The 144,179-nt window shown below is 31.3% G+C and overlaps 3 protein-coding genes across 3 annotated transcripts; 2 read left to right on the top strand and 1 right to left on the bottom strand.

Annotated features, from left to right (window-relative positions):
- Positions 1-14,592: 14,592 nt before the first annotated feature.
- Positions 14,593-15,669, bottom strand: LOC140435903 (uncharacterized). Its single transcript, XM_072524616.1, has 2 exons — positions 15,476-15,669; positions 14,593-15,421 (listed from the first exon to the last, which is right to left on the bottom strand). The coding sequence occupies exons 1-2, from the start codon at positions 15,667-15,669 to the stop codon at positions 14,593-14,595; spliced, it is 1,023 nt and encodes a 340-aa protein (XP_072380717.1).
- A 56,355-nt stretch (positions 15,670-72,024) lies between these two features.
- On the top strand, positions 72,025-106,469 carry LOC140435902 (uncharacterized). Its single transcript, XM_072524615.1, has 3 exons — positions 72,025-72,060; positions 73,026-73,209; positions 104,881-106,469. The coding sequence occupies exons 1-3, from the start codon at positions 72,025-72,027 to the stop codon at positions 105,564-105,566; spliced, it is 906 nt and encodes a 301-aa protein (XP_072380716.1). The 3' UTR covers positions 105,567-106,469.
- Positions 106,470-106,561: 92 nt separating this feature from the next.
- Positions 106,562-143,005, top strand: LOC140435901 (uncharacterized). Its single transcript, XM_072524614.1, has 2 exons — positions 106,562-107,355; positions 142,559-143,005. The coding sequence occupies exons 1-2, from the start codon at positions 107,272-107,274 to the stop codon at positions 143,003-143,005; spliced, it is 531 nt and encodes a 176-aa protein (XP_072380715.1). The 5' UTR covers positions 106,562-107,271.
- The last annotated feature ends 1,174 nt before the right edge of the window (positions 143,006-144,179 follow it).

Raw genomic sequence — 144,179 nt, 5'->3', positions numbered from 1 at the left:
AAAAGGTTTTTAAATTTATATTGCATAAATAATGGTTGTTCAGATATAAGAAAAATTTGATTTATTATTACATTAATAATCAAATACAAAATATATTATTTCTATTTATCAATAGGTAAAATTCAATTTGTAGAATTCCTTTAACATTTTACAAATAATTATTAATAAAAATCAATTTAATAGTAGAATTATCAATTTTTTAAGTTTTGAAATTTACTTTGTAGATATTTTCAATATTTTTTTTAATTTTCAAATTGATTGGATTTTTTTTTCATTAGTTAATTATAATTTTACAAATTCTGATTGGACATTAGTTTTGCATCATTATTATTTTAAAATATTAAAATAATAATGATGCGCGTTCCATTTAGATCAGTAATTCTAGACGCATGCGCTAAATGTAATAAGTATCAAGATGCTTTTATCCAACTTGGTGAAACTGACTTCGATTGTAATGAAGTTTTTGAAACCTTAGAAACTTTCATATGTTACTTATATGCAACAGGATTGACGAGAACAGTTCCAAAAAGAAAAGTAAACGATGTCAGATTTTCACTATTTAACCGGCAGTATAAGTTGCATGATGTGAACGAGCCTTTAAAAAAAAACTAAAAAATTTCGATGCTTCAAGCTTACCACCATGTCAAGATGACTTACACCAACATCTACTGCGAGCTTATTATATTTCAAATATTTGGACAAATGCTCATAAAAAAGTACCAACAGAATTGATTGTTGAAGAACATGGTTGGGAGCTTGAAGATGAAACATATCGACGGCTCCTAAGTATACTGAGTCAACTAACAAATTAAGGTTTTTTGCATTTTTTGTTGTTATGGACATAACAATCCATTGCCTATAGACAGGTATATAAAAAAATCGAAAATTTAAAAAAATAGCCGAGATAAAGTGGCGTCAATTGGTATAACTGCAGCTTCATTAATTATTTTACGCCGTATATCGAGCTAAGTACAGTAGTACCTGTATACGCCGCATCCGGAGGGATTCATCCAAGGTACAAGTGTCTGTTGACTCAGTGTACGATGAACGAAGGTTCGATACGTTATTGGTGTGTTAGTTATTCGTTACTAAAACTATAAATAGTGTTATGCTGTGTTTTATTATTAACTGTGAGTTTAAATAGTAAAATGCAGGGTGAAAGGGGTCGAAAAATATTGACTTTACTTAAAAATGATTTTAACAGTATTGATGAAAAACCTAAAAATGTCACCGATATGAACGAAATACAAAATGTCACCGATATCAACGGAAAACCTGAAAATATCACCGATATCAATGTTCAGATTATGGATGACAGCGGTAAGTTACTTGTATTTTTTGTAAGCTCATTTAAAGGTACTTTACTTCGTATACTGGTGTAATTTAAGATACACCAGTATACGAGGGAAGTATTTTTCATAGATTGTACTTGAATCAGTTGAAATAACTAAGTGGGTATATTTGCAGAAGTTTTCTAATGTCTTTTTAAAATTAAGGGAAAAGCTGTAAAAGGAAATTTGTCCAAGTAGTACCTACAGAAAGCTCTGAATGTGAAACTAGACAGATGGTGTGGACATCTTAAAACTTTGTGATAGAATTGTTTTAAAATATTTTGTGTAGCCTGTTACTGCCGAACCAAAAAAGTAATTTATCTCTGTTGTTGAATGGTTCCTATAAATAAAGAACATTTTTTATTTCCTTTTTTTTTAATGGAACACCTTAACATTTTTAAATTTAAAACTTTTAATGCGTATTGAAATTACGGGAAAATTTCTGCAAGCTGATTCTATTATTTTATATTATTTTTCATCATTATCATAACTGATGTTTTTTGTTAAAACCGCTACTTAATGGAATCTATTAAAGTTACTTAAAATTAAACGCGAAAATAAAAATAATAATAAAAATTCCACTATATTACTAAAAAAATCTACAATTATTGTTTAACCACTAAAGATGCATCGTCAAGATTATGACAAAAAAGTGACAGATGATTATATACCTGATTTTTATTAATCATTTTTTGAACCAATCACATTATTATGATACTTAAGTACATTTTGATTGGTTAAAAAGTTGTAAAAATATTGTCAATTTTTTCTCATAATCCTAATGATCTCGCTTTAATTGTATAACAAATATAGATTGTTTTAAAAATATAATGAAAATTTTTGCGTTATTTATAAAAGATTTCATTTTCCAGATCCAGAGTCTCCTTGGCCTGCTGGTGTACATTTCACGCGAGAGGAGCTATCAATACTAGACGATATTGATCTAAATGATCTTGAATCGTTACTAAAAATTTTACCATATAACTCTGACACTTTTCCGGACGACAACGTTCCTGATTACTCACAGAAACTGGAAAATCATGACGTCCCTCACAATGACGCTAATCGTATAATAAATTACTCACCATTGTCGGTGATAAAACAGACTAAAATTAGTGCATATATCCCACAATACTCGCAATCACCAAATAAAGACATTGAAGGCACTACAACTGTTAATGAACTGCTTAATGAGGAACAAACTAGATGCTCCAAAACACCTGAAAATTGTGACACTACTCCAATGTCATCATCCTATGTTTCATTTTCATCTTCACCTGTTAATGTCGATTTATTGTATAACAATAGTCCTGTGGCATCCACTTCGGTATCCAACTTTGATGACACAGACTCAGCAGTTAGCACTCCTACCTTAAGACGTCGTAAGCGATCATCAGTGGGCAAATAGATAAAGGCAGGTTAAGAGAGCGTTTTGAAAAACAATGGAAGGATGAACAACGAAAATATAAAGTTAACAGAGGTCTTGAATATGTTAGTCGAAATGGGAAAGTACATAATTAAAAAACGCTAAAATCACCTTGTGCTCAAACTTGTCGCAAAAAATGCAGCTTAAAAATTTCAGAAGAAGCTCGAGAAAGGATTTTTACAATGTTCTGGAATATTGGTAACCATTCAAGGCAGTGGGATTTTTAAACCAAATATGCTAAAAGGGTGCCAAAGAAGAGATTGACTGTGGACCGAGAGAATTCAAAAAGAATTTATACTATTTACTATTACCTACCAAGCGGTGAAGACGAAAGCACTGCAATTGTTTTTGAGAACTCTCTCGATAAGTTTTAATTTTGTTTACACCGCATTAGAAAAAATAGAAAAAGGAGAAGGATTTGTTGAAATTGATCAACGTGGAAGGCAGAGCAGTCATCCAAAAATAATTACAGATGATATGGAACGCAGTGTGATTGATCATGTTGGGGTTTTTGCTCCTATTGAATCCCACTACGTCCGCAAAGAGTCAAATAAAAAGTATCTTGACGCTTCTCTATCTTTTCCAAAAATGTTCAAACTATACAAAGAATGGTATGATCCTAATGTCTATCCTTCTAAAGTTAATAATGTAAGACAATATCGAGACATTGTTAACAAAAACTTAAATATTGGTTTTCATAAACCAAAAAAGGATGTTTGCGAAGCGAACCACGATCATCACCTAATAGAGAAAGATAAAGCTAGAAAATTAAAAGCTAAAGATAAAGAATCAGCGGAGCAGGATGGATACATCCTTTCAGCAGTTTATGATCTCCAGAAATGCTTAAACGTGCCTCATGGAAACGTAAGTACCTTTTACTATAAGAGAAAACTTACTTTATACAACTTTACTATATTTGATCTGGCATCACGACAGGGTCACTGCTTCTCATGGCACCAGCAAACAGCGAAAAGAGGAGCGAATGATATTGCTAGCTGTATATATAAATTGGTAGAAGACACAGTAGGTGCAGGTATCAAAGATTATCGATTCTGGTCCGATAACTGTGGAGGTCAGAACAGGAACAGGATCGTTTTCTTAATGTACATGATAGCTTGCTCTAAGTTTAACATCGACATTAGGCATCGCTTTTTGATAGTTGGTCATACTCAAAATGAAGGTGACAGTATGCATGCGTTAATAGAAAGACAGACCAAGAACAAAATATTATATACTCCTGACCAATGGTACACGGCTTTCAGATTTGCTAAAACAGATGATAAGCCGTACAAAGTCACAGAGATATCACAAGATTTAATTAAAAACTTTAAAGCAGAACTGAAAGGAATTAATAACTGGACAACTACAGGTGATGGATCTAAAATGCAATGGAATAAAGTATGTCAAATAAAAATTGAAGCTGCAAATCCTTTTAAGATTTTATTTAAAACAAGTTATCAAGATAATACTTACAAATGGATAGATTGCGTGAACAACACTAAAGCTACACGAAAAAGAAAAGAGTTTAATTTTGATGTTAATGACATAAAAACCTGTTACGACAAAACTATTCCCATCGACAAAAATAAACATAAAGATCTAATGGATCTTTGTAAAAATTTGGTAATTCGTAAAGAATACCATTTATTTTTTAACCATTTATTAGTAACAAATTCTAACAGAGAGGAAAGTGATGAAGACTAATTAAGTTCTGAGGTTGATGCTTTGTAGATGTTACATTGTTTAACTTATGCTAAAGAATTATTTTTAATTTTTTTTTATTATACCAACTTGTTGCAATAAACCAAGTTCCTACTTAACCTAAAAATAATAATTAGTTTAGGGTCTTTTTTTGTTAAAAATTGTTGATTTTTGTTTATAACTGCATTTGGACTTCTATTGTTTATTGTAAAGAAATATTGTAATAAACTTTTAAGTTTTTATTAAAGCCAAAAGTAATACTATTTTTTTATTTTTGCTTTTAGACCAGTATCCAAATTTTAACATTATAAGATTATTTACCTCGTATAGTAAGTCAAGTTTTAAACAAAATCGTATAAATAACTTGGCAACAGCCCTACTTATTTTAAAATATTATGAAAAGGTAAGAAAATTTCTAGCCAGTGTAAAATAATTATCTTATTCATTTTAAACCACATTTACTAAAAACGGCGTATATAAATGTAACTGGTAGTTGATCCAATATTCATTATAATATTACGATGTATACTGGTGTATATGCATTATCTTTTTATTAAGTAAATAATTTAAAATAATTTTTACACACATAAAAAGGTGGATATCCCTATCATTATATTTACACAGAAAAAAATCTATATGTTTGCTTAAAAACAAATCGAAATATCGTAATTGTTATCAAAATTGCTCTTCTCCATCAATTACTATTCTAGCAGTTGACTCAGTATACTTAGGAGCCGTCGATATAAATTCAAATGGTTTAGTGGACCTTAGATGCCAGAATCAGTTCGAGAAGTAGTGATTGAAAATGAAGCAGATAATGAATTTGATATTATTGAAAGTGAAAGTGACGAAGATGATGAATGTGATGACATCAATAAGAGTGAGAAAAATGACGAAATTTTTAAGTTTTTCTAAATTTTTTTTTCTTATCCGAAAAATCGTTTGAAAATTTTTGGAAAAAAATCATGGTATAACTTACAGAAAATCGAAAGGATTCTACAAATTAGATTTTACCTCAAAAAATTACGAAAATTTTCATTTATGGAAATTTTTTTGGAAAATATTAAGGAAAACTCTACTTGACGCTTTTCAGAATAGTAACAGAAGTGAGCATACAAATTTTCAAATCGATCGGTATAAAAATATCATAATAAAATCAGTTTGAAAATTGTTACCGAGACCTAAAATGCGCAGTCAAGTGGTACATTTGACCCCGTTTGAATGCTCTCTGTACCAACCCAGCTGTCCGCCCTTTTGGATTTAGAGTTTTTAGGGGCTAAATAATGAGCCATGAAAATGGCGGACATATTACTTATCGTTAATTTTTCCCCAAAAAACTGCAACTTCACCCCTGTCCGCCACCCCTTATGTATCCACTCTCGCGTCCGCCCTTTGGGATTTCGTCTAGTTATACCAAGATCTTACTCTGGGCAAATTTTCAGCCATATTATCGATCGTTAATTTTTCCGAAAAAAATTACAACTTCATCCCTGTACCACGAGGGGCGTCCGCCGGTAAGGCAAAGTCTTAACCCAGTTACAATGAATATATTCCAATAGAGAAATGTCATATTACTGATCAGTTCAAAATTTCGGCTCTATCTCTTGGACTATAAGGAAGCCATAGGTGGTTTGACAGCATAATAACTGCTTGTTTAGTCTAGTTTTCACAGTGATTCTAGGCAACCTATTTGGGTGGATTTTTGACTTGTTCTTGAATGAATTCAGAATCCAGCAGCCCGCTGAAGTATTGGATTTTTATAATATAATTATTTGACAACCTTTTGTTGGCCAGCCACCTAGAGCGGAGTTGAGCCGAAATACATTGATTTCGTATGTTCCGTTTTAAATTCGTTCAATCTGTATAGTAAAAGTTCTAAGAAAGTTGCTTGAAAGTTATTTTAATAAAGAGAATCTGAAGAAGAAAATCTAGTTTTCGACATTTTTCAATAATAACCCTATATCTATCTAATGTGGGGAGCTATTAATAATTTGACTTGGAAATCGTTACTTTAACGAAAAAAAGAAGTCATGTCATCTTTACTACTGTTTTTATGTCTCCTCTAGTTTTCGGTGTACCCTTCAAAATATACCAATTAATATTGAAATAATCAAATTTTTGACTTAAGATTATCACACCAGTCGGTCTGTGAAAAAATTTTTGATATCACATAAAAATCTTGCTGATATTACTTGGTTACTTGGTTAGATTTCAGGTAAAAATCTTGCTGATATTACTTTGCCTAAAAAAGCTGATATTACTTGGTTTCTTTTAAATTTTAATTATTAATCATAAAAATTTCGAAAACATTAATTTTTTACCTATAAAACGTTTCTTATGCATTTTAAAGAAAACTGGTAAAAAAAAATTGTAGCGTGTTTCTGGGTCTTCCCGTCATCAAAGAGAGCGTTTCGACCCAGAAACACGTGTCAGGGAGTGGTAAGAAACTCAAATTAAATCGAAACGCAACCATTTTCGTATATTTATCGTTCTTACTCGACGCAATGAGTACAAGAAAGATGGTAATTTATATGAGTAAATTGTTGATGCATAGTGGAATATAAATATTCCCAGCATCGCTCTTAATGGCTTGATTAAGCGTGAGTATACAGTTTACTTTAATTGCTATCGACACATTTAACTTCATCTTTCATCACTAGATGTCTCTAGTAGCATACTCTGGCAATTATTTTTTCTATAATTGCTAGAGTAGTCGGTGCGTTTTGGTTTAGTTTGAGTTTTCTTACAAGCTCTCTCTGATGACGGGAAGACCCAGAAACACGTGTCAGGGAGTGGTAAGAAACTCAAATTAAATCGAAACGCAACCATTTTCGTATATTTATCGTTCTTACTCGACGCAATGAGTACAAGAAAGATGGTAATTTATATGAGTAAATTGTTGATGCATAGTGGAATATAAATATTCCCAGCATCGCTCTTAATGGCTTGATTAAGCGTGAGTATACAGTTTACTTTAATTGCTATCGACACATTTAACTTCAAAATTGTAGCCTTAAAAAGTTCAATATGTGAATTTCTAAATTAAAATAAATAAAATATTTACCAAGATAGTTGCAAAAAACCCATATTTTTGCAGTAATTTATAATATATGTAATATAACTACTAAAAATTGTGAAAGTGAATGAGTTATTCTTCTTCTTCTTCAAGTTCCGCTCCTATCGGAGATTGGAAATCATTCTGGCAAGATATTTAAAAAATTTTTTATAAGTTTTCCATGAAAAACTTACCGTTTTCCGGTTATTTAATATCATATGTTTGGATTTTTTTATTCGATGCATAAAATTCTACTTTCGAACAGCCATAACTTTGTTAATATTAAGTTTATGGTTATGGTATTAATAAAAAACAAATCTTTAAGGAACATTTTTGTCTTTAAATTCAATATTCTAGCGACTTTTTTTATATAAACTTTTTCCAGCCCCAGAGAAAAAGCACATATTAGCATATGGTAGATTTTGATATTCGAGCTATTTTCTACCTACTTTTAAAATTTCAAGCAAATCCATGGACATAAAAAGAAGTCTGAGCATAAAACCGCCAATTTCCTTTTCTAATAAAACAAATTGTATAAGTAAATTTATAAACTATTTGGTCGATCTGGTTGAAATTAGGCATAATTTAATAACTTATTTATTGATATAATTTTAAGTAGCTATATTACATGAGTCGTTATGCAAAAAACAAAGTGATTTACATTTATAAATTACTGCAAAAAATATCGGTTTTTTGCAATTATCTCGGTCAATTGATTATGCATTTTAATTTAAATACTCTCAAAATTACAAAACTTTGTAAGATATACAACTTTTATTAGAACCATTTTACTCTAGGGAAACAATATTGTTTTCACTTTTTAAGATTTTTACAAAAACAAAGCACAATCAGATATACGTCTCTTGCGGATTTCTGATTAGCTACCCTTCATATACATTTTAAGAAATTCAAATATCTATATAAGATTTTTACGTGAAATCATTGATTTTTTCAAAGTTTTTTAAATTATACTGGTCTATCTTAGTCAAGAAGAAAAAGCTGAAAAATCATGTATTTAAAGATTCTAAAAGGTATATGAGTGATAGCCGATGGCAAATCTTTACGATGTACCGCCCATTTTGCGTTGTTTTTTTATTAAATAATCGTAAAAAGTGAACAAAATTTTTTGTCTATAAAACGTTTCTTATACATTTTAGAAATAAATGGTTAAAATGAAAATTGTAGATCATAAAAAATTCTTTAATACTAGTTTAATACTAGAGTTTCAAAATTAAAATACATAGAATATACAGTGTAAATTTTAAAAAAACCCTAATTTTTGCAGTAATATATAAATGTTAATACCTTTGTTTTTCTGTATAATGACATGTAATATAGCTACCCAAACTTGTGGCAGTTAATAAGATATTAAAGTGTGCTAAATATCAAACGGATCAACCAAATAGTTTCTTCTTCTTCAGGTGCCATCTCCGCGGTGGAGGTCGGCAATCATCATAGTTATTCGGACTTTTTAGACGGCTGCTCTGAAAAGTTCTTTTGATGTACATCCGTACCACTCTCTCAGGTTGCGCAGCCATGACATTATACGCCTCCCTATGATCCTATTTCCTTGGATGTTTCCCTGCATAATCAGTTAGAGCAAGCTGTATTCCTCTCCACGTGTAATATGTTCGAGATGTTCCAATTTTCTTGTTTAATTGTAAAAGTTAAATAGTTTAGAATAGAATAAATCAAATCAAATAGTTTAAAGTTATTCAATTTGTTTATCCTGGAGTGCGATTATTTAATCAACTGTACTTTCCCAAACAGTCACTCAAGAGGTATTTTGTAAATCGCAATCAATTCTTTGAGGCTTCGTTGTCGAGTTTATTATAAAAAACCTCAAGATTTTATTAAATTTATTATTAAAAAACAGTTTAAAAATGTTCTGGCTTTTTAGCATATGAACATTTCTAATAACTTTGACCTTTTTTATGTCACACGTTTGTGAGTAGACTTAATGAAAAGCTGGTAAAAAAAGACAAATTAAAAAAAAAGAACTTTCTAATACTAATAGAAAACAAGACGGCATGTTTTTTTTCTTAAAACCATATTTCCCTTGTTTATTAACATAAAGAGCTGAAACTGGGAGAGATTGTAAATAAATATCTAAATTTTATGATCTATCTTACAGATAGTAAAAAGTTATAAATCGTTAAATTTAAAATAATGGTATTGTAAAATACCGCCACGGAATAGTGGAGTGGAGAACTGACCGCTGCAATATCTCGACTTGCTTCATGTTATTGGTCATTTAAAGTTCTGTTTTTTGGGAAAGTCTGTTTTTTCATCAGCTTTTCATTGACTACTTAAAACAGTATGACATACAAAATAACAAAGTTATTATAAATGTTTAGAAGCTAAAGGGTAAGCCCCTTTTCAAACGTTTTTTAATAAAAAAATTAATAAAATGTTGAAAGTTTTCTTTTAATATACCTTAAAAATAAACCTCAAAGAAGCGATTTCAATTTACAAAATTCCTCTAGACTGACTGTTTGTGTAAGAACAGTTGTGTAAATAATCGCTCTCCAGGATAAACAAATTAAATAACTTATAAACTGTTTGGTCGGTAAAATTTGGCACATTTTACTTACTCATTAACTCCCACAATTTTAAGTACTTATATTTCATGTCGTTATGCAAAAAACACAGATTTAAATTTATAAATTACTACAAAAATAAGGGTTTTTTGTAATTATCTCGGTGAATTAATTATGTGTTTTAATTTAGAAATACTCAAAATTAAGAACTTTTTATGATCTACAATTTTTATTTGAACTATTTTTCTCTAGAATGTGTAAGAAACGTTTTAAAGACAAAAAATATTTTTTTCGCTTTTTAAGATTAAAACAAAAAGCCTAATCAGCTGTAAGTCATCACGGATTTTACATCAGCTTTCCCTTATTCTATGGTTGTAAATCCTTTACAACAAAAATAAAAAATCTTAGTAAATTAGAAGCGTTCGAGTTGTGGTGTTACCGTCGCATGCTCAGAATCCCGTGGACAGCACACATATATAACAAACGTGTGCTAGATACTATGCACAAAGAGCGGGAATCGATCAACATTACCAAAATAAGAAAGGTCCAATATTTCGGCCATATAATGAGAGGACCTAAATATTGCTTACTCCGGTTAATCATCCAGGATAAAATCGAAGGAAAACGAAATAAAGCAACTGTCCTGGCTGCGTAACATTAAACAATTGACAGGTCGAACGGTCGAGGAATTGTTTTATCTAGCTGCCGATCTAGAAACACTTCATCAGCTTGTTAATACGACGAAAGCCAACCCTTGAAAATAAGCACGGCACACAAAGAAGAAGAAGACCCCTCATACCTATACATTTAAGAACCTTCATATATATATATATATATATATATATATATATATATATATATATATATATATATATATATATATATATATATATATATTGTTGTGATCTGCTTTATGATGTCTTATTATTAATTAAGACTAATTTAATTAATCCAATTATTTAATTAATTAGTTCACTAATTTATGCAGAGTCATACAATTCAATTACTATTAAAAATTCTCAGGGTGCCTTTTTAATTTTACTTTAATCAGTTTACTTTATATATCTCTTCTAGTGGGTTCAGTATCTCCTAGTTGCTCATAATCGGGATAAAACAGGAAACGGAACTAACATTAAAACAACATAAATATGCACACAAGTTATTATTTATTTCAATAAGCAATACGGTGAATGTTAATAAATAACTTTTTGTGGGCAATTATCTTTCCCAACAAACTCCTATCCTCTAAATTTAATTTTAATTAACAAACTATCTATTGATCTGCTTTATAATAATATCTACAAAAAAATTTACCATATAAAAAATATAATTTATTCACAAAAAAATAACTCTTTAAAACTTGGAATCTTAGTTCGTATGCTTATATTTGATTTTATCTTTAGAATGTCTTAAAGTTTTCTTTCATTCAAATTATTTGACTGACCTTTATTTTTTTACACCAATGATGTCTCCTCTCGATCAAACCACAGTTCCTTCCTTGATTGATTATGTCCGGCTACCATCAAATCTTTCCAGTTCTCAGCATCGCTCCAAAACCGCATACCAGCAAACTACTCCTCCGAAAACACAAGCCCAAGCCTCTTTTGACCGGGACTCTTTATTCACAAATTCTCCTTTCTTTCTCAATTAGATCTCGTGGACTATGCAGACTCAAAAGAGGTATTAATCTTCTCGTTTTTGATCTGCTCTCAGCTTCCACCTTTTTCACTAACAAACGAAAAACACTCCTACTCCGATTGACTACACGAAAAAACACGTCTTCTCTTCTGGTCTGCCGGTAACATAATAATCTTTTCAATCTCCCCAGACAACCTTCTCAAACTCTCTCATCCCCCATTCCTTTTTAACCAATCATAAGCATTCATCTTTCCCACTAATTTTCGATTCAGAAAATTTCCAACATAATATTTAAAACAAATAAACTAATTTCACTCAAATTACTTTTCAGAAACCATTAACAATTTTGCCTTTTTCAACCGAAATAAGCTTCCAAATTCTTGTTATCTCATATCTAAATCTAATTCTTATTTACTTTCGAAAAATGTCCACCGCAAAATACAATTACAAAGTTTATTCCTTAAATATATAATTACACGAATTCCATTGTCCTTTCACTATTCACTTAGTCCTTCAAGGAAAAACTAGTCCGTCACGGAAACAATGTCTTTTCTTATTCTAACGATTACAAATAAGTACAGGGTTGTATTTTAACTTATATGCCCGCGGTATAATAAAATAATAAAAAAAACTCTTTATTCTATTTCCGATCGATAAACTGATCCATAAAAATATATGTTAGTTTTGATATTTCCGCGGGAGCTGTATGTTATATCAATGGTATTCCGGGTTTGACTCCGCGTTAAATGTTGTTGGTTTTGATAAAAACCATTTTGACGACGTTTCGGCAAGATCTCACTTGCCATTTTCAAGTCTCTCTGGATGTTCTGCTTCTTGTCGATGTTCGAGTGGAAGTGACGCTACGGGTGTTAGGTGTTACAAAAGCCAGCCGCCTAACACCCGTAGCGTCACTTCCACTCGAACATCGACAAGAAGCAGACCATCCAGAGAGACTTGAAAATGGCAAGTGAGATCTTGCCGAAACGTCGTCAAAATGGTTTTTATCAAAACCAACAACATTTAACGCGGAGTCAAACCCGGAATACCATTGATATAACATATATAGGGTAAAGGTGACAATGGTTGGCACCTTTCTGTCTTAGTTGGGTTTCATATATTGAAAAGAAACCGATATTGGTTTATGTGAAGTATATAATGAACGAATATGAGTGTCCAGATATTGCTTGTTAACCCTACATCATCATTTTCTATGGCTATCCTTGTTTTACACTAGAAATTTATGAATTTAACAAGGATGGACGTAGTTTATAGTGGTTGGCATGTATATTACACTGCTTGGCATCTGATGATTTAATGGTTGGCACTTGTTTTGTGGGTTGGCATATCAAGTTTTTCTTTTTGAAAAGTGCTTAAAATTAATGTCCTAATTTACCTAAAGTAATAAAAACCAAAATGTTCGCTTAATATTACATTTATTAGACGTAGGATATTACAAATTTGTGGAAAATGAATACTTTAATTAGAGTTCGGTGCACTTACTGCAGATGAATACTTTATCAAATATTTTTTTGTTGCATTTCAAGTGAAAAGTTCTTATACATTTTGAACATTTTCTTCCTTTTCTGTTTAGGTATATATTGTCACCACATTGATAACAAATTCCGTTTATTACTAGTTTTTTTTTAGAAATAGTCATGCCACATGACATCTGTTGAGATTTTGTATTATTTTCTCCAATAGTGTCAAAAGAACATCCAGGAGATGAACAATCAAGATTTTTTATTTCTATATGATTTGTCGACTTCTGTAAACTGCTATTTACACTTCCATCTTCTTCATTATTTTTCTGCTCATTTTCAGTTATATTCTCTGTGTTACTTTTTGATACAGCTGTAGCTGGCTTTACTAATATGTTTTGTTGGATACATACTGATTTTTTTTTGCTTCAACATTGACTTTAGTTTTTTTGTTTCTTTCTGCTAGTGTAACTTTCCTTCCTTTACTTATATTAGCCTTTTTCCTGTCTTCCTTTGCTTTTCTTCTATTTTCTTTTTCTTCTTCCTGCAGCCTTTTTTTCTGTTCTTTATTCTCTGCAATAACTTTCCATTTTTCTGATGTTATGACATATGGCAGTTTTTCTATTTGTCTTTTATTTTTCCTTAAAGGGGACGATGGCCAGTGCAGAATTTCACTAATAGGCACTACGTTCTCTATAATCACATTTTTTGGATTAGGCATATCTTTGACTAATAACTGATCAAATGTTGATTCTGTTTGCGCTGTAGAAATATTATTAGCAAACAATTCCATGGGTTTCTCAGGATTTGTTGAAATATCAGGCATGACCTCATTAAAGGTACCTAGTGCATCTCTCAATTCGGGATCAAAGCTAAAATCCAGGAAGATTTCACTAGTTTCAGTATTTGCGTTAAGTAATCTTCTATCAGACAGTGTGTCCACATCTGATTGAAGTGGCATGTCTACATTATTTATACCTGACGGACATGGTATATCTAAATCCGGTATAAAATCTATAGGCATACTTTCTATATCATATGAAGTAAGTGTGGTATTATTGTTGCAAGTAAAGAAATTCCATATTTTCTTTAAACATAGATTTTCCCTACTACTATTGATTCCACCATTGGCAACTTCAAAATTGTGCAACAGATCTGGACCTAGCAATCTTTTAAATGTATCAAGTGTTAACACCGGTTCATCTGATGCATTAGTAGTGTTTATTTCATCACCGTCATTTTGACTTGTCTCCACTCCATTTCCTTCATTCTTGTGTCCCATACACTTGGAATAGTCTATTGCATTACAATCCCAAGGAAATAGGCCAGTAGCTCTAAACCCATTAATTATGGTACTATTTTTAACATAGTCGTTTACAACCTTGGAAAGTAAAGGAGCAAAGTTTTCTTTCGTAAACTGGAGCTATGGATGTTGTCTTCTCCATTGAAGTATGCCCTTTTGCCAGCCTGCCTTTAATGGCTTAAAGGCAGCGACATCAGCAGGTTGCAACAGTCTTGTAGCATTTGGGTACAAAGCTATCAGCACTATACCCAGCTTGTTGCATAACTGATTAACTTGGAGAGTCAGATGTGTTTTATGCCCATCGACAAATAGAATAACTGGCTTTTCAACCTTATTTTTTACAAGGAATGGGTTAAATACGTTTGCTATGTATTCGTAGAATAAAGCAGATTTCATCCAGCCATTTTCTGAATAGCCTACTCCCCAATCTTCTGGAACTGTTTCCAATATTTCTTTTGGAGGTTTTCTCTTATATGGAAATATGATCATTGGTGGAGTCACACCACCATTGGCACAAAAGGTGAACATTACTGTTAACGCAGCTTTAGCAGTTGCTTGATCCACCTCGTACACATTTTTTGTACCTTTGCATGCAATTACTTTTTTATTTTTTGGGCATAATAAAAAATTTGTTTCATCTCCATTATATATTCTATTGCCATCTTGCAGTATACTTTTAACACCTTCATTTTCAAGTTCTGTTTCGATTGTTTTGAACCAGTTTTTGATATCATTTTCGCTAATACAGGCACTAGCTTGCGTAACTGCTTCGGTAGTCCTCAAGCACAATTCTGGATTCCTTTTCATGAATGCACGATACCAACCTTTGCCAGGTAAGCCATCAGGAAATGGGGTGACTCTATTGGCGTTCTTTATAATATTTTGTACGCTGTGTTGGACATCTTCAATCCGCCTAGGGAAACCTTTCTTTTTGCACGTTACTATCCACCTGTTAATTTAGAAAAAGTAAATATCGTACATTATTATAAAATTTACGACTTACTTAACCAAAATTGATTCTTCCTCTTTTGTAAGATAACTAGCTGGACCAAAACCTGGTTTCTTGAATTTATTTCCCATTCGAAACTGAATCGTTGATCTGGGCACACCATACAATTTTGAGGCTTTTAATTTTGACATGCCATCCTTAACTGCTTCTACTGCTTTATGAATCTTTTCTTCTCTTTCTCTATTCATTTTAAACACCTAAGAGAAATTAGAGTAAATATAATGCCTTCAAATATTTTAGGGGCATATTTGGTTATTTTAGGAAAGTAACTACCTACTTACACGTCTATATACTACCTTTTTTGCAAAGATATTTTTTTAATTAATAAATCCTAACTTTCTTATAAACTTAGCTCCTACATAAAGGAGGTGTCAAAGGTAGGTGCCAAGGATTGAAATACACAATAATTTTTAAAATACGGTGGTTGGCACTACATGCCAACCAATAAATTTGTCATTTTTTTGTAGACAGTCGTTGGCACTAAATAAATTTGAGGTTAAAGTTTATACAAAGCCTCATCCTTTAGTGTAATCAAGATATAGACATTGTACACTATACATACACTAGATTTTTTATGACACAACTTACCTTTGGAACAATATATACATAAATTATTCACACACTGTTTAGCAATATAAACTGTCTCCAGACTCTTCCAGATACAGCGTAACAAAACCACTCATGAGATGGATTTACTACCAACGTAAGAGAACAAAAATACTAAATACACCAAACTACCAACACTAAACTGTAAAACTATAGAAACCTGATGTCCACAGAATAAAATATAAACAGTTGCGTTGAATCAGAAATTTGCATGTCAACTACTATAGACCTGCCAACCACTGTCACCTTTACCCTATATATATATATATATATATATATATTGTGACGATTAGGGTTTATAGAAAATAATTTATAAGTTATATACTACATAATATTAGATATTTGGTTGTTTTAAATAAGTTATATACTAGAGAATTTAATAAAAATATATTTATGTGAGGGCATTTTTAATAAATTAGCATAATAATTGTAAAAATTTGTATTTTAATATTGTAAATATATATAAGTGAGCCATGTGCTTAGGCAACCAAAAATACTCTCGGAGATTGACAGATATTTATACTCTGAAGTGACGTTTAAAAATATTTACGAATATAAAGTGGGTTATAATAATATATTGTTTGAAATGTGTATTTTATTAAATTAGAATGTTAAGTTACTAATTTAATTATATATTCTGATCTGAAAAGCCTAAATGTAAACAAAATTATTAATAGAAAAGAATGGAATTCTCTGGATCTCCGGAGATGGCCATGTTTGCGAAATGGTTTGTTCCAGAAAATTCATACAAGTATGAAATAGAACAAATTGGAACATGATCTCTTACGAGATGGTTCTAGAATGTCCAAAAGATATAAATACCCGTGATTTGGATTCAAGATGGCAGTTTTTGAAAGTTTTTAGTCAGAAAAGTTGTAGATAGTGCAGTCAGAAGAGTTTTTAGCAGTTTTATCATGAAAGTTAGTTAGAAGATAGATACATTTACTTAGTGAAGTCAATTGTTCAGAGTTTTTAGAAGTTTTTAGTCAGAAGTCAAGCAGTTTATTATGAAAGTTAGTTGGAGTCAGTGAATCAAGTACAAATAGTCAAATTGTTTAATATAGTGAGTTAAATGAAGATTAAAAATTATGCATATAATTTAATGCACATTTATAATTATACACAAATAATTATTGAAGATTAAAAAAGGTATATTGGAAGAAATTAAATTATATTATGGTTGGAGATTAGTATAAATCAACTTATAATAATTGGATATTGGTATATTGAAAAGAAGAATAAATATAAATGCTGTTTGCTGGTTTGGTTGGTGGTGTATAAATGTTTATGAAGAAAACTATATCTTAAATTGGTAGAAGCTGATAATTGGAAAAAGAAATTTCACAAAAACAAGGATAACCGAAGTACGAAGACTTTCAGTGGTGATTAGAATATATATAGTGGAAAACAGTTCATTTAGGCATTCAGTGAAAGAAAGGTACAAAATTTTGTTAATATAATTTAGTTAGTGTCATAACAATTTCAATTTTGAAGATAGTTTGTTTAAATTTTAGATTGTCTATAGAATTTAATTAGTTTTATAAGAATATCAGTTTAAAGATAGTTTATTTTAAATTTACATTGACTAGGTTAGATATATATGTGTGTTTCATAATAGTTATAATAAAGATAATTTAAAAAAGTACTTACAAACTAATTCTTTGAGAACCGCGATAAAAACCCTATATATTATTAAAATACTCATTGCTCATCATTCAAACAAAAAACACATCATAACAATTTGGCGCCCAACGTGGGGCTCTCTATTTAAAAGAATTAGTTTGGGAAGATAAGTGCTCTCATATAAGTAAATTAATTATCAGTAGAAAGAAAAAATTATAGATTTTATTTTTAATTATATTTGAACAAGTAAAGTCTCAAAATGTCTCAAGGAAAGAAAGGTACAAGAAGCAAAAAGAATGAAGAAGATGTGGAAGTAGAAACACAACCTATACAAGAGGAGAGTTTAGTTCAAGTTCCACAAGATACTGCAGAAATGAATCCAGAAAGAGAGGAAAATGTCAATATGGCAGCTTTGATGTCATTAATGATGCAGATGAACAAGACAATGGAAGAGAATTCAAAAGAAATCAAAGAAGACATGAAAAAAATGGAACAGAAAATGGAAGAGAATACGAAAAAATTGGAAGAGAATTCAAAAGAAGTCAAAGAAGACATGAAAAAAATGGAACAGAAATTGGAAGAGAATTATAGAAAATTAGAAAAGAAAATAGAAGATAATAATAATAAAATTGTAAAACAAATGGATAAAAAACTTGAAGCTGCAGAGAAAAAAGTAGCAAATGAAATAAAAAGTATACGGAATGACTACAAGAAAAGGATAGACAATGAGAGGACAGAAGTAAAGAGGATTATTCAAGATAATAAGATAGATATAGAACAGAAAATAGAGTTACAGAAATGTAACTTAGAAGTAAAAATTAACGAAGACAGGAGAAACACAGAAGAAAAATTAGACGATATACAACAAAATATCCAAATAAATTGTAATCAAATAAGAAATGTGGAACAGAGAATAGATGATATTTCACAAATGAGAGACATAGGGAGACCTTACTTAAATTTAACAAATGAGACTGGGATTAAATTCTCTGGTAATATAAAAAATTTGCATCCTAGAGTATACATAAATAGTTTAAAACATAAATTAAGATTGGTGAATAATATTAATGATATTAAAGATTATATTAGAATGACATTAAATGACAATGCAGCAACTTGGTTTGCTAGTATTGAGAATGATTTAGATAATTTTCAAACATTTGAAAATAAATTTTTAAATTATTATTGGGGTGAATTAGAGCAAGCCAAGTTTAGAGAAATTCTATATTTTGGAAAGTATAATCAAAATTTAAAATCAAATATGGTAGATTATGCATTGAAATTGATAACAGTTGCAAAATATTTAGAACCACCACTTAGAGAGGATGAAACAGTCTTAAATGTATCTAGACATTTTGATGCTGATGTTGTGCAAACCGTAACTGTACAAAATATTCAAACAATAGATAGTTTTATTAATTTTATTCAAAGAATACAAAGAGGCAATATGACAAGTAATAATAACAACAGAAAAAACAATAATAACTTTCAATATAATAAAAATGATAATCAACAATCATATAATAATTATAGATATGGTAATAGTTTACAAAATTTTAATAATAATAACAGTAATCCAAATAGACAGAACTTTAATAATAATACTAGTTATAATAGACAAAATTTTAATAATAATACTAATTATAATAGACAACATTTTAATAACAGTACTAATAATAATAGACAAGATTTTAATAATAGAAGAAATACAGAGCGACCTAACTATAACAGACAGGTAAATTGTGTTCGAAGGAATAGAAGCTGCGAAGACAGGGAACAAAATAGTACAAGGCAGGAAAATGTGAGTAGAAGTCATAGTAGGGAAAGACATAGGACATCAGATCCAAGTGGTCAGATACAATCTGACAATTCTAATAATCAAAATTTTGTGCAGTAAACTTTCTGAATTACAAGTTAGGCCATTGCTATTATGAAAAACCTTCTGAATTTATTTCTTTAGATGAAGATAAAATTATTGAATCTATTAATTTAATTTATATAAATGCTTTGGCCAAAAATAAAATGATTAAGATTATGATAGATACTGGTTCAGAAAGTACATTAGTCTCGGAGAATTTTATTTTTAATACATTAAAACTATCAGATATAATGAAGATTCCAAAAATTAAAATTATTGGTGCAAATAATAAGAAGTTGGGTGAAATTGATAAACTAGCTAATTTTAAAATTAATATTCTTAATAAAGAAATTAATATGCAAGGATTTATTGTCAAGGATTTATGTGTTGATATATTAATGGGAAATGATGAATTGGAAAAGAAGAAAGTAAAGATAGATTTTGAAGAAAAAATGGTAACTTTGGAAGGGCAAATAATTAAATTTATGCAGAAAGATGAGGCGGAAGAAGGAATAAGAGTTGATAGGATATTATTAAAAGAAAATAATGATGTTTATGAAGAAGAAATGTATTTTGATGATAGGGAAATGTCCCAAAAGAATGTAAAGAATAATGGTAGTGAATATTTAAGGAATGGAAATTTTAAGCAGATGGATGCCTACGAGGCGGAGTGCGTAAAATTGGAAGCAAGGAATAATGAGTACATAATGAAGAATAATTTTATTTGTAAAGAAGAAGATATAATGAAAGTTTTAAATTGCCCTGAAGAATATAAATCAATAGTCATTTCCATATTGCAGCAACACAAGGGACTTGTCAATAAAGAAAATAGAATTGCACAAAATTATATCCATAGTATAAAAGTTAAAGAAGAAAAAGATTTTAAAACAAAATCATACCCAATACCATATAAATACAGAGAAGAAGTAAACAAAACAATTAATAATATGTTAGAAGATGGAATCATTGAGAAGGCAGACACACATTTTATTAACCCCATAGTAGTAGTACGAAAAAGATCAGGTGAAATCAGGTTATGTTTGGATGCAAGGAATATTAACAAGATTACTGAAAAGCAATTTGAAGCACCAATGAGTATAGATGGAATATTAGGAAGAATTACAGGAATGTCATTTTTCACTAAAATCGATTTACAGCATAGTTTCTGGTTAATACCTCTAGAAAGAAAAAGTAGACAGTATACAGGATTTCAGATAGATGGAGTAGTATATCAATTCAAAGTAGTACCATTTGGACTTCAATCATCTTGCAGTGCTCTATGTAGATGTCTTCATGATATTTTGGATCAATATGAACATTTTGTAATTCACTACATTGATGATATATTAATTTTTTCTAAAACGGCTGAAGATCATGAGAAACACCTAAAAATTATAATAAATAGATTAGACAAAGTTGGACTAAAAATAAATCAAGAAAAATGTACATTTTTTCAAAAAGAAGTCATATATCTAGGTTATAAACTTAACACTAAGGGAATCGAAATGGATCCAGAACGGACACAAGTCATTCAGGAATATAAAACACCACATAATTTAAGAACTTTAAGAGGATTTATTGGAATAATTAATTATTATAAAAGGATGATACCAGATCTAAGTATAAAAGAAATTCCATTACTTGAACTACTGAGAAAAGGTGTAAAATGGAGATGGGATCAGAGAAGAGAACTAGCATTCCAAGCGATTAAAAACATTTTTCTGTCAAATTTGAAAATATACTATCCTGACTACACACAGCCATTCATATTAAGAACAGATGCATCAATAGAGAGAGATTATCAGGGGTATTATTACAAATACATGATGGGGTCGAATACCAATACAATTTATTTCAAGAATTACAAAGCCACATGAAAAGGGTTACTCAGTTTCAGAATTAGAACTAGCAAGTATTATACATTGTGTCACAAAATTAAGATTTTATTTGTTGGGTAATGAATTTACAATAGAAACAGATCACCAAGCTTTAACGTCTATATTAAATAACAAATATGGAAACAGTAGAATACATCGGTGGAGTCTAATATTGAGTGAATACTCATTTGAAATCAAATACATTTCTGGAAAATCCAATATAGTGGCAGATGCTTTATCAAGGTTAGAAAATACACCACAAAAAGGGCAGCGAACAATAAAAATTGGATTAAATCAATTAATAGAAAGTACTGGATTATATTCTAAAGAAGAAATTATAAGAGATCAGATCAATTTGAGTGAAAAACAAAAAGTCCTTAGGAAAGATGGGGTATATTATAAAATAATAAATGGCATAGAAGTATATGTAATAACTAGAACTTTGGCAAAGAAAATATTGAAAAATTTACATAACAATTATATGCATATTGGTTCAAGAAAGCTATGGATGCTATTTAGGGACAATTATTTTGCAAAGAATGACATAAGTATAGCAAAAGAAATTACTACCCAATGCCCAATATGTCAACTAAACAAAGAAAAGAATTTCAAAAACCAGAACACATATAAATCTAATGTTGTATATGAAAAACTAAATACAGTTTCCATGGATTTTATTTCAAATTTAGTTCTCAGTCCAACAGGAAAAAAGCATATACTAGTGATAGTTGATTTATATACAAAATTTATTAAACTATATCCCTGCTCCAGAACAAATGTTAAAACATTAAAATTATATATTAATCAATTTTTCGAAGAAATAGGACCATTTAGAAATTGCATAATAGATAATGCTACATATTTTAACAACCAAAAATTTCGGGCATTTTGTGAGAAAAAGGGAATCAACATTCATTTTACAAGTATCAGACATCCTCAGGCAAATCCTGCAGAAAGATATATTAAAGAAGTTATAAAATATTTAAGGATACTGTGCCAAAATCAACACGAAACTTGGCAGCAACATATACCACAAGTAGAGTATTTTTTAAATAATACACATAATTTGAATACAGAGGAAGTACCAGAATATTTAATGTTTGGCCATATAGGAAACAGAAAGTGGATTAGTGAATATAATCAGGATATGTTAGAACAAGTAATGCAGAAAGTGAATAACCGAATTAGGAGGAAAGCTGAAAAATATATCAGAAGACAAAATCGAAATATAAAAAACCAATCACATTTCAAAAAGGAGACCTAGTGTTAATTCGTTCACTTAGAAAAAGTAATGTTAAAGAAAACTGTTGTAAGAAATTACAACCAATGTTTGAAGGTCCATATACAATTGAAAATCAGAATGGACTAAATAGTTATGTGTTAATAGATGCAGAGAACAGACTAAGAGGCCTGTTTCATATCAATGACATCTTTAAGTATCATGAAGAGATTGAATAATTTTTTCTATACCTTTTAACACTAATATACAAATACTTACTGTTACTATAACAGATTACTGATATATCCATTTTATTCAATAGACTTGATTTGTTAAATAGATGGTAGATTTCATTGTTGTGAATAAATTTGACATCATACTTGTTGAATTGTGTACATATGGAAATTGTTTGGTACCCTAAAAATCATAATTTGGGGTTAGATACAGAATTGATTGTGTAAATGTCTGTATAAAAAGTGTAAAACTTACCAATTTATATGGATGAAAGCCTTTTGAATGGAAACAATTCCTAGATTTTGTCTATAAATAAACAGAACACAATATCCATTATATTTTTAATTAAGGTTATATTTTATTCTCTGATAAAATCCATTCTCCATTTGACATGACAGTTTGACCATAGAATAGCCGAACTGTGATCCGTTGTTCTCTGTTTTGACATAGACAGCGAACAGGGATGTATTTAACACATTTTAAATAAATAAAAAAAAAATTTGATTTATTAAATTTAATAAGGTATGAGAAAATTAATATTTAAAAAAATAATAAGTAAATTATTTATTTTAAATATTATTTTTGGGGTATTGTGACGATTAGGGTTTATAGAAAATAATTTATAAGTTATATACTACATAATATTAGATATTTGGTTGTTTTAAATAAGTTATATACTAGAGAATTTAATAAAAATATATTTATGTGAGGGCATTTTTAATAAATTAGCATAATAATTGTAAAAATTTGTATTTTAATATTGTAAATATATATAAGTGAGCCATGTGCTTAGGCAACCAAAAATACTCTCGGAGATTGACAGATATTTATACTCTGAAGTGACGTTTAAAAATATTTACGAATATAAAGTGGGTTATAATAATATATTGTTTGAAATGTGTATTTTATTAAATTAGAATGTTAAGTTACTAATTTAATTATATATTCTGATCTGAAAAGCCTAAATGTAAACAAAATTATTAATAGAAAAGAATGGAATTCTCTGGATCTCCGGAGATGGCCATGTTTGCGAAATGGTTTGTTCCAGAAAATTCATACAAGTATGAAATAGAACAAATTGGAACATGATCTCTTACGAGATGGTTCTAGAATGTCCAAAAGATATAAATACCCGTGATTTGGATTCAAGATGGCAGTTTTTGAAAGTTTTTAGTCAGAAAAGTTGTAGATAGTGCAGTCAGAAGAGTTTTTAGCAGTTTTATCATGAAAGTTAGTTAGAAGATAGATACATTTACTTAGTGAAGTCAATTGTTCAGAGTTTTTAGAAGTTTTTAGTCAGAAGTCAAGCAGTTTATTATGAAAGTTAGTTGGAGTCAGTGAATCAAGTACAAATAGTCAAATTGTTTAATATAGTGAGTTAAATGAAGATTAAAAATTATGCATATAATTTAATGCACATTTATAATTATACACAAATAATTATTGAAGATTAAAAAAGGTATATTGGAAGAAATTAAATTATATTATGGTTGGAGATTAGTATAAATCAACTTATAATAATTGGATATTGGTATATTGAAAAGAAGAATAAATATAAATGCTGTTTGCTGGTTTGGTTGGTGGTGTATAAATGTTTATGAAGAAAACTATATCTTAAATTGGTAGAAGCTGATAATTGGAAAAAGAAATTTCACAAAAACAAGGATAACCGAAGTACGAAGACTTTCAGTGGTGATTAGAATATATATAGTGGAAAACAGTTCATTTAGGCATTCAGTGAAAGAAAGGTACAAAATTTTGTTAATATAATTTAGTTAGTGTCATAACAATTTCAATTTTGAAGATAGTTTGTTTAAATTTTAGATTGTCTATAGAATTTAATTAGTTTTATAAGAATATCAGTTTAAAGATAGTTTATTTTAAATTTACATTGACTAGGTTAGATATATATGTGTGTTTCATAATAGTTATAATAAAGATAATTTAAAAAAGTACTTACAAACTAATTCTTTGAGAACCGCGATAAAAACCCTATATATTATTAAAATACTCATTGCTCATCATTCAAACAAAAAACACATCATAACAATATATATATATATATATATATATATATATATATATATATATATATATTGAATATCAGAATATCAGTTGAATCAGAAATTTGCATGTCAACTACTATAGACCTGCCAACCACTGTCACCTTTACCCTATATATATATATATATATATATATATATATATATATATATATATATATATATATATATATATATATATATATATACATCTAGCGGTTAATGTAAGCTCCGTTCTAAAACGGTATTATACTAACTCCAGTAGAATATACACCGTGTATTTTATTATCTGAGTAGCGCTTTATGTAGACTCCGACCAACACGTAGGATTAAGTGGACTCCAGAAAAGGATAAACCATTTGTGGGATCCGTATTTACGATATTGCATATACTTCTAAACTCCTGCGATGTTGCCAATAATTGTATTAGTAGTAGATTTTCAAATTTTACAGCAGGTACATTCTGGAACTGGAAATTTATTTAAATATCCATTAATTTAATCATGGAGGAATTTGAGGACTATTTGCCTAATTTATGTAGTTAAATATAAATTGTTAACCGACATATACCTTTATTTTACTTTTTAGTTTTAATAAACAAGGCGGTAATTTATATTACTTGTTTTATATATTTTTAAACATAAGAAAGTGTCTATTATAAACGTGGAAAAGTTAAGTTTCCATTTTTATTAATTAGTATTTTTTATTAAAAGGCATTGTCACTAAAACATTTAGTTCATAAATGTACGTACATCGGATAGAGTAATCGTGTAACAGTTTATGAAAGTAGAAGCCCCTTTGGTAGGACTATAATGCTTGTTTTCCTATTAATATAATTAAAGAAAACTCAAACAATAGGAAGATCTTTGTAATTTTTGGATTCCTGCAGTTTAAGACATGCAATGTTTGTTTTATAGCGTAGTTGAATTTAAACTACAATAATTTATAAATCTATCTTTAATAACATACTTTTTTACTGCCTAATTTCAATAGATATGTCGATTTTTAATTAAAATATTTAATGCATTAAAGTCGCGTAGAGATTTTCACTAAACATTTAATTTTAAAACTATTATTCTAATAGTCCAAAAAAAAGTATAAAAGTCTAGGGAATTCAATATCCCACTATGGATTTGTTTTATAGATTATCGTAAAGCGTTCGACAGAGTCAAATGGATACACTTATGACTGATACTAAAAGAATTAGGTGTACAACAACACCTAATTTTGCTTATAACTGAACTGTACGAACACACTACTGGACCATTTAAACTAACATTAAAAGAAGATTGAAAATCAAAACGAAATATAAGTATCTAGGAAAAATTTCTCAAACGATATTAATATTAAAAGGGACTTTAAAGAGCATCTGATAAAGCATGCTAAACCTTAAGGCGACTAAACCACACAAAATGGTTATTTGAGAAAAATTATAGCTCGTTCCAGAAAGAATTGTAAATATAAACATTAATGTAGATTAAGAAGAAACGCTAAAGAAAAAAACAGTAGCGGTTAGCCTAAATAAAGAAAGGCAAAAAGAAGATGTAATTTGATGTTTTGAAAAAATCTGATCCGAAAACTGTATGAAAAACATCTCATAGTATAGACATAGAGCGCGGCGGTGCCTCTGCCGTTTGGCGGCCTATATCGGAAACTTTTACTACCATTTGACTATTTGTGTACAATTTTGTGTATGGTTAAGTGACACACCACAAAAAGTGTTTTTATTTTCTCTTTTGTTCAACAATTAAAATGTATTGCTATACTTCTAGATGTTCCAATACAATAAAGGATAATAAACATAAAGCACAGGGTAAAAATTTTTATTATTTTCTATGCGCTAGTTATTATAAACACATAAGCTATACTACAATTAAAAACTATGACCACTATGAAAAATATACGGTAGACTATGACTACATTTGTGCTTTAGAACTATAGTAAGAACAAGATAAAAATCTAAATTCCTTCATAATTATATTAACGAGAAGTTTATAAAACTTTTGTTCGTTATCAGTAAGAGAAAGCGCATTTCAGAATATATTATGAAAAATGTTGTTGATATTACAATATCAGATGATAGGAATACAAAAATAAAAAACAACTTACCTTTTCAAAACAACAATCAATCACTTCATTTTATCACGAAAAATTTAAAAATTGCAATGTAATTGAACCCATTTTGCGAGCTATAGTTACATTGATACTTATGTGGCAATTAGCTGTAAAGTCATTAGTCTTTCGCGTCGTATCATATTTTCCTAATATTTTTGTAGGCAAGCGGTTTAGTTTGTGTAATATAATATCCCCAATTCGTCTCATAATATTTAGTTTTCAAAACAGCTGTTAATAATTCGTTCACATTTTTTAAAGCTCTTTGCAATACATTTGAAAATAAGTCGACAGTAAGTTCTGCCATGGTATTTCATAGTTTTATTCTTATGATTATATCAGTGTTTGTTTAAAATCTATAAATAACTAATTTAATGTTTTTTTTGTATTTCCAACATTTTTAATTAACTGCCTAATAGTCAATAATTGATTATTCACTCAATCGTTCCAGGTGTATTAGAAAAAATATTGTATATCCTAATAATTAATAGATATATAGCTTATATATAGCTTATATCGCTATAGTTTGTGCAGTACATTTTATTATCCCTTTTGTGTATGGTATGCTTTTCAGCAAGTTGGTACTTGCTCTTACTTCTAAATTGACAGATCAGCTGTTTAACTGCCTGTACTGAACTTTCTTCTTCATTTTGCAAATATATATAAAAATTAATAAAACTCTGACATACCGTTAATTAAAATATTGGATACCCTATACTATTCAATCAACGGAAATACTAAGATCACACGGGGAGAATCTGTCCCTATCTAATTAGCCCTTTTCGGTCCATCTTTGGACATAGGCCTTCCCAATCCTTTTCCATTCTTCTCTGTCTGTCGGTATAGTCATCCACCTAGAGCCCACGTGCTTCTTGATATCATCTGCCCATCTCATTTGGGGCCTTCCTCTGCTTCGTTTATATTCCCACGGTCTCCAACTTATAAGAATTTTGTTCCATCGGTCTTCTTTTTGTCTTATATTGTGTCCGGCAAATCTCCATTTCAATTTTGCAACTTCTTGTCTAACATCCCTCACTTTTGTTTTCTCTCTTATCCACTCGTTTCTCTTTTTATCCATTAGTCTTATAAGCAACATTTGTCTTTCCATTGCTCTTCGGGTTTTTATGGTTATGTCCATGTTTGCTTTTGTAAATGTCCACGTTTGAGAACCATAAGTTAGAACAGGGAGTACGCATTGATTGTATACTTTAGTCTTAAGATGCTGTGGATATCTTTTGTTTTTAAGAATGTAGCTTAGTTTGCCAAATGCCGCCCATGCCAGTCTAACTCGTCTTTTTATCTCTGCTGTTTGGTTTTCTTTGTTACGTTTTATAGTTTGACCCAGATATATATAATCCTGAACTTGTTCTACTTCATCTTGTTCGATCCTTATTGTGATGTTTTCATCTGTATTTGTTATAATTTTGGTCTTGCTGTAATTCATAAAAAGGCCTATCTTTCCAGCTTCTACGTCCAGTTCTTTCATCATTTCAAATAATTCTTCTCATTTATCTGTTATCAATGCGATGTCATCAGCGTATATTAGATGGTTCAAGCGTTGTCCACAAATTTTTATACCTTTTTCTTCCCATTCTAATCTTTTAAAAATATCTTCCAGAGCCTGATTGAAAAGTTTCGGTGATATTGTGTCTCACGCCTCTATTTATTTGTATTGATTTTGTTTATTCATATCCTTTAATTGTTGTTTTGGCTTCCTTATCTGTGGTCAATTCTGCTGTTAATCAAAGAACTTTTCACTGCCCAATGTTCGACACTGTCGAAAGCCTTTTCGAAATCTATGAACGCTATATATAGAGGAATATGGTATTCATTTGCTCGTTCTATAAGTATTTTCATACTTAGTAAATGGTCACTTTTGCTGAATCCCTTTCTAAAACCAGCTTGTTGGGTATCCATCGAATTTTGTCGTCAATCTATTGGTTAAAATTTTTGTTGGGAGTTTATACATTACATTGAGGAGTGTTATGAGACGGTAGTTTTTTATGTCTGCTTTATCCCCTTTCTTGTGTAGGATAATGGTTACGGATTCCTTCCAGTTGTTTGGGATTCTTTTTTCTTTTAATATCTTGTTAAAAAGGGAATGTAGAGTGTTAATTACCACTTTTCCACCTTATTTCAGCGTATCTGCAGTTATCCCATCTTTTCCAGGCGATTTGTTGTTTTTCATTTCTTTCAATGCCTTCTTTATTTCTGATTTGCTTATTTCTGGCTATAGCTCTGAGTTGACATTTTTTACTTTAGCCTTAAGTTGGTTTTTAATTGTTTCTGGTGGTTCCTTTTTTGTTTTGTATAGTTCTGAGTAGAAATGGTGGATAATATTTATAATGTCATCTTTAATGTTTGTTTCTAGTCCGTTTTCATCTTTTATTTTGTTTATTTCACACTTACCTAATTTCGGTCTTAAGCATTTCATATTTTTGTTGTTTTGTATTACCTTTTCTATTTTTATTTCTTGTTCTTTTCTCTTATTTTCTCTTATTATTCTGCTTATTGTTTTATTGATTTCTACATATTCTATAGCGTCCTTCTTTTATCCATAAGCTTCTTTGTTTCTGTTGATATATAGTTGTTCTTTTTTAGATCCTTTTTTGCTATTTCTTTTCCTGAAGTAATCATCGTTGCTGTAAGTATGTTGTCTATTTCATCTATATCTTTGTCATCACTGTCTAATTTTTAAGTAAGTTATTCTTTTAATAGGTCTTTGTATATCTCTTTATATTGCCCTAGTTTGTTTCTATCTACTAGATCCCAGTTTTTAATTATTTTTCTTTTCATTTCATAGTTACCGTCAATACTAAGTTTTGCTCTGACCAACCAGTGATCGCTACCTGTTGTGAATCTGTTAAGAACTGTTACATCTTTAATGATATATCGTTCCGTGGACAGTATGTAGTCGATCTCATTTTTTGTGGATCCATTAGGGCTGATCCATGTCCACTTTCGTTGGGGCTTCTTTTTGTAAAAGGAGTTCATTGCGTATAGATGCTTTTCTTCTAGGTAGTTCATCAAAGTAGCACCTCTATCATTTCTCTGACCATACCCGAAATCTCCTATTTTAGTTTCTTCCTTGTTTAGTTTTCTACCCAGTTTGGCATTGAAATCTCGAATTACTAGTATAAGACGATTTTTATGTTCTTCCATAGCCTTTGATATATCTTCATAAAATAGTTCGATATCTTCGTCATCATAAGCTGTCATGGGGGCATATACCTGGATAATTTTAATTGATGTTCTTCTTATTTTAAGTATGACATAGGCTGTATTCGGGTTTCTTCTTTTCGTCGAGTTTCTGATAGGCCTATGATATCTCATTTTATGTTTGTTAATTCTTCTTCCAATTCATGTACTTTTTCATCCGTAGACATTGATCTAATATTGTATGTCCCTATTGACAGGTTGACGGATTTTTTTGATTTATGTTGTGTTCGTCTTAGTGGGTTTTTGTTTTTATCTATCAAAAGCGAATTATTGCGTCTCCCAGATACCGCGAGGCAGACCTTTGAGGTGTGGGATAATATTATGGGTTATTTCTGGTTTCATCATAATTTACACCGAAATTACTAACAAGAGAGTTCTCTTACTTCCACATGTTCAAATTGATATATAGTACCAACAGATGCTAGTTATATACCATCAGTACTAATAAAATGAAAACTATCAAATTAATGTCAATTTCATTGAATAATCAAAACAATCGAATATATATACCAAAACAACACAATAAAAGTAAAAGTAGAAGAAGAACTAACCGACCCTATTGAAGCTGGTAATGGGATAAGACAGGGAGATTTAATGAGTTCTCTATTGTTCAACCGGATTATGGATGAAATATTAAAAAAGTAAGAAATAAAAGAGGATACCAAATGGGAGAAAAACAAATTAAAATAATCTGCTATGCAGACGACGCAATACTATTCTTTCAAAGTGAAGATGATTTACAACGTATGCTACACCAATTTCATATAACCGCCAGAAAATTTAACATGTTAATTTCCTCAAAAGAGACAAAATGCATGGTTACAACAGCAAGTTTACTAATATGTTAATTGGAGTTTTAAGGTCAGATAATAGAACAAGTGATGGAGTTTTAATATCTAGGTATCATATTATCTAGCTACGGAAAACTCGAAACTTAAGTGGAAGATCCACTGAATAGAGCAAACAGAGCCGCAGGCTGCCTAAATGAAACAATATGAAGAAATAAAAATATCGGGAAAGAAACCAAAGGCAGAATTTACAAAACAGTTATCAGACCAATAATGACATACACAGCAGAAACAATACCTGACACAGAGAGAACAAAAAGGATGTTAGAAACAACAGAGATAAAAACACTTAGAAAAATTGATGGTAAGACACTATGGGACAGAGCTAGAAGTACAGATATAAGATGTAGATACAAGGTGAAGAACATCAAGAACTGGTTAAGAAATAGAAGAGTAGAATGGAAAGATCATATAAGCCGAATGACAACAAATGGAGTAGTAGACATGGCAAGAGACGGTTACCCAATAGGAAGACGATCAGTAAGAAGACCACGAAAACCATGGAACGGCAACTTACTGGAGACACATTGAAAAACAGACAGAGTCATGTCTATATAAAAAGAAGAAGAAGAAGAAGAAAAAGATACACAGGATTGACAGGATAAACAATAAAATAGCTGCAAGAAAGAGAAAATGAATCAGTCATATTAATGTAGAATAGCAGAGGACAGAGTATTTGTCATAGCCTTAGACAAGTGTCCAATTGAAAAAAGACCACAGGTCGTTCAAAAAAGACGGAACTCTAGAAAGAAAATAGAATAGATTTAAAAAAAAATAATAAAAGCATAAACATGTCTTTTCCTACTCTTATAATATTGACAATACGCAAATAGAACCTTGAATTAAAATGTAACCTTTGATATCTGTGATAAATTCATCACCTGAACAATGGCGCCGATGTATGAAGTTGAAATTTTTTACACCTATTTTAACTGTTTATTTTTTTATTATCTATATATGAGTTACGAACGATATCACAAACCTATTTATTTACCACAAACAGGCTCTTTAATACCTTAAATTATTACTATACAAATCTGATTCGAAATATCGTCAAAAAGTAATACACGGCATGTAAAATTTAAATTTTCAATAAAAAGTAAAATATTAGGCATTACTTATGGGGTTCAAAGAACGAGCCTTTACGAAAATTTAAGTACTAAGAAGATCACCACAATCGGGCATACCCAGGGTAATGATTAAATAATTAATCGGCTAATTCTTCAGTCACCCCTTTAATATGATTTTGTTAAATTGGTCCTTTTTAGGACCAACTATTCTAATAACATATGTTTATAACTGTTAAGGGTATATCTAGAGATCAAGAAACTTTGCTTTACTTAAACTTATCAGACATATGCGCTAAACACGAATCTGACTTATTTATAGTGCAGGAAACACATATAGGGCCTAACGTAGGGTATTTGGTATAAAGCTTATCGCTGAAAACCACATTATAATTATAGACATGCTATCTCTGTCGGAAAAAAAGCAAAGAATAACTCAAAGTAAGAAAGGACAACACCAGTCAGCTTTCAGAGAACCTTTCAACGATGTTGAGCTTGGATCCACCATTTACATATTTAATGAAAAATAATACAACTACCGACATTGAGGATCTGAGCACAAAGCTTATTACGAAATCTAGACCAAAAACACCACAATGGCTTATCCGGATGATGAACAACTGTATTCAAATTATGGAAACACCCAAAATCTAGAGACAAGCCAAAGTTGTTACTTCGCTTAAACCTGGCAAAAACTCCAACGAACACAAAAACTATCGGCCAATATCTTTATTTTATCAGCTATTTAAAATACTTTTGCACAAGATCGTTAATATGATTTCACCGATATTTTAAGAAAATCTCAAATTAAAAGACAAAAATGGCTATAGATAGGGAAGATCATGTACATTACAAATGCTAAATCTTACCCAACACATCAAAGACGGGTACGAAAAATATCGGGTATCAGGGGTGGTATTTTTCAATCTAAATGCCGCTTATGACACCTTAAATTACCAAATATTTCTCGAAAAACTATATGATATTCCCTTAGATAACAAACTCACTTATATTATTTGCGTATGCCTACACAAGAGAATATTTTTTGTATCACTCAATGTTAAGAATAGCAGATGAAGAACGGTCTAGCTTGGGGTAGCATAAAAGCACCTACACTGTATAACATTTACCCAAACGATCAACTTATACCAGTAGATAATAGGACTAATATTATAAAGACGATACACCTATTATTGCACAATAAAAATAAACTATGAATCAATTTTCAGCCAAAACCCCTGAAAAACTCATGTGCGCTCCTCAATTTCCCTAACATAGACGCTTTCACAAACTGAACATCCAATAATGTCATGAAATTGTTGAACTGTAGACTTCCTATAAATTTCTTGAAAATAGTTTGTATCCCACGGGATCAGTCACAGATCATTGTTTAAAACTAAAAGGTAAATTGAGGACCAGAAATAATATTCTTCGCAAGCTTGTCAGCTAAAAATGAGGCGTACGTCCTTCCGCCTTTAAAACATAGACGCTTGCACTATATGCTTCTGCTGCCGAATATACCTTGATAGACAAATTAACCATTCTTTCGTTTTGTGCACAACACTACTACCCATTTTAACACAAAAATATCTATTGCAGCACTTAACCATATTTATTTTGAGATAACCTTCTATCGAGATATAGTATACGAGATATCGAGTATACAAATAAGACCAGAACTAAAATAATAAAAAAGCTTTATACAAGATATCGCAGAAGAGTAGATGAAATAAAAGTAGTTTTTATTAATCGGGTGCTTACATAAAACGTACAAAGACATACTCACGTAAACAAAATACATTACGAAATTTCTGTAATAAAAAAAAACATCGAATTCGGCATTGAACTAATAAATTATATTAAATAAAAAAATAATATTTCTAAAAATGCAGAAAAAATAAAATTTTCTATGCAAGCGAACATTCCATTAAATAATAAGCCGAAATCCTTTTGTATCTATATACCTGTTTTTTAAAGAACCAGTTACCTTTTAGTACGTAGTTATACCAGGTAATAAGATATCCTCTGTTACACAGTGTAATGCATATGACATTACACTGTCTACAAATAGTAGATAAAAATAAGGAGCCCATATAAACCGTTCAGGGTATATGTTGAAAATATACGGTATAATCGCACAGTTGCCAAACTCTCAGAGCTTACTTAAACCGATAAACGTATGGTTCAAATATACAATGAAAAAGATCTGAACGACCCCTATAATATATACTCGTGAACTAAACGATATACATTTATGATACAGGGGTATTTACGGGCTCCAAAAAATTTTTATAAATTATTAAACTCTACATGTTGATGAATCGACAGAACCAATATTATGGAATGGTCAAGTGAGCTCCGTATATCGGTATCCACTTGACCAAGGAGCTCAATTAAACCTGAATTTTAACATGGGCGGAGTCCACTTTATGCCGTAGATATATATATATATATATATATATATATATATATATATATATATATATATATATATATATATATATATATATATATATATATATATATATATATATATATATATATATATATTGTTATGATGTGTTTTTTGTTTGAATTATGAGCAATGAGTATTTTTAATATTATAATATATAGGGTTATTATCGCGGTTCTCAAAGAATTAGCTTGTAAGTACTTTTTTAAATTATCTTTATTATAACTATTATGAAACACACATATATATCTAACCTAGTCAATGTAAATTTAAAATAAACTATCTTTAAACTGATATTCTTATAAAACTAATTAAATTCTATAGACAATCTAAAATTTAAACAAACTATCTTCAAAATTGAAATTGTTATGACACTAACTAAATTATATTAACAAAATTTTGTACCTTTCTTTCACTGAATGCCTAAATGAAATGTTTTCTACTATATAGATTCTAATCACCACTGAATGTCTTCGTACTTCAGTTATCCTTGTTTTTTTTTGTGAAATTACTTTTTCCAATTATCAGCTTCTACCAATTTAAGATATAGTTTTCTTCACCAGCATTTATACACCACCAACCAAACCAGCAAACAGCATTTATATTTATTCTTCTTTTCAATATACCAATATCCACTTATTATAAGTTGATTTATACTAATCTCCAACCATAATATAATTTAATTTCTTCCAATATACCTTTTTTAATCTTCAATAATTATTTGTGTATAATTATAAATGTGCATTAAATTATATGCATAATTTTTAATCTTCATTTAACTCACTATATTAAACAATTGGACTATCTCCAACTAACTTTCATATTTCTTATAAAACTGCTTGACTGATTTACTAAAACTGTGAACAATTGACTTCACTAATTAATTGTGTCTATCTTCTACTAACTTTCATAATAAACTGCTTGACTTCTAACTAAAAACTTAAAAACTCCATCTTGAATCCAAATCACGGGTATTTATATGTTTTTGGATTTCTAGAACCATCTCGTAAGATATCATGTTCCAATTTGTTCCATTAACTACTTGTCTGAATTTTCTGGAACAAACCATTTCGCAAACATGGCCATCTCCGGAGATCCAGAGAATTCCATTCTTTTCTATTAATAATTTTGTTGACATTTAGGCTTTTCAGATCAGAATAAACATTCAAATTAGTAACTAACACTCTAATTTAATAAAATACACATTTCAAACAATATAACCCCACTTATATTCGTAATTATGATTCTTAATTTGACACTTGGAGTATGTATAGTTGGTTGCCTAGGCACATGGCTCACTTAAATCTATTTACAACATTAAAATTACTAAAATACAACTTTTTACAATTATTATATGCTAATTTATTAAAAATGCCCTCACATAAATAATTTTTATTAAATTCTCTAGTATATAACTTATTTAAAATAATCAAATACTTTTTTATATCTAATATTATGTAGTATATAACTTATAAATTATTTTCTATAAACCCTAATCGTATCAATACCCCAAAATAATATTTAAAATAAATAATTTACTTATTATTTTTTTAAATATTAATTTTCTCATACCTTATTAAATTTAATAAATCAATTTTTTTTATTTAAAATGTGTTAACAACATCCCTGTTCGCTGTCTATGTCAAAACAGAGAACAACGGAGCACAGTTCGGCTATTCTATGGTCAAACTGTCATGTCAAATGGAGCAATGGATGCGATATCAGAGAATAAAATATAACCTTAATTAAAAATATAATAGATATGGTGTTCTGTTTATTTATAGACAAAATCTAGGAATTATTTCCATTCAAAATAACTTCATCAATATAAATTGGTAAGTTTTTCCACTTTATTATATTAGAAAGACATTTTTATAGCAATTATAGTATCTAACCCCAAATTATGATTTTTAGGGTACCAAACAATTTCCATATATACAAAATTCAACAAGTATGATGTCAAATTTATTCACAACAATGAAATCTACCATCTATCTATGAAATGGATCTATCAGTAAGTTATTAGTGTTATTATATTTGTGTTAAAGGTATAGAAATCATTATTCAATCTCTTCATGATATTGAAAAATGTCGTTGATATGAAATATGCCTCTTAGTCTGTTCTCTGCATCTATTAACACATAACTATTTAGTCCATTCTGATTTTCAATTGTATATGGACCTTCAAACATTGGTTGTAATTTCTTACAACGGTTTTCTTTAACATTACTTTTTCTAAGTAAACGAATTAACACTAGGTCTCCTTTTTGAAATGTGATTGGTTTTTTTATATTTCGATTTTGTCTTCTGATATATTTTTCAGCTTTCCTCCTAATTCGGTTATTCACTTTCTGCATTACTTGTTCTAACATATCCTGATTATATTCACTAATCCACTTTCTGTTTCCTATATGGCCAAACATTAAATATTCTGGTACTTCCTCTGTATTCAAATTATGTGTATTATTTAAAAAATATTCTACTTGTGGTATATGTTGCTGCCAAGTTTCGTGTTGATTTTGACACAGTATCCTTAAATATTTTATAACTTCTTTAATATATCTTTCTGCAGGATTTGCCTGAGGATGTCTGATACTTGTAAAATGAATGTTGATTCCCTTTTTCTCACAAAATGTCCGAAATTTTTGGTTGTTAAAATATGTAGCATTATCTATTATGCAATTTCTAAATGGTCCTATTTCTTCGAAAAATTGATTAATATATAATTTTAATGTTTTAACATTTGTTCTAGAGCAGGGATATAGTTTAATAAATTTTGTATATAAATCAACTATCACTAGTATATGCTTTTTTCCTGTTGGACTGAGAACTAAATTTGAAATAAAATCCATGGAAACTGTATTTAGTTTTTCATATACAACATTAGATTTATATGTGTTCTGGTTTTTGAAATTCTTTTCTTTGTTTAGTTGACATATTGGGCATTGGGTAGTAATTTCCTTTGCTATACTTATGTCATTCTTTGCAAAATAATTGTCCCTAAATAGCATCCATAGCTTTCTTGAACCAATATGCATATAATTGTTATGTAAATTTTTCAATATTTTCTTTGCTAAAGTTCTAGTTATTACATATACTTCTATGCCATTTATTATTTTATAATATACCCCATCTTTCCTAAGGACTTTTTGTTTTTCACTCAAATTGATCTGATCTCTTATAATTTCTTCTTTAGAATATAATCCAGTACTTTCTACTAATTGATTTAATCCAATTTTTATTGTTCGCTGCCCTTTTTGTGATGTATTTTCTAACCTTGATAAAGCATCTGCCACTATATTGGATTTTCCAGAAATGTATTTGATTTCAAAGCAGTATTCACTAAGTATTAGACTCCACCGATGTATTCTACTGTTTCCATATTTGTTATTTAATATAGACGTTAAAGCTTGGTGATCTGTTTCTATTGTAAATTCATTACCCAACAAATAAAATCTTAATTTTGTGACACAGTGTATTATACTTGCTAGTTCTAATTCTGAAACTGAGTAACCCTTTTCATGTGGCTTTGTAATTCTTGAAATGAATTGTATTGGGTATTCGACCCCATCATGTATTTGCAATAATACCCCTGATAATCTCTCTATCGATGCATCTGTTCTTAGTATGAATGGCTGTGTATAGTCAGGATAGTATATTTTCAAATTTGACAGAAAAATGTTTTTAATTTCTTGGAATGCTAGTTCTCTTCTCTGATCCCATCTCCATTTTACACCTTTTCTCAGTAGTTCAAGTAATGGAATTTCTTTTATACTTAGATCTGGTATCATCCTTTTATAATAATTAATTATTCCAATAAATCCTCTTAAAGTTCTTAAATTGTGTGGTGTTTTATATTCCTGAATGACTTGTGTCCGTTCTGGATCCATTTCGATTCCCTTAGTGTTAAGTTTATAACCTAGATATATGACTTCTTTTTGAAAAAATGTACATTTTTCTTGATTTATTTTTAGTCCCACTTTGTCTAATCTATTTATTATAATTTTTAGGTGTTTCTCATGATCTTCAGCCGTTTTAGAAAAAATTAAGATATCATCAATGTAGTGAATTACAAAATGTTCATATTGATCCAAAATATCATGAAGACATCTACATAGAGCACTGCAAGATGATTGAAGTCCAAATGGTACTACTTTGAATTGATATACTACTCCATCTATCTGAAATCCTGTATACTGTCTACTTTTTCTTTCTAGAGGTATTAACCAGAAACTATGCTGTAAATCGATTTTAGTGAAAAATGACATTCCTGTAATTCTTCCTAATATTCCATCTATACTCATTGGTGCTTCAAATTGCTTTTCAGTAATCTTGTTAATATTCCTTGCATCCAAACATAACCTGATTTCACCTGATCTTTTTCGTACTACTACTATGGGGTTAATAAAACGTGTGTCTGCCTTCTCAATGATCCCATCTTCTAACATATTATTAATTGTTTTGTTTACTTCTTCTCTGTATTTATATGGTATTGGGTATGATTTTGTTTTAAAATCTTTTTCTTCTTTAACTTTTATACTATGGATATAATTTTTTGCAATTCTATTTTCTTTATTGACAAGTCCCCTGTGTTGCTGCAATATGGAAATGACTATTGATTTATATTCTTCAGGGCAATTTAAAACTTTCATTATATCTTCTTCTTTACAAATAAAATTATTCTTCATTATGTACTCATTATTCCTTGCTTCCAATTTTACGCACTCCGCCTCGTAGGCATCCATCTGCTTAAAATTTCCATTCCTTAAATATTCACTACAATAATTATTCTTTACATTCTTCTGGGACATTTCCCTATCATCAAAATACATTTCTTCTTCATAAACATCATTATTTTCTTTTAATAATATCCTATCAACTCTTATTCCTTCTTCTACCTCATCTTTCTGCATAAATTTAATTATTTGCCCTTCCAAAGTTACCATTTTTTCTTCAAAATCTATCTTTACTTTCTTCTTTTCCAATTCATCATTTCCCATTAATATATCAACACATAAATCCTTGACAATAAATCCTTGCATATTAATTTCTTTATTAAGAATATTAATTTTAAAATTGGCTAGTTTATCAATTTCACCCAACTTCTTATTATTTGCACCAATAATTTTAATTTTTGGAATCTTTATTATATCTGATAGTTTTAATGTATTAAAAATAAAATTCTCCGAGACTAAAGTACTTTCTGAACCAGTATCTATCATAATCTTAATCATTTTATTTTTGGCCAAAGCATTTATATAAATTAAATTAATAGATTCAATAATTTTCTCTTCATCTAAAGAAATAAATTCAGAAGGTTTTTCATAATAGCAATGGCCTAACTTGTAATTCAGAAAGTTTACTGCACAAAATTTTGATTATTAGAATTGTCAGATTGTATCTGACCACTTGGATCTGATGTCCTATGTCTTTCCCTACTATGACTTCTACTCACATTCTCCTGCCTTGTATTACTTCGTTCCCTGCCTTCGCAGCTTCTATTCCTTCGAACACAATTTACCTGTCTGTTATAGTTAGGTCGTTCTGTATTTCTTCTATTGTTAAAATCTTGTCTATTATTATTAGTACTGTTATTAAAATGTTGTCTATTATAATTAGTATTATTATTAAAATTTTGTCTATTATAACTAGTATTATTATTAAAGTTCTGTCTATTTGGATTAGTGTTAGTATTATTAAAATTTTGTAAATTATCACCATACCTAGTATTATTGTTATATGATTGTCTATATTGTTGATTATCATTTTTATTATATTGAAAAGTATTGTTGTTTTTTCTGTTGTTATTATTACTTGTCATATTGCCTCTTTGTATTCTTTGAATAAAATTAATAAAACTATCTATTGTTTGAATATTTTGTACAGTTACGGTTTGCACAACATCAGCATCAAAATGTCTAGATACATTTAAGACTGTTTCATCCTCTCTAAGTGGTGGTTCTAAATATTTTGCAACTGTTATCAATTTCAATGCATAATCTACCATATTTGATTTTAAATTTTGATTATACTTTCCAAAATATAGAATTTCTCTAAACTTGGCTTGCTCTAATTCACCCCAATAATAATTTAAAAATTTATTTTCAAATGTTTGAAAATTATCTAAATCATTCTCAATACTAGCAAACCAAGTTGCTGCATTGTCATTTAATGTCACTCTAATATAATCTTTAATATCATTAATATTATTCACAAATATTAATTTATGTTTTAAACTATTTATGTATACTCTAGGATGCAAATTTTTTATATTACCAGAGAATTTAATCCCAGTCTCATTTGTTAAATTTAAGTAAGGTCTTCCTATGTCTCTCATTTGTGAAATATCATCTATTCTCTGTTCCACATTTCTTATTTGATTACAATTTATTTGGATATTTTGTTGTATATCGTCTAATTTTTCTTCTGTGTTTCTCCTGTCTTCATTAATTTTTACTTCTAAGTTACATTTCTCCAACTCTATTTTCTGTTCTATATCTATTTTATTATCTTGAATAATCCTCTTTACTTCTGTCCTCTCATTGTCTATCCTTTTCTTGTAGTCATTCCGTATACTTTTTATTTCATTTGCAACTTTTTTTTCTGCAGCTTCAAGTTTTTTATCCATTTGTTTTTCTATTTGCTTTACAATTTTATTATTATTATCTTCTATTTTCTTTTCTAATTTTCTATAATTCTCTTCCAATTTCTGTTCCATTTTTTTCATGTCCTCTTTGACTTCTTCTGAATTCTCTTCCATTTTTTTCGTATTCTCTTCCATTTTCTGTTCTATTTTTTTTATGTCTTCTTTGACTTCTTTTGAATTCTCTTCCATTTTTTTCGTATTCTCTTCCATTTTCTTTTTCATCTGCATCATTAATGACATCAAAGCTGCCATATTGACATTTTCCTCTCTTTCTGGATTCATTTCTGCAGTATCTTGTGGAACTTGAACTAAACTCTCCTCTTGTATAGATTGTGTTTCTACTTCCACATCTTCTTCATTCTTTTTGCTTCTTGTACCTTTCTTTCCTTGAGACATTCTGAGACTTTACTTGTTCAAATATAATTAAAAATAAAATCTATAATTTTTCCTTTCTACTGATAATTAATTTAATTATATGAGAGCACTTATCTTCCCAAACTAATTCTTTTAAATAGAGAGCCACCGCGTTGGGTGCCAAATTGTTATGATGTGTTTTTTGTTTGAATTATGAGCAATGAGTATTTTTAATATTATAATATATAGGGTTTTTATCGCGGTTCTCAAAGAATTAGCTTTTAAGTACTTTTTTAAATTATCTTTATTATTACTATTATGAAACACACATATATATCTAACCTAGTCAATGTAAATTTAAAATAAACTATCTTTAAACTGATATTCTTATAAAACTAATTAAATTCTATAGACAATCTAAAATTTAAACAAACTATCTTCAAAATTGAAATTGTTATGACACTAACTAAATTATATTAACAAAATTTTGTACCTTTCTTTCACTGAATGCCTAAATGAAATGTTTTCTACTATATAGATTCTAATCACCACTGAATGTCTTCGTACTTCAGTTATCCTTGTTTTTTTTTGTGAAATTACTTTTTCCAATTATCAGCTTCTACCAATTTAAGATATAGTTTTCTTCACCAGCATTTATACACCACCAACCAAACCAGCAAACAGCATTTATATTTATTCTTCTTTTCAATATACCAATATCCACTTATTATAAGTTGATTTATACTAATCTCCAACCATAATATAATTTAATTTCTTCCAATATACCTTTTTTAATCTTCAATAATTATTTGTGTATAATTATAAATGTGCATTAAATTATATGCATAATTTTTAATCTTCATTTAACTCACTATATTAAACAATTGGACTATCTCCAACTAACTTTCATATTTCTTATAAAACTGCTTGACTGATTTACTAAAACTGTGAACAATTGACTTCACTAATTAATTGTGTCTATCTTCTACTAACTTTCATAATAAACTGCTTGACTTCTAACTAAAAACTTAAAAACTCCATCTTGAATCCAAATCACGGGTATTTATATGTTTTTGGATTTCTAGAACCATCTCGTAAGATATCATGTTCCAATTTGTTCCATTAACTACTTGTCTGAATTTTCTGGAACAAACCATTTCGCAAACATGGCCATCTCCGGAGATCCAGAGAATTCCATTCTTTTCTATTAATAATTTTGTTGACATTTAGGCTTTTCAGATCAGAATAAACATTCAAATTAGTAACTAACACTCTAATTTAATAAAATACACATTTCAAACAATATAACCCCACTTATATTCGTAATTATGATTCTTAATTTGACACTTGGAGTATGTATAGTTGGTTGCCTAGGCACATGGCTCACTTAAATCTATTTACAACATTAAAATTACTAAAATACAACTTTTTACAATTATTATATGCTAATTTATTAAAAATGCCCTCACATAAATAATTTTTATTAAATTCTCTAGTATATAACTTATAAATTATTTTCTATAAACCCTAATCGTATCAATATATATATATATATATGTATATATATATATATATATATATATATATATATATATATATATATATATATATATTGTGACAATTAGGGTTTATAGAAAATAATTTATAAGTTATATACTACATAATATTAGATATTTGGTTGTTTTAAATAAGTTATATACTAGAGAATTTAATAAAAATATATTTATGTGAGGGCATTTTTAATAAATTAGCATATAATAATTGTAAAAAGTTGTATTTTAGTAATTTTAATGTTGTAAATAGATTTAAGTGAGTCATGTGCCTAGGCAACCAACTATACATACTCCAAGTGTCAAATTAAGAATCATAATTACGAATATAAGTGGGGTTATATTGTTTGAAATGTGTATTTTATTAAATTAGAGTGTTAGTTACTAATTTGAATGTTTATTCTGATCTGAAAAGCCTAAATGTCAACAAAATTATTAATAGAAAAGAATGGAATTCTCTGGATCTCCAGAGATGGCCATGTTTGCGAAATGGTTTGTTCCAGAAAATTCAGACATGTATTAAATAGAATTACATAGAACATGATATCTTACGAGATGGTTCTGGAATATCCGAAAGATATAAATACCCGTGATTTGGATTCAAGATGGCAGTTTTTGGAAGTTTTTAGTCTGAAGTCAAGCAGTCAGAGAAGTTTTTAGTTAGAAGTCAAGCAGTTTATTATGAAAGTTAGTAGAAGATAGACACAATTAATTAGTGAGGTCAATTGTTCACAGTTTTAGTAAATCAGTCAAGCAGTTTTATAAGAAATATGAAAGTTAGTTGGAGATAGTCCAATTGTTTAATATAGTGAGTTATATGAAGATTAAAAATTATGCATATAATTTAATGCACATTTATAATTATACACAAATAATTATTGAAGATTAAAAAAAGTATATTGGAAGAAATTAAATTATATTATGGTTGGAGATTAGTATAAATCAACTTATAATAAGTGGATATTGGTATATTGAAAAGAAGAATAAATATAAATGCTGTTTGCTGGTTTGGTTGGTGGTGTATAAATGCTGGTGAAGAAAACTATATCTTAAATTGGTAGAAGCTGATAATTGGAAAAAGTAATTTCACAAAAAACAAGGATAACTGAAGTACGAAGACATTCAGTGGTGATTAGAATCGATATAGTAGAAAACAGTTCATTTAGGCATTCAGTGAAAGAAAGGTACAAAATTTTGTTAATATAATTTAGTTAGTGTCATAACAATTTCAATTTTGAAGATAGTTTTGTTTAAATTGTAGATTGTCTATAGAATTTAATTAGTTTTATAAGAATATCAATTTAAAGATAGTTTATTTTAAATTTACATTGGCTAAGTTAGATATATATGTGTGTTTCATAATAGTTATAATAAAGATAATTTAAAAAAGTACTTACAAGCTAATTCTTTGAGAACCGCGATAAAAACCCTATATTATTAAAAATACTCATTGCTCATCATTCAAACAAAAAACACATCATAACAATTTGGCACCCAACGCGGTGGCTCTCTATTTAAAAGAATTAGTTTGGGAAGATAAGTGCTCTCATATAATTAAATTAATTTTCATTAGAAAGAAAAAATTATAGATTTTATTTTTAATTATATTTGAACAAGTAAAGTCTCAAAATGTCTCAAGGAAAGAAAGGTACAAGAAGCAAAAAGAATGAAGAAGATGTGGAAGTAGAAACACAACCTATACAAGAGGAGAGTTTAGTTCAAGTTCCACAAGATACTGCAGAAATGAATCCAGAAAGAGAGGAAAATGTCAATATGGCAGCTTTGATGTCATTAATGATGCAGATGAACAAGACAATGGAAGAGAATACGAAAAAAATGGAAGAGAATTCAAAAGAAGTCAAAGAAGACATAAAAAAAATAGAACAGAAAATGGAAGAGAATACGAAAAAAATGGAAGAGAATTCAAAAGAAGTCAAAGAGGACATGAAAAAAATGGAACAGAAATTGGAAGAGAATTATAGAAAATTAGAAAAGAAAATAGAAGATAATAATAATAAAATTGTAAAACAAATGGATAAAAAACTTGAAGCTGCAGAGAAAAAAGTTGCAAATGAAATAAAAAGTATACGGAATGACTACAAGAAAAGGATAGACAATGAGAGGACAGAAGTAAAGAGGATTATTCAAGATAATAAAATAGATATAGAACAGAAAATAGAGTTACAGAAATGTAACTTAGAAGTAAAAATTAACGAAGACAGGAGAAACACAGAAGAAAAATTAGACGATATACAACAAAATATCCAAATAAATAGTAATCAAATAAGAAATGTGGAACAGAGAATAGATGATATTTCACAAATGAGAGACATAGGGAGACCTTACTTAAATTTAACAAATGAGACTGGGATTAAATTCTCTGGTAATATAAAAAATTTGCATCCTAGAGTATACATAAATAGTTTAAAACATAAATTAAGATTTGTGAATAGTATTAATGATATTAAAGATTATATTAGAATGACATTAAATGACAATGCAGCAACTTGGTTTGCTAGTATTGAGAATGATTTAGATAATTTTCAAACATTTGAAAATAAATTTTTAAATTATTATTGGGGTGAATTAGAGCAAGCCAAGTTTAGAGAAATTCTATATTTTGGAAAGTATAATCAAAATTTAAAATCAAATATGGTAGATTATGCATTGAAATTGATAACAGTTGCAAAATATTTAGAACCACCACTTAGAGAGGATGAAACAGTCTTAAATGTATCTAGACATTTTGATGCTGATGTTGTGCAAACCGTAACTGTACAAAATATTCAAACAATAGATAGTTTTATTAATTTTATTCAAAGAATACAAAGAGGTAATATGACAAGTAATAATAACAACAGAAAAAACAATAATAACTTTCAATATAATAAAAATGATAATCAACAATATAGACAATCATATAACAATAACACTAGGTATGGTGATAATTTACAAAATTTTAATAATAATAACAGTAATCCAAATAGACAGAACTTTAATAATAATACTAGTTATAATAGACAAAATTTTAATAATAATACTAATTATAATAGACAACATTTACATAACAGTACTAATAATAATAGACAAGATTTTAATAATAGAAGAAATACAGAGCGACCTAACTATAACAGACAGGTAAATTGTGTTCGAAGGAATAGAAGCTGCGAAGACAGGGAACGAAATAATACAAGGCAAGAAAATGTGAGTAGAAGTCATAGTAGGGAAAGACATAGGACATCAGATCCAAGTGGTCAGATACAATCTGACAATTCTAATAATCAAAATTTTGTGCAGTAAACTTTCTGAATTACAAGTTAGGCCATTGCTATTATGAAAAACCTTCTGAATTTATTTCTTTAGATGAAGAGAAAATTATTGAATCTATTAATTTAATTTATATAAATGCTTTGGCCAAAAATAAAATGATTAAAATTATGATAGATACTGGTTCAGAAAGTACATTAGTCTTGGAGAATTTTATTTTTAATACATTAAAACTATCAGATATAATAAAGATTCCAAAAATTAAAATTATTGGTGCAAATAATAAGAAGTTGGGTGAAATTGATAAACTAGCCAATTTTAAAATAATTATTCTTAATAAAGAAATTAATATGCAAGGATTTATTGTCAAGGATTTATGTGTTGATATATTAATGGGAAATGATGAATTGGAAAAGAAGAAAGTAAAGATAGATTTTGAAGAAAAAATGGTAACTTTGGAAGGGCAAATAATTAAATTTATGCAGAAAGATGAGGTGGAAGAAGGAATAAGAGTTGATAGGATATTATTAAAAGAAAATAATGATGTTTATGAAGAAGAAATGTATTTTGATGATAGGGAAATGTCCCAAAAGAATGTAAAGAATAATTATTGTAGTGAATATTTAAGGAATGGAAATTTTAAGCAGATGGATGCCTACGAGGCGGAGTGCGTAAAATTGGAAGCAAGGAATAATGATTACATAATGAAGAATAATTTTATTTGTAAAGAAGAAGATGTGATAAAAGTTTTAAATTGCCCTGAAGAATATAAATCAATAGTCATTTCCATATTGCAGCAACACAAGGGACTTGTCAATAAAGAAAATAGAATTGCACAGAATTATATCCATAGTATAAGAGTTAAGGAGGAAAAAGATTTTAAAACAAAATCATACCCAATACCATATAAATACAGAGAAGAAGTAAACAAAACAATTAATAATATGTTAGAAGATGGGATCATTGAGAAGGCAGACACACGTTTTATTAACCCCATAGTAGTAGTACGAAAAAGATCAGGTGAAATCAGGTTATGTTTGGATGCAAGGAATATTAACAAGATTACTGAAAAGCAATTTGAAGCACCAATGAGTATAGATGGAATATTAGGAAGAATTACAGGAATGTCATTTTTCACTAAAATCGATTTACAGCATAGTTTCTGGTTAATACCACTAGAAAGAAAAAGTAGACAGTATACAGGATTTCAGATAGATGGAGTAGTATATCAATTCAAAGTAGTACCATTTGGACTTCAATCATCTTGCAGTGCTCTATGTAGATGTCTTCATGATATTTTGGATCAATATGAACATTTTGTAATTCACTACATTGATGATATCTTAATTTTTTCTAAAACGGCTGAAGATCATGAGAAACACCTAAAAATTATAATAATTAGATTAGACAAAGTTGGACTAAAAATAAATCAAGAAAAATGAACATTTTTTCAAAAAGAAGTAATATATCTAGGTTATAAACTTAACACTAAGGGAATCGAAATGGATCCAGAACGGACACAAGTCATTCAGGAATATAAAACACCACACAATTTAAGAACTTTAAGAGGATTCATTAGAATAATTAATTATTATAAAAGGATGATACCAGATCTAAGTATAAAAGAAATTCCATTACTTGAACTACTGAGAAAAGGTGTAAAATGGAGATGGGATCAGAGAAGAGAACTAGCATTCCAAGAAATTAAAAACATTTTTCTGTCAAACTTGAAAATATACTATCCTGACTACACACAGCCATTCATATTAAGAACAGATGCATCAATAGAGAGATTATCAGGGGTATTATTACAAATACATGATGGGGTCGAATACCCAATACAATTCATTTCAAGAATTACAAAGCCACATGAAAAGGGTTACTCAGTTTCAGAATTAGAACTAGCAAGTATAATACACTGTGTCACAAAATTAATATTTTATTTGTTGGGTAATGAATTTACAATAGAAACAGATCACCAAGCTTTAACGTCTATATTAAATAACAAATTTGGAAACAGTAGAATACATCGGTGGAGTCTAATACTTAGTGAATACTGCTTTGAAATCAAATACATTTCTGGAAAATCCAATATAGTGGCAGATGCTTTATCAAGGTTAGAAAATACACCACAAAAAGGGCAGCGAACAATAAAAATTGGATTAAATCAATTAGTAGAAAGTACTGGATTATATTCTAAAGAAGAAATTATAAGAGATCAGATCAATTTGAGTGAAAAACAAAAAGTCCTTAGGAAAGATGGGGTATATTATAAAATAATAAATGGCATAGAAGTATATGTAATAACTAGAACTTTAGCAAAGAAAATATTGAAAAATTTACATAACAATTATATGCATATTGGTTCAAGAAAGCTATGGATGCTATTTAGGGACAATTATTTTGCAAAGAATGACATAAGTATAGCAAAAGAAATTACTACCCAATGCCCAATATGTCAACTAAACAAAGAAAAGAATTTAAAAAAAAAAAAAAAAAAAAAAAAAAAAAAAAAAACTTACTGATAGATCCATTTCATAGATAGATGGTAGATTTCTTTGTTGTGAATAAATTTGACATCATACTTGTTGAATTTCGTACATATGGAAATTGTTTGGTACCCTAAAAATCATAATTTGGGGTTAGATACAGAATTGATTGTGTAAATGTCTTTATAAAAAGTGTAAAACTTACCAATTAATATAGATGAAAGTTATTTTGAATGGAAATAATTCCTAGATTTTGTCTATAAATAAACATAACACAATATAGATTATATTTTTAATTAAGGTTATATTTTATTCTCTGATATATACATAGCATTCATTGCTCCATTTGACATGACAGTTTGACCATAGAATAGCCGAACCCGAATTGTGCTCCGTTGTTCTCTGTTTTGACATAGACAGCGAACAGGGATGTATTTAACACATTTTAAATAATAAAAAAAAAAATTGAATTATTAATTTATTAAATTTAATAAGGTATGAGAAAATTAATATTTAAAAAAATAATAAGTAAATTATTTATTTTAAATATTATTTTTGGGGTATTGTGACAATTAGGGTTTATAGAAAATAATTTATAAGTTATATACTACATAATATTAGATATTTGGTTGTTTTAAATAAGTTATATACTAGAGAATTTAATAAAAATATATTTATGTGAGGGCATTTTTAATAAATTAGCATATAATAATTGTAAAAAGTTGTATTTTAGTAATTTTAATGTTGTAAATAGATTTAAGTGAGCCATGTGCCTAGGCAACCAACTATACATACTCCAAGTGTCAAATTAAGAATCATAATTACGAATATAAGTGGGGTTATATTGTTTGAAATGTGTATTTTATTAAATTAGAGTGTTAGTTACTAATTTGAATGTTTATTCTGATCTGAAAAGCCTAAATGTCAACAAAATTATTAATAGAAAAGAATGGAATTCTCTGGATCTCCAGAGATGGCCATGTTTGCGAAATGGTTTGTTCCAGAAAATTCAGACATGTATTAAATAGAATTACATAGAACATGATATCTTCCGAGATGGTTCTGGAATATCCGAAAGATATAAATACCCGTGATTTGGATTCAAGATGGCAGTTTTTGGAAGTTTTTAGTCTGAAGTCAAGCAGTCAGAGAAGTTTTTAGTTAGAAGTCAAGCAGTTTATTATGAAAGTTAGTAGAAGATAGACACAATTAATTAGTGAGGTCAATTGTTCACAGTTTTAGTAAATCAGTCAAGCAGTTTTATAAGAAATATGAAAGTTAGTTGGAGATAGTCCAATTGTTTAATATAGTGAGTTAAATGAAGATTAAAAATTATGCATATAATTTAATGCACATTTATAATTATACACAAATAATTATTGAAGATTAAAAAAAGTATATTGGAAGAAATTAAATTATATTATGGTTGGAGATTAGTATAAATCAACTTATAATAAGTGGATATTGGTATATTGAAAAGAAGAATAAATATAAATGCTGTTTGCTGGTTTGGTTGGTGGTGTATAAATGCTGGTGAAGAAAACTATATCTTAAATTGGTAGAAGCTGATAATTGGAAAAAGTAATTTCACAAAAAACAAGGATAACTGAAGTACGAAGACATTCAGTGGTGATTAGAATCGATATAGTAGAAAACAGTTCATTTAGGCATTCAGTGAAAGAAAGGTACAAAATTTTGTTAATATAATTTAGTTAGTGTCATAACAATTTCAATTTTGAAGATAGTTTTGTTTAAATTGTAGATTGTCTATAGAATTTAATTAGTTTTATAAGAATATCAATTTAAAGATAGTTTATTTTAAATTTACATTGGCTAAGTTAAAAATATATGTGTGTTTCATAATAGTTATAATAAAGATAATTTAAAAAAGTACTTACAAGCTAATTCTTTGAGAACCGCGATAAAAACCCTATATTATTAAAAATACTCATTGCTCATCATTCAAACAAAAATCACATCATAACAATATATATATATATATATATATATATATATATATATATATATATATATATATATATATATATATATATATATATATATATATATATATATATATATATATATATATATACCTATGTAGCGTTTTTTTTCTTGTCTAGGGTATAAAATCTGAGTTTGTCTTTGGACTTCTTGACTTTTTAACGTTTTTAGTGTAAAGGACCGAATATGTACAAAAGGAAAATAATGAAAGTATCATTTAGATGACAGCATGAGTTATAGGAATGAGTCATACATAAATATACTCTACTCATGCATACCAATATCAGAATAAACGAATGGAAAAGTACCTAAAATAAAAAGTGAAGCAAAAAATAACAACAAAATAATGTTGATATATTTTTTTTCAAACTTACCAATTCGTCTAAAGAATACTACTTATCTGGATCACCATAACCAAGTGCAAATTCGATATGTCTGTCTACGTTTAGAAGCTTCCGTATACACCCCTAAATAAATAACCCTTACTGAACAAATTATAGAAAAATAATCTTTAAAACAGCAAAATATTCATGAATACCAGTTTAGAAACAAATTTAAAAAACAGAAGTGCCAGAACTATAAATTTAACATAAACAGTTGTTAACATATATACTAAACTTATTAAATATTAATAGAAAATAGACTAAGAAAGAATTACAATGGAAAAAGATATTTAGCGTATTAACTAAGCACATTTACCGAACTCGAACACATTTTATATTACCCCGCCGGTGGGTAAGCTGTAACTAAATTGTTCCTTATTTTCTGCTTAAAGTGAAACTTTAACTGATATCGTCGATAAAGTGAAAAAAGTTGGTGATTCATTACAAGAACTAGTATTTTAGTCATCTATTCTTTAAGTAAATAAAAATCACCTTATTCTTTTAGGCCAGGTAATAATATTGGTACGTAATTTTAAAAAAGGAATTGAACAAATGTAAGATATAATTATTTCATTTTAATCAGTATTAATTGATTAGAGAAATTTTATTCACAGTGAAGGTCATACAACAAACTTAAAATAGTGAATCTGAATTGGATTACTATACCAAAATATACTCATGACTTGGCAAATATACAAAAAAAGTAAAAAATATGCGCATAAATATACACTAATTTACCTAAAAATATGCATTTAACATGCATTTATTTTAAAAAATATGCATTTTTTGAAAAATATGCATACAGCTAATGGAAATATATATTTAACATGCATTTATTTTAAAAAATATGTATTTTTTGAAAAATATACATACAGCTAATGGAAATATACAGGGTGGTCCTTAAGTAATTGTACAAAAAGAAACCGTAGATTCTACACTTTAAAACATTACGATTTAAGCCAAATTGCTTTAATAAAATGTTGATATTAAGAAAGATACAGGGTGTTAAAGTGGAAATTTAAAATTTTTATTTTCGCTATAACTTTTATGTTTGTGAACATTTATGTATCAAAATTCATAACTAGGTACTATTGAACATCGTAAATTATAATTTGATGTATGCTTTAATGTAGCTAATAGAGGGCGCTACACTATGCAAGCCACTATGGGCGCAAGTGTATGCCACATATGTGGCATACACTTGCACTAAACTTTTTTGCTCTTTAAGTTACCGGTATTTGTGATATAAAATATTAAAGACTCAATAATTTAACAAAAAAAAGGTATACTTGTTAATAACTTCAAAACTCAACAGTTTTCGAGATAATCGCATTTTACAAATCAACTACATAATTCAGATTTAACGCAATTACTCCAAGCAACGAAAGAAAATTAGACAAAAACATCAATACTTCTGAATTTTGGTATAAAATGCCTTTAATAAAGTTAATAGTTAACGAAATATTAAATAAAATAAATATATTAGGATAGAATAGTAGGATTTGACAAAATAACAGAATAATTGGATTTTACATCAAACATTTTACGTTTTGTATTAAATTAAAGAAATAATCAAAATATTTTATTTATAAACCAAATTATTAAATAGTTAAAATAAATAACATTAAACTTTTTGTCAAAGTAAGTGTTTGATATGTCCACCATTTTCTTTAATTCATTTGTCAATACATTCCATAAAAGATCGTCTCATATCAAATAGCATCATTGGTTCTAAATAAACTGCTGCAGTATTTATAATAAGTATTATAAATATAATAATAAGTATTCTTTTGGGATTTTTATGCATTAAGTAATTATATTAATATCTCACCCCATGACCAAGGAATATGACTACCACGAACAATCCAACGTTCAGGAAAGTTGTATTTAAGTATGTTCTCACTGCCCTCTCTCTATAATGTGGTGGTGTACCATCTTCCATAAACCACATATTTCGCCTTAAGTTTGATGACAATTCTTCCAATAAATCAAATAAAATCATTTTATAAAAAATGTAAATAAATCTCACCATTCAAATTACAAGGTAATTCGCATGTCCGTAAAAAATAATTACCAATTGTTCCAAATCATACGTTTATTTAAAATTCATGTTTAAACTGCATATCGTATGGTTTGGTACCATTTGTAATTATTTTTTATGGACATGCGAATTGCCTTGTAATTTGAATGATGAGATTTATTTACATTTTTTATAAAATGATTTTATTGATTGGTACACCACCACATTATAGAGAAAAGTGCAGTGAGAACACAATTAAATACAACTTTCCTGAACGTTGGATTGTTCGTGGTAGTCATATTCCTTGGTCATGTGATGAGATATTAATATAATTATTTAATTCATAAAATTCCCAAACGAATACTTTATTATTATATTATGTTTATTATATATTATACTTATAATACTTATTATAAATACTGCAGCAGTTTCTTTAGAACCAATGATGCTATTTAATATGAGACGATCTTTTATGGAATGTAATGACAAATAAATTAAAGAAAATGGTGGACATATCGAACACTTACTTTGACAAAAAGTTTAATGTTATTAAGTTTAACTATTTTTTAATTTGGTTTATTAATAAAATATTTTGATTATGACTTTAATTTAATATATATATAATATAATAACGGATTTATTACGGCTGTCGCCGCTTCTCCGCCCCCAATTTCCATTTTTTTCTGTCATATGCAGTTGCCTCTTCTAAGTCTCTTGCCGCCATTGCTTCATCAATATCGTTGCGCCAACTTCTTCGTGGTCGTCCTCTCTTTCTTCTTTTAGGAGGGATCCATTCCAGTACTCTCCTAGGCCATCTGTACTCTGGCATTCTTTTAACATGTCCGAACCAGATTAATTGTTTTCTTTCTATGTCATCATTGATATTTCTCTCCATTTTCATTTCGTTTCTTATTTGTTCGTTTCTAACTCTCTCCAGTTTCGATCTACCGCAGCTTCGTCTGAGATAATCCATTTCTGTCGTCATAAGTTTGTTTCTATTAGCTTTGGTGACGTCCCATACTTCCGAACCGTAAAGTGTAATACTTTGGACTATACTACCGTAAATGTGTTTTTTGGTTTCTCGTCGAATTTTTTTTTGCCAGAGAAGAGAGTTTAAGGCACGGGTCGCACTTTAATTTAATGCAAAACGTAAAATGTTTGATGTAAAATCCAATTATTCTGTTATTTTGTTAAATCCTACTATTCTATCCTGCTAATATATTTATTTTATTTAATATTTCGTTAACTATTAACTTTATTGAAGGCATTTTATACCAAAATTCAGAAGTATTGATGTTTTTGTATAATTTTCTTTCGTTGCCTGGAGTAATTGCATTAAATCTGAATTATGTAGTTGATTTGTAAAATGCGATTATCTCGAAAACTGTTGAGTTTTGAAGTTATTAACAAGTATACCTTTTTTTTGTAAAATAATGTATCTTTAATATTTTTTATCACAAACACCGGTAACTTAAAAAGCAAAAAAGTTAATTGCAAATGTATACCACATATGTGGCATATGTGGCGCCCTCTATCAGCTAAATTAAAGTATGCATCAGATTATAATTTCTGATGATCAATAGTAACCAGTTATGAATTTTAATACATAAATGTTCACAAACATGAAAGTTATAGTGAAAATTAAAATTTTTAATTTTCACTTTAACACCCTGTATCTTTCTTAATATCAACATTGTATTAAAGCAATTTGATTTAAATCGCAATATTTTAAAGTATAGAATCTACGGTTTCTTTTTGTACAATTACTTAAGGACCACCCTGTATATTTAACAATGGTTATTTTACTTAATACTTAAAAATATTTACATATTACTTAATGTTTATTTTAATATATAATTAGCAAACAATAAATTACAAAAACAAAATAAATTAAAAAGCTAAGTAAGTAATTGTAATGTACTAATTATTAATTAGAATTATGGAAAAAATAAATGACCAAATGTTTTTTAAAAATTTTCAATAAAAACCCATGGCTTCTGTCTATGTATATATAAATTTGTAAATTTAAAATATTCTTTTCACGTTAACGGAAGTTATGGGAGCTGATTTTAAATTCACAAAATATTTGGTTCTAAATCTATTGCTTCTCAAAAACTACCAACAAGAACGTCAGCTACCTCAATAACTATTGTTTTTAGAATTACTGTTTCAAATTTTTGAAAAATATCTTTTCCAGTGTCACCTTTAACATTTTGAAAAGCTGCTCTAATTTATTTTATTGCTTTCTACCAAGGACAATTTTGATGATTCTAATTAAGTACCTAATAGTTTTTTACAATTTGATTTATGAATGAAAGTTGCTGCTGAAGAACGTTATTTTAAAAATTTGTTTGGCATCTAGAAGAGATTGGGAACTTTCATCCGTTAAAGCGTAAATTATATTTTTTAAATCTACGAAATAGTCTGAATAGAAAAATGCAGCTTCCAATCATGTTCCCCATCGTGTTAGAAGGGGTTCTGACGGAAGTGGAATATTGGGAAACATTTCTGTATACAGTGAATTCTTATAAGAGATTTGTTTGAGGAATACTTTTTTATGCTTGATATCAGGGAGTGTACAAAAGGAATCTTTTTTCTAATTTTCTCCACAACTCTGTTCATTCCATGTGCCAAACAAGTAACGTGTATTAAGTTATAAAATATTTTTTAATTTTGTCCTGCCTTGTGCATCGGTGTAGCATCGGATAAAAAAGCAATAATTTACGGCTAAGAACAGAGAGATAAGAAAAAGATAAATAGAGAAAGAGAAAAATTTGATATTTCTTCTTGTACAAAACATGATATTGTTGCAGAGTTGGTTTTTTCTATATTCCTTCTTTAGGGTTTCTAAAGAGTTCCTCTTTAGAGTCCTTTCACTTGTAATATTTCATATACAGTTTTTTTTCTTGTAAGAAGTTAAGTTTTCATTGAATAATTTTAAAAGCATTATATTTGAAGAGAATAATGCACGGCACAAGTCTTCATTAAAAGTATCTTCTTCGTTTCCTTTTTTTGAAGTTGACCAAAAAGACTTAGAAACCGAAGCTTGATATTGAAGCTTTCTCCAGATTTAGTTTTGTCTTTTTTGGTCAAATGTGACGCAGTTCTGACATGCTGATATATCTGAAATTTCTTTTCGCATGCAACTTGTACTAGATTTTAATAGAAATAACTAGTTAGAACTGATTTTAAACTAAAGGCATCAAAAGAAGAAATTCTATTCAAGTAACTGCACGATTATTGCATGGCTGTCACTGATATTTCAGCAATAGTTAAAATATTTATTATATAATAAATTATACATAAATAAGTATTAGTATTATATTAAAATTGGGCTAATTGAACTAATTATTGGGTAAGTCAACCCAGGTATTAAAAAACCTGGGTTGAGAAATAAATTGCCAAGTAAACCACTTAAGAAAATCCAGAGACGACTTAAAAGCGCCAGAGCGGGATTCATGAACATGAGAAACATACTTTGTTACCCAAAATTGGCGATACTAATAAGACTGAGAGCACTAAAATGTTATATATGGTCCCTGCTTCTGTTTAGCTACGAAACATAGACACTCAAACATGGCGCCATCAACAAGAGAAGCGTATTTTAAATGTGGCTGTACAAAGGAATGTTACGAAAAGTTAAACTAAAATCCAGTTGAAACCAATGTAGGAATGTTGTCAACGCTTAATACTCATCTGAATCTGTTAAAGACCGTTAAAATGAAAAAAAACCTCTTGGATATATGAATACGAACAACTACAAATACTTATTGGGGAAAACATTTAAGGAAAATATGTTATAGAAAGGAAGAAGAAATCTAGAACTGGAGAAAACGCTCTCATATAAGCTCATGAAGACCTTACCATACTGATCACCAGCCTTAACAGAGATGGCACATAGGATGAGGAGGAACAGAAAAATAAAATACAAGAACTTTTTGAAGACACTTATATCCAAAAAGACAAGTGGATTCAACATTATCAACAAGATGAACAGATCAAATAGTCACTGAAATGTTCAAATACGAAGGTAAGATTCTTATTCAACCCATAACACATTCAAAATTTCGTACCGAAAATTGGTACATAAAATAAAATCTTTGACGAATGGAAAACTGCAATTATTCTTTTTATCTTTATAATCTTTACTGTCTTTTTCATTTTATTCGGATCTACTCTGTATGAGTACAAGAAACCAATTCGCTAATGATTTCTGCATAGTTGTAGAGACATGTCGTGGAATGCAAATTTTAGATACTCCATGTTTCTATTAACATCTTTATCAACGTCTGGCTATGCCTTGCAATTTATAGAAGGCTCAGATTAAGGCAGTTATCTGAATTGTGTTTCGAAACTATTTTACGGATTTAATATCAGACGTCGCTATTGGGTCCGTTTCGAAGCCATTTTATTGTTGCTTCTTAAGACAGGAAAGATCTATTTTTCACGTTGAGAACGCCTATGAATAACTGTTCTGATGAGCTTTATTAAAGCGAAATACGTATAAACAGATACATAGACGATTTGTACGTGAAATGGAATCTTTACTGTCTTTTTCATTTTGTTTGGATCTACTCTGTATGAGTACAAGAAACCAATTCGCTAACGATATCTGCTTAGTTCAGGAGACATGTCGTGGAATGCAAATTTTAGATTCCCCATGTCTCTATTAACATCTTTATCAACGTCTGGCTATGCCTTGCAATTTATAGAAGGCTCAGATTAAGGCAGTTATCTGAATTGTGTTTCGAAACTATTTTACTGATTTAATATCAGATGTCGCTATTGCGTCCGTTTCGAAGCCATTTTATTATTGCTTCTTAAGACAGGAAAGATCTATTTTTCACGTTGAGAACGCCTATGAATAACTGTTCTGATGAGCTTTATTAAAGCGAAATACGTATAAACAGATACATAGACGATTGGTACGTGAAATGGAATCTTTACTGTCTTTTTCATTTTATTATATTGATGTTTTTCATGGTGGCTTTTATTGGCAATGGATATTCGTCTCTTTCATTTTCATATGTATTTATCGTCGGTGCCGTAGTACCAAGATTCACCAAGATCATTCATAGAAGAATATATGATACATGTGAATCAAATATTGATAGATCGCAGTTTGGCTTTTGGAAAGCACTTGAAACTAGAGAACTAGTTTTCGCTCTCCATCTACTTATACTCTAGGACTACGGCCTGAGTCTTAACTCCGAGAAGACAAAATGGGTGCTGATAAGCAAAAAGTAACAACCTGCACGACAGTTACAGATAAACAACGTATTAATTGACTATGTATAATCTTATGTATACCTAGCACCAACGTAAATGCAACATGGAAACGGCTCACAGAAATTAAAGCGAGAATAGAATAACCTAGAGCAGCATTTATAATATAAAAAAGCTCCTCATAAGGAAGGATTTTTTTCGTCCTCTAAAATTACGTCTAGTTAAATGTTGCATTTTTTAAATCTTACTATATGATGCCAAGGTCTGGACGTTGACAGAGACGCTCATGAAAAAACCAGAATCATTCGAAATCTGGGTATTCCGACGTATTCTTTGAATATCCTGGACCTGTCATCAACATAGAGGTAATCTACAAAACTGGAAAAGAAAAAGAAATCGTGAGCACAATTAAATACAGAAAACTTGAATATCTAGGCCACATATTGAAACACGATAAGTATCGTCTACTTTAATTGATTATCTAGGGAAAAATAGACAGTAGGCGGAGGCCAGTCACATGAAGATACTCATGGCTCCAACATCTGTGGAAGTGGTTTGGGTTCACATCGGTCGAACTATTCAGAAGTGCCGTAAGCAAGATCAGAATTGAAATGTTAATAGCTAACGTTTGCAACGGACAGCTTAAATAAGGAAGAGACCTTTAATTAAGTTATTACTCTTCTGAAAATATTAAAAAAGATTAATCCATGAGGACATTGAAGCTGTTTGCTTCGATGGAGCTTCGATCATAGAAAATATTTTACTAGAGTAAAGTAAACAACAAATAAGGAAAAAATAAATATATCTTATACGTTAATTATCATGGTCACTGTCTGAATCTTACTCTTGGAAGTTCACGCGCAAATTAAAAGCAATATTCGTAGTGTGCTAAAAATTAATGAATATAACTAACGTAATATGACTAACAGAAGTCAGTCAAAACGACCAACCGCGAGTATTGACGGAACTTTTTTGGTGTGAGTTGCTCCGGTTAATACTTACAAATAAATTATTGAATAAAGTTTAACATTTTTATGAATTTATTTTACACGGATTTTTAATTTTTACTTATACTTTTTAACTTATTGTCTATAATAAAAGTTTAAAACATTAATGAAACGAAAATGAACATATACAATTATGAGAGACAAAGTTAATTATTCTTAGGGAAATAAAAAAATATTAAGTTAAATTTAAAAAATCATAAATAAAACAAATCAACGACTAAACTAAAAGTGCACTTTGTTACGGCCTGGGCACCTACATGAAAAAATCCTAAGGCGCCTATGTTGTCCAATACACAACATAAAAATTAATAAACTATGTATAATGCTGTACCATCTGTGAATAAGTCGATAAATCAAAAATATAAACTTTTCAGGATGGCCATTTAAAACATTTTAATAGTTTTGAAGAATAAAAATTTTAAGTTTAATTTTGTTTTCATAGAAATAGGTGAGTAATCACGCAACGAATGACGTACATAATTATGAGCTGTAAGTATATCCCTTATGCTTAAAAAAATCAAACTTACCCACTTATTCACGCCAAATTTCTGTGAATTTCTCTTATTGAGTTACCGACTTATTGTACTTACTATACATAAATTCTAGGACAAAAAATTAAACAGATTTTTATACTTTATTTTTTTATAACACGCAACATTAACTTTAATTGGAAAAGGAAACTAAAAAACTACTGATTATTTGCATCAAAATCAAACTCTTCCAAATCGAGGACCAAGTATTGCATATCTGTAGTGAGCACATTTTGGTAAAAATTATGAAAAACTTCATCGATAAGCGGCAAAAGATCAAGTAGGTCTTTCTTTTTCGCATTATTAATTGGCAAAAGCTTGTCTGTGATACGGGGCTATATGCTTGGTACAACGTGTTTTCCTCTTCTTCGGAAATTTACAGATTTAAAAGGATTGAAAACGTCTAAACTATGTTATATTTCACTATTCTAATATTACTATTATATTGGAACCACTGCACTGGCTACCACAGGAAGTTTTCTCCATCGGTGTTAACTTTTTTAACGATTAATGCCCTTTTCCTAGACTGCTGAAATCCAAGAATTTTTATTTCATTACCACTACTTTGAATGGTTTCTTCTTTTTGCAGGATGTTACCAGCTGTTATTATTAATACCAGTCATTAGGGTGATTGATCTTAATGTGTGTTCTCTTCGTTTCTTTCTCTATAAGAGCATGATTGGTAGTTTTGTGAAAGCGAAAGTGAATATGAAAGAGACTTTCTGGTTCTTATTTGGCCTCCGCAAGTATCTGAGTAGAAAGTTACCTATTGCAGATCATGATGTTCCGATAAAAGGCGGTAAATACAAGAAGCTATCTGATTGTCACCTCTTCCAGTAGTTGATTCGTCCCACATGAAACATGTAACTTCATTTGTTGCTAAATCGTGAACAGTAAGGTTAAACGTCCACATTTGTCGCTTATAAAAGACAGTGTTCTGTATAAAAAGTGTATGCTCTTTTTTTAGTGTATGAAGACGCAACCTCCTTATCCACCTGTTTTGCCTTGTAAGCATCGTCTGCGAGCTGATGGTGTTTATCCCTCTCTTGTCTCAAATTCTCTTTCTCCTCTCCTTCCTCAAGAACTTTTAATTTTGTTTCGAAAATATCACATTTCAAACAAGTATCCTGTTTAGGTTTTTTAAATGCAAATACCTAATAGTCGTTAAGATACCGGCTCGCATGTTAACTGTATAAACTTAAAACTAAAAGTGACAGACTAGTCTTGAATATCTAGTTACTCCCTATTCAAATGTAAAACCCCCTACTATTTTGCTATGTTGATAAACAGGTACCTAATTGAAGATACCAAGAAAAATAAAGCAAAACGCAACGTGCCCAAGTGGGTATTTCTACATACCTAGTTATTCACTGACTGAATATTAAGTACACGGATGTTCAAGTCAAGATACATTATTTCAAACAAATATTTAAAACTCTTTAATATTAGACAAGTCGATATACCGGTTCTGATACCAAATAAATCGTCAAATCCAAATATTCACGGGCTCCTATCAAGTAAACCCTTGCAAATTTAAATTACTCATTTTAAAGGTCAACGGGAACTGAACGAGTTAAGTTCTGTGTGTGAAGTGCCGAAATTTTGTCAATATTTTCGGATATAAACAAAACTGTTATATCTAAAATTTGAACCATATAGTTGATGGAACACAGTGAATCGTGAAATGATGTTATAACTGACTCAAAGTGAGTTGCATGCCCGGGTATCTCTTATGGGAGTGACAGTCCTCTGAAATTTGTATTTCCTAAGGACACCAGAGGGCGTAGCCACTTCATAGCAAAGCTTCGTGACTGCGCAATACCGCAACCAACAAAACAAAAAACAAGTACGCCATTTTTATTGTGGTTTCGACACAGTGTTTCGAGTTGTATTATTTGCGATTAAATAATTGTTTGCTTTTTTGCCATCATATTTAAATAATTACGGTTTTTAACTGTTGCGTTAATGGTTGTAATAATTACAATAAGGATGCTTAAATGCATATTTTTCCAAAAGATAGGGCGGTAAGTAGAAAATGCTGGTATAAGATTTTATTTATTTTTTAATAATTGCCTTAAAATGTCCGATGTTGTCCCAAACTTCTTTCTTTCACGTTATGATGTGTATTAGAATTGTTGCCGATATAGAATTAGGTAAAAGTTTTTTAGGAATTAAAATTATCGCCATTAAAAATGTGGCAATTCTTCAATGTTTCAAGAACTTTTTCTACAAAACTTTTGTTTATTTGTCCTTTTGTAAAGCACCTCTAGAAATATACTATGTAACATTATTTCACAGAAAATATTAAAAACAAACTATTTATTTTTTAGCTTTATGATATTTGGATTAACAAAATTGGCAGAGAAGACTTGCACAATTCATTATGGACCAGAAGCCCGCTATGTTGGATTGAGATATAAGTCCACCTTGAAATGTGATGCTATTCCTTCTCTGTTACTCTGTTTCTGTGTTGTAATTTATAGAAACTACAGAATAGCCACTGTTTAACCAACTACATTTAAATACATGTAATTAATGTTTATATAAAAACGTAAAAAAGAAAATAAAGTAGAAAAAGAACCAACGTTTGTTTTATTTTTATAATCAAACCCTCAATATTAATCTTTATATTTGAAGAATTACGAGAAGATTTTTTAAAAATATGTTGCTTTCCTAAGGCCGCCAGATGGCGCATTGTCCAGAAATAACCTACACAGTTTCCTATCTATTCAGTAATATATATTCTTTATCTATGGTGAGTTGTACATTGGTTAATTCACTTTACATTATCTTGAAAACATAACCAACAAAGACACTAGTTCTGTCAATTGTAATAAATATTGTTCTGTGATACTAGCGTATCAGAATAGTCGCTAACTTCCTGGTTCGTATAGGCAACCAGTTTTACGGCATGCCGTATTTAAGGTTGCCTATAGCAAACACAACCCACAAATATTAGCGACCAAGCTATTATCGCTTCTGACTACAGGGGCGAGATGAAATCTAATATAAGTTCCCCAACGGCAAATAACCATAATACAACTGAAAGTAATAGCCCTCCAGTTTCATATGTTTCATATGCTGCCAGGTCTATACCTAAAACTACATACCCAAAAAAAGAGCAGGCTATAGTGTTCCATATAACTGATAACAATCTTAAATTATTTGACTACGTCAAATCAATTGGAAATATTATTGGGCCGAAAAACATCAGCTTCGCTTCCAGAATCTCGAACAACCGATTGTGCATTTACCTAAACAATATAGAATGTGTGGATCTATTACTCACAAATAATCCTGTTGTTCGCGTAGGAGACGTAGACCATAATATTAGAAAACTAGTTACACCAGCTAAATGTCTAGTTTTATCAAATATATGTCCATCTATTCCACATGAACTTATCGAGTCAGCACTCAAAGATTTTGGCCTACAGATTGCTTCACCCATCTCGTTCCTAAGGGCAGGAATTCCAGACGACGAATATAACCATATTCTTTCCTTCCGTAGACAAGTCTATATAGTCCCACCGAATGATAACTACGAGATCCAAACTTCATTGGTCATTTTATTTGAAGGTAATGCACATCGCATATTTTTGTCCACCGATAAAATGCTCTGTTTTCTATGCAAACAATCTGGACATGTAGCTAACAATTGCCCAAACACAAATGTCCCTTCAGTTTCTACAGAGAATCCATCAACAACTGAAGCAATACCATCCTCACCTGTCCCTGGAATGAAGAGAGCCTTTTCGAATTCAACAGATTCCAACGTAATCAACGTGTCAGAAACACAAGAAGAAATTTTACCTGCAATGCCACCTCCTTATCAAGGTACAAACAAGAAACCAATGAAACAAGCTAGGAAGAAGTTAAAAAAAGATTCGTCTGATAGTTCCAAAATCACGGATGCCTCAAAAGAAGCAATAAAAGACTGTTTTAGTAAGTCATCACACTCTTTTTCCACTTCTGTAGACAATTTCATAAGTTTTCTTGAAAATAGTTACGGTAGTAGCAATTTATTATCTGAAGACCAACAGTTTACACATGACATCAAATCATTACTCTCTGACATGTATAATGTTTATCCTTTTCTAACAGATAATTCACTAAAATACAGATTTACACGAATATCAAAAAAACTTAAACAAGATTTTCAGTCTGACACAGCAGACACAGTGAGCATAAATTCCCTGTCATCACTGGAACCTCCGGATGAGGAATATCTCTCAGATACCTCCCAACATTCCCAAAAATCCTCTTTTTAATAAATTTCAATCTAATTCAATGGAATTGTGATGGGTTTTACCCTAGACTTGAACACCTTCAAAAGTTAATCGTTGATACTACTGCCGACATAGTATGTTTACAAGAAACAAATTTCAAATCTGACCACAAAAGACTTCTAAATGGTTTTGTAGGATATCATTTCTTAAGAACTGACTATCTTAGAGCTAGCGGTGGAACATCCATATTCGTATCCAATGATCTCTACTCCACACATCTTCCCATTTGCACAAACCTAGAAGCTATCGCCGTTAACATTTGGTGTCCAAACAAAATTTCAGTTTGTAGTATTTATATTCCTCCAAATTATAATTTACCCGAAGCTGATTTAGTGGACCTCATATACCAACTTCCTTCACCTTTCCTTCTTGTTGGAGATTTCAATGCCCACAATACATTGTGGGGTTCTGAAAAAACCTTCGACCGGGGAAAGACTGTCGAAAATGTATTAAATATTACCGATACTTGTATAATGAATAATCATTCTAAAACTCATTTTAATATTGCTACTGGTACATTCTCCTCAATAGATTTAAGTTTGTGCCACCCAAAAATATATCCCAACCTCACATGGAAACCAGCTGACTATCTTTATGACAGTAATTATTATCCTATTTTAATATCTGAAAAATCTGCAAAACATTTCGACCCCTTTAAAAAATGGAACATTTCTAATGCCAACTGGGATGGCTTTCGATTATATACTGAAAGCAAATTAAATCAGCTGCAGTTATCAGAAGATGCAAATGAAAATATTGGCGCTTTCAATAACTGTATAATCTCCGCTGCTGAAGCAAATATCGGACAAATAGCAATTTCTTCGTCTCGTAAACCAACACCTTGGTGGAATGAAAGATGCTCTCTGGCTTTGCAACAAAGTAAGGCAGCATTAAACTAATACCGCAGAGACAGTACTAAAGAAAATTTAATTACCTTAAAAAAACTGAGAGCCAAATCTAAGTATGTAATTAAACAAAGCAAAAAAGACTTTTGGAAAAAACAGGTCTCATCCATAAATACTGATACTCCTTCTAGCTAAATTTGGAAAAAAATTAAACACATGACAGGAAAGAAAACGTATTCAAAAATTTCTGCCATACTTACTCAAAACAGCACAGTCACTTGTAGTCAACAAATTGTTAACATCTTGGGTGAAACTTTTCATAAGAAAGCAACTAATAGACTTACTTCAAATTGGCGGCTTCCCATGTCTACTAATCTAAACTCCAGTTTATCTGATAGCAGAAAATCTGATCAAATTTCTCTAAATATGCCGTTTACATTACAAGAATTATCAGACACATTGTTCTGTTGCAAAAATTCAGCTGCAGGTCCAGATAACATTCCTTTTATCTTTATTAAAAATCTTTCAAGGCCTAGCCTAGCTAAACTGCTGGAAATTTACAATTTAATATGGACCAAAAAATAATTTCCAAATTTGTGGCAAAAATCCATAATAATTCCTGTTAAAAAACAAGGCAAACCTTCAACTGATCTAAATTCCTACAGACCAATTTCTCTAACATGTACAATGTGCAAACTTATGGAGAAAATGATCAATAAAAGACTCCTGTGGTTTCTAGAACAATATAAAATAATAAATTTGGCACAATCAGGTTTTAGATCACACCGAAGTACAGCAGACAATCTAGCAATCCTCCAAACATCAATCATTAACGCCTTTCAATGCAAACAAGACCTAATAGCTGTTTCGTTTGTAATCGAAAAAGCATTCGATACTCTGTATAGGCCTCTTATTATAGCTAAACTCGAGGAGTACAGTATATCTGGAAATATAACTTCATTTATTAATCAATTTCTAACAAATAGAACCTTTAACGTAAGATAACGAAGAAACGATATATGTAATAAAATTGAGCTTCCGGTCAAGTTTGCACTCTACGCAGATGATTTAATAATTTTCTGCCGAGGCAAAGACACTGTTGCCACTTGCAAACTACTTCAGAATGCTACTGACCAATTGCTTGAATGGACTTCAGTAAGTGGATTTAACTTTTCTGTCGAAAAGACAAAAATCATTAAGTTTTCTCGCAGGACAGCCAGTACTATAATTCCTAAAATTACCATAAATGGTACTTGTCTACCTACAGTAAAGAGTATGCGGATTTTAGGACTCACATTCGACAGTAAACTTACTTGGAAATGCCAAGTAAGTTTAGTCTTAAAAGATCTCAAAACTAAGTGCATGACAAATCTTAACTTATTAAAAACTCTGTCTAATCATCATTGGGGTGCAGACAAAGACTCCTTGCTTCAGATTTATAGATGTCTTATTCGTTCAAAAATAGACTACTGCAGTTTTATTTATATGTCAGCTAGCCCATCAGATTTAAAACTTCTTGATTCTGTACACAACACTGCACTCCGAATATGCCTTGGAGCCTTTAGGTCGAGCCCCGCAGAGAGTTTATACAGAGAAGCTAATGAACTTCCCCTCTGGCTACGTCGCCGGCAACTCCTTTTAAAATATTCGTCTCGAATCTCAGCTAATACCGAAAACCCAGCTTATAAATTATTAAGTAATGAACTTTTAAACTCTCCTTCCCCTATTAAACTTCAGTCTATGCCACAGTATCTCTCACCACATCTGAATAATATCGATCTTTCAGTCACAACTCCAATATTAATATCACCTAAACCTCCCTGGAATAAATCGATAGCAGATTTTAATATCTCGTTAACTAATTATGATAAGCGTCAGACAAATCCACAATTTCTAAGGCAAACCTTTAAATGATTTATTTGCTAAAAACAGCTTTGACTAAATTTTATACACAGATGCTTCTAAGAGTCCTACAGCTGTTGGATGTGCTGTAACTTCAAACACCGATTTAATCACATCTTGTAATCTGCCGCTCTTCTGCTGCATACATACTGCTGAATTATTCTCTATTCTCCAAGCTACAAACTTAATATCTCCAAAATATAAAAAAGTAGCAATATGTACAGACTCTTTAGCGTCTATCTATTCTCTCAAAAGTTTGTACACGGTACATCCTTTGGTTCAAGCTATTCAAAACTCTTTCGATAGTTTAATCTCAATGGGAGTATCCATAACCATCATCTGGATTCCTTCTCATGTAGGAATCCCAGGTAACGAACTAGCCGACCTCTTTGTAAAATTGTAAAAACAAGCCTCGTCTTCTAATATGGAGACTGAAAACATACAACTTCATACAGATTTACAGTCGCATTTTAAAAATATCATCCAAATGTCTTGGCAAGATCACTGGAATAAAATCCCTTCCAAGCTTCGTGACATCCATCCCAGCGTTAAAAAGCTTGAGTTTCCTTCCATGACACGAAAAAACAAAATCTTAATTCGCCGACTTAGAATCGGCCATACAAGAATAACTCATAAACATTTAATGACTTCCCAAGATCCACCTACATGCACACACTGTGGTAATATTCTATCTGTTAAACATATTCTCGTAGACTGTCCCCACTTTAACAACGAAAGAAAAAATAATCTTTTGAGTCAAAACCTACAAAATATTCTCAGTTCGCCAAATCAATTCCAAAACCTTACTAATTTCCTCTATGAAACCAAACTTTACCAGGATATTTAGAAGAAGAAACGTAGTTTAGAATTTGATAATTAATAATTGTACCAATATTTAATGTATTTCTTTATTAATTGTAATGTTACTGTATATTCTTGTAATTTAATGTACTAAAATTGTACCTGTGTCAGTGACCTACGCTGTCGAGACACGTAAAGCTAAATAAAAAAAAAAAATTACTCATTTATTCACATGACGAAATTGAAAGAGAACTATTTCAAGATTGAGATATCTTGTTTTTACGAAAATTTGACTTATCCACTTATTCACGGATGGTACAGAATGATTTAATCAATTTTCAGATAAGTCTTTTAATAGATTTAAATTTTATTACTTTTTTTAGAACATGTTAACATTTTTATGTAATTTATTAACACAAATAAACACTAAATTGTAAAATTACTAACCGGAAACAAAAGATCATGTATAATACAAATATGATGAGGCACTTGGACAATCCATAAGAAAATAGCTTAAAAATTAAGTAGAGAGCTGCACAAGAGGTTTCTGTGAAGCTTTGAGGACTTTATCGGGTTGATTATAAATATAGAAATACTTTTGACTAAATAAGACAAGGCGATCTTTAGAACCTGTGTGCTTTTCTGGCAGAAGCAATGCTCCAATGAGTTCAGTTCCAGGTGAAGATGGAACGTTAGCTATAACGTGGGATACCTTCCCGTTGTACCTGTATTGCACAACTATCCTTCAACCGCAATCCTCGCCACGGCCTACTGATGGTTGTAATTGTGAATCCACCAAAGCTCGTCTCGAATGCTAGAAACGCAACCCGGTCACCACTACATCTAAAGGGATCCGTCCTCACTTGTAGTATAACACTATTATCAACAGTATTATTCAACATGTTGCGGAAGTTATACTTAAAATCTGCATGTTGCTTGTTATTCCAACTAGCTATTTGTTACTTTTCGTTGAGCGGTAAAGATGAAAAGATATTTGCAACAAGTTTTTGCGACCTGTTGACTGTGCGTTCACATTTAATGTTCTGAATCTTTTCTTCCGTTGTATATACACTGGAAACGAGCCAAAACAAGATTTATTTTTGTGATATCTTTTAAGTTTTGTGGAAAAATAGAGTGGTCAAAAGAAGAAACTATACATTTAATAGATTTATTTAGAGACAATATCGTGTTGTGAGATTGACGCCACAAAGATTATAAAAATCCTCAAATTAATAGTGATGAATTTACCCAGATATCAACTTTTAAGTCATTTAAAAGATAACTACCACAATATTTATTCCGTGAACGTAAAGTAGGGCGTATCCAAAATCTCCTCTTTTTCTTTTTATCTTTTCACGCTAAAACTACACAAGTGGAAGCCGCGAGATATACATAATTTTTGCCGGACATGTTGGAATGGACTGGGCTATAAAAATGTTACCTGCTCCTTGTAATCTAAATAAAAACCTTCATCGTTTAACACAAAAGTTATCAATAAGTCATTAGAAACATGTTTCCAACAAGTTGCCAACATATTATTAAGTAAGGACAGATCCTTATGAACTCGTCTTGGATACTACAAGTCCCTTTACAATTACGAAGTACTCTGACAGGTTGCTCCCTGTGTGTGCCTCTGTCATTCCAATACTCGAAGCTATCTTTATTTCTTATTTCATTCCAATAGTCGTTATTACAACAGACAGGGGCCAGGAAAAGAAAGAAAAGAGCCAGGGAATGATCAAAGTTAAACGGAAAAAAAAAGGAACATCATGACTGAAAAATACAATGATACGAAAAATGGACTTATGGACTTACATCATTATTTAGAGCTGCTGTCAATACAGTCGGGATAGCGAATATGGTAGCCAACATAATATCCAACGATCAATACCGGTCATGGAACTAAAAGGAGAAGAAGCCAGGATCCTAGCAATATTCTTTATAGCTTACACCAGACAGCCATAAAACTTAGTACCTGAAATACCAGGTAAACAGACATTCTGCAATGTTTTTTATGTTCGTTTTAGAAGAGAGGTTTTAGTCGAATGGTTATTACTATATAGATCTGTCAAGGGGAGAAATCAAGTACTAATTAATAAAAATGCAGTACTCTTTTTGCTAATGAATTTTAGTTACTCCAATAGTATTGTTGTTAGTAATATAACATCTAAGAAATTAGCTGAAGATCCTAGTGTGAAATTTGTGAGTAACATGAGTGTCCGTGAAACTAAAATCAGCTCGTTAATAGAAATAAACAAGCTTGAGATGAAGCCATCATAACATTAGTAGACACCGTGGATATTGAAGGTTTCAGCGCCATAGTTGCAAACAAAATTATCTGCCTACTTGCAAGAGGTAGCAAAAATCAAAAATATAAATGGTATGAGCACATACCTAAAAGTGGTTTACAATAATGGACACATTTTTATTTACATTTACAATTTTATACATTGTATTTATTATAGTGTTTAAGCTATACTTTATGCTACATCTAACAAAAGGATGATCATTATCTTTGCTTTTATTTTTATACGAAGTCGGCTTCCCTTATTACTTTTTTTTTCGTAAGTTTTTATCTTGAGTTAAATCAATATTGATCTCCATTATTGACATGTCCTGCTTAAGCATCTCCTCTCAGGTCTTCGTTCGTCTTCCTCTCCTACTTTCTCCAGAAACTAACAGATTATCAATTCTTTGTATTGGATGATTAGTGTCTTGACATTGAAGATGCCCAAACCATCTTAATCTATGCTCTCTCATTTGGCATTAATTAATGCAACTCCTTTAAGCCCTTAATATAGTTATTTTAATTTTATTCTTTTTGTTACTTTACTCATCTATCTAATTATTCTTATTTTCGCCATGTGTATTCATTCATTGTAATTGTTTCCTTTTAACTGCGCAACATTCAATTTCATACATCAGCTCTAGTTTGCGTGCATTTTACATCTATTTCCCTATTGCCCTTTATTACCGATTCTAAGTACTAAAAACTATTACTTACAATCATTTCATCATCTAAAGTTATAATTTCATTGGTAGTTGTAACTCCATCTTCAATGAAGATTGCAAATACTCTATTTTTATCCTACTAGGTATTAAATTTTTTTTCTCCACTGTTTTATTTTTTGTTTTAAATCCCTTTTAGTATTTTCTACTAACACTATACCGCAGCATATATTAAGCACCAGGAAATGTTACCCTATAGTTTCCATGTTATTTGATCCAATACTAATGAGAAATAAGGACTAAGGCACTGACCGCTGATAAAACCCTAGTTTCACATAAAATTTATCACTTTCCCACACCTGTTCTAATATTATTTGTTACTCGCTCATTCGTATTCAAAATATTTTATCTTGAAGAGTAAAATTTTCAAAAATCCTGAATCTGCTGGGAAAATTACCGAATAAATTGTGTACACGACTTGATCTATAATTGAATATTTATTTTCAGTCCATTTGTGAGTTCAGTTTTTAAATATAGCTCTAAGAAATAACGATTTGTTAAATGATTTGTTGTGTTGATTTTAGCATTATAAATTATATAACTGGCTTCTTACAAATCTGTTGGACGCCCTGATAAATTTAACCATGTACGGAAGTAACTTTTTATTGGTTTTCATTTATCTAATTACGACAGTCATAACAATGGAGATATCGAACAGAGATGATGAACCGCCAGAAATAATTAGTCAAATAAGGATCCTACGACTACAATTGTACCAAACCGTAAAAATGTGATAAAAGCACAGATAAAAGAGTTTCGCATATTCAAATACTTACTAGAATCGCTATCAGATAATGTAAGATACCAAATATGAAAAATTTTATGAATTAAATATTTTTGGAAAAAGTGTTGCCATACTGCTTAAAAAACTAATGTTTGATTAAGCCTTTTCGTGACAAAATATAATTTAGAATAAATGATTTATGTACTTTCTTTTATAAATGATTTTAATACTTCGCAAACTACATTGCAAGACTGCAAGTGGGATATTATTATTGGGTCATTTGACTTATAGCACGAAGCACATATAAAACAATACTAAAATATGTAATAACAACGTTAGAAACTATGCCGTCAATTCTTTTCGGTACAAGTGAGTTAGAGGTAAGATAAACTTACCACTTAACGAGGTTGAGAGGGCTTTTTGGTCAAAAATATTTGTACATTTATAACTTAGGCAGGTTATATAAAAATAATTACCTGCAACCTAATGCTGTACAAAAATATTGCCACCAGGAGTAAGGAAAATTTTGTATATTCGGAAAACTTTTCTCCATTTTTGGCAATTTGACATAGTACGGCATTCATACACAAAGTTTAGAATCAGTATATAGATTATTTTTTTTTTCCATGCCATACAATTCGCCTGGAACAGGGGTGAGAAATCTAAGGCGCAACCCTTAATTTGATTGCCGGCAAAGTTTATATAGTTGTTATTACACATTGTAGTATTGATTTATATGTGATTCATGTCGGGTGAAATGACTCCGTAAAAATTTTACATGAGCTTGTAGTCCATAACTTGAGCAATAAATATTAAAATAGCAGGTCTTGATACACCATAGTTTTGTGCCAGATTTCGACAAATATTTCCAGTATTTAAGTATGTTAACTTTATTTGAAGTAAATCTAAAATAAGATTATATTAGCGTATCTTCCAAAACGTTATACTCAAATATAGTTAATATTCTTCTGACTTGAAAATTATTTTGTGCCAATACTCAATTTAAGTAGCTTGTACGAGTTACTGACGTCGTTTAACTGAACATTAATAGTAAATTTATATATAAGTTTGTAGTCGGTATTTTTTAAAGAATATGAATTTATTTTTGTTGGTTTCATCTATATGTTGGGTCAGGGACTTTCTGAGTATTGTAGAATTACTACGTATGTACTTTTTTTGGAAACCGTCGGTTATATACTGACCGTAATATAACCAGTTGGCATGTTGTACATCAGAACATAATTTGTTATCAAATGTAAGGGATCTGAGGATACGACGTATAATAAAATAAAACGATAATAAACGTTATAGTATTCCCTAATTATCCGTCAACCTTCTGTTACAGATATCCTATAATAAATCACCTGACGAATCAAGCAAAGGTGATACCGATAAAGAAAAAGAATTAAAGCCGGACAAAAATGCTTATAAAACTCTGGCAAGCAGAAATAAAACGAAGTATCAGTATTTGAACAAACCAAATTCAAATTCAGACGACTATGTTGCTTCCGCAATCCTGTTAAAAAGTGGTATGTACCTTTTTAATCTTGCAGTTTTTTCTCTCTATTCATAAGGGCTGAATAATATATATATATATATATATATATATATATATATATATATATATATATATATTGTTTATTTTACAATTATTATATGCTAATTTCTTAAAAATGCCCTCACATAAATATATTTTTATAAAATTCTCTAGTATATAACTTATTAAAATAACCAAATACTTTTTATATCTAATATTATCTAGTAGTGTAACTTATAAATTATTTTCTATAAACACCAATCATATCAATATATATATATATATATATACAGTAGTCTCTCTCTATAACGATTCCCTATATAATGATAATTCCTCTATAACGATGAAAATAGTAAATGTTGGTTGGTTCGTCATAAGAACAATGTATTAATTCTTTCTCTATACCGATATCGTTCTCTCTTTATAGCGATAACTTTTTAGCGTTCAATAGTTGATGACAAATGTGTTATTGTGTTTAAAGTTCAGACTACCTAAGTCACGAGTGGCAAGGTCATTGTCCAGCGGTTGTTTTGTTTTGCGCTTAAGGAATGGGCCACCCATTCTACTCTTTCTTATCAGAGAATTAAGTGACTCAAGTTTATTTTTCGGGCGGCTTACCTAACTGTTATCACACAGATGTTGTCATCTATTGACGATTTTTCATTTCCAGTTTGAGTTGTGTCTTAGTATGTCAACAGTCAACATGTTTTCGAAAAAGCGTAAAGTGCTCTAGGTCGAGGAAAAGTTATCGATAACTTGAGCAATACAGAAAGGTGAAAAGCAATCGGATGTCGTTCGCCGGACGGGGCTGTCTTAGTCAACTGTGTTTACGATATGGAAGGACAGAAAAAAGTGGCTTAAAGCGGAGATGGAGGGCGGTAGCAGGAAGAAGTTACGGAAACCTCAGCACAAAGATTTAGATCGCGCTATGCTTCAGTGGTTCCAGCAGCAGCATATGAACCATATTCCACTTTCTGGGCCTGTGGTCAGGACAAAAGCTGAGTTTTTTGCAACTGAACTTGGAATTGAGAATTTCAAGGCATCTGAGGGTTGGCTGAGCAAGTGGAAGCTGCAGCACAAGATCAACTACAGTTAAATCAGGTGAGAGGCTCGCGATGTTAACAAAAACGTAACAGATGATTGGCTAGAGAACGTGTGTCCTGGACTGAAGGCACGATATGCGTCAGACGACATTTTCAATGCGACTGAGACTGGATTGTTTTTTAAAATTGTACTTTAAAACACCAAACAGAACTTTAAAATTTAAATTGGAAAAGTGCGTTGGTGGAAAGCTCTCTAAGGAACGCATTACAGTTTTAGTGGCCGCTAACATGACAGGTTCGGTGAAGCGACAATTGTTAGTGATAGGAAAGTCGAAAAACCCGCGTTGCTTTAAAAACATAAAAAATCTACCGGTGGCCTATAAAGCAAACAAGAGTGCGTGGATGACCTCGGAAGTTTTTGAAGAAGCGATAAGAATAGAAAGAAAGAAAGTGTGATATCGAGCTTAAAGGGAAAAAAATTCTTTTGCTTGTAGACAATTGTCCTGCCCATCCTGTATTGCGCGACCTTCAAAACATCGAACTCTGTTTTCTGCCAGCAAACACAACGAGTGTCCTTCAGCCCATGGATCAAAGTGTCATCAAGAGTTTGAAAAGCTATTACAGGAGAAGACTTTTGATGGAATTGGTTGAGAATAATGGAGATCTTAAACTAAACATTCTTGACGCCGTCCTAATGATTAGTAAATCCTGGGACGAGGTGACTAGCAATACAATAAAACATTCCTTCAAACACGCAGGATGGCTGGAATATCAAGGATTGACTGATGATGAAGATGACCTGCCATTAGATGTTTGGCCAGACAGTTTGAACTTACTGTCACCCACGGACCGAAAGAGCTAACAGATTTTGAAGAAGTTGATGAAAATGTAGCTACAACATCTGGACTTTCTGACGAGGACATACTGCAAGCAGTTCGTGTAGAAGAACAAGAAAACAGTGACTCGGAAGTGGAGCCAGAACCAGCTCCGACCCCTCAGCAGGCATTGGATGCGGCAAAAGTACTGCATCGATTCTTCATCCATCAGGAAGACGATATTAGTGCTGTGGAAGATTCGATGCGTCTTCAGGACAAGGTCAAGTCAGTTCTGTGGAAAGGGAAAAGAAGACAGACCAAGGTGACAGACTTTTTTTGGTAATGTAGGCTAAATATATTTTACAGTAGCATATTATTTTTTTTATTGTACAGTACACATGTTTTAATTGTACAGTCATTTTTTATACTGTATTCCTTATATTATTCGTTAATAAATCTATGTGGAATACAATGTTAATTCATTTATATTCGTTTTGATAATTTTTTAAAATTAAAATAGGTTATTTAGTACAGTATTATTAATATTACAGTGCCGAATTTTGTCTCTCTCTGTATAACAATCTCTCCTTATAACGATGAAAATTCCCGGTCCCTTGCATATCGTTATAGAGAGAGAGGACTGTATATATATATATATATATATATATATATATATATATATATATATATATATATATATATATATATATATATATATATATTATTCAGCCTATATACAGGGTGGTTCTTAAGTAATTGTACAAAAAGAAACAGTAGATTGTACACTTTAAAATATTCCGATTTAAGCCAAATTGATTTAATAAGATGTTGATATTAAAAAAGATACAGGGTGTTAAAATGCAAATTTAAAATTTTATTTTTCGCTATAACTTTCATGTTTGTAAACATGTATCTATAAAAATTTACAACTGGGTACTTTTAAATATGAGAAATTAAAATTTGATGCACACTTTGATGTAGCTAAGAGAGGACGCCACATATGCCACATTTGTGGCATAAATTTGCACCTTACTTTTTTGCTCTTTAAGTTACCTGTATTTGTGATAAAAAATATTAAAGATACTATATTTTAACAAAAAAAAAAGTAAACCTAATACTAACTTCAAAACTCAACAGTTTTCGAGGTAATCTCATTTTACAAATCAGCTGCATAATTCTGATTTAAGGCAATTACTTCAGGCAACGAAGGAAAAATAGACAAAAACATTAATATTTCTGAATTTTGGTATAAAATACCTTTAACTAAAGTTAATAGTTAACGAAATATTAAATAAAATATATATATCAGCAGGATAATTAATAATAGGATTTGACAAACTAACAGAATAATACGATTTTACATCAAACATTTTACGTTTTATGTTAAATTAAAGTCATAATCAAAACATTATGTTTACAAACCAAATTAAGAAATAGTTAAACTAAATAACATAACTTTTTGTCAAATTAAGTGTTCGATATGTCCACCATTTTCTTTAATTCATTTGTCAATATATTCCATAAAAGATCGTCTAATATTTTTTTTTATTTAAATTAACGTGCATGTGACATCTATGGTCATTAGCACGAGTTACGATTTACATGGTAATATCATATAAATTACAAAATAATGTAGTTAACATTTAACATAAAGAGAAAATAACAAAAACTTGTAATATAACATTTATATTTTGTTGAGCAGTTGACTTTTCTCGAGGAATTTGATAACCTTGTTGATTTGGTCTGTGCTGTTTATAACCTCTTTAAAGTTAGTACTGATATCGAGCTGTTGGCGTATTTTGGCATAAAAAGGGCATTCCATAAGTATATGCCTGATTCGGAGAGTCGAATTGCAGTGCTGACATTTTGATTGTGGAGATGATGTCATCAGGTAGCGATGAGTTAGACGGGTATGTCCTATACGCAATCTCCGTATGATTGCCATATTTTTTCGAGATAAACTGGGATAAGTAAGAAGGTTCACTGAGCGTTTAATTTCATGCAGCGCTGAAGTAACATTATTCCAGTGAATCTGCCAGGTGGATAGATTAAGCTTCTTCAGTCTAGCTTTGAGATCGTTGCAAATTTGTATATCGATAATGGTGTCCGTGGATGATACGGCTTTTTTGGCAAGGCAATCAGCTTTTTCGTTACCACTAATACCAACATGGGATGGTACCCATATCAGAGTAATAGTTGTATTTTGGTTTACAAGAAGCTGATATGTGTCATGAATATCTTGGACGATAGGGTGGTTGGTGGATATAGCATTAATGGAGTGTATAGAGGAAAGTGAATCAGAGCATATGGCTATGTGTGTATTTGGATATTGTTGGGCATATTTGAAAGCATGTGAGATAGTTAGTAGTCCACCAGTGTGGATACTACACCAAGGAGAAATTTTAGAGTTCGATAGGCTGTTGTACAGTGGTTACAGAATATCCAACACAACTTTCAGTCTTTGACGCGTCAGTGTAAAGAACTACTATGTTATATTTATTTTTATTTATAAGTTCTAGAACGAGAATTCTTAATGTACTAATACTGGTATCTTCCTTGTTAAACTTAGTGAGGGAAATATCATGATGTGGGAGTATGTTGGTCCAATAGGGATTATTGGAGAATGGTAGAGTTTTGGTTTCAGACAAATTTATATCTTTTAGTAACGGTTGTAGAAGACTAGGTATAGGATGTATAATTAAATTAGAAGGGTTGTTATGGGGATGGTGTGATGATGTAATTAAATGATATACTGGATTGGACGGATTGAAAGAAATTGCAGCAGCATAGGAGAGAAGAAGGTTTTCTCGCCTAAGCCATAGAGGAGGTTCATTAGCTTCACAGTAAAGACTTTCTGCCAGACTAGAACGGAATGCTCCAAGACATAGACGAATAGCTGTGTTGTGTACTGTATTTAGTGAATTTAAGATTGATTTAGTTCCAGACATATGTACGAAACATCCATAGTCGAGCTTGGAGCGGATAAGTAATCTGTAAACTTTCAGTAACGTAGTTTCTTCCGCGCCCCAATGATAATGTGAGAGTGTTTTGATTATATTTAACCTTTTTAGGCAAACTCCTTTAAGTTTCTGTATGTGTTGTTTCCAGGTTAATCTTAAATCAAATATCAGCCCTAATATTTTGCAATTATTAACAACCGCTAATTTGAAGTTGTTGATAGTGATTTCAGGATCAAAAGAACTCATTCTTCTGCTAAATTTAATAACTTTGGATTTAGAGTGGGAGAGGGTAAGTCCTAGAGAATCTACTTTGTTTTGTAGGTCATTTACTCCTAATTGTAGAATTTTACTAGTAGTTGCGTTGGATTTACCATGACAGTACATTATTAGGTCATCGGCATATAATACGCATTTGATTGGTGGAGCTATATTTTCACTTAACTTGCTAATCGAAAGAATGAATAAGGATGTGCTTAAAACTGAACCTTGAGGAACTCCATCATGTTGGATGTGTGGAGAAGAAAGGAAGTTATTGACAGAAACCCTGAACGATCTAGATGTTAGGAAGTTTTTGATAAATGCGTATATGTTGCCAGTAAGGTTACATTCAAAAAGTTTGTCTAGGATTGCATTTCTAGAGATGGTATCAAATGCGCCTTCAATATCAAAGATAGTTGCTATCAAATCTTGCTTACAATTTGTTGCATTGGAGATATGGGTTTGGAGTATTACCAGATTATCTCTTGTGGAGCGCTGTCTTTGGTAACCAGATTGTTCTTTTGGAATAATCTTGTGTTTTTCAAAATACCATAAAAGACGTTTGTTGATCATTTTTTCCATTAGCTTACACATAGTGCATGTGAGCGAGATGGGCCTGTAAGATTGTGGAAAGATAGTTGGCTGTTTTGGCTTGAGTGTTGGTATAACAATAGATTTGCTCCACTGAGATGGAAATTTATGGGAAGTACAGATTATATTGTATAAATTGAGGAGTTTATTAAGAATATAATTAGACAAATGCTTTAGGAATGCATAAGGAATATCATCAGGACCAGCTGCAGTGATCTACTATATTCGGATGATATTAGACGATTTCTGTGTGAATATAAGTTATGATGAGATAAAGTAATATTATTGGTTTTATTCTTGAACTTTTCTTCGAAATGTATGGCAAAAGCGTTAGGAATAAGTTCATGTGAAGTGATCTCTATACCATTTGAAATTAAACGAGTAATTTTTGAATTAGTTTTGTGACCTTGAATTTGTCGTATTTTTTTCCAAAGTTGGCTAGGATTGGAGTTTTCGTTGATAGATGATACGTAATCTTGCCAGGATGATTTTTTACTTTTTGTAACTACGTGTTTGGGTTTGGCTTTGAATTTTTTGTAATTTATTAGATTTTCAAGGCTTCTACTTTTTTGGTACTTATTTAAAGCTTTTTTGGATAGACGAATCGCCACTTCACAAGAAGGGTTCCACCAAGGAACTGTTTTATGATTTGGAGATAATGATGTTTTGCCAATGTGAGTCTTAGCAGCTGAATGAATAGTGTCTGTTATTGACGTAAATAAAAAGTCTACATCATTGATTATTAGATGATCATGAGCGAGCAAGAGAGTGTCAACAGCTTTTAAATACTCTGGCCAGTTTGCTTTATTAAGGCGCCAATAGCTTTTGGCAGAGGTAGTCCCATTACAATTGTTGGAAATTATTATAGGATAATGATTGCTATCAAAGAGATCGTCAGCTGTTTGCCAGGTTAAAAAAGGTGCAGATTTAGGGTCACTAATACTAAGATCTATAGCAGAGAAAGATCCAGAGGAAATATTAAAATGAGTATTAGATCCTGTGTTAAGAAGACATGAGTTTGTGCAGTTAATAATATTTTCAAGTACTTTTCCCCGTCCAAATGTTGATTGAGAACCCCACATACTGTTATGTGCATTGAAGTCTCCTGTGAGTATAAACGGCTGTGGAAGTTGAAATATAAGGTCTAGGAGCTCTTCTTCTTTTAGAGAATGGTTTGGGGGAATATATATGGAACAGATGGTAAGTTTATTAGGGCAATATGTAGTTATGGCAATTGCCTCAAGATTCGTTATTAATGGTAGCATTGTTGAGAAGATTTCGCTGGACGCAAATATTGATGCACCTCCACTAGCTCTGAAGCAGTTCGTCCTAATAAAGTGGTATGCTTCAAAGGATTTAGGATGACGAATATTAGTTGTATTAAAATTAGTCTCTTGGAGACAAAGAAAATCTGGATGGTAAATTGATATAAGATATTGAACATGTTCAAGCCGCGGATAGTATCCGTCGCAGTTTCATTGTAAAATAGTGAATTTAAAAACTTATTTGATTAGTAGAAAGAATATACCTTGTACTAATTACGTAATTTTAGAAATGATCGATATCATTGCAGTTAGAGTCACATGAATTATTGGACGTAAGGCTGGTAAGTTCGTCAGCGTCTATAGAATTTAATGTGCGTTTTAGCTTTTTCGTTATTCTTGTAATGCGATTTTTAAGTGGTCTATCGGATACAGGTTGGTATATTTGTGTAAGATCTTAGAGGAGAGAATGAATGTTCGTGGTGAAATTATGAGCTTCTTTGAGATGATCACTACTCCCAAAGGAATTTTCTAGGAAAGCAATTATTTGTAATGCTGATAACGAAAATTTTTCTGGATTAGCACAAATTAATTTTTCAATACTTGAATGGGCAGAAGAATTAATTTTACCAATTTCTTTGTCATCAGTTTTTGTTTTCTTTTTAGGAGCTGATTAAGGAGTTTCGAAGGTTGTTGTGTTTGGTGTGTTATTAGAGTTTAAGTTTAGAGGGCTAGCGGTAACCAGTAAAGAAGGTGATTCAAGACTTGTGTCAGTGGAATGAGTTCTTTTTATCCCAGAGTTAGAAGAGACAGATAATGGTGTTATAGACTGCTCATTTGGGATTGTTATATCAGTAGGTGGGTTATTTGAATGTATTTCTTCTTTTGAGGGGGGTGAAAGAGGAGATATACTAGAAGGAGGATCAATTGGGATTTGGCTAGAAGTTGTATTTGGAGAGGGATTGCTAGATATTTCTTGAGGGTTATGGCAGGAGTCTGCAGTGTGTCCAGATTGCTTACATAAAAAGCATTCTAGTTTGTCCGAAGTAATAAAGATCCTATAATTTGTATTTTCATATGAGATTACAATTGAAGTATTTAACTCAACGTATTCTTTATCTGGTATCACAAAGACTGAGCTTTGTGAAAAGCTCTGAAAGATGTGAGCATATTCGTCTTCCGGTGAACTACAACGAATAAGCGAGATAGGGGAAGCAAGTTGTAATCCAAGTTCATTTTTAAGTGCTTGCTCTATGAGTGCATTCGGAATCAAAGGACACACGTTAGAAAGTAGTAGAGTTTTTGCAGGTGTGATAAGTCTGCGAATAGATATTAACTATTTCCGTAAACTACGGTTACGGAAGAAAGATAGATGCAAATACGCTGGTCAGAAATACGTGAAGCAAAGGTTATTTCTTTAGGGGTAACAATTTCGCCGATTGCCTTTATGTAATCAAATAGCACTACGTCTGGGATAGCGTTCATAACAATGGCTTGAGTTCTACTGGGACATGTAGTTGCTGTTATAGATTTTTTCTGTGTGATTTTGGTTACTGCAGCCAAGCTAGGTTGAGCTGTTTGTGATGATGATGCCATAATTTGATTTTAATATTTTGGATGCCAAAATATTAAGTATTGCCAGAAACGACTGGTCTAATTTTATTTGTCGAAAGTATTTAAGTGATATTGACTTACCAATATTTACTTGATAAACAATCACATTAAACTAACAAGTTTTTATTAAAAATACTATTAGTAGAAGCCTGATGTTCACTCGTTGGCTTCTGAAATAGGAATGTCTAATATTAAATAGCATCATAGGTTTTAAAGAAACTGCTGCAGTATTTATTTCTTCCCATATTTGGTTGCGAATGTTTATGGGATTGTTATAAACACGTTGACTTAATGTGCCCCATACACCAAAATCAAGCGGATTAAATTCTGGGCTACGTGGTGGCTATAATGTTTAATGGATGAATATATTCTTTTGGCTACATTTTCAAATCTTATGGTATATTGTGGAACTACATCTTATTTGTCGCAGAGGTTAAATAATGTATGAAACTATGATGTATCTCGTTCATTGGTTACTTAGATACACACGGAATAACCTATCGATGATATTACTTATTTATATGATTACGTTACAGCTTACGAGTAACTATAATTACATCTCGAACAAATGGACTATCATGATTTACTAACGAACTAATATTGTGCTGAACTAAATTGCCTGTGTGTTTACTGTGTAATGAATAATAAGTATTCTTTTGGGATTTTTTATGAATTCAATAATTATATCAATATCTCACCACATTGCCAAGGAATAGGACTACCACGACCAATTCAACGTTCAGAAAAGTTGTATTTAAGTATGTTCTCACTTCCTTCTCTCTAGAATGTGGAGGTATACCATATAACATAAACCACATATTTTGGGTTTTGAGCATTTTACAATAGAGAAAAAGTAAAACAACGCCAGTGTAGAATTTTAAGAAGCGATAGAAAAGGGAAATTGTAAACATAATGACGGTCAACGTCTGAATACGGACACGGCACCTAAAGAAGAAGATGAAAATCTTTTCTCCAATAAGACATTTAGCAGCCATAATAAACCATTTTGTGATGTAACATCATCTTTGAGTTGTTTTAATAATAATGAATTATGCTTATCTACAGATATTCAGTGCTTTACCACACAAATAATATTATGCAGCTGACTTATAAAATTCGATTATCTCGAAAACGGTTGAATTTTCAGGTTACTGACAAGTATACCTTTTATTTGTAAAATAATGTATCTTTATTATTTTTTAACACAAATGCAGCTAACTTAAAGAGCAAAAAAATTAAGCGCAAATTGATGCCACACATGTGACATATGTGGCGCCCTCTATCTGTTACATTAAAGTATGTATAAAATTATAATTTATCCTACTTAAAAGGATCCAATTATAAATTTTTGTCTAAAAATATTTACAAACGTAAAAGTTATAGCGAAAAATTAAATTTTAAATTTCCACTTTAACACCCTGTGTCTTTCTTAATAACAACATTTTATTAAAGCAAGTTTGCTTAAATCGTAATATTTTATATTTCAGAATCTACTTTTTCTGTTTGTACAATTACTTAAGGACCACCCTATATATATATATATATATATATATATATATATATATATATATATATATATATATATATATATATATATATATATATATATATATATATATATATATATATATATATTTTTTACGATTTTTAGCCAACTTGCGTTTATAAAATGTTAATATCAAGAAAGATACAGGGTGTTAAAGTGGAGATTTAAAATTTTATTTTTTGCTATAACTTTCACGTTTGTAAATATTTATGGATAAAAATTTACAATTGGATGCTTTTGAGTAGGAGAAATTTAAATTTTATACATACTGTGATGTAGCTGATAAAGGGCGCCACATCTGCTGTTGTGTAACAACAATATTTAATATTTTTATTTTAATTTGTATCATATTATTTTATATCACACTGTATATTAGTTTAAGATGTATAAAATTCTTTTGTACCATCTAATAATCTGTACGGCGCCGATAGCTTGCATTCAAATAACTTTCTAGACATAAACTGATAAAATCGTCAAATAATCATAACAATGAAGGGATTAATGATTTCCAAATTATCGGTTTAAGTCATTCGAAAATTCCCAATATTAACGAAAGTTGAAAAATACCCTTCTCAGGTAATTAATTTTACCAATGAAAGCAAAGTCGACGGTATTTTAAATGTAAACATATCCTTTACATACGTCGAGGGTCAGGGGGGAGATTTCGAAATTTCAAGAAACGAGTGTAGTAATTCAGGGGAGTTTGCATCAGTTCGAATCCAGGGTCCTGATTCTATTTCATTTCGATGTCGAAATTTAAAAGCGACTACGCCATGACAGTCGCAATCGCTAGCGATTCTCATTCATTTCGATTGTAGTTAAAACTGGAAATATTTACTTTATCATTTTGACACTGCTGAAAATTTGGGTTGGCCCTGTTGTTTATTGGCTGCATACGCATAGCACACTACCACCAGGTGTAATTTTATCTATGCTGCCTACGCTAGTTGAATGTTTGATTTGTTTACGTTTATACGTTACGTGAACGTCTGTTTTTTCTTGTTTGAGTTGTTAAATCATAAATAGTGGCTATTCTCAATTATATTTTGAATTGAAAGAAAAGATGGCAAGAAAAAAAAGGCGATGTGGGAGATCCTTAAGTTATAACCACTAAGATTTGACTTAGTGGTTATGTTCTAATATATTTTTAAATTTACTGCAGCTTAGTAACACCAACCCTAAACATTTTGGGTATTCTAGAGGCATAAACACCTTCCAAATATGGTTCTAATACCCTTATTAAATAATTTGCAGCTTGTTTATTATGCCGGAATTGCTGCCTAAATTGAGCATCGCTTAGTGAAAAAGAATTTTGAGTATCCCGTAACATTCTTCTTATCCTCCGTTGTGAGCGTCGGATATCTATCCTCTCTAATTCCTCCAAAACTAGCAAATGTCCGTAAAACACAGCCATATTAATACTTTTTTTGCCTCAGTTTTCCTTGCAAGGATCAAAACACAACACCGCCTACCTAAACTGAACCTAAGTTCACTTCTCCCAGTTCAGCCCAACAGCCATGTCATGTCAGATGTCAGATTAATTTCGACTCGAAATTAAATTTCAACCACTTTCTTGAAGTTGAAATTAATTTCGATAAATCGAAAATTAGTGACGTCGTTTGGTTAGTTCAGCTGAAATCCACAAGGTTCGCAAAGTCGCATTTCGACGTCGCCATATTAATTTCGACATGTTTTGAGTCGAAATCTCAATTAGAATCAGGGCCCAGCATTGGATGAGCGCTAGGCTCCTGTCCGGGCTAGCCGCACCTCAGAAGGTCTAACACAGTCGGTATATTAATAAGTTTATTCAGTTCGTGTCAATATTGTGTCCCCGACAAGTTATCTAGTTTTGCACATAAATTCAAACTAAATTTCTTAAATTAGCTATCGTAAGCAAGTTATCGGCGCCAAAATACGTTGTTGTAATAATTATTTAAAAAGACATGTTAAAACGTTCTTTTCGAAACTTTCATTTCTCCCAGTTTTCTGGGTGGTCCTTCAAAGAAGTATATAAAGTGAACCTATATCCCTAAGGACAAATCATGTTCCCCAAGGGAAAAAACCAGCGACCTACATGACCTAAGGACAAACACACCTGCATCTTCTTTCATGTTTCTTCGAACCGTGTATCTTCACATTTCAACTTCGAATCAGAGATCTTCGCATGTCTCATCTTCAAATTAGACATTAACGCAGCATCTTCAGGGTCTTCCATATTTTCGCTATCTCTCTGCGTTTATTACTATTCTTCTGTTTTTAATTTAAAAATCAAATTGTTTCACATATTTCTCGCTCATCATATTTTTATCTAATTCACTCAGCTAATCATAAATAAAACGGTTGATGATCTTGTTAAAGTAAAAGATAACCTTGTTAAGGCAAGAGGTCGAAGTAAAGCTTCGATAACTAGATTGGAGAATTCGTTTAAAGAAAATGAAAAAATTAATATTTCAAAAAATGAACTGATTTCTAGAAAAGACTATTTATCAAAAGTTTTTGACAAATATCTCAAGGTTCAAAATCAATTAGAAACAATAGACGATGCATTTTCTGTTGACATGGCAGATGTAGAAGACAGATTTTTCCCCTTAGAATCAGCTCTAAAGGATAAAATTGATAAAATTTCAGTTAATTCTGTTGTGAGCACCTCAGCTCAACAAAATTCTATATATTCAAATAACTTTCATATCCGCCTACCGGAAATAAAAATTCCACATTTCGATGGAAATATAGCAAATTGGCCTAGTTTCATCAAGGTATTTACAAAACTTATCGTAAATGATTTAAATCTTTCAGATATTGAAAAACTAATTTACTTAAAATCAATTCTCAAGAACGAGCCTCTACAACTAATTGAAAATTTGGAAGTTGTAGGCTCAAATTTTTCCGTTGCTCCCGATACATTTAAGAATAGATTTGAAAACAAATGTTTAATAATTAACACTTATTTAAAACAACTTTTGAACGTTCCTTCATTAGCAAAAAATACTGCTCAAAACTTGCGAGAATTCTTAACTCACATAAAAGAGAATTTAAGTGCACCAAATAATTTATATATCTCCAACAATCTTGCAGATTTAATTTTAATTCACATATTCACACAAAAATTAGATTTTAATATGAAACGATACTTTGAATCCGAAAGAGATTTCAACGAACTTCCTACAATAGATGAGTGTTTGAATTTCATTGAAAAGAAATGTAAGATATTGGAAAATTTGATCTTTGAAGAAAAAACAGTTTATAAATCAAAACCGTCTCTTTTTACTTCTGTAAATAATAGAGATACCTTTTAAATGTTTCGTATGCAATTCTAACTGACACAAAGTATACTCTTGCCAACAATTTTTAAATTTTTCCGCTCAAGAGCGTATACAAAAAGTAAAAAACAAAAGTTTTTGTCTCAATTGCCTTGCTAGAGGTCATATATCTAATTCCTGTTCCTCATCTTTGAATTGCAAAACCTTCAAGGCAAAGTTCGTATAGGTCGAATTCTGAAAGTCAACCCGTCCAAAATCAATTTGTTCGTAATTCACGTCATCAACGTCCAAATCAGCATTCGTCTCAATCTACTTCGGAGAATATTCAAGCAAATTCGCAGAACAACTCTGTTCCAAATGCAATTCCGCAATGTTTAGCAGATATGCAAAATCTTCCAGGTCCGAGCAATATTTCGCCCCACTCCGTATATTCGAAAAATCTACAAATTTTACTCGCAACTGCTTTGGTAACTGTTCACGATGTTCAAAATAATCCCATCTCTGTTCGTTGTTTAACAGACTCCGGTAGCAAAGTTTCGTTCATAGCAGACAGGTTAGCCAAAAGAATTTGTTTTTCACCCTATACCAGAAATCTTCAAATATCAGGTATAGCTCAAACTTCTTCTGTTTCAAACAAGATGGTAGACCTTAAAATCTATTCAAACACATCTCCTGGTAAAAACTTTAGCCGCATCTGCCACATATGTGGCATACATTTGCGATTAACTTTTTTTTCCTTTAACATAACGCTGTTTGTGTTAAAAAATATTAAAAGCACATTATTTTTACAAAGAAAAGATATACTTGTTAAGAACTTAAAAATTCAACCGTTTTCGAGTTAATCGCATTTTATAAGTCAGCTACATAATAATTCTTAGTTGTGATATTTGTGCGGTAAAGCACTAAATACCTGTGTATAAGCATAATTAATAGTTTGTTCCTATCAAAACAACTCAAAAATGATAATGTAACATCACAAAATGCTTTGTTATGACTGCTAATGCCTTATTGGAGAGAAGCATCTATCTTCTTCTTTAGGTGCCGTGTCCGTAGTCAGACGTTGGTCGTCATCATGTTTACAATTTTCTTTCTCTATTGCTTGTATAAGTTTCTGGCGTTGCATTACTTTTTCTCTAATGTAAAATGCTGAGGTGAGCGTCACGGAAGAAGCGCTACGAGGCGGCGTCACGAGTACCTTCACGAAATAACGGTCTTCACATCGATTTACTACTGTCTATTAATTCGTTTCTAGTAATCATATATTTTTTAACGTTAGCTGTTAATAAATTCCTTTCAAATTATAATCATATTTTATTTTTAAAGATCTTATTTATTTTATATAATAATTAAATTTACTATCAAATTATTGATCAAATTTATATTTTATTCTTCTTCTTCTTAGGGGCCTGTCCGTTCCGAACGTTGGCGATCATTCTGGCTATGATGACTTTGGTGGTGGCTATACGGAATATCTGTGTTGTGGTCTTTCTATACCATGCTCTTAGGTTAGTAAGCCAGGATATTCTTCTTCGTCCTGGGGTCCTTTTTCCTTAAATTTTACCTTGAAAAATGCATTGTTGTAGCTCGTATCTGCCTTGATTTCTCATTATACGTCCCAAGCTTACAGCAGTTTACGGCACTTCACGATGTTGATCAAATCCGCGGTTATGTTCATCTTCCGCAGTACTTCTTCATTGGTGACTTTGTCTATCCATGTTATCTTGAGGATCCTTCTGTATAACCATAGCTCAAAAGCCTGAAGTTTTGATTATAGTTTTCAAGTAGTTGTATTGTGAGACACGTTTAATTCTCATTTGGTTCACATACAGATTTGCTCCAGTTATGTTTTCCTTGCTGATCATTAACTTGGTTTTGCTGGTGTTTATATCCAGTCCATATGTTCTACTTGTTTCCGTTATTTTGTTCATTAAGTTTTGCAGCCCTTCTGTGGTATTGGAAAATACTATTGTATCATCTGCATACCTCAGATTATTAAACTTTACTCTATTTATTAAGATGCCTTTATCAATATCTTTTAGAGCCTCTTCAAAAATGTGCTCCGAGTACAGAATTAATATCAGTGGTGAAATTATGCACCCCTGTCTCACTCCCCTTAAGATTTTGACCTGATTTGTATATTCTCCATCTATTCTCGATCTATTTTATAAATAATTTAATATTTAGTCATACTTTGACGGGTCTGTATTTTGTTGATACGTTAGTAAGTGGCGCTACTATCAAACATATTTTATTGAATTATTTTAATATGATTTAATTTGTTTAAAATATACGTTATAAATGAATATTAAAATTACTTTATTGCATGTTAAAAATATTAATTAAAAAATATAGAAAACATAGTATGAAGCTTCGCGCTAGTTTACAGTGCCAGCTACTGTACCTACCACCTTTTTTTGAAGCCAGTTTTAATGCCAGTAGACAACCCCAATGCATTACGGGAAATTTTAACATACCTAGTAAGCTGATATCACGAATGCTTTTGATAACTAAAAATAAGTCTTGTTTTGATTAGTCAGTGATTTTTGTAATATCTAGTTTATTTCGGTTTATTAAAGAAAAGCAGAAAATGCCGAGACATAATAATTTTTCTACCATGGATATGAGAAGGAATATTTAAAAAGATACCCAAACAGGCTACAACCAAATCACCAAACCTTTAAACATCTTTTTCGGAATTTAGGCGAAAATGGTTTATTTCGTCCTAAACGTGAGAACTTCGACCGAACGAGAATGCCGACCGAAAATCATTACGCCTGATCAGAAAGATGAAATAATGGTTCGCGTTGACGATGATTCCCAAATAAGTACACAACATTTATTTTCAGCTTTAAAAATCCTACACCGTAAGCATTTTCATCCTTACCATTTTACACGTATGTATTGACTAATGAATTAAAGACAATGGTGCACATATCGAGCACTAACTTTGACAAAAAGTTTAATGTTATTTAGTTTACCTATTTCTTAATTTAGTTTGTAAATGAAATGTTTTGATTATGAATTTAATTTAATATACAACGTAAAATGTTTGATGTAAAATCCTATTATTCTGTTCTTAATTATCCTGCGGATATATTCATTTTATTTAATATTCCGTTAACGGTTAACTTTAGTGAAAGGTATCTCATACCAAAATTCAGAAGTACTTCACAAATATCATAACTAAGAATAATTATGCAGCTGATTTGTAAAAGGCAATTATCTAGAAAGCTGTTGGGTTTTGAAGTTATTAACAGGTATACCTTATTTCAGTTAAAATAATGTATCTTTAATATTTTATATCACAAATACCAATAACTTGAACATCAAAAAAGTTAAGTGCAAATTTAAGCCGCGACATATGTGGCGCCCTTTGTCAGCTAAATCATAGTATGCATCAAATTATAATTCCTCATATTTGAAAGTACCCAGTTGTAAATTTTTATACATAAATTTTTATAAACATGAAAGTTATAGCGAAAAATTAAATTTTAAAATTCTACTTCAACACTCTGTATCTTTCTTAATTGTATCAACATTTTATTAAAGCAATTTGGCTTAAATCGTAATATTTTAAAGAGTGTAGAATCTGCGGTTTCTTTTTGTAGAATTACTTAAGGACCCTGTATATATATATTATTATATATATATATATATATATATATATATATATATATATATATATATATATATAAATATATATATATATATATATATATATATATATATATATTGATATGATTGGTGTTTATAGAAAATAATTTATAAGTTACTATACTAGATAATATTAGATATAAAAAGTATTTGGTTATTTTAATAAGTTATATACTAGAGAATTTTATAAAAATATATTTATGTGAGGGCATTTTTTAGAAATTAGCATATAATAATTGTAAAAAGTTGTATTTTAGTAATTATAATGTGGTAGATATATTTAAGTGAGCCATGTGACTAGACAACCAACTACACATTTGAGTGACAGACAGATATACATACTCTGAAAGTGACATTTTAAATAATTATTACGAATATAAAGTGGGGTTATAATAATATGTTGTTTAAAATGTGTAGTTTATTAAATTAGAGTGTAAGTTACTGGTTTAAGTGTATATTCTGATCTGAAAAGCCTAAATGTCTGCCAAGATGGCCAGTTTAGTATGAAAGTTAGTTGGAGTACATTCAGTTAGTAAGAAGAATTCAGATCAGTTACAGTTTAGTCAGAATTAGGAAGAAAGTATAAAGTATGTAATAATCGGTGATTTAGTATTAAAATTTGATAATATTGGAAAGTATATTAGAAGAATATTGGTTGGATATTGGAAGAAATTAAAAATTATATTATGATTGGAGATTAGTATAAATCAACTTATGATAATTATATGGTGATTGGATATTGGTATATTGAAAAGAAGAATAAATATAAATGCTGTTTTCTGGTTTGCTTGGTGGTTTATAAATGCTTAAGAAGAAATATATTTTAAATTGGTGGAAGCTGATAATTGGAAAAAGTAATTTCACAAAAACAAGGATATCCTTGTGATCACCGAAGCACGAAGATATTGAGTGGTGATTAGAATCTATATAGTGGAAAACAGTTCATTTAGGCATTCAGTGACAGAAAGGTACAAAATTTTGTTAATATATAATTTAGTTAGTGTCATAACAATTTCAATTTTGAAGATAGTTTGTTTAAATTTTACATTGTCTATAGAATTTAATTAGTTTCATAAGAATTTTAATTTAAAGATAATTTATTTTAAATTTACATTGGCTAGGTTAGATATATATGTGTGTTTCATAATAGATATAATAAAGATAATTTAAAAAAGTACTTACAAACTAATTCTTTGAGAACCGCGATAAAAAACCTATATTATTAAAAACACTCATTGCTCATCATTCACAAACAATACATCATAACAATTTGACGCGCTCCGCGGGGCTCTCTATTTAAAAGAATTAGTTTGGGAAGATAAGTGCTCTCATATAATTAAATTAATTATCAGTAGAAAGAAAAAATTATAGATTTTATTTTTAATTATATTTGAACAAGTAAAGTCTCAAAATGTCTCAAGGAAAGAAAGGTACAAGAAGCAAAAAGAATGAAGAAGATGTGGAAGTAGAAACACAACCTATACAAGAGGAAAGTTTAGTTCAAGTTCTACAAGATACTGCAGAAATGAATCCAGAAAGAGAGGAAAATGTCAATATGGCAGCTTTGATGACATTAATGATGCAGATGAACAAGACAATGGAAGAGAATTCAAAAGAAATTAAAGAAGACATGAGAAAAATGGAACAGAAAATGGAAGAGAATACAAAAAAAATGGAAGATAATTCAAAAGAAATCAAAGAAGACATAAAAAAATTGGAAGAGAATTCAAAAGAAGTCAAAGAAGACATGAAAAAAATGGAACAGAAATTAGAAGAGAATTATAGAAAATTAGAAAAGAAAATAGAAGATAATAATAATAAAATTGTAAAACAAATAGAAAAACAAATGGATAAAAAACTTGAAACTGCAGAGAAAAAAGTAGCAAATGAAATAAAAAATATACGGAATGACTACAAGAAAAGGATAGAATACAAAGAGGCAATATGACAAGTAATAATAACAACAGAAAAAACAATAATAACTTTCAATATAATAAAAATGATAATCAACAATATAGACAATCATATAATAATTATAGATATGGTGATAGTTTACAAAATTTTAATAATAATATCAGTAATCAAAATAGACAGAACTTTAATAACAATACTAGTTATAATAGACAAAATTTTAATAACAATATTAATTATAATAGACAAGATTTTAACAATAGAAGAAATACAGAGCGGCCTAACTATAACAGACAGGTAAATTGTGTACGAAGGAATAGAAGCTGCGAAGACAGGGAACGAAATAGTACAAGGCAAGAAAATGTGAGTAGAAGTCATAGTAGGGAAAGACATAGGACATCAGATCCAAGTGGTCAGAAACAATCTAAAAATGAGAATAATCAAAATTTTGTTCAGTAAACTTTCTGAATTACAAGTTAGGCCATTGCTATTATGAAAAACCTTCTGAATTTATTTCTTTAGATGAAGATAAAATTATTGAATCTATTAATTTAATTTATATAAATGCTTTGGCCAAAAATAAAATGATTAAGATTATGATAAATACTGGTTCAGAAAGTACTTTAGTCTCGGAGAATTTTATTTTTAATACATTAAAACTATCAGATATAATAAAGATTCCAAAAATTAAAATTGTTAGTACAAATAATAAGAAATTGGGTGAAATTGATAAACTAGCCAATTTTAAAATTAATATTCTTAATAAAGAAATTAATATGCAAGGATTTATTGTCAAGGATTTATGTGTTGATATATTAATGGGAAATGATGAATTGGAAAAGAAGAAAGTAAAAATAGATTTTGAAGAAAAAATGGTAACTTTGGAAGGGCAAATAATTAAATTTATGCAGAAAGATGAGGGGGAAGAAGGAATAAGAGTTGATAGGATATTGTTAAAAGAAAATAATGATATTTATAAAGAAGAAATATATTTTGATGATAGGGAAATGTCACAAAAGAATGTAAAGAATAATTATTATGGTGAATATTTAAGGAATCGAAATTTTAAGCAGATGGATGCCTACTAGGTGGAGTGCGTAAAATTGGAAGCATTTTGATGATAGGGAAATGTCACAAAAGAATGTAAAGAATAATTATTATGGTAAATATTTAAGGAATCGAAATTTTAAGCAGATGGATGCCTACTAGGTGGAGTGCGTAAAATTGGAAGCAAGGAATAATGAGTACATAATGAAGAATAATTTTATTTGTAAAGAAGAAGATATGATAAAAGTTTTAAATTGCCCTGAAGAACATAAATCAATAGTCGTTTCCATATTGCAGCAACACAAGGGACTTGTCAATAAAGAAAATAGAATTTCACAAAATTATATCCATAGTATAAAAGTTAAAGAAGAAAAAGATTTTAAAACAAAATCATACCCAATACCATATAAATAAGAGAAGAAGTAAATAGAACGATTAATAATATGTTAGAAGATGGAATCATTGAGAAGGCAGACACACGTTTTATAAACCCTATAGTAGTAGTGCGTAAAAGATCAGGTGAAATCAGGTTATGTTTGGATGCAAGGAATATTAACAAGATCACTGAAAAGCAATTTGAAGCACCAATGAGTATAGATGGAATACTAGGAAGAATTACAGGAATGTCATTTTTCACTAAAATTGATTTACAGCATAGCTTTTGGTTAATACCTCTAGAAAGAAAAAGTAGACAGTATACAGGATTTCAGATAGATGGAGTAGTATATCAATTCAAAGTAGTACCATTTGGACTTCCATCATCTTGCAGTGCTCTATGTAGATGTCTTTATGATATTTTGGATCAATATGAACATTTTGTAATTCACTACATTGATGATATATTAATTTTTTCTAAAACGGCTGAAGATCATGAGAAACACCTAAAGATTATAATCAACAGATTAGATAAAGTTGGACTAAAAATAAATCAAGAAAAATGTACATTTTTTCAAAAAGAAGTAATATATCTAGGTTATAAACTTAACACTAAGGGAATCGAAATGGATCCAGAACGGACACAAGTCATTCAGGAATATAAAACACCACACAATTTAAGAACTTTAAGAGGATTTATTGGAATAATTAATTATTATAAAAGGATGATACCAGATCTAAGTATAAAAGAAATTCCATTACTTGAACTACTAAAAAAAGGTGTAAAATGGAGATGGGATCAGAGAAGAGAACTAGCATTCCAAGAAATCAAAAACATTTTTCTGTCAAATTTAAAAATATATCACCCAGACTACACAAAGCCATTCATATTAAGAACAGATGCATCAATATAGAGATTTTCAGGGGTATTATTACAAATACATGATGGGGTCGAATACCCAATACAATTCATTTCAAGAATTACAAAGCCACATGAAAAGGGTTACTCAGTTTCAGAATTAGAACTAGCAAGTATTATACACTGTGTCCCAAAATTAAGATTTTATTTGTTGGGTAATGAATTTACAATAGAAACAGATCACCAAGCTTTAACATCTATATTAAATAACAAATATGGAAAGAGTAGAATACATAGGTGGAGTCTAATATTGAGTGAATACTCCTTTGAAATCAAATACATTTCTGGAAAATCCAACATAGTGGCAGATGCTTTATCAAGGTTAGAAAATACATCACAAAAAGGGCAGCGAACAATAAAAATTGGATTAAATCTGTTAGTAGAAAGCACTGGATTATATTCTAAAGAAGAAATCATAAGAGATCAGATCAATTTGAGTGAAAAACAAAAAGTCCTTAAGAAAGATGGGGTTTATTATAAAATAATAAATGGCATAGAAGTATATGTAATAAGTAGAACTTTGGCAAGGAAAATATTGAAAAATTTACATAACAATTACATGCATATTGGTTCAAGAAAGCTATGGATGCTATTTAGGGACAATTATTTTGCAAAGAATGACATAAGTATAGCAAAAGAAATTACTATCCAATGCCCAATATGTCAAATAAACAAAGAAAAGAATTTCAAAAACCAGAACACATATAGATCTAATGTTGTATATGAAAAACTAAATACAGTGCCCATGGATTTTATCTCAAATTTAGTTCCAAGTCCAACAGGAAAAAAGCATATACTAGTGATAGTTGATTTATATACAAAATTTATTAAACTATATCCCTGTTCAAGAACAAATGTTAAAAAACTGAAATTATATATTAATCAATTTTTCGAAGAAATAGGACCATTTAGAAATTGCATAATAGATAATGCTACATATTTTAACAACCAAAAATTTCGGGCATTTTGTGAGAAAAAGGGAATCAACATTCATTTTACAAGTATCAGACATCCTCAGGCAAATCCTGCAGAAAGATATATTAAAGAAGTTATAAAATATTTAAGAATAGTGTGCCAGAATCAACATGAAACGTGGCAGCAACATATACCACAAGTAGAATATTTTTTAAATAATACACATAATTTAAATACAGAGGAAGTACCAGAATATTTAATGTTTGGCCATATAGGAAACAGAAAATGGATTAGTAAATATAATCAGGATATGTTAGAACAAGTAATGCAGAAAGTGAATAACCGAATTAGGAGGAAAGCTGAAAAATATATCAGAAGACAAAATCGAAAAATAAAAAAACCAATCACATTTCAAAAAGGACATAAAGTGTTAATTCGTTCACTTAGAAAAAGTAATGTTAAAGAAAACCGTTGTAAGAAATTACAACCAATGTTTGAAGGTCCATACAGAATTGAAAATCAGAATGGACTAAATAGTTATGTGTTAATAGATGCAGAGAATAGACTAAGAGGCATGTTTCATATCAATGACGTCTTTAAATATTATGAAGAGAATGAATAATGTTTTCTTTTCTTTTAACACTAATAATAACAACACTAACAGCTTACTGATATATCCATTTTATTCAATAGACTTGATAGATGGTAGATTTCATTATTGTGAATCAATGTGACATCATACTTGTTGTCTTGTACATATGGAAATTATTTTGTACCCTAAAAATCATAATTTGGGGTTAGATACAAAATTGATTCTATAAATGTCTTTCTAATATAATAAAGTGTAAAACTTACCAATTCATATGGATGAAAGCCTTTTGAATGGAAATAATTCCTAGATTTGTATCCTAACATCCATTGTAAAATCTAAACACACAACACACAAACTTCCATTTGACATGACAGTTTGACATAGACAGCGAACAGGGATGTATTTAATAGAACAATTTTTAAATAAGAAATTAAATTAGTGAACAAGAAAATTAATATTTAAAAAAATAATAAGTAAATTATTTATTTTAAATATTATTTTGGGGTATTGATATGATTGGTGTTTATAGAAAATAATTTATAAGTTACTATACTAGATAATATTAGATATAAAAAGTATTTGGTTATTTTAATAAGTTATATACTAGAGAATTTTATAAAAATATATTTATGTGAGGGCATTTTTAAGAAATTAGCATATAATAATTGTAAAAAGTTGTATTTTAGTAATTATAATGTGGTAGATATATTTAAGTGAGCCATGTGACTAGACAACCAACTATACATTTGAGTGACAGACAGATATACATACTCTGAAAGTGACATTTTAAATAATTATTACGAATATAAAGTGGGGTTATAATAATATGTTGTTTAAAATGTGTAGTTTATTAAATTATAGTGTAAGTTACTGGTTTAAGTGTATATTCTAATCTGAAAAGCCTAAATGTCAACAAAATTATTAATAGAAAATTAAAGAATTCTCCAGAATACAGAATTTGACCTTTGTTTACGGTCGAACATTCTCGAATATTGGTTATGTCTGTGGATCGAACATATACTTTTTCTAGAACATCCATATAGAGGAAATAGAACAAAATCGAATAGGATTTCTTACCAGATGGTTCTGGAAGATTGAAAAGGTATAAATACTCGGTGATTTGGATTCAAGATGACCAGTTTAGTATGAAAGTTAGTTAGAGTTCATTCAGTTAGTAAGAAGAATTCAGATCAGTTACAGTTTAGTCAGAATTAGGAAGAAAGTATAAAGTATGTAATAATCGGTGATTTAGTATTAAAATTTGATAATATTGGAAAGTATATTAGAAGAATATTGGTTGGATATTGGAAGAAATTAAAAATTATATTATGATTGGAGATTAGTATAAATCAACTTATGATAATTATATGGTGATTGGATATTTGTATATTGAAAAGAAGAATAAATATAAATGCTGTTTGCTGGTTTGCTTGGTGGTTTATAAATGCTTAAGAAGAAATATATTTTAAATTGGTGGAAGCTGATAATTGGAAAAAGTAATTTCACAAAAACAAGGATAACCGAAGCACGAAGATATTGAGTGGTGATTAGAATCTATATAGTGGAAAACAGTTCATTTAGGCATTCAGTGACAGAAAGGTACAAAATTTTGTTAATATAATTTAGTTAGTGTCATAACAATTTCAATTTTGAAAATAGTTTGTTTAAATTTTACATTGTCTATAGAATTTAATTAGTTTCATAAGAATTTTTCCGAGGAGGAGGTTGTCAATCCTCTACCGGACGCATCCCCAGGTGGCGGATAGGGGAATGCCTCCCAGATATGGGTGGTATCGGGGAAATGAAATACCCGACGCGGACCAAAACTGACAACAGTAGCGTCTGACCCAGAGTGGGCGGCTGCAAACAGCGTCTGACCCAGAGTGGGCGGCTGAACAATAGGTCCTCCAAAAGGGGGTTGTGGCGTTAGGCGTTAGCAACCTAGCACACTTAAAAAAATCCAAGGGCTAACGAACAATTGGCAGAAATGAAAAATTTTAAAATTAATCCCCGGGTGGCAATCCACACCTCCGAAGGAGGGAGCCCCATCGGATACGGGGGGGCACTTCTGCTTTGAGTTCAACAAACCCGGCTTCGAAACTCAACCGAAGACAAAGACAGAGAAAACTAAGAATCGGCACATGGAATGTGCAGGGCTGGAGAACAAAAGCCAGTGAAGTAACATCAGAATTCGAAAAGATGAATCTCGATATCCTCGTCACAACGGAAACAAAATAGAAAGGAAACGGCACGGAAAGAATAGGGGAACTAATCCATTGTTGGAGCGGAGTAGAAAAGAAAGACCGCGCAAAAGCTGGAGTTGGAATTCTACTAAAGAAGAAATGGGAAAAATCTATAGACGATTGGGAACCCATAAACGAGAGAATTGCCAAACTGAAAATCAAGATATATGGCAGAGAAATTATAATACTAGCAACATACGGTCCAACGGAAGACAGTCCAACCAATGAGAAAGAACGATTTATCGAACAACTTCAAGAACAAATGGATAAGAGAAAACCTAAACAAGAAATAATAATAGTGGGGGATCTAAATGGAAGAGTCGGAAGAAAAGACAATGACAGAACAGTTGGTCCATTTGGAGAAGACACAATTAACGACAACGGAGAAAGATTGGTAGAACTATGTGAAGTAAATGATTTGAAAATTATGAACGGATTTTACAAACACAAAAATATACATAAATACACATGGTCTCAAGAGACAAGAAAACTAAGATCCATTATTGACTACATTATCATGAACCACAAAAGCTCCATCAAAGTGAAAGACATCAGAGTGAAAAGAGGGGCAGAGTGTGGAACAGATCACAAACTTGTGGTGGCATGGATGGAATTCCCCTATATCTGGACAAAACAAAAACATACATCGATTGTTACAACGGGAACGACAATAAACGAAAAGAGGCTCAAATTACATCTATTGCAGGAAGAATCAATAAAAGATTTATACAAAAGAAGACTAGACCAAAAACTAGAAGAATTCAGATATGACACGTTAGATGAAATGCATGAACACATAAAAACCTGCCTGATTTCAGCGGCCTTAGAAGCTCTTGGAGAAGACGACCAAAGGAACACCCATCAGAATATCAAATTAAGGGAAGACACATTGAAATGCATAAAAGAAAAGAAAAAACTACACATAAAATACCTAAACACCAAAAAACAGGAAGACTTAGACCTATATAGAGCGAAAAACAGAGAGGTAAAGAAAAGAGTAACAAATGAAAAGAACGAACGATGGGAACAAGCATGCACAGAGATAGAACGACATATCGGAGGAACGAGAAATTCAGAATCATGGCGAATATTAAAAGCACTTCAACGAAATAAGACAGAGAAAACCCAGATCGGCAAAATTAGTGAAAACGAGTGGCAAGAATACTACGTAGAACTACTTACAGAAAACCGTCCCCAATTTCAGGAAGAGAATATAGAACATGCAGGAAATGGGGCATACGACCAGATAGAAATAAGCCTGGCAGAAGTTAAGAGAGCAATCAAGACATTGAAGAACAAAAAAGCCAAAGGACCCGGAGGAATACCAAACGAACTAATTAAAAACGGAACGGAAAAGTTATTCCGCATGCTACATAGAATGTTCGAAAGAGGACTAAATGGAGAAGAAATACCTGCGGAATGGACACAAGCATACATCACATCCATACATAAGAAAGGAAACAGGAAAAAATGTGAAAACTATAGAGGAATTAGTATAATATCGTCGGTAGGTGGACTTTACGGGAAAATTATTAAAGAAAAATTAGAAATTGAAATAATAGGAAAAATTGGAGAAGACCAAGCAGGGTTCACAGTAGGAAAATCATGCCTAGATCATACGTACACATTAGAACAACTGATAGAGAAGAAAATGGCAAAAGGTAGACCGGTCCATCTGGCCTTTGTTGATCTAAAGAAAGCATATGACTCAATACCTAGAGTCAAATTATGGGAAGCAATGAACGATCTCGGAATCCGACAAACACTAATAAAAGCAGTTAAAGCACTATACAAAGAAAACAAAGTAGCTATTAAATGTGGAAATAAAGCCTACAATCCATTTAAGACGACAAAAGGACTTCTACAAGGCTGTGCTACGTCCCCTACTATGTTTAAAATATTCTTGGAAAAGACACTCAAGCCATGGAGGAGAAAGTGCGAAGGAATGGGCATACCAGTAAGAGACGAATACCTATACACCTTAAGTTTTGCCGACGATCAAGTAGTCATCGCACAAGATGAAGAAGATCTCAGCTTTATGCTCAGAAAACTAAAAGAAGAATATAAAAACAATGGAAATAAACTTAGAGAAAACCGAATACCTAACAACAGAAAACAAGGATATGAGAAACCTTGAGATAGACGAGGGAAGACAAATAAATGGAACAGATAAATTCAAGTATTTAGGAACCATAATATCCAACCAGGGAACAACAGAAGAAGATATAAACAACAGACTGAGACAAATAAAAAACTGTATAAGACAACTAAACTCAGTGTTGTGGGATAAGAACATTACGATAAAGACAAAAAAGAGAATATATAACACCCTGACAAGAAGTATCCTGACATATGGGTCCGAAAACTGGACAATAAACAAGAGAAATAGAGGTAGAATAAGAGCAGTAGAAATGGAGTTCCTGAGGAGAAGCTGTAGACTTACAAAAAGAGACAGAATTGAAAACGCAGAGATTAAGCGGAGAATGGGAGTGCAATCAGACATAATCGACTATATAGAGGAGAAGAGACTATCCTGGTACGGCCAGGATTTCAATAAAGATAAAATGTACAAAGTGTTAAATTTGAAAAATAAAGTAACTGATAATATTAGAAAAACGGTAAACCTGACAACGTTACGAACATCCAGTTTCAAATCTTCATATTGTAAAATAGATGTATTCCTGGTTTTGTATTACTCCGACCATCCATTTAATAGATAATTAGGCGTTTTCAGACTTTTGGTCCACTCCGTATATATACACTGACTGTTGTTTACAATTTTATTGTCTTGTCTGCGGTGGTCTCCAATTAATACTGTACGCCTCGCACAGTATTTCGCCATATTATGTCGCGTCTGTATGCTTTATATTCTTTAGGTTTTTGTTCAAAAATTATTTTATCGTTAATATCAAACAATTTTGATATTAAAAGAATTATTTGTTTCTTTTTTTTATACAATTTTAAGGTTATAACATGTGCAATAAAAATACAAAGAAACATTATAACTTAAACAGGCAGATGTTAAATATAAGATTTATTCTTGAATTAGCTTGCTTCTGAGTTGTAATATAATTCTGGCCGAAATAGTTCGCTACATATGCCATAAAAGTATTCAAAGGAACTTAAACCTGTTTTAGATTTTCAATTTCTTTTAAATTACTTTTTAAATGAAACAAAAAATTGTAAACAAGTTTATTTAGTACGTTTACATCATGTAATAAAGTAAAAAAGAAGGGTTAAGGAGCTAGACGACAAAATGAATGTGACAAAAAGCAACTAGGAAGAGCAAAATATTAGAGCGAGTGGCTAATAAAAGCATATGAAAAGTTAATCATTTGCAAAAGTGGAATATTGAAGAAACCAGACGATATGGCAATCCTGATGAGAGATTCAGTAGCTAATGCGGGAATGAGGGGTAATTTAGGGCAAAGAGCTCCCAGAATTGTTCACAGAACAAGATTAAAATGAAGAAATTGGGACAATGTCCCAAATAATAAATACTAAAATTAGATTAACTAGGTAAGAAGATGTGATCCTAGAGTTAGGAGGATTCCGGGTGATATCGGAATAAGTCAAAAAGTTTGTGGCGCCAAAAACATAAAACATGGGGGACTGTTAAAGGTATCAAGGAATATATCAGGAAGGTCTAGCTCACAGTGTAAGTTTTAGTAAAGATAGTAAAGATTCGTGCAGATAAGAAGTTGAAAAGATACTATAGACATCAAACACATCGTTATATAGCTAAACATTGCGAAAGAGAAACCAAAGAAGGGTGCTAAGAGTCCGGGCATGGAGGGTCATGAGTAATCCTAGTGCAAGAGCAATACAGTATGCTGCTTTAATTGTAGCGAGGAAGGTCATAGATCAATATCGATTGTTGTCCAAATTTAGGCGAGGCTACTGAGTGAGTTAAGATAGATATAAGTCTGAAAGAACGCGCGTGTGTTAAGAGTGCTACAAACAAATATAGGGACGGCTACGTTAGCTCACACTGAAGTGCATAATAGATTTGTGATGATATGAGGAAACGTTTAAAAAATAAGAAAGAGAAAGAGTTATTATAATAAGGTAAGTTAAATAGGACGAGCTACGAGTGTCCGATGTTCCTTTCATACAAGGATCCTGGGAATTACAGCGTCACATATCTCACAACTATCCTCAAACAAAAATCATTTCAGATACACAGCCCAAAAATATTGACAATATCATTTTATTCATCTATTTTAAAATCTATAATATATATGTGAATTGGCATTATGGAAGAGGTAGATAAAATTAAATCAGATTTTGTTGTTGTTTTACTGAAACAAAATAATTTGTTTAGTTTGTATTTTGAGAACAGTTTAAGTGGAAATCGAAATATCAAAATAAACATTTTGTTTTAACTAAAATTATGGTTAATTTTCATTAGAAGTAACAATTAAAACAGGCCCCAACAAATTAGCTTCATAAATATAAGAGATCATTTCAAATATGCTTAAAAACATATTGAAGGACAGAATATTTCTAGTTTCTTTTAATTTTTTTTAGGAGTTGCAAAAGGAAGCGGGACGGCCGAATATTTCGATCCACTGAAAGTGGAGCGGAGGGAAGAGGTCAATTTTAAAATCTTAAATGAGAATCCCCATTTTTATTACAGATTTGAATTTTTTATGAAAAAGATATTTTTTTGAATCGTTAATACATCGCGCTATAATCATTGAAAACGATTTATCCTGATACTCTAAGAAAATTATTGAAAAGATCTAATATCTCGAGAAATATATTGTTAAAGGAAAAACCAAAAAACAGATATTTATTAATTGATGGATACGACCGTTACTTGATGGAAATTTATTTATAAATGATGGAAATAAATTTATTTTAAATTCTTATCACTACAGCTGTTTCGGCTGATTGCCTTTCTCAAGTGATCTGTTTTTGGCATGGGTTTACACTTTATAGTCTCTAATGAAATAGGTTGAGGAGGGGAGAACTGTTTATGAATTATTCAGAATTATATCTGTGTTTTTTAATTTGTTGATTTCCATAGATTCTAACAAAGATAGCTTAAGGCCTTTATTTTGAATGTGAAGAATTTTAAATTCGTCATTAAAAGAATGATTATGATCTAGAAGGTGAAGTGCGTAATGTAGAATCTGTTTTTCTATTTTTGAAAGGTCTTTTATGTTCTGCTATTCGTTTATTAAAAGTTGTACCAGTTTGACCAATGTAAGTTTTTGGACAGTCGCCACATTTAAGTTTGTACACACCACTGTGTAAGTGTTTTTATGTTGGCTCTTGTTGTTTTTAATACCTTATTCATTCATAATTCATTCATTCATCATTAAGATATTTAATACCTTTTAAAAATCTATCGAATGACATCAAGCAAGACTCCCTACTAATACCCACTGGGAGTGGAGTGGGTGGAACTTTGAAATCTTAAATAAAAACCCCCAATTTATTCAGTACGCTAACAATTAGATTGCAGATACTGTGCTGACTTCGTACTGTGTATTTGTTTTTCTGCGATTACAGCGCCATCTATCGCTGTTAAAAAATAATAAAGCTTGTTTATTTTGTAGAATCCGAAACTGCAATAAAAGATTATGTTTTCTGATCAAGATGTCAAAATTGCCCCTTGCCTCACCCTCAGCCCTCAGGGGGTGGATCTGGGGAATCGTGTTTGGTGTCATTCCATAAATTTTAAAAAATATTGAACGCTTTTTTTTAATGTTTTTCGATCCGTTGCCAATTAGGCGAAATATTCAATCGTACCGCTTCTTTTATCACACCTTGTATACTTAACAATGTAACTTTTAAACGCAAATATATACCAATTGATAACACCATAAAATAACGTGATCGGGAAATCTCTTTTATGTTTAAAAATAATGACTTTTAAATAGTGGTACTTAATAACAGGAAAAAAATAAGTATTTTTTCACCAAGTTAGGACCATTCAACAAAAAGCCTTGGAATATCATCAAAGATGATAACACATCCTTATTTGTGGCCACAACATATTTAGTTGTTCACAAATTATTACAAATTTGCGATAATAATATATTATCATTCTAATGCTCTCTATTTTCTCTACAATAATTATTTTACTAAATCATATTATGTTAGTCCACCTATGTTAAGCTTTTATTTGCCCAGTCGCCGTCATTATCCAGCCTTCTGCGTCCAAGTTAAACATAAGCAAACATTTTATTTAAAAAATCTTTTATTAAAAGGTATATTTATTTAAAAAGAACCCTTTCGGGTTACTTCACAGAACCTTTTCGGAATAACAATTCCATCATCCGTGCTGCTGGTATAATGGCACCAGGTATAATGAGTGAAGCCACTAAATATATGTACCTATGGGTAAAAACTCTTTAAATGTTCTTTAAAAAAAATTGTTTTAAATAAATGTTAAAGTTTTAAAGAGATTTACTTCATTGCAACGTAAAACTCTTGGGGTTGCTGGCCCTAAAATGTCCTCTCTATACGGACCTTAAGTAGCAACATACTGAATTAGATTTAATTAAAACAACGCCTTTATCTCTAAATCTCCAAAATCTTCATTTTCTTGAATTTTACTTCCTTTTTGGTACGGTTTCATTTTCTGGTTTCTGGTATCTGTACCATAATCATCTGTATCTTAATAACGAAACCATTTTTGTTGTAGATTCAAAGGTAATTCAAGCTGTCCGAAAATCAGAAAACAATAAATTTGTAGTACCTATAAAAGGTAATGTTATCCTTAAAGAGTCGGCATGCACTTCGCAGAAGGTAACAAGGTTAAGAAGCACTGAAAAAAATAAAAATACTACTAAATTGGTCATAGAAAATGCAAGGCAGCAGAGCATTGCATTACCAACTAAACACTTTACAGATTTTAAAGATCAGATGGAATTTACGAAAAAGGTGTGTAGACTAGCTCAAATTAAACCTTTTTCAACAAATGTGGCTTCCAATTTGCCACATAAAAATATTAACACAAAAAATTTCAGTGGCATAAGATCACGTAAACCAATAGAAATAAACAGTAAAAATTCTTCTGATTTAAAATATCATCAAATTCTCAAAGAAAATAAAATTCCTACTAATATTGATAACACCCAAAAATCAAAGGAAAATGATTTTAAGCCTCTTAAAGAATATATTGATGTCAATAAGGTTACAAGTTATCATCTTGAAGATAACAAAGGAGAAGTAATGTTTTTAAATAATTTTCAAAGGGAAAAAGGTTACATACAAGAAACTGAATGTATAAAAGACGGTTTTTACGAAAATACCAGTAGGAAAGATGACACTGAAACAAATCAGATATTTTACAAAAACGTTGACAAGACAAAAGTTACTACTAAATGATATTCTAAAAGAAGATGCAAAAGTAGATTACTTAAAACAACACAGTAATACTGCAGAAAATGCAGAAAAAAAATCATATTTTGTTGTTAAACAGATAAGTGAAGAAACTGTTACAATTCTTATAAAAAATAAAGCTATTAATAAGCCCATAGATGCAAGAAAACTAAATTTTCAGGAAAGGCCATTTTCTAGAGGCAGGCTAAGAGGAGAAGACTTTTCTAACAACGAAAAACAAACTTGTACTAAATATAAGCAAAAGCCTAGCTCGTATATGGAACTTGCTTTGCTAAAAGACAGTTCAAATCGAGAAAAGCATATCTACAATAATACTCATAACATTTTATGCCCAAACACAAATGCTGAACAAGATGAAAACACAATAAACACAGATAATGAAATAAATAAGATTTTGGCCTCCAAAGATTTTATTTTAGAAAACGGTAAAATGATATTTAAAATACCAAAATTTAGACCTAAACTAAGTACGCCAGGCATTAATTAAAGATTTATACACCGAAATACTAGATAATAGTGTACAAGCCTCAAACATTGTAAATTATGCAGAAATATCTTCCATGGAGAAACAACAACTACCAAAATCTATCGCAAAATAGAATATCTCCGAAAAGGTTTTACAAATACCTAAACCTAATATTAAGATTAGTCTTCCTGATTTAGTTTCTTGTGACCATTGGTCCTTATTAAATAAACAGAAAAAACAAAAGTTGGATAATCCAATTAAAATTAAAGAGCTGGAAGCTAATAAGACATTAATATCTGATGGAGGTGTTTGCCAAATTGGCACTGTGACAGAAAATATAACAAAAAAACCTTCGATAAAGACAGACTCACAAGCTACATCTGGTCATAAAGATGATACCATTAAAAATATTTTACGTAAACCTAAAATTTTCCATTTTGGTGAAAAACGAAAATTAGATGAACATTCAATAATGGTAAATAAATTAGATCCTCAAAAAAACTTAAAATATGATAAAGATGTCTGTAATACTTTCAACTATAATAGCAATATTTTAAAAAGACCATCAGTGGAGAAAGAAATAAGTCACAACAAACAATATGATGAGGCAAAAGTTTTTTCAGGAAAATTATCACCTATTACAAAAATGAAGCTGCCCAATTTACGTGAAAAATATAAGTTACACCTGGATCCTATTAAACCAAAAATGATGGATCTAAATAATCAATTGAAATCCTATATAGATACTTGTCAAAGTATTATTCTAAATGGAAATAAAGTGGAAAGACCGTCGATACGAAAAGAACTCCTTCAAATAAAAAAGAAGATAAGGATAAAAAGAATCCAAGAAAGCCCAAACCAGCTATCAGATTTCCTCCATCAAGTCATCAAGAAAAACCCAAGCTTTACGACGACCCAATAAAGTCAAAAGAACTAGGTACCAAAAATGAATTAAAATTTGATATAGATATTGGTCAAAGCGATACAGCTCAACAAAATAAAGCAGATAAAAACGTAATAAACAACGATTTTATACTAAGAGAAAGACTTAAGTCCGTTATTGCGTATGTTAAAGAACTCCAAAATAAAAATGAGAACAGTAACTTAATAAAGCAAGCGGAGCAAATAGATAACTTAAGTACAAAATCGAGAAAATATTCAAAGTTATCCCAGCAAGTTTTTGATAAATATAAAAATAGAACCCATGAAAACTGTTTCATTAAAATGAATGGATCTAAAACAATCTCTGAGCAACTAATGAAGGTTTTAAAATTAAATTTCAATGAACTAAGTATCGAAAATATTAAGGTAAGTTTTATTTGGTAAATACTTTTTATATACTACTGGACCATCGAGTCAGTAGTTTATGACTTATTTTACTTTATCTGTCTTTTTCTACCAATATTGAAAAGGTGGTGGCTATTCTTTGTCATAATCTAGTTTTTAGATAATAAAGTTTTTAGACACTTAGTTATTAAATGTTATATTGGTTTGTTCCTTCTTGGCTTATAAGTCACTTTTGTTTTTGCTTTTTGTTCTCTAGGCACTTAATATAGATATTTAAGTGCCTTAAACACCTTTATAGGAGAAATATATTTATAACCTATTCTCTAGCAAAATCTTGCAGAAACTAACTGCGGAGCAAGCTGGCTGTAGATCAAATTATAGCTGTGACCAGGTACTAGCACTTACCACCTATACCGAGGCTTGTTTTCAGAATTGTCTTTCAGAAACATCCGTAGTGTTTATAGTTCACCCAGCAGCTTATGTACAAGGTGTAAGAAATAATTTCTAGCTAAACAACAGCTCGACCAATCAAGCACATGCTATATAACAGTAAATTCCAAGTTGTTATTTTTAACAAAATAAGTAAAAAAGGCAACTGAACAATGAGCTTTTACATCACTTAGTCCTTGCAACATTTTTCTTTTATTCTATATTTTTCTTCCACATACCAGTTCTCGTTAATTTTGTTATGCTAACGGTATAACACTTGATTCTAGACATAAATTTATAGAATCAACAGAAGAAACTTTAACGAAAGTTTAAAGAGAAACTCTTCTTTAAGAACAGTTAAAAAAAATCTCTGCCAAATGAAAAATAAGAGATAATATAATTCAAAAGTATCATGGGACAACTTAGAAATCTCCAGCTGCTACTCTGCGATGAGCCTGGTGTATTCCGTAGTGGAATATTACGCTCCTGTAAGGATAAACATATTATAAACGATATACCGATGCCCAACTTTACAGTACTATGATCATAATAAGCATATCTGGTGTCTTTGGATAATGAAATGATGGATTGATGGAATCATCCAATTGGTTTAGAAACAGCTTCAGCTGATACCTAAAGAAAGAGTGCGCTAGTCTTTTCTTTCTTACGTTGACTATTCGTTCCGGATATTAGCGATCAGCATGGCTATCCTAACTTTGTTTGCATCTATTCGGAATAATAAAACTGTAGCCGTATTAAACCACTTTCTGAGGTTTTGAAGCAAATTTAATATAATTTCTAATAAATATGTATATTACTTATACAAACATATTCTAACAATTTCCTGCGTAATATTTTTTTCTAAACAAATTAGTTTGAAAAAATGTACCTTTTGGCGTTTTTATTATATTATTAAAAAATATAAGGTTTTAATGGTTTGAAAGAATCTGCAAAAGGCTTGAGAATAGTTCTATTGGGTGAACTGTAAAGATGATGTAAGAATATGGTGCCAACAATTTGAACTGTGTGCAACCAGTAATGGTATAGTTGGTAAAAGGAGGGCACCCATGAAACACTATGTTGGTAGTCTTATGGAAAGCGTAGTACACGACATTGCAGGTCCATTTCCAGAGACGGATGATGAAAATAAATATATCCAGGTAGCTGTGGATTATTTTACGAAATGGACTAAGGCCTATGCGATACCAAATCAAAAAACTGCTACCATTGCAGTGATACTGGTTAAAAAATTCTTCAGACGATTTGGTGTTTCGTTGGATATCCACTCCGACCAAGGGCGAAACTTCGAGTTAACCTTCTTCCAAAACGTTTGTAAAATGATTGGTATCAATAAGACCAAAATAACACCCCTACATCCTTAATCATATGGAATGGTCAAGAGGATGAACCGAACGATGGGTAAACACCTGTCCAAAGTTGTATCCGAACATCAAAGAGATTGGGACCAGCACATTCATTTATTCCTAATGGCCTACCGCTCGGACCTGAATGAAACTATAGGCCAGACCCCTACCTGTCTGATGTTGGGTCGTGAATTCGAACATTCGAATGAACAACATTTATGAACTTGCCCTCCAACACATTTAGTTAGCCAGTGACATAATGAAAGATCAAGATGATTCTAGATGCAAGGATAAAAGATTTGAAGTATGTGGTATTAAATAGGTTTGGTGGTAGGTTGAGGTGCCTTTTAGGTAATCAACAGGTAGTCTTAGGTAGTCAAATAAATTCATAATAGACGTATTTAAATTACTATATTGGTTTAATTATAATGTTTATACTTTCGACTATTCACTGGATAGATATAATAAACAATAACACCATTGCTTGCGTGATTCATACTAACTTAGTTTATTATTAACCCAATAACGTTTGATCCTTGTTCTTATACCATCTTGAATTATATGATTTCATCTGATCAAAAAACAATTTTACAGTAACAAAAAAAATGTTTTTAAATAATAAAGTTATCTGATAAATCAATATAGGCCTTATGTTTGTTGTATTCCAACACACTTTTGGGCTTCAATAATTCACCTGAACGTCTGTTGACCACCACCATTTCCGGTAAAAATTTTGTGTTTAGCATAAGGACATCCCTCTTGTCCTTCCATTTTTCTACAAAAACGCCAGTATTGCTTTCTTCTGCAATAACTTCTACACGTTTTAATTTGGCTTGCAAAACAGTTTTTGGGTTTAATTTTCTGTTGCTACGAAGAGTTCCAATTATATGGGCATTATTCTCTAGCATTTTATGTGCCAATTCTACTGATGTGTAATAATTGTCTACTACAATAGTTCTTCCGTTGTTTAGCAAGTCTCTGGTTAAGTTCAGAACAACCTGAGATGGAACAGAATGCTCTTCTGAAACCTCTTTTTCCCTTCCACAGTACACCTTTGGGTCATATAAACAACCCCCCTCCAAACACAGTTTAAAATGTTTAATTCCAAATTTAAATCGTTTATTTGAGATTGCTTAAACTTTAGCTTTCCTTTAAAAGGAACAAGTGTCTCATCTAGAACACAATATACACCAGGTACTATGGAAGCTTGAAAAGTTTCCTGTAACTTTGATAGTAAGGGACCGATTTTATGTAGCCTGTCGTTCATATTAGATAGCTCGTTGTTCGTAAAATGCCACATTTTTAACAAAACTTGAAAGCGGTTTCTAGACAAAACATGTTTTAGTGAATTTTGATACAAACTTTTTTTTGACCAGTAGGCAGAAAGGGAAGGAAAATGAACTAATCCCATCCACATAAGGCATCCTAGAAATGCTTCCATTTTAATTCTCCGTGCTTTCTTTCCAAGTTTGAACTCGGGAGTGATTAGAGGTATTTTTAGCTTTTTGTTGATGTGCACAGATATTGGTTTCCGAACAAATAATTGAATAATTTCATCTGTTATCATCATTTTGTAAAAAAAAATATGGAGTCGGTTCATATTGTTTGTAAACAGTTGTCTTGATTCCTGAATCATTTATAGTAACAGGAATATTTTTCCAATAATTTCCTGTTACCTGGCCCCATGTAACGGGATTTAATTAAGCATCAGATTTAAGTAATCTTTTAAATTACGTGACACACATTTGCCAAAATATATTATTTGTTTACGACATTGAAAATATCGGTGTAACTGGAACGCGCTTTGACCTAGTGAAATTTGCAATGTAATCAAAAGCTTATTAAATAATGTGTACAAATTAAACAAGTAAAAACAATAATATATCAACAAGCGCACGTGAGGTAAATAGCTGGAAATCACAGGATTATTGGTATTATTATCAATATTGTTAAGAATGAAGAATCAAGAGAACGGTCTAAGTTAGTCAAAGTCAACTGAGTACTATCTAGTATTGTACTTAGATAACTAATAAACTAAATCATGAGTATCTAGTGTCTTTTAAATAAATCTACCATACGAGACGATAAGTGAAGCATTATTTATTACATGGCGATCCTGCCATGTAATAAATTTTATTTACGATGCAAGAGGAAATATCAAGACCTTCGGAGAGACTTGGTGAGATTTTGGCTCACAAATGTGAGTGCAGAAGATTATAAAGAAAATGATAACAATTAAATGAGAATAAAACGAGATGAAAAAAGAATCAACCAATTCTTAATGAAATACGAAGAGAAAAATAATAATTTTTTTAAGGAAAGTATAAAAACTTGTATAGTACAAGATAAACATAATACAATCAATACATAATATAGTACAAGATAAGCAGATCAAGAAGAGTTATAATTAATGACTTCCACATGTTAGAGGAAGGATATGGAAGAATAAATAGGATATATTAAATACAGAAATATAAGTTAATACTATTTCTGGAACGAATTACGAAGAAATGTTGAGAAATATGTGAAATATGAAGAGATGCGACGACTGCCAAAGGCATAAGCACTAAATCATAAACAAGGAATCCATGAAAATGTACATGGATGAAAATGGAAACAGATATATTGACGTACAATGCGAATTAAGCAACTACGTAGAAGAATATGTAATAGAAAATAAAATAAGCCAAAACAGTAGCCAAATCATTGGTAGAAAAATTTATCTTGAGGTATGGAGTACCCAGAAAAATAATAGCAGACCAAGGCACAGATTTTATAGCTAGAATAATTAAGGAAACAATACTTTGCTACAATTATGAGTCAATGAATATACTCGTAATATATACATGTACTTTTGAATGCAAATAATATAAAAATATATTTAAATGAATATAATGTGTAAATATAGTTTTAAGTTCGTACAATATATATATTTAAAATGTGTATAACAAAAAGAAAAATGTTAGACTGTATAGTAGTAGTTAAACAAAAGAAATAGGGATAAATGAATAAATGAATAAAACAACAAAACTTTATTGTAAGATGTCAAAGTTATTAATAGTGTATATGAAAAGTGAAAATAGAACTATTACTTGGTACCAAGAATTAATATAAGATTTTGTTATTATAAATTTTTATTTATTATTTAAAATATGTAAAGGTTATTGTAAATATTATGTGCACATAATAGGGAGTAAGATATAATATGTAATCAACCACATAATAGGGGGTAAGATATAATATATAATATAATCTAAATGATTTAACGTTAAAAAAAACGTAGGTAAAATATTAAGCTAATCTAAGGCATAATAAAGGATAATAAATAGCATATTACAAGGGAACAATCATGGTAACTTTATAATATGCTGATGTTAGGTTAGGCGAGGTTACTAAATTGAAAAAGAAAAATTTTAGATATAAGGAAATATGTACCACAAATTTGTATATAATTGTATAAATATGTATATGTAAATACTGAATGTATATATGTACACTAATCAGTTGATGATGACACGAGAAATTTTCTTCTTTCGGAAGGGAAGAGTAAAAACAGTTCATGTAATTGATTGAAAACGAACAGCACTCAGAAAATTTTTCTTCTGAGGGATAGGGATGTAACGGGATTTAATTAAGCATCAGATTTAAGTAATCTTTTAAATTACGTAACACACATTTGCCAAAATATATTATTTGTTTACGACATTGAAATTTGCAATGTAATCAAAAGCTTATTAAATAATGTGTACAAGTTAAACAAGTAAAAACAATAATATATCAACAAGCGCACGTGAGGTAAATAGCTGGAAATCACAGGATTATTGGTATTATTATCAATATTGTTAAGAATGAAGAATCAAGAGAACGGTCTAAGTTAGTCAAAGTCAACTGAGTACTATCTAGTATTGTACTTAGATAACTAATAAACTAAATCATGAGTATCTAGTAACTTTTAAATAAATCTACCACACCAGACGATAAGTGAAGCATTATTTATTACACCCATTCAAAATTTATTATTGGCGAAGCTTCAGAGTCATCATCAATACAGTCCATATTATGTTGTGCTATTACCGACTCAATTATGTGGTCTATATTAGTGGATGCCGTATTTATGCAACTAGACGTGAATGGTTGGGGGTCTTCATTATTACTTTGTATCTCTGATTTTGGAGAAACGTTTACTTGTTGGTCAAATTTTATAACTTTTGTTACCCGCTGACATTTTTTATCAAAACTAGATAAGGTAAATGTACCTTTCACCGACCACCTAAGGTTTTCCTTATAAGCAGATTCAATAATAACAAGAATACATATTTATTTTTCTTTGCATAATTTTTAAAAATAAGTTTTAATCTTTCCGATTCAGCTAGTAATATAGAAAAAATAATATTATACAAGTTTAATTATTGTTTTAAATGTTTTAGTAATTATGTACAATTTCATTAAACTGCTCCCTTCACCGACCAGTCTGAAAAATATTTACTTATCACCGACCGATTTTGTTGCTATTACCGACCACAAGCACCTAATTATCGGAAATTTCAGTCTTATCAGCGACCTGCTTAGGGACTACTTATTTAAGTAATTATAACAACATAATATTAACTTATTTATTTAAAATTAATCATATCTACTGGCTTAATTGAAAAAACAAACTCAGTTGAAGATTTTAATATTTTTAAAAATATAAATTTATAAAAATATATTATTACATTACATAATATATTGGGCATGTATAATAGATTCAACTTTGGTATGAAATAATTTTATTTTTTTATTATTATAGTTTTTATTGCATCCATCTCTGGAATTGCATAGATGCCCCTTTTATTCACGAGTTTTGGAGGATTAATTTTTGAAAATATTTCATTTTCTGAATATGCTAAAATATCCTCTTTCTCAGGCCATTTCCAATGTGAACCACTTCTTATCACAGTCTTCACTCTTAATCCCGCACCGTCAAAGCCAAGACTCACTCCAGGAAAGTACTCTCCTTCATAAATAATCACAGCATATTCTCCTTCAGAAATATTAAATTTATTTTTTGTTATCTTTTCTTGTTTCACCACATTTTTTGTTTTCTTTTTGTTTGTATTTGATTTTAAAATCATCTTCCTTTTCTTATTCTCCAATAATTTTTCTTCTTTTTTTTTTTTCTTTTCGGCATCGATTTTCCGTTGGTAATCTACAAATTCTTCCGATGTGGCGACTGTAGGAGTAATTTTTTTCACTACCTTTTTATTTGTTTCAATATAATTTTTTTCTGGCCAGAATAAAGCTTTTTTAAAAGGAGTTGCAACATTTTTAAGAAGAGGAGGAATATTTTCCGAGGGCGTCTCCGGTGTAGATTTTTTCTTTTCTGAAGGTTCATGATCAATAGTGTTTTCTTCTGGGGTAGTATTATGCTGCTCCAAGAATGGAAGCTTAATAGTTGCTAAAAGAGAGCCGCTTGTTTGAGTTACTGGAATATTTTTCGAGGGTGTCTCCGGTGCAGTTTTTTTCTTTTCTGAAAGGTTATCTTCAATAGTTTTTTCTTCTGGTATTGTATTATGGTGCTCCAAGAATGGAAGCTCAATTGTTGCTAAAAGAGGGCCCCTTGTTTCAGTTACTGGAAACAGAGTATCTTCCGAAACAATGGAGTTTTCACATTCTGCTTCCTGTACTAAAGTACCATCAGGTTGTACCAGCATGATTTGCTCTTGGTCCCAAATAGAACTATCTAAATCCAAATTGATGTTCGAAATCTCATTATATTCTGGCATATTTGCTTCTAGAGTTACGTCATGGATATTATTTTCATGTTGGACGTTCGGTGTTTCGTTTTTAACTTTTTTCCAGAAATAGAACAATCCTTCGTTTGAGAGACTTCCTTTCCAAATATCGCCACAATTATAAAATTCTTCTAGAAGTTGTCTGTCAATTCTTTTTTCGATTTCAATTAAAAATGGACTTTTCTTTAAAACACCTGCCATTTCTTCTTGCGTTTTTGACTCAACTTGAGCAAGGTAGTTTGCTAAAGTCAAAGTTATTTTGATTATATGGAAACAATCCACAAGTTCTAAAACCATTTCTTACTGTATCTTCGGTAACGCTAACCCTAATACATTTGTCCGGTTCCTCTGCAAAATCTTCGCGTTTTAGTTTTTTGCCATTATTCTCAATACGCCAATTATGAATCCTGTTTTTCCAGGAAAGTTTAAGAGGCCTAAAAATAGCAACATCTAATGGTTGCAATATATGTGTAGAGTTGGGCAGAAGAGCAATTAGTATAATACCTTTGCTTTTGCAGAACTCAGTTAGATGGAGCGTTAAATGTGAAGAATGTCCATCTAGAAAAAGCACAACAGGTAAAGGAACGTTCTTTTCAACAATCCATTTTTTATAGAATACATTCGTAATGAATTCATAAAAACATTCTCCAGTCATCCACCCGGAGTCAGAATGGCCAATACCCCAGCCCAGGGGCATTTTCAAATGAATACTGGCTGGTACTCTTTTATAGGGAAAGAGAACAGTAGGTTTCACAACTTGTCCTTCTGCCGACATTGTTAAAAGTACCGTGAGGCATTCTTTCTCGTCATTAGCGATTCTGGTATAAACTTTTTTCGAACCTTTTCTTACGATTACACATTTTTCTTTTGGTGAAAGGAAAAACGCTGATTCGTCGCAATTAAAAATTCTTTTTGGGTCTGATAGAATTTCCTCTAAATTATTTGTTTTTAAATATTCTGAAACTCTATCAAACCAACCTCTTACACTTTTTTCTGTTATATTTGCCCGAGGTTTGGTTAGATTCTGGCATACTCGATGAGAGAGCTCCGGATGCCTGGCGAAGAAATTTTCGTACCAATGACGACCTGGAATTCCGTGTTTAAATTTATTTGCTCGTTCTAGACGGCGAACTAGTTCTGCAACACACCCCAACAGCTGATTTTTTGTTACAGGAAAACCAATAGTTTCTAAATATAGAATCCAATCTACTACGGTTTGTTCTTCAGCTGCAGTCAGGACACAGTGAGCCCCACTTGTAGTACCTTGTTCATATTTGTTATGAATTTTATCAACTAGAGTGCTTTTTGTAATTTTGAATTCTCTGGATGCTTCTCCAAACGACATTCCATCTCGAATTGAATCCAATGCTTGCTGAAGAATTTCAGTGGTATAGTTTTTTTGTTTTTCAGACATAGCTCAAAGTTTTTCTTGAATCTGGAAAAAAAAACGTTCATAATATTGTTACGTAAAAATATGAGTCATAGTTTTAACCTGTAAACATGTTTTTATTCACTAATATGTTTTAGATTATACGAGACCTTTCGACCAGCTGGCATAAACCCCAAGTAATAAAAAACTGGTTCCATTCGAATCTTCCGAAATTAGGCCTGTCCATTCGAGACGAAACCAGGTCAATTGAGGTCAACATCCATGGAGTTCTAGAGCAGCTGTTTTCGTATAAATATGAGGGAACTTTTATTTTGAAAACAGTTAATAAAGAAGATTCGCGCTCGCGATATTTATTGTTACGCTCGCCTTTTAATAAATTATGTATATTTAGTGATAAATAAATTAATATCAGTTATTGTGCTTTTTAATAAATTTAGATAAGAACCTTTTGATAAAGACATTATAAATTAAAGACATAACAATTAATAAATACACAACAAATGGTGTCAGAAGTGGGATCGAACATAAATTAGACTTATAATAATAATACAAGTGAATATTTGTAAATTGTGAAAATGACGACGATTTATGAGCTGACAGTGACTAATTTAAGAAGACATCTTGAAGACAGAGAATTAGCTTCTACCGGAAAAAAGGCTGAGTTAGTCCAACGACTAAAGAACGCTTTGCTAGAAGAAGGACTAGATCCAGAGACTTACATATTTGAAGATGCTGTCATCTCGTCGATTTCGAAATTAGAGAACAAAGTTTCTGGCGATATTTCGAAAGTTTCCGGCGACATCGCATCATTAGAGAACAAAGTTTCCGGCGACATCGCTTCTTTGGAAGACAAAGTTTCTAACGAGATTTCTTCGCTGGAAAGCAAAGTCTCTGCTAATATCTCTTTGGAAATCTCTAAAGTAACTTCTGAGATGTCTGCCCTCGACGATAGAATGTCTTCGCTAAAAAACCAAGTTGCTGCCGATATGTCGGCCTTCGAAGAAAAGATTAAAGAGATAGAAAGGAAGATGGAGGAAACCGGGACAGCAGAGAGAGGAAACAATCCAATTACAGTGGAGACAAAAGAAGACGAGACGAAATGTAAGTTGGAAACACGACCGAAATTTGAAGGAAGTGGAGGTTCTGTCCATGTGAAAGTCCCAACTTTCGACGGAAAATCATCATGGAACAACTACATGAAACAGTTCGAATCAGCCGCAAGAGCAAATGGATGGTCTGAAAAAGAAAAGGCTGTAAACCTGACTATCGCTCTTCGAGGAGATGCCTTAGATGTGCTTCAGACCATAGCCGTAGAGGAGACCGATGATTTCGAACAACTGAAGAAGAGGTTAAATATGCGATATGGCCACGAACATTTGGAGCATGTATATCAGTCACAGCTTAAAAATCGTAGACAGAAGAAAGATGAGGCTCTTCAAGAATATGAGGTAGATATTGCCAGATTAGTACGATATGCTTATCCAACAGCTCCCGAAGACATGATGGAAAAATTGGCCGTTCAAACGTTTATTGATGGTCTTCGTGATCATGAAATGCAGAGAACACTGCGATTAGCTCGTCATAAAACGCTGGTTGATGTCTTATCCGCCGCCCTCGAATACGAGTCAGCTACGCAGGCCTCTGGCGGGTACAGTAAAGTTAGAACTGTAAAAGAGGAAGGAGATGAAGATAAACTTGACCAGCTCGTTAATATGATAAAAAGCATGACATACAAGAAAACGAAGACCATCAGATGCTGGAATTGTGGCGAAATAGGACACGTACGAAGCTCCTGTAAGCACCCTAGGTACGACGCAAATCAAGAAACTCACCATCAGGAAAACTAGAACGGGTCAGCCTTAGGGGGGCAGTTTCGACCCAGAACTTTTCCAAAGACCCTCTCATACTAATAGCTTCTTTGAAATGTCGTGAAGATAGTGTATATGTAGATGGAGACATAAATGGTAAAAAGCATACGTTGTTGGTGGATACCGGAGCGACCAGAACCATTATACGCCCGACAGTTATAAACAGCCGAAAGAAACTGTTACCAACGAGGTTGCGACTTCGGACCGCTACAGGTGAAAATGCTAACATTCATGGAGAAATCCAGGTACAATTGGGAATTTGGAGCAGAAAAGTTCGTCCATACTGTTATAGTTGCTGACATCGAAGAGGATGTTATATTAGGAATGGACGTAATGAATATGCATGGATTCCAATTGGATTTTAAGAATAAGGTAATCAAAGTTGGCAACGAGGAGGTATTTCTCCATCCACATAATGACAACACTGTGCAAGCAGCCATTACAGAAGATACAGTCGTGCCTGCGAGAAGCGAAACGATCATAGTAGCGCGGCTACAGGGATTTGTGGACGAAGGGAGACCTGTTATGATGGAGCCTTGGAACCACGACGATGAGGTTGGCCGTGGAATCATAATTAGAAAGGAATTGGTGACTTCGGCTAAGGAAATTCCTGTGAGACTTATCAATGTCAACGACTACCCAGTGACCATAAAGAAAGAGACAAAAGTAGGAACTTGTGTACCTGTGACATCCATAATCCGTCAGGCGACAACATCTGATAATTCCAACGATAAATTTGACCAAATGGTTGCAGTTGCAGGACAGTCTTTAAATCAGATGGAGAAAAGGAAATTAAGGGAATTTCTTCGGCAGTATCGTGATATTTTCGTACCGAAAGGAGGAAAGACGGGAAGAACTACGGTTGTTAAGCATAAAATTGATACTGGTAATGCTAAGCCAATTCGTCAAACAGCTCGACGATTACCACAGGCGAAAAGAGAGGAAGCTGAAACGATTGTTCAGGAAATGAAGAAAGACGGAGTGATAGAACCTTCTACGAGTCCATGGGTCTCTCCGGTGGTCCTGGTTAAGAAGAAAGACGGAACGACGAGGTTCTGTGTGGACTACCGTTTGCTGAACAACGTTACCAAGAAAGATAGTTATCCTCTGCCTCGGATCGATGACACATTGGACACATTGGCTGGAAGTAAATTGTTTTCTACTTTAGATTTGAAGTCTGGATACTGGCAGGTAGAAATGGGCCCAGTAGATAAAGAAAATACAGCCTTCACCACAGGATCTGGATTGTGGCAATTCAACGTTATGCCATTCGGACTTTGTAATACTCCTGCGACATTTGAGAGGCTTATGGAAAATGTGTTGAGAGGGTTATCTTGGAAAACATGCCTGGTTTATTTAGATGACATAATCGTCTTGGGGGAGACATTCGAAGATCATTTGAGGAATTTAGAAAACGTTTTTAATCGACTTAAAGCTGCCCAATTGATGCTAAACCCCAAGAAGTGCCAGCTATTTCAAGGTAAAGTCAATTATCTGGGTCATATAGTCAGTAAAGAAGGAGTGGCCGTGGATAAGGGAAAAATCGATTCCATTAAGGAATGGCCAAAACCAACTGACAAACATCAAGTGAGAAGTTTTCTTGGACTATGTACTTACTACCGGAGGTTTATTAAGAAGTTTGCAGATATCGCTAAGCCATTAACGCGACTTACAGAGGAAGCAAGAGAATACCGCTGGGATACAGACTGCCAAAATGCCTTTGAGACGTTGAAAAAGCATTTAATAACAGCACCATACCACCAACAGAAAATATTTTTAAAATCTTACAATATTCGAGGACTGCATTCACCTTATTCCAACCGCTTGGTCGGTAAAGGGTTCATTTTAAGTTTTAAAGCACCTTTTACCGACCATTTTTTAATTGTAAATAAATTTTAATTGGAGAAAATAATTAACCAACGAACACAATAAATCTTTAAAAAACGTGGTTTTGTGCCATTTCTGGTTATAAAAGTGCAATACTAACCTTGATATATTAACAAATGCTAACACACGTGCGTAACGATTCTTATAACCTGCCTTACGGAGTCTTGCAACACTACTGAGAAATCGGTTAAAATTTGTCAATTTTGGCATTAGTCATCGGCTGGCTTATGTTTGTAATGTTGCCATATCTATTGTTTATTAAAGGAAACTGTTAAAAGTTTTAGTAGTTATATGGACTTTTCATAATGCGTCCAATACTGAAAAAATTCATTGCGGTCGGTGATAGGAAATGGTCGGTAAAGAGTACGGTTACCTTAATCTTGTTCTTTTTTTTTTGGCGTCACAGGATCATCAGAATCAGAACTTTCGCTATCTGAGGGCTCGTAGTCGCTTACATCTAGCGAAAAATTGTGTTCATCTCCAGAAAGAACTTCGTCCCACAATATCTGCAATCTTTTATGTTCACGTTCGTATTCACCCATAATTCACAAACTAAACTTGAAACTACTAAATTCAAAAAATAAAAACTAATTAATTCACAAACTAGTCAGTCTATACTATAATTCCACTATTTGGAAGTGTGATTCATAGTTTGAAGGCGGAGAAGTGGGGAAAGACGTATGAAAATCCAGTGGCGTACACTCACTTTTATTTCAACGTTAATTATATTATATTGTTTTAATATTATTGTTCGAAATAGGCCACAATATATTTATCTGCAGATTTTTACTGAAGTTTCCATCTCTATATTCAAAGACCGTTTTCAAAGATATAAATTATAGTTAGATTTATTTTATTTGTTTATTATTACATATTTATATAATCTTATATTATTTATTTTCTTTTTTTTTTAACTATAAAAACGGTCTCTCGGTGAAATAGAGATCGAAACGTCACTAAATTAAACATGTAAATAGGCTAAATGTGGCTTATTTTTAACATTCTCCCTAAAAATATGGAATGTCACAAGCAAAAAGCTATAGAAAAATAAATATATCTATCATTTGTATATTTGAAAACGATCTCTTTATATGGAGATCGTAACGTCAGTAAATTAAACATTTGAATAAATATATTGTTACTTATTCCCAGCATTATTTCTAAAAATACAGAACGGCAAGCAAAAAGCCACAGAAAAATAAATATTACTATCATTTGTACATTTGAAAACGATCTCTTATAGAGATCGAAACGTCAGTAAATTAAACCTATAAATAAATATTTTGTGGCTTATTCCCTACAGTCTCATACAAATACAGAATGCCACAAACAAAAAGCTATAAAAAACAAGTAATTTTGGAGAAAGCTTACTGATGCCACCCGGCTATCGCGGAAGTTACGCTAAAACGTCTTTTGACGTGACCCGTCCTTAAAGAGTTACACAATGAAATTTTTTTAAAACAAATTTTAGGACAGTTTCCACACCACCCCAGAGGTATGTCTTGTGGCGCGTTACTTTTTTTAAATGGGTGTTCGCCAAGAGCCATATTGTCCCATTAAATAAAATAAACAAAACACTTAAACAGTATTAAACAAAACAAAATAAAATCCTATAAAACAAAATTAAATTCTATAAAAACAAAATAAAAATAATTTTTGATGTAACAAAACATTGTTCTATTCTATTTAAACACAAACACTATACACACTTACTGTGTTCTTCTCGTTTTTTTTTTGTTTTTGGTTTTTTTATGCTGATATTCTTTCTAAACTGTTACAAAATATTATTCGTTGTCTAAATCTGAAGATGAAGTGCTGCTGTCATTATCTTCACCTGATGTAATTATAATTGGCTCTATAAAACTTCGACATGAGTGTCAAGTTCCCACATACGATGTTCTTCTTTAATTATGTGGCCTATACATTTAGCCCATTTCTCTGATGTTACATGGAGGATTGCTTGATTGGTTCAATGGGATTAAGTTCGCAATGATAAGGTGGTAGACGCAGAACTTTGAAACCATAATCTTTTGCAGTTTCATCCACAGTGTATTTAAGATATTCACTTTTCCTTAACCGTGCAATGTCAAGTAGCTGAATTTTGAGCATTGATTCTTCGTATGCAATCTCCTTTGCTGTAAGCCATTCTTGAATTCTCCCTTTCCGCCATGCCGTCGTCGGTAATTGTTCTAGTCTGCGACTATGATATGGCACATTGTCCATAACAACCACAGACCCAGGTTCCAATGTTGGTAAGATTCTCTTAAACCAGCGCTCAAATACTTCGGAAGTCATTTCTTCATGATAATCACCTGTTTTTTTTTTCGACTCAAATTGACGCAAACCATCATCAAGGAACTCTGTGTCACTTCCTATATGGGTGATGATTAAACGCCGTCCCTTTCCTGATGGAGCTTTTAATCCTGTAGACCAGCCTTCTATAAATGCTTCGCGTTTACTTTTGACATTTAAATCTTGCCAAACTTTTCCAACCGTATGACCTTCGTTAATTTAGGTTTTATCCAAATAATATATTTTGCGTCCTGTGCTGCAAATTTTGCGTATTTCTTCTAAATATTTTTTTCTCCACAGAATAATTTCATTTTTTTCTAATAGCATACTTTTTCTATTGCGTTTTTCAGTGTTGGAATTTTACTCCGAAAATAAAATGAATGAATTTTTCAACGTATAATATTCCTTGTCTCGTCATCTAAAACAATGCTTTTCCTACCTCTAGTTTCACCTTTTTCTTGCTTTTTATTTTTCGTGTATGTATTTTTGTATGTATTTTTAAGTACACGATAAATACAGCTAACGGATACTTTTGTTAAACTGCTACCAATGCCGACTGCTTGGCTAACATTTAATGCCATTTTTTGCCGAGAATTCCTTCATAAACGTTTCGTATCATTACCTTCTCTTCGGACGTTAACATTTTCCGTCTCTTTTGCGGCTTTTCATTTTTGGAATCAACATCAGAATTTTGCTGTCTTCTCTTGGATCAACTCGGTTTTTCGTCCATTGTATTTCAATAATCACAGAATATAACTAAAAATTCTATATAAACCAAAACTTCAATAAAACTCAAATCAAATAATTACAGAATATAACTAAAAATTCACTATAAACCAAAACTCCAATAAAACTCAAACCAAATAATCACAGAATATAACTAAAAATTTATTATAAAACGACAAACTATAACACTCGTATTATCAATAACACGTTTTATCAATACTACAATACAGTATTGATAAAACAGTATTGACAACAATAAGTTTACAAACTTATCACATAAAATATACTCACAAACTGCAACACACGCACTACCCTCAGAAACGCCAATAGAAATGTACCATTGTTAATTTCTTGATCGGCACTTGTTCAGCCATAAAATAACAAAAACGAGTTTTACGACTATCTCTGGGTCGGAATTGTAAATCGGAGTTTCCTCGCTAATTCCAAAGTTGCCAAACGATTGAAAAATAATGTTTTAAAATATCGACTTTACTTTTACAAACTTAAATATGTAACGAAACGGAACATATAAATACAATTTATGTCATTACAATTTTGTGCTTTATTTTTACTATTAAAAAAATCATGTTTTTTGGTATTTTTATGACGGTAATAATTGCTGCGTGGAAGAATACAGGTTTGGTATGACCATAATTACTACTTGTGAACAAGAATTGGATACACTGTACGACAACTCCTGGTCAAGTCTTCTATAGAGAAGCACACATAAATATACTACTTTATATTTTCTTATGAGAAAACGCAAATTGCAATTGAGAAAACAGGTAGTTTTCGAGGACCGCTGTGTGCTGTGTAGCTAAACGATGAAATCACTCTTCGAAATTGAGGATTTATAGTATAAACACGAAAACGCGTCAAACGCGCGTGCTTCATGTGTGATGTGTGGGACACACATGTCCCCGACGGCCGTGTTGAAAAAAACATGTGTTATCGCCATGGGGGACAAATGGTGTCAGACAGAAAAAAAAATTTTTTGTTTAAAAAATATTAGTTTATAAATAAAATAAGTTATTCATATATTTAAAATAATAAAAACATTGCGGCACTTTAGGTGTTATATATCACTTATGTATCTCGTTCATCTAATTGTCATCTATTCATCTAATTTCATATTCATACATCACTTATATATCTTTATTCATCTGTTTTCCGCACATCGTAATCCTAAATTCTGCTTCGATCCATATGCACAAGCCTTAGCATGATATGATTAACTCAAAAGATTAGAATCGACACATAATATATGCGTTTTTAATTCTTCTTCTATATTTCTCATAACTCTTTATCCTGTTTTGATCCATATGCTTGTCCTCAAACCAGCTATGGTAACCTTCAAAAACCAGAATGGATAATATCTAAGCTTCTAAACTTTTATAACTTCTTTTTGTACATTTTTTCTTGTGACAGGAGCAGTCCGTTCCTGATTATGTTTGATTATAATTTTAAGTTTGTCTTATAATTTAGCTTTCGCTTATACTTTTTTTCTGATTTATATAATTCTTTCTTCTTAAAATTTATTTTCCAGTGTCTAACAGTTGCTTATTGCAATGTTCCACTCCATGCTTTTTATGTAAACACTAATCGTTATATTAATAAAAAAAAATCATTAAGATCTCATTTGTAGACAATATACTAATATTCAGGTCCACATAAAAATAATTTGACATAAAAATCAATGGTAATGTATAATAAACATTGATAATAATACAGTTATAAAAAATAATAAAATATTCAAAAATAAAACATACAATAATAAAAACAATTGTTACACAGTTTTTATAAAAATAAATGAAATTTCTACTACCATATTATATTCTGTGTCTTTCCACCAGTCTTTTTCTTCTAGTCCATCCGGGATTGTCCAATGTTCATTTTGAAGGGCTTTGAGCCTGGTAACGGGTACTATTCATACAAAATGACTAAAACTCTAATAAACATAATAAAATAGATGCAGGTTACACACGTTATCAAACCAAATAAAAATAATGTACATAAAAAAATTAACACAACAAAATTGAATAACCTATATATAATAAATTGAAAAATAGAAAACTTTTGAGCTGGATAAAAAACAATTTATTTTAAATATTTATTGAAGCATGGTATACAATCATAAATCTAAGATTATTTCACTATCAGAATCTGAGCTGCTTATATTACTAGTGTCTATTATGATTGATTGAATGTTAATGACAATCCTAAGTTTTTTTTTAGATACACTGTTTATTAATTTCATGAGTATGCCAACCTATTTTTACCAAATTTCTCTGTTATATTGTTTCTTTTCAGATATTTATAATAACATCAGAATGTTCATCTCTACCAATATGCTTATTGTAATATAACTTACAGTTTGCCAAATTAATTCAATAGCGTTGAATTCGCAGTGATAAAGAGGTAGTCTCAACACTTCATGGCTGTGTTCTCTTAGTAGCTTAATCAATCATATACACATTTTCTTTTCCATTCATTTTCGCAATTTTTAATAATTCAGGTTTTGTGAGTTTTGCTTCATACTTGATCTTGTTTGTTATCAACCAGGTAATAATTTCCATTCTAGTTGAAATAGTGGAAGGTTGCTTTTCTAAAAGAACACTATGGTATGGAGCATTATCCGTCAATTATTGGAATTAATTATTTACTGATCTATTTAGTAAAAATTTCATTGTTTATTTTCCCATGATAATCAGCTATTTTAGATTTTGAACAAAATAATGCTTGCTTGCTTTAATAACAGATTCTTGTGAAGAACCAGCGTAAACAATTCTAAAATGTTTGTTTACCATCATACCCTTCTGGTTTACGTACACTTTTAACATTTTTGTCTTGCCAAGAAATTGTTTTATTTCCCTTTGAATAAATTCACGTTTCGCAAAAAAAACTAGGTCTCTAGGATGCAGATTATTTATATTTTTCATATATTTACGAAGGACCTTGGTTCTTAAAGCAGCAATACTGGTGAGCTCAATTATTGCTTTTCGATTATTGTCCTTTTCGTATTTAAATCCCAATTCTTTTAACAAAATGCTAACAAATGTTTTGCCAATAAATACAACTTTTTTATTCCTTAATTACTTATACTTTGAAAAGTAACACGTTTCTCTAAAAAAAAAACACAGATAAGTACAGAATAAATCGCACTAATTCACGGTAAACAAATTAATATTTTGTTTTTATAAAACTATAAATTATTTCAAATTGAAATAATCATTTAGCATAAATTTTCTTAAACTACTTTCATCAATATTTTTTACAACATACATTTATAAAAAGTATTGATTAAAAAATACCTTCTGGTTTATATTTAATTCAGGTTGAAGAAATTTGTACTCACTTTGTTGGTACATATCATACTGTATTCCGCACTGTCATTTTTGATCCCTAAGATGGATCAGTTGTCTTGTTTTGCGGACGAGTTCTACTTTTTCCGTAGTGATATTTTTAATGCATCAGCGACTCCCTTAAATAAAGAATTTTTAAATGATTTTGTTAAACGAATATACATTTAAATATGTTACCTGCTGAAAAGTGGCCCCAGAGCCCCTCCATTCATTCCTAATTTGAAATACTCCAACACATTTACCACAAGCTTGAGAGGATAATGGTTTACCAGGCATACTCTAAAAATAAAAGCCTTAAAAATATTTCATATTACTCCGTGGAGGTGATTTTAGCCATATTGAAACAACTAAATGTCAATTTAGATTTAAAAATATATTATTTATAATTATATATAAAAATATGTATATTTAAAAACGAAAAGAAATTGAATATTTAAATCAAACAAAAATAATTTATAAACACACTACAAACTCTAAGGCTACAAACTCTGTCAAAACAAAATTTTTAATTATTGTCAATTTTCAGCAGATAAATCAATTACCGACCATCGATCTATGTCTGTCTTTGTTATAGTTTATTTTTATGAACGAGAGAGTAATTAGCATAATTTTAACTGGTACCTCCGACCACTCCATGGGCGTGCTCAAGATTAATTGAAAAATTACTTTGAATAATTGTAAAAAATAAATGAATTATTTCAGTGTTATAAAGTGTTATGTGTATGTAAACAAAAGTGACCTCTTTTATCACACACTATATTAGAACTGACTGGCCTACATTAAAAAGGGTTTTAAAAAATTCACATTTTTTTTAATTTTTAAAAATTACAAAAGAGAAAAAGAGTTTTTAAAACCGTCTAAGGTATGTTAAATAGATGAATAAAAATATTAATATAAAACTTACAGCTACTTGTTACAAATCCAAATCAGATTCAGAAGATGAACTTTCAGAACCAAGATTTATAATAACTGGCTCGATCATTTTATCAGTAATATTCTCCAGCTTCCACATTTTTTCCTCTTCTTTAATAGTGTGATTTACTGCCTTTTCCCAGTTTTCAGGTTTTACATTATTTACGGCCTTCAAAAACAACTGTTTAACATCATGAATTTTAAAAGTGGTATTTTTTCTTGAAACTTCACTCTTTATCTGTGCCCATACCAGTTCAATCGGGTTTAATTCACAATGATATGGTGGGGATCTAAGTACTGTCATTCCACGATTTTTGGCAATTTCATCAATTTCGTATTTTTTAAATTTTTCTTTATGAAGGGCACACAACGAATAAAGTTCCTTTCTTATAGATCCGGGATGGTACGTAATATTTTTTGAACTCAGCCAATTCTGCAAGTCTTTTTTTAACCACTTGGTTGTGGGCAGTCCTTCTATAAGTCTGGAGTGATAACTTGCATTATCCATTACTATTACACAGTTCTTAGGAAGAAGATCTATCATTTGTTCGAACCAAAGACATCAGCGTTCATGTCTTCATGGTAGTCACCGGTACGAGTTGATTCAAAAGTTAATATACCACCTTCAACAAAACCGTCTGAACTGCCAATGTGTACTATTATCAGCCTGCGTCCCTTTCCTAATGGTGGGTTTAAACCAGTAGATAAGTAATTTACAAAAGCGTGCCTTTGACTTGTAACAGTTTCATCCTGCCAAAATTTATTTGGTGTATGACCCTCGTTGATCCATGTTTCATCAAGATAAAATATTTTTCTTTTTTGGTTTCTCATTTCCTTTATGGTTCTTAGAAAATGTCTTCTCCATATGACAATATCGCTTCTTTCTAATAAAATAGACTTTCTGAGATTCTTTTTCCAGCGGAAGCCTATTTCTTTTAAAAGTTTCCATAACGTACTTCGACTCATTTCTGGGTAATCCTTATCATCTCGAACTGAGACAAGAACTTTATCCAATGTTGGAAATTCTTGTCTAAAGAAGAATTCATGCACTTTCCGTCGAAGTCCTTCTTTAAAATGATATTCTATTTGAAATTTTGGTTTCCCTGGAGCATTACGTGGCATTTGAATACTACCACATTTCTCTTCTTTAATAACTCTGTAAATCGTAGATTTCCCAACACCAAGTGTACTGCTAACTAACTCAACGGTCTCATCAACACTTTCACATAAACGTTTGTCTGTAAATGATTTAAAACAATTAAATATTAATGTTTTTTCATTAACTGTTAAAGGACCAATTTTTCGGCGTTTACACGGCACTTCCAAATTTTCCATAACACTAGTATACACAATAAACTGCACCTTGCAACTGAAGTACCTACTTTTAGTGAACTGTTAAGAATTTTGAATACGCCACTTGGACCTTCCTACAAAATGGAAAAACCCACTATCACATTTTCTGTGGAATAAGTTTAGAAGGTAATTATCTAGTCAATTACTGTCGTAGATTCCTGGAATTAAAGAATTAAATGTTTGATTGTTGAAACCCTTACTTCGTGGAATGCACTCATTTCAGATAAAATAAAACGTTTTATTTTATCTAAAGAATTAAACTTTATTTTGCAAATAGGTAGGTACTTATTAAACTTTTATTGGTTATATATAACCAATAAAATAAACATCTTACATTTCTTGCAAATTCATTAGTACCTGTTAACCTCCATCACTCCGACACTGGCAACCTTATTTAGGGATTAGTAACCCTCACAACTATTGTATTCTATTCTGCTCCAACCTTTATACCTGGTGGTCATAGTCAATTTAAAATTGTTTTCCTATATACTTCTGTAAACTTGTTGACAAATATCTGTTTTTCATTGAGTCACCCGTATCAACAGTTTAGGGATTTGCATACATAATTTATTGTTTTATTACTCTCTCATACATAAAAATACACTATAAAGGCATAGTATTGTGTATGGACAGGCGGCTAAGTTAATCGTTTTAGTTTCTGGGAGTAGAAAATACACACATCACAAAACCACACACCACACACAATACTATTAAATTTAAAAGCCTAACACGAACATCAAAGATTAGAATGTATAAAACGGTGATTAGACCGGTACTCATGTATGGGTGTGAAACGTGACCCTGACCAAAGAAACTGAAAGAAAACTTAGATGTTTTAAGAGGAAAATCCTCAGAAGAATCTTTGGCCCTTATCACGACATTAATAGCAACCAATACCGAATGAGAACAAATGCTGCAGTCAAGAAGGTGTATAGAGTGAGCGATATAGTCCAAGAGATTAAATCCCAACGTCTAAGATGGCCATGATAACCGCCAAGTTGCCAAGTTAATATGAGAGGAAGCCCCTCACAGCAGCCATAGGACGAAATCCCTTGGGACGTCCACGAATGCGATGGAGAGACAATATATGGTCAGATCTAAGAACAACTTTGGGTCAGTGGGGGCTACCCACTGACCCAACTATTATGGACAACTGTTCAAGATGAAAGCAAGTTGTGCAGTCAGCCAAAACTCACCCCGGGTTGTAGTGCTACGGGAAGAAGAAGAAGTAGAAAAGAGACGTAATATAAAAAAAAATTCGTGAATAATGTCATACTTGTGCAAATATCCAGTGGATAAACTGTATATTATTTTTAAGGTGTCCGAATAAAATAGTTCCCTTCCTTCCCCTCCACGAGGTCAGTGTTTGTACTTCATTTTTGAAACTTTACTGACGACTTTCCTGTAGTGAAAATTGAACCAATTGTTTTTTACATAAACTTTAAATATTCAAAATTAAAATGACGTAAATTATATGCCATAATTGTTATAACTAATCACACAATCTGTGAATTTTTAAATAAGTTTGGCTAATTTTGCCCGATTTAACTTTAATTGATTTAATTTTCTTTTGAATTCGTTAGTGTATAAAAATATACGCTTTCCGAATATGTAAAAATAATTATTTTGTAAGAAAAAAAAATATTTTATTTGCTTATAAGTAAAATATGAGCATATTTTTGTAAAATTGGTTTTTAATAATAAATTTATTTTTTATTTAATTTTTTAACTATTTTCAAAGAAGAAGACTTTCTCTTTCATTTGCTACCCAAAAAAATTATGCTAACTGCATTTTTTCTGAGTTATTTTCTCTGTTATTTCAAAAAACATCTTTTTGGGATTAACAAATAAAATACAATTTAAACAATTCAACAAATCTTTTTGAAATTTTCATAAATGTTAAGCATTACAAGATACAACTTTGAGGTAAATATCACGCCGTTTTAAAGCATTTCGCATACTTACACGAATTATCCTTAAATACCTTACGTTTTTTAGTGATAGAATAAACGTGCAGACGTGCATTTCCTCACACTAATTTATAAATAAAAATTACCAATAAATCCCATGCAGGAAATGGTTGGGATGTGTGTGTAGAAGTATTATACATCAAAATATCTTTTAGTACCCTAGTTTTTTAGTGTCACGGCAAAAACCTTATTACCCTTAACTACATGACCAAGATATTCTAATTTGCGCTCTTTGATTGCATCAATAATCTCGTATTCCTTCCGATTCTACTTAGGACTTTAACATTAGTGACACGATCTATGCATAAAATTCTTAAGATGCGTATGCAACACCACATCTCGAAGGCCTCGAGCTTTCTTAAAGAAGCTTCAGAAAGTGTCCAGGACTCTACTCCATATAATAACGTAGAAAATTCATAGCATCTGATAATAGAGATTTTGGTAAGTGGTAAATCGTGAATTCTAAAAACAGACTTCATCTTTACGAACGCTTATCTTGGGTTTTCTATGCGTTGTTTTATTTCCGTTTGAGTGGTCCCATTGGCTGTTTATGTTGGTACCAAGCTATATGTACCTAACTGTTTATCAGGTCCATTGGTTTTTGCTTAACCATAAGCCGTGTATTTAATATTTCACGCTTACTAATTACAATCGCAGTCGAATAGTACGGGTCTCGCGACGGCCAGCGTTGAGAGAGGTACAGACGAGAAGTAGCGAAAGCGAAAATCGTCCCGTGTATTATCGATACGCAGATGAATGGTAAATCAGAATATAACTAAACCGAGGGGTGTTATTTTTACCGACTCCTCTCGGAGGTTAGACCTCTGAGGAACCGTTAAAGAAAAAAATCGGGTTAAACACAGCGTCCGTTTAGGGATGACACTTTGAACGTTGAATAATTGCATTTAACGTTGGCAGAAACGGCCCCGGTGCCTGTGTTTAGAGAACAGCAAGAGAAACCCTGCCTTAATAGGGTAGTGAACAACCGTGTAAGGGCCTGGGAGACACCCAGAATCCAATCGACAGCGGTCGATTTTTAAAGAGTCTTTTAAATAGTAAATCCAAAATTTCCGTCGATTGCAACATGCAATCACCAAGCGCTTCCGCTTACGAGGTCGAAAGCCTTCCTCCCCTTTCCCCTGATCCATCAACGGATTCAGAGCTAGTGTCCTTAGATGATACGGCTTTTGACTCCGCCCCCTGCAGTCCAGCGCCCACATCTGAATCGGAGGCAGATGCGGACGAACAACAATACCCTAACGTCACGGAATCTTTCGTAAAGCGTCAACAACACAATAAAACCGAACCGCTAATGGTAATTTATTCCGGATTACAGGCCTCTCAGGCAATAGAAACCAATTTTAACACAAGTATAAATGAAAAACAGACCCCTCAGGTACTAGAAAATAACTATAACATTAAAATAAATTCCCTTCAGGATAACGAAATATTTCTAACTCCGATTGTAAACACTTTGACTAACTTAAAAGAAAATTCAACGTACGAAGCAATTATAAATGCCCCTCAGGCACTTAATTTTGTAGAGAAAATTAACCATAATGACAATCTAGGAACTGCTCAGGACGCCGTACATGAGTTTGTTACAAATAAGCAAAGAAACAAAAGGCAGCACGCTATAAGAGATATCTACTCCGAGGAAGGAAAAACCAAAAAATCGAAAGAAATGGAAGATAATGCAATGGCACAGTCGATTAAAACGCTAACAAAAGAAATAGAACAACTAAGAAAAGAAATACAATATCTCCACACATCCTACGGAGACCAAATACGGGGATTAAGTGGTCAGATAAATCAGTTACAAAAAACCATTGACTTCAAAGACAAACAAAATAGCGAATTAACAACGCAAATACTAAAAATATCTAGCGACATAAACTCCAAACACGATAAAAAACAGCCAAGCCAAAAGCAAACAGCCACCCGTAGTGAGGAGCCTGAAGACCAGGGAAAAGACTCTGAAATAGAGACAATAATGGACATAGAGAAAAAAACCAACCAAGCTCAGATTGGAAAATACAACAAAACAGAAAATCAAAAAAGGCGAAAAAAGCCGATAAACCTGTCGAAAAGACAGACGAAACCGTAAAAACAAAAACAGTGAAGAACAACAGCACTAAAAAAGTAGAAAAAACTGACAAAGTCACTCCAAAAAACAACTGCGAACAAGCAGAAATAACAAAAGAAAATAAGTCAACTGAAACAGGGACAAAACCAAAACCAAAGCCCAAAAAAATCGAAAAGCCGGAAACTGTTTCTGAAACAGAAATAGTACAAGAGGCTGAAATAACAAAAAAAGCAGAGCCTAAACCTCCAGCTATAATCCTTAAGTCTGTGGATTACAGCCAGCAAATCTTGAAAGTAGCAGCAAACAGAGGTATCGGTTCCTCAAACAAATTTGCGAAATCAGAAAGAAGCATTATTATGCAAACGAAGGATAGAGTAAACTACCTGAAAATGGTCAAAATTCTGGAAGAATTTGACGAAGAACTAAAAAGAAAAGAAAATAAAAATATAGAATACATCGCGTATCCTATAGACCTGGAAAGGACAAAAAGGGTAGTGCTCAGAGGTTTAGGAGCCAAAACTGACGTCGAAACCATCCACCAAGCATTGGAGGATCAAGACATAGACGTCATAAGAGTGACTAGCATGATCTCGAAAACAGACAAAAAGCCAATGCCGATGTTCTACGTCACGATCAAAGAATCAGATGACCAGAAAATAAAGAACATAAAAACCTATGTTACATGAAAGTGTACATAGAAGACGAGTATAAAAACAAAAAAGAGAGTGCTACAACTGCCAGGGTTTCTTCCATGGTTCGAAGGCTTGTCACTGCGGTTCGAAATGTGTAAAATGTGGAGAAAACCACAAGTCAGGAGACTGCGAAAAGGATAGAAACACTCCCCCAAAGTGCGCTAATTGCAACGAGGCTCACACGGCAAACTACAGAGGGTGCAAAAAGTACCTAAAAGAAAGCCAACACAACAACAACAGGCAACAAATAGGAATACACAAAGTATTCCCACAAAACAAAACGTAAGTTACGCCCAAATGGCCAAAAAGAACAATAATGTGGAACTGGAGGCAAATATAAACACAAACGTGCTGAATGAAAAACTAATTGCTACCTTCCAGGAGCAAATAAACCACGTCTCAACAATGTTTGAGAAATTAACAACCGTTATGAGCGCCTTGAGCAGTTTCGGGACAAACCAATAATGCCAGTACAATTGGACGATCTACAAATAGGATCATGGAATTCTGGCGGATTGAGACAAAAAATTAACGATCTGGATGAGTTTACCAATAGGCTCAATCTAGACGTTGTAGCCTTACAAGAGACTCATCTTACGGAAAGGGTGAAAACCAAATTTCCGGGTTACAGCGTCTACAGGAATGACCATAGATCACGTTCTGGAGGCACGGCCATTATGGTGAAAAAAGGAATAGAACACCAATCAATTCCTACACCAGGTGGTCTGGTCACTATGGAAGCCACCATAGTTCGGATCATTACGGCCAACGACACGCTGAAGATTGTCTCAGCTTATGTCCGACCGAATGAGCCGATCCAGGGCGAGGATCTGGATTCTTGATACAGAAGAACCAACCGTCATAATTGGTGACCTAAATGCGAGATCGCCCAATTGGTTTGACAGAACTAGTAATAGAAACGGGAGATTCTTGTGTGAATATCTGGAAAACCAAATAAATACAGTTGTCACAGGTCCTATGGAGCCCACATGCTTCCATGGAGGGGACAGACTACCTACTTATTTGGACATTGCAATTCTTCACAACGTGGGACAACAACACGATATAATCTCACTCAATGAAGGAGACTCTAACCACAACCTAATCGTGCTAACTCTAGGCGCCGTAGAAACAAACTACGTGCAGCCATACAAGAAAAAGAGGACAAGCTGGCCCAACTTCAAACGTATCGTCTCTGAAACAATAGGAATAGTTCCTGACATCAACAACAAACGGGAACTAGAAGAGTATGTGTTGAAATTCGAAAGAACCATACAAAATGCGCTGGAAACCAGCACAAAAGAAGAAACCTCAACAACACCCAGAGGAAGATTCAGAGACATCAGCAACGAATTAAAAACTCTCATAAGAGAGAAAAACAGACAGCGAAGAAGGACAAACAGGACTAGGAACATAGAAGAAAAAAGAATTGCCAATGAACTAAATAGGGAGGTTAAAAAACAGCTGGAAATTCACAGAAATAACAGCTGGGACGACTTCATCCAACAGCTAGACCCTAATAAATCAGGTTTCTGGAAGCTTTCTAAAGTCTTGCGAAAGGATAAAAAGCCAATACCCACTTTACATGGGGAAAACGGCCTAGTTTATTCTGAACAAGACAAAGCGGAGGTCATAAAAGATTCACTAGAAAGAGGATGCAGAAACAACTACCATCCCGATGAAGATCCAGCGCCAATGACCAACGCTAAGAAGGCTCCAGGCCCAGATAACATCACAAACAGGGCCTTAAAAAATCTGCCAGTGAAAGCAATCGTTCATCTAACGAACATAATCAATCATATCATAAGATTAAGACACTTTCCTGACAGGTGGAAGGAGGCCCATGTTATAATGATAGAGAAACCGGGTAAAGACGGAACTTTTCCACAGAACTACCGACCCATTAGCCTACTATCATCAGTAAGCAAAATTGCTGAGCGAGTCATCTTGGCAAGATTAAGAGAAGAATCTGAGGCAATGGATGCAATCCCTTGCGAACTGCAAATACTAAGATTGACAGAGTACATCACTAAGGGGTATAATGAAAGAAAATATACAGCAACCGCCTTCTTAGATGTCAGTAAAGCCTTTGACAGAGTATGGCACGACGGATTGCTGTATAAAATGAACGAAATGGGGTACAGTGAAGCGATGACATGTCTCCTCTCCTCGTACCTAGCCAACAGAAGATTCAGAGTTCGAATAGGGCCCACCCTATTCGAAGTCGGAATCATGGAGGCTGGAGTGCCACAGGGAGCCGTGCTGTCGCCTTACCTGTACACCATATACACTTCAGATACCCCTGGTGGTGATCAACATACTATGCTCAGCCTTTACGCCGATGACACTGCTATAGCTGCTAGCAGCAGAAATCCTGATCTGGCCACTAGATACTTGCAAACGGCACTAGACCATTTGCAATCTTGGTGTGTTACGTGGAAAATTGCAGTCAACCCGGATAAAACTCAGGCAGTCATGTACAAAAGACGGCACGGAATCCCCAACAGGGAACTATCTATCTTCGATACTCCGGTCGAATGGCAAGACGACGCTAAATATCTCGGAGTAACGCTAGATAAACGTCTCACCTTTACTAAACACATAAACAGAAAAGGCAAAAATCCTTAAAAGTCAACTCTCCTAGCTTATAGGGAGGAAAAGTAATCTGAGGTTCAAAACGAAAATAAGAATGGCAAATGCCATCATTCTGCCAACCCTCACATATGCCTCAGCAGCGTGGGGGCATGCATGTGAAACAAACAGAAAGAAAATCCAAACTGTACAGAACTACATGATCAGAGAGGCTCTTAAAATTCCTAAATATGTGCCACTAAGGTACGTATATAGGGATTCGCAGCAAAAGAGCGTCCTGAACATGATGGTCGAACATGCATATGAGCTTTTTGAAAACCTCAGAAACCATCCGAACCGTTCGCTAAGAGAGTTGACAAACTACGATCCTAATATAAGGACAGTACATAGACGGCCAAAACAACAGCTGGCTGGATACAGGGGAAACCCTAATTGAACGTAAAGAAAAATATTCACATGAGAAGCCCTAATTTATGGCTTAGCAGATTTTACAACAAACAAAAAAGAGCTTAGCTCATCAAAAAAAAACCCCTAACTCCCAACCCAATCCCCCAAATTTTTCTTTTTTGTTTTTTTTTTATTATTTCAGTTATATTTATTTCACTAACCAGTTAAAAACAAAACCAAAAAACCCAAACACATATACACGGGATGTGTGAGAGCATTATACACTTGGGAATGCACATTCCACCCACCCATTAAAACCCCTACCCCTATTATTATTTCACCCAAAAACCCACTAACAAAAATCTGTATAGGCCAATAAAGTAAAATCAATATACAGGACAAAATCCTAATAAGTAAAGCCACAAGGCTGTGGCCCCTCAGGCACGTCCCTAAGGAAAAAGACCCTTCAGGAATAGCCCTTCAGGACTAAGTTGCCACAGTCAACTCGCGAAAACTGAGCATCGAGGTCGTGTGCGACAAGCACGGGCTCGATGGCCAGGCCTATCGATCGCCCAGTCGGCAAGGAGACCAAAACTTGTTTTGCCAAATTGACGACTGTGTGACCGAGCACACAACAACCGAACAGGGGGCCGACAGTTTGCTGTCGACCCCCTGATCGGACACACATTTTTTAGGGTCACAGAGCCCAAAGTAAAGCCATAGTAAACTCAGTAAAGTAAATAGGGAGAAAAGCTACACTAAGCTACCCCTACAGATAGGTGGCCTAACCACAAGTCATGGAAAACGGAGGGTGTTTCTTTTCCCAAATCGCCCGACGTAACAGTTCAAGCCTCCTCTGCGTATGTCAGACGTAAAGGAGGGGTGGTGGAAAAACCTGGGGGTCAGATAGGTACCGAGCCAAAATGACTTGCTCTTTTGGAACGAGACCGGTCTGATCTTCGGACATGGGGGTCCCACTGTCTAGCAGTGGTACACTCATGTTCCATAGGGGTTGGGATGAACTCATGTGTGTGTGTGTGCTAATTACAATTTACTTTGTTTTTTTCGTATTGAGATCAAGTCCATGTTCTCTTTTTATATCTGATATAAGCGACATTTCTTTGCAAACCGTCTAACCTATCTGAAAAAACTACTGCGTTGTCGGCATATCTAATGTTGTTTAGATACATTACGTTGACTAATCGCCTTCCTGTAGTTCTTTCAGTGCTTGTGGTATTAAGATATGTTCAGAGTACATGTTAATTAACACCGGGGACAGAATGCACGCATGTTTCACTCTTATAGCTCCATGGAGATTATCTTTGTTAACTGATCGTCCACTTTAATGTTCGTAGTTTGATTGTAATATAAATTATATATGATTCTCAAGTGCCTATCATCTAAGTCCACTTCTTTTAAAATAGTTATGGGCTTATCATGTTTTTCTCTATCAAATTTTTTTTTCAGTCCATAAAACAAATACATACGTCACTGTTGATACCTTTTCACCTTTGTATAAGCACTTGTACTGCGAATAGAGCCTCTCGTGTACATAAGGCATCGCAGAATCCAAATTGTATCTATGACACTTGTTCTTCGCATTTTTTATATGTATATTCTACTGTGTATCCTGTTAAAAACGTTTTAAGTAGGTGGTTCATTGGGCTTATTGTTTTCTAGTCTTCGTATATTCTTGCATTTAATTTTTTTCTTATATTTACGAAGGTTGACTTTTGGGGGATTTTTTCAGTACCTAACATATATTTTGTCAAATATAGTTGTTATTCATTTTATTCCATGTTCATCTATAAGTTTTAGGAATTTTGCACTAAACTTGTCAGGCACTACAGCTTTACTATGTTTAGTTTTTTAATTGCGTGTCTTTAATGGTGTTTTGTCTTTCATCTGAAAAAGTTACTTTTCATATTTTTTGTGGAATCTAGTTTCTCTTACACGCTTAATAGTGGTTTGCCTTGGTTTTCTGCCAAACATCCAACTTATATTAATATTCTAGGCTTATATAAGCCTGAATTGTCGTGCGATAGTAAGAAAACCTGTCACAGCTAATTTCCGGGTATCTAATATCAGAATACTTTGAAACAAACATATGGTAACACAATAGATAGGAACAAAGCATAGAATACATATTTATATATAAACTGGTTCTAGAATTTGATCCGAATCGTACAATATAGTTGACAGTAAATAAAATTCGTACTGGATATGGTATATATGCTGATATCTTAGCAAACTGGAGAAAAGATTAAATCTTCAGATTTTACTGCGACCGTGGAACTCAAACCATACAACACATTTTTTTCCATGAAGGCCGTCTGATATAAACCTATGGCACTGCATGTCTTTGGAATCACCTGATAGTCTTCAAAAAGTGTTTACTGCCTGCGATTTAATGACTCGCAGTCATGCAAAATATGGCCTGCTATCTTTTAGATGTGATGCTACAGAGGCTACAACTTAATTATCTATAAAACAGGCCCATTATACGCAGGGGCCCGTTGACTGGAGCATGTTTAATAAGGAAGTCTTTTATGACTTAAAGCTGATTTTTGCTTGCTTTTCACATTACTTCAGCCGTCACGTCTGCCTGCCTATACGTCTATCCAATATGCATTCTGTCATGTTTTTGTCCGGATATATTTTCCCACTGAAAGTAATGTTACCTTCGATCCAGTTTTTTTCCGGTCACGTACGATAATTTTTCGTATTTTTTCATGGCCAGCTCTTGCCATAAGTATTTTGTAGCTGCTTCTATTCTGCAAAGTTTATCAGCGCTTTCGTCGATGACATAGAACCAACACCAATCTGACACTATTATGTTTCGCCAGTATGTCAAGTTTCTCTTGGCATTTCAAAAATTAGCCTAGACTCACCTTGGTGCATAAAAGCCTACCATGGCGCCATGATTCTTGCTTGTTTTCCGCAGTACTACAACCTTATTAGCATATGTTTGTCCAATATACATTTTTCCGTGGATTTGACCGGGTATGTTTTCTTACTGTGAGTTGTGTTGCCTTCGGATCCAGTCTTTTTTCGTTTTGGACTAAATAATTTAGTAGCTGATGCTATTCTGGTTATTGAATCAGATCTTTCGTTGTCGTGTATTATCCGGAGACCTGTAACCTATACCAGTACGAGTCTGTTATGCTCCGCCAGTCTGTCGACTTTCTGGTAGTATTACACACTAGCTAGAGTCCACCTTAGGGCTTATAATAGCCCCGTGGTTTCTTGGCTATATATGCCTATATCGATCCGCATCAAATCGAAAGTCCTTGTGTTAATTTCTCATGCACAGTGCAATATTGCAGAAATCTCTGCCTAAAAACAAAAGTATATTCTCCTAGTGGAATAGAAATATTTAAATTTTCACTAATATTTAATATTCCTGCACCCTGACAATTCCGAAGTTTTAGACCCATCTGTGTATCAGGTAGAACCCTTCGGTTTGGATAGAGTTTAGTCTGCCCTATCTCGCTCGTAGGTAAATGTCCACTGGGAAAGGTACTTTAGAAGTATATCTGAGAAATCATCATCTATTTGACATCCCTGACTTTATTTATGATGTTAATAGGTCCTTATCTAGTCAATATGTTATTCAGGTTTTCTCACAGCTTATAACATCCCATTGTCATCTCACCCTTTATAACTATGTGTAAATGGCCCTGTGATTCCTATACAAGCAAGTTTTCGCACCGTGCCTAACTTGAGGATGTCACTTTTTGTTCCAACTTTGTCACCATATCACTGACGGTGGTATATATATATATATATATATATATATATATATATATATATATATATATATATATATATATATATATATATATATTGTTATGATTCATTTTATCAGCCAAAGATAAAATTAAAATTACTAAATAAATTTTCAAGATATCCTGGAGAGTTTTTATGCTATGTAAAAATTAAAAATAATATTGGTTTGCTCGTAATATATTTCAAATTATAAAATATAATAATTCAAAATATTTCAACTGATAAACTATAAACAATATTTCAAAGAAATAAAAGTCCATTATCTTTGGATTACCTGTAGTAAACAAAATTTAAGATATGCATAAATTATTTTCTTTGTAAAATATATTCGAGTGTCGTGAGGAAGTTTAAGTGAAGTGAACAATACGACCGGGTTTTCCAAATGGACTTGTACAGTGAATAAGACAATAGAATCGAAATATTTAAAATGTATAATTCTCCGTTAGTTTTTAAGAATTTGTAGAAACGATTAGCATGTTAATAGTTTTTAGGAAAGTTATAATTGTAGTTAAGGTTGTTCTTTGTTATCTAAATGGGGATAAATATGACGAACTTTGATCGGCAAAGAGTGAAAAAAAGTGGGCGAGATGGAGGAATGAGAGTTTAGCTAGATTTTAGAGGGGAAAAAGATCATCAGTTGTTTTCCAAGGGTGCAAGGTGAACAGTCGTAGTTCTTTGGCGGTTCCCAAATGATAGTAAGCATTAGAAGTGAATGTTTGTGAGTTTTCGTGGACTAAGTGTATCCTGACGGAAGCTGATCCAGTAAAATATTGTAAGTCATACTTTTCTACTTATATATTCCAAGAGTCACTGTTCAGGCCTTAACGAGAGATTCAGTTTATCGAGAGGAAAAGAAGTTTATCTTTTGAACGATACGTGCATCTGAAGGAGATCATTGAAGACGAGAGGCTCGCAATAATTTTTTGTTGTAAGATTGCTGATTACCTAGGGAACTGCTAAGAATAGATAGTGTATTACAAGGAACAAGGATTTGGACAACTCATCATCAGAGAGATAGTTTTTTTTTATTCGTCAGTTTTTCCTTTATCAACAAAGTTTTTTTTTAATTGCTTCAGAAAAGATAGAAATATTTATCAGGAGATATAGAACAACAATTTTGATTTGAAATTTTAATTTATGTAGTATATAACATTAATTTTTGAAGGTTCACGTATGTAGAACAAAATTTTGATAATCATTGTATGAGATATTTTTTGTTTAAGATATTTGAGTGTGAATTTTATTTCAATATATAATTTTGTATCATATATGTTTATTATTCCGGTATTCCTCAGACATTACCTATCATATGTAAAGCATAGATATTGAAGCACGAATATAACCCTGAGATAAGAGAATTAAATAGTGTGATAAAATCATAATTGCATCATTTAAATAAGCTTAATTAGTTAATTAAATAGCTAATTAATTGCTTGGCGCATCTCTGACTTTTAATATCACATTAATATATATATATATATATATATATATATATATATATATTAGAAATTATTATTTCGACCAAAAAATAATTTATAAATACGTTCAAATTATCGGGTAAAGTTAAAATTTTTAAAAATTATAAAAAGATTTTTATTACAGACCACTATATATATATATATATATATATATATATATATATATATATATATATATATATATATATATATATACGTAATTATATACATGGTTGTGCAACAAAAACGAAACAGAGGCATTTTTGGAGAGCTAAACTTTCCAATTTTATATCTGCCTTTCTCATGGCTTCCAGGAAAATCAAAATGTCAAATAAAATATTTTTAATTAAAAATGGGAGATTATTTCCATCAAATACAGTAGTTAATCCATTTATATTATTTTGATTAAATTTACTGTCTCTTTCGAAATATTTTTTTTTCTTGTTAAATTTGACATTTTCTTTTGTGCACTTTTTTTCAGCCAGCTATTTTCACTTAGTTAAATTAATTATTAATACACAGACACGTGTCCTTACTAATATAGGAACAATAGGAACAATACGTGTTGTGAAATTTTTCGGTAACGTTATAAGCAATAGTGGGTTTAATACAGTACCTGTAAAAGTTTCGACTGAGCTAAATTTTTTCCCGCTTTTCTTCTGTCTTAACATTTTTTAATTTTTCAATTGAAGATTGGCACCACTTCTGTACTCTTATTATTTATCTTTTTATTTTATACCTTTAACACTGTGAAATGTTTTTTTTTTATATTACCTTCTGAACCTTATTAATTTTTTAAATTAATTTAATAAATATAAAGACAAAAACAACTAAAGAAAAATATTGATTAAATTTTTACTTGATGCTTTTTATTTTTATTTAAATCCATTTCAGGCAATGGACGGTCCACCCACAGATCATGTTACAGAGCTGAACAATACGAGTACGTCTAAAAACCAACCACTACCACCGCACATTATACGAAAAATAATGAAACTGAAACTTAAACTTGACAAAGGAACAAATCACAAACAAGTCAATGAGAACGAAAATGTCGTTAGCGTTGTCACAAAATCCCATGAAACTAGCATCCAGAAACCAGTTTTGAAACCAAACCATTCAGATTCAAGTTTGATGACAATGTTCTTGTTGGAAGAAGATGACGAAAAGAACACGGTTTTACTAGACAAAGCAAGACCATCAACTGCTCTTGATAACATAAAAAAATCTAAAAATGTTAATATTACAAAGATACCTTTAAAGGGAATGGCTGAATATGGCAGAAGTTCACAAAAAACTAAAAAAGCTGAAGCGTTGATACCAGAATTATCCAAAGGATAAGAAATTGGAAGAAAATCTATGCCTAAAAATATAAAAATCTTAGACACTGCTATGAATAAAAAACATATTCAGTTCGAAGAAAAACGTAATAAAACGAATATAAATAAGATAAAAGAGATCACTTTAAATCCAATTGATAAAATAGGATTATCTAAAACCCTTGCAGGATCCTGTTTATCTAAAGACGATAACAATCAACTTAACAAAGAGAACGCAAAAGATGTAAGTAAAAATAGTAAGTCCGAAAATATAAAATCGGATACTGCTATCAATATCAAAAGGATTCACTGCGAAGAAAATTGTAGTCCTGAAAAGAATAAAGAAAATGTGAAAAATATTATTAAAGATTCATTTAACAAACGACATTCCCCAAAAACACCTACAGAAAAAACCTTATCCAGTGATGGTAAGGATCAATCCAAAATAGAGAATATAAGATATGTGAATAAAACAAATAATAACGTAACAGTTAAGTCTAAAATTAAAAGAAGATTAGACTTTATTAAGTCTACACAAGGAAGTGACACAAGAATCCATTGCCAACAACATATTAATGATAAAATGAAGCAAGACAATGTCTTAGAGATTGTTAGAGATCCAGATGATAGAAATAAATTATTCAAAACACAAACAAAAAAAACTCCTACCAATGATACTAAAGATCAATCTAAAGCTGAAAATAGTAGTTTAACTAAAAAAAGTTTCAACACAAGAGAAATATGTAATATTAGTGAACATGTAGCAAAAAATAGATCTGGTTTAAAAAAGTCTAATGTTTTGTTAAAAATAAAGAATAATAAATTAAATAAAATGAGTCATAGGGTAGAATTACAAAAAAATAAAGCAGTTGTTAAAAGTAAAAGTAGAAGTTTGGTAGCCGTAGTTATAAATAAGGAAAATACAACCAACAAGACTAAATTTGTTAGTAAAGAACCATAAAATAAATCTAAAAATGAAAGAAATAACAGTGGGGTAAATAATATTCATAAAATGGATACAACTCAAGTTACACAAAACTCTACATTTAATCATTTTAAAGAAGCTGAAAAAAATAGTAAAACTATAACAGAAATTAAAAAAACTAATCGTCTAATAAAAAATATTAGATCTGGGGTACATCTGAACGAAGAAATTAAAACTGACAAGAAGTTCAACAATAAAAATACTGTCAAAG

The sequence above is a fragment of the Diabrotica undecimpunctata genome, chromosome 3 (genome assembly GCF_040954645.1).
Source record: "Diabrotica undecimpunctata isolate CICGRU chromosome 3, icDiaUnde3, whole genome shotgun sequence".
NCBI lineage: Eukaryota > Metazoa > Arthropoda > Insecta > Coleoptera > Chrysomelidae > Diabrotica > Diabrotica undecimpunctata.
Note: the sequence above shows the minus strand (reverse complement) of the source record. Positions and strands in the feature narration are given on the sequence as shown.

Coding starts and splice junctions, on each gene's coding strand:
- LOC140435901 (XM_072524614.1), top strand. CDS start 107,272: ATGAATGGATCTAAAACAATCTCTGAGCAACTAATGAAGGTTTTAAAA. Junction 107,356..142,558: donor TAAGTATCGAAAATATTAAG/GTAAGTTTTATT, acceptor AATCCATTTCAG/GCAATGGACGGTCCACCCAC.
- LOC140435902 (XM_072524615.1), top strand. CDS start 72,025: ATGCCGTCAATTCTTTTCGGTACAAGTGAGTTAGAG. Junction 72,061..73,025: donor TCGGTACAAGTGAGTTAGAG/GTAAGATAAACT, acceptor CTTCTGTTACAG/ATATCCTATAATAAATCACC. Junction 73,210..104,880: donor CGCAATCCTGTTAAAAAGTG/GTATGTACCTTT, acceptor TTTTTGTTGTAG/ATTCAAAGGTAATTCAAGCT.
- LOC140435903 (XM_072524616.1), bottom strand. CDS start 15,669: ATGAATAGAGAAAGAGAAGAAAAGATTCATAAAGCAGTAGAAGCAGTT. Junction 15,422..15,475: donor GAAGAATCAATTTTGGTTAA/GTAAGTCGTAAA, acceptor CTAAATTAACAG/GTGGATAGTAACGTGCAAAA.